This window comes from Chiloscyllium plagiosum, unplaced genomic scaffold (assembly GCF_037043375.1).
Source record: "Chiloscyllium plagiosum isolate Xiang-an unplaced genomic scaffold, Cpla_swu_hap1 HiC_scaffold_6, whole genome shotgun sequence".
In the NCBI taxonomy this organism is placed as follows: Eukaryota; Metazoa; Chordata; class Chondrichthyes; order Orectolobiformes; family Hemiscylliidae; genus Chiloscyllium; species Chiloscyllium plagiosum.
Window position 1 is genome coordinate 116,600,005 of NW_028270144.1, and position 144,179 is coordinate 116,744,183.

Sequence of the window (144,179 nt, forward strand, 5' to 3'; positions counted from 1 at the left end):
TCATCTTGCATTTCTGTACCCTTATTTGAAGTGGTCAATTTAAATAATTCTCACAATGTTCTACTTGAATGTATGCTGTCTACCCCAGGTGCTAAGTAAATGTTCTTTGTGGTCTGAAGTGCTGAACTTGAGCACAATAGTAACTTGGTCAGTTCTTTAGTCAGAGAGCATTGAACGTTGTTCAGGTGTCATTCCAGGCAACTGAGTACAATATTTTATCTGATGAATCAGTGCACTACAGAGAAAGTACTGCATTATCAGAGTTACCATTGCTTGGATGATGCTATGTCTGGTCTGCCCCTGTTTGACGAAAAGTAGGGAAATTGATGAATGGCTTGACATCCTGGTGAATGTTTCTTCAACAGATCTGAAAACAATAGTCATCTGTTGTTTGTGGGAGCTTGCTTTGAGCAAATTGACTGCCATATGTTGCAAGAGTGTCTGCACTCCAAAAGTACTTTATTAGTGTATATAGTGGTTTGGAACATCCTGAGGTAATGAAATGGGCAAATTTTCCTTCACATAGTTCCTTGAAGGTGGAGTTGCTGTTGACAGGGTAGTGAAGAAGGCTTTAATATACTTACCTTTACTGGTCAGTGCATTGAGTATAGGAGTTAGGAGGTCATGTTGTGGCTCTACAGGAAATTTGTTAGGCCACTTTTGGAATACTGCGTTCAATTCTGGTTTCCCTGCTCAAGGATGGATGTTGCGAAACTTGAAAGGGCTCAGAAAAGATTTACAGGGATATTGATGGGGTTGGACGGTTCGAGCTATAGGGAGAGGCTGAATCGGCTGGGGCTGTTTTTCCTGGAGCATCGGAGGCTGAGGAGGTGACCTTATAGAGGTTTATAAAATCATGAGGCGCATGGATAGGGTGAATAGCCAAAGTAATTTTCCTGGGGTAGGTGAGTCCATAACTAGGGGGCATAGGTTTAGGATGAGAGGGACAAGATTTAAAATGGTCCTAAGGGGCAACTTTTTCACGCAGAGGGTGGTGCATGTATAGAATGAGCTGCCAGCTGAAGTAGAGGATGCTGGTACAATTATAACATTTAAAAGGTATCTGAATGGGTATATGAATAGGAAGGGCTTAGAGGGATATGGGCCAAATGCTGGCAAATGGGACTAGATTAGGTTGGGATATCTGGTCGGCATGGGCGAGTTGAACCGAAGGGTCTGTTTCTGTGCTGTACATCTTTATAACTCTATAACACAATAAAATGTTTTTGAATCCACAAGAAACTAGGTCCATGGCTCGATAACATACATTTCTCCTTTTCAGAAATGAGTGACTTTTCTATGCATAAACTACAACAGATTCTGTGGTGGGTGGATATAAATTCTATTTGTCAACATTCTAACCATGTTGGAACTAAACAAAAAGGATGTTATTGGTTTCATAATTTAGAACTGCTGAATTTGTCCTTCAAAACATTGTAATTTTAACTAAATTACGATGGAGTTAACAGAAATGGATTTAGAACAAATAAGCCAGCTGGTTTAATTTGCAAATATCCAAGGAAACTGACTGGCCATTTTTCAGTTCTCAATACCTTTTGGAAACTAAACCTTGTAATAAAGTAATGTTTCACTTGCCTTCCAAAGTTGTGAATGACATTAAAAAACATAAGTGTTCATTTTATAATATATATATATATATATTTTACAACGAATTGAAGTGTATCACTGAAAAGTTTTCAAACAAGCAAGCTGATTTGGTAGCTTGTTACCAGTTCCAAGTCACAGATTATAGAAGCCTCTTCATCATTGATATCCTGAACCTGGGCACCAGGCAGGCAAAGCAGCCTTTGGGGCTCTCAATCCTGGTCACAAAGAACAGTATCTATTTCCCTGACTATACTATCCATGATTACAGCTACATTTCTTTCCTCCACCCACTTGAATGGCTCCCTGTACTATGGTGCTTTGTCAATTTGCTTATTCTCCCTACAGCCTCTGCTCCCATCCACACAGGGCACAAGTATCTCAAACCTGTTAGACATGCTCAAGCGCGCCCTGTCTCACTCATAGTCATACCCTGACTGAATTTCAGGAAGTTAATCCAAGGGGTATTACTGCTTCCTGAAACACACTGTTTAGTTTACGCTTCCCTTCCATGATGCGTTGCAGTGTTCAAAGCTCAGACTCCAGCCCACCAACTCTGAGTTGAAATTCCTAAGGAACCAGCACTTGCTACACTGTGACCCACCAGTTCCCACATGATATAGATATAGAAAATCACCCTGCCCTGCATCTCCATTTTACTTGCTTCATTCTGAATTTGTTTTTTAAATATTTCCTACAGGTCTTCTAGATTGCTATCTGTAAATATTTTTCCTACTTCAATTCTATAATAGATAGTCAAATTAGCAACCATTACAAACCGGCAAGGTTATGGCTTTCCGGTGATGTCATTCTTTATTTTGTTCCAGGCCCTGATCCTGGCCTTCAGTTTATCCTGTTACAAAAAACTTTACAAACTACAAGCCAAAACAGCACCGAAAAGCACCAACTGCACCAAAATCCCACACAGCCTCCGGAGTCCCAGTCTGAATACTCACCCAGGCTCTGTTTTATTCCTGATGTGATTGCTCCTTCCGAACATGGGAAGCTTCCTGTTGCCTTTGAGAGTGTGGTGATGAGCTGCCTTCTGGAACCTTTGCAGTCCATTTGATGAAGTTAGATGTCATTGAGGACAGCGTTCCAGGATTTTAACCCCACACCCTGATTTAAATAGCCTTCCAACTGCAGCTGCTATATTCCTTACAAATCTCCCTCTTCCTGTTCGATTAAAGTGGAATTCATCCCTTCTCCACCCACCATGGACTTTCTCAGGATGTGCTCTTTATTCACAAAGGGAGAATTATTGTTTTGAAACCAGGTTTCCAATTTCCAACCATTTATTTACATAACCTAATGTCATTATTGAAATTTTACCCTTTTACAAACATTTACAAACTGAAGATAATAGTATATTATGTAAGGGCAATCTCTGGGTTCAGTCTCCAAATACAAGCCCATTTGTACTCCACACTGTTTTTTGGTGTTTTGTTAACTCTTAAGTAGGCTTTGTTTAAATTCATTCGTGGTATCTGAATTTCATTGACAAGTTTATTACCTCAAAAACTGAAAGAGCTGCGGAGGCTGTAAATCAGAAACCAAAGCAGAAAATGCTGGAAAAGCTCAGTGGGTCTGGTAGCATCTGTAGGACGAAATCAGATTAATGTTTCGGGTTGAGTGACCCTTCCTCAGAAGTTTATTTCTCATTTCTCATCTTCCTTGAGGACAGCAACAGCTTGTATCTATACAGCACCTTTAACATAACACTTCACGGGAGCATTCACGATGCACTTCACGGGAGCATTTTAAAACTGTTATGACTCTGAACAACATAAAGCAAAAATAGATCAGAAAAAAAGAAGCAAAATACTTTGTCAATGAGATAGGTTTTAAGAAGTGCTTTCAAGAAGGATAGAAAGTTGGAAAGAAAGAGACAGAGAGGTAAAGGCAACTGAAGCTACAGTTAATGACGTTGGGATGAATCAAAACTGGTAATGGCAGAGATCACAGAGTTAAGGTAGGATAAGGAAATTGATGGATTAGAAAACAAGGGTGAGGACTTTAAAAAACACAAGGCTTTTTAGGCAGGAGTCAATGTCAGTGAGTGAGCACAGGGCTAATATGAAATGGGACTAAGTGTGGGTTATGACATGGACAGCAGAGTACCGGAAGAGAGGCCTTTAGTGGCACAGTGGTAGCGTCCTGATCTCTGAATCAGGAGACATAAGTTCATGTTCCATCTGCTGCAAAAGTGTGGACAACATTTCTGATCTGATTGACTAGAAAATATTCAGATTGTGGATGACCTCAAGTTCACAAAGAGGATAGAATACTCTATTCCTGATGAAGGGCTTTTGCCCAAAACGTCGATTTTCCTGCTCCTCGGATGCTGCCTGACCTGTTGTGCTTTTCCAGCACCACTCTGATGTTATCTCTGGTTTCCAGCATCTGCAGTCCTCACTTTTGCCTAGTCTGTTGGAATAGTCAAGCATAGAACTAATGAAGCCATAGATAGTGTTTTCAATTATAGGTGAGTTGTCAGAGGGACAAATTCGGTGGGTGATGTTATATCGATGGAAAAAGTGGTTTAATTGATAGTATGAATACGTGCTCTGAAGCTCACCTTAGAGAATTTATGGGAGAGAGGGATCACACCCAGATTGTTGTTCACTACATCACCTAACTTGATGGCCAAAAGGAGTAACTGAGTAATCAGCAAATCAGTGGGATTAGGGTGAAGGAAACACGATGAGATGAGCTCAGTCAGGGCTTGTTAGGGAACGAGGAGAGAAATTAGACAGATGCAAGTTTAGGGCTAGGCAGGGACAAATCATGAAAAGAAATGGAATAATAGTGTTGTGGACAAAACCAAATCCCCTCCAAACATATCTAGGAGAGAGCCTAGAACTCAACTTTTATTTGTTTTAAAGGCAAAAGCCTTTTCTTATTTTAAAGACATTCCAGATGCAATTTGATTGGTCAAATTACTAGACTTGAAGCTAAACATTAAAATACAAACAAAAGAAAGAAGGATTGGAATAACTTAATTCCACTGGAAAACTTAACAGAATGACAGATTATTTAATTACTAAACAGTAACTGTTCCGTTCAGTGGGCAGCACGGTGGCACAGTGGTTAGCACTGCTGCCTCATAGCACCATAAACCCGGGTTCAATTCCCGCCTCAGGCAACTGTCTGCGTGGAGTTTGCACATTCTCCCCGTGTCTGTGTGGGTTTCCTCTGGGTGCTCCGGTTTCCTCCCACAGTCCAAAAATGTGCAGGTTAGGTGAATTGGCCATGCTAAATTGCCCATAGTGTTAGGTGAAGGGGTAAATGTAGGGGAATAGGTCCGGGTGGGTTTCTCTGCGGAGGGTCAGTGTGGACCTGTTGGGCCGAAGGGCCTGTTTCCACACTGTAAGTAATCTAATCTAGTAACATTCTATTAACACACCCTTGGCAAAGGCAACTTCAGTAAAATAGATTAGACTCCCTACAGTGCGGAAACAGGTCCTTCAGCCCAACAAGTCCACACCGACCCTCCGAAGAGAAACCCACCCAGACCTATTTCCCTCTGACTAAAGCATCTAACACTGTGGGCAATTTAGAGTGGCCAATTCACCTCTCCTGCACATCTTTAGACTGTGGGAGGAAACCGGAGCACCCAGAGGAAACCCACACTCGACAAGGCTGGAATCGAACCTGGGTCCCTGGTGCTGTGAGGCAGCAGTGCAAAACACTGAGCCACCGTGCCACCCCATAGAATGCCTCACATGCAATTCTTCAGTTTGAGAAAAAACAATAGCAACAGAAAAACTCAGAGAGAGAGAGAGAGAACTCAAGTATTCTGTTGGAGCAGGGAGAGATGTATTGTAGCCTCCAAACCCCAACAGCTACTGAAAGCTAAACTAAAATCCTGGTTCTGTTGGAGCTTGACCTCACCCATTCAGGCTGCTTCTATTGTTCCAACTGTAAAAAAAAAACAAGCCCCCACAAGCTGTTAACTTTATTGGCTTGAAGCAGACTGCTCGAGACCTCTGACTCAACGTCTCTTTATTTAAAAAAGGCCAAAATACATCTCTTAAAGCCATAGTATTGTCACAATACATACCGAATGTAGCAACCTTCAGTTGCTACATCAATGACCTTCCCCTCTCATAAGGTCAGAGGTGGGGATGTTTGCCGATGATTGCACAATGTTCAGTGCTATTCGCAATTCCTCAGACACTGAAGCAATCCATGTTCAAATGTAACAATTTTAAAGCATGAACACCACTCATCTCAATACCCCAAGTCTTACCACTCAGCACAGCCAACACATTTCAATGACTCATTGCTCCTATTATCACCTATCGAGCTTCTCTTTTCCCCTGGCTTATTATCAACAATCCCTTTGTCTGTTTACCTTTTATTTTTCTCTTTCTCTCTGGGCTCTTCCACCACATACACACTCACTTCTTCCCCCGAACATCATCAACATCAATGCCTCCCTTTCCAAGATATTATCAGTTCTAAAGAAAGTCCCTGGACTTGAAACGTTAACTCTTGTCTTTTTCTCAAAGATTGACACAAAAATTGGCTGGTTTGTTGACACTGAGGAGTAAGGTATTAGGTTATAGACGATGTTGTATAGTGGTAGTGTCCCTATCTTTGAATCAGAAGGTTTAAAGGTCAAGCCCCACCTGCTCCAGAAATATGTAATAACATCTCTGAACAGGTTAATTAAAAATACCTACAGGAGGATATCAATGGATTGGTCAATTGGGCAGATCAATGATAGATGGAATTCAAGCCTGATAAATGAGACGGGGTTCACTTTAGAAGAACTAACAAGACAAGGGAGTACGTAATGAATGGTAGGACTCTAGGAAGCACAGAGGAATCTTAGGGTCCTTGCCCACAGACCCCTGAAGGTGGCAGGAAAGATTCATAAGGTAGTTAAGAAGGCATGCTTGGCTATATCAGTCGTAGCACAGTTTATTAGAGCTGGGATGTCAACTTGGGAGCTGTGCAGAACTTTGTTTAAGCTACAGCTGGAATATTGCATGAATTCTAGTCACCACACTACAGGAAAGAAGGTGTGCAAAGGACATGCAGCCTAGAAAAGAGTATTTCAGTTCAGAAGAGAGGGTGGTTAAGCTCGTGTTGTTTACTTTACAGCTGAGAAGGCTGAGGTGGGGTTTGTAGAGCTGTATAAGGTTATGTGGGGCATAGACAGATGGATAGAAATCAAGGGTTCCTTTTAGATGAAGCCTCAGTAAGAAGTGGGCATAATTTTAAAGTGAAATGCAGAGTTTAGAGGGCATTTAAGGAAAATATTTTCACCCAGAGGATGGTGGGGTGTCTACAAAGCACTATCTGGGGGGGATAGGAGAAGCAGGAAACCTCACAATCTTTAAAAACTAACTGGATGAATGCCAGAAGTGTCGTAATGCTCAAAGCTATGGCCAAGTGCGGGAAAGTGGGACTAGTTTATGTAAGAGTATATTTTTGGAGGTATGGAGGTAGGAAATACACTGTAAGATTCTATGATTCTGTGAGTCTCCACAGACATTGTTAGACCTATTGAGTTTCTCCAGCAATTCCTGTTTTTGTTTAGACATCTGTGCGGCTTGCTAGCCATTTTAAGGGGCAGTTGCATCTGGAGTTATTTCTGGACTTGTCTGGAGACAACAGATTTCTCTCAAGGACACTGGTAATCCAGATAGATTTTTTGACCATTCAATAACTTTGCGCATTTTACTTAATTTTACTGAACTTAAATATTCCAGCTTTACTGTGAGGTATGAATTCAGGCCATTACTGGTTGGAGTCATACGTGGCAGATAGGGAGGTGGCCGTGGTTTGATTAGATTAGACTACTTACAGTGAGGAAACAGGCCCTTCGGCCCAATAAGTCCACACCGACCCGCCGAAGAGCAACCCACCCAAACCCAATCCCCTCCATTTACCCCTTCACCTAACACTACAGGCAATTTAGCATGGCCTATTCACCTAACCTGCACCTGGAGGAAACCTATGCAGACACGGGGAGAATGTGCAAACTCCACACAGACAGTTGCCTGAGGCAGGAATTGAACCCGGGTCTCTGGTGCTGTGAGGCAGCAGTGTTAACCACTGTGCCACCGTGCTGCCCAGGGTTGTTGGATGCCGGTCAGCTCAGCTCCAGGAAATCACTGCAGGAGTTCCTCAGGGTGGTGTCCTCGACCTAACCCTCTGTAACTACTTCATCAATGACCTTTCCTCCATCATAACGTCAGAACTATGGATGTTCACTGATGTTTGCATAATGTTCACCACCATTCGTAACTCCTCAAACACTGAAGCAGCCCAATGCTCAAATGCAACAAGATCTGGAAATGTCCAGACTTGTCCTGTCGAGTGGCAAGTAACATTCATGCCACATAACTGTCATGCAATTGCCCCTTTATAGTCAATGGTATTATCATCACTGAGCCCCACAATGTTAACATCCTCGGTTACCATTGGCCAGATACTCAACTGGACTTATCCCACAGCGGCTACAAGAGCAGTTCAGAGGCTCGGAAAACTGCAGCAAGTAATTTACCTTCTGAGTCCCCAAAACTTGTCAACCATCTACAAGGCACAAGCCAGGAGTGTGATGGAATGCTCTCCACTTGCCACCTGTTCAAGAAGCTCGACACCATCCAGGACAAGACAGCCCTCCTGATTGGGACGACATCCACAAGCATCCACTCGCTCCACCACCAATACTCAGCAGCAGCAGTGTGTACTAGCTACAAGATGTACAGCAGAACTTCACCAAAGAGCCTTAGACAGCACCTTCCAAACTCATGACTACTTCCATCTAAAAGGTCAAGGGCAGCAGATACATGGGAACACCATTACCTGCAAGTTCCCATCCAAGGCACTCACCATTCTGACTTGGAAATATATTGCTGTTCCTTCAATGTCCCTGTGTCAAAATCCTGGAATTCCTCCCCTAAGTGTATTGTGGATCTATCTAAAGGGCAAAGATTGTAGCAGTTCAAAAAGACAGCTCACCACCACCTTCTCAAGGGCAACTAGCAACAGGCAATAAATCCTGGCCAGGAAGTGACATGCAGGTCCCACGAGTGAAAGAGAAAACAAAAAAACTGCTGATGTTGATGATTTAGAACAAAAATAGAAATTACTCAAGAAACTCAGCAGGTCTTACAGCATCTATTCTATCCTAAATATATTAAAGCAGTCATCCCCTAAGGACAAGCCCTATACATACACAGGATCTGTTCAGATGAAAGGAACATGATGGACACTTAAAGGTGCTGAAGGATGCCCTCATAAGAACAGGATATGATGCCCAACTCATCGATCGCCAGTTCTGACATGCCACAGCGAGAAACCATTATGACCTCCTCAGGAGACAGACACAGGATATGACCGATAGGGTACCCTTCATTGTCCAATACTTCCCAGGAGCAGAGAAACTACGCCATGGTCTTCGCAGCCTGCAACACATTATCAATAAGGATAAGCCCTTGCCAGATCTTCCCTACGCCTCTACTTCTCGCTTTGTTCACAATCGTTCACAGCAAACTGCTCAGCCTTCAGGACAACATCGACCACAACACCATACAACCGTCATGGCAACCACTGCAAGATGTGTTAGTGTCGATATGGATACCACCATAACACATGGGACATCATGTACATCAGGTACTCCTGTGACTCGGCCAACATTGTCTATCTCATACACTGCAGGCAAGGATGTCCGTAGCAGGGTACATTGGTGCGACCAAGCAGATACTACGACAATGGATGAATGGACACCGCGCAACAATCGCCAGACAGGGATGCTCCCTCCCAGTCGGGGAACACTTTAACGATTAGGGACATTTGGCCTCGGATCTTTGGGTGACCATCCTCCAAGATGGACTTCAGGATATACAACAACACAGAGCAGCCAAGCAGAGGCTGATAATGAAGTTAAGTACTCGAGGGGATGGCCTCAACCAGGATCTCGGATTCATGTCACACTGCAGGTGACCCCAATACACTATATACTCTCTCACACACACACACTTACATATTCACATAGTCACACAGACCTTCTCTCATACACATGCTGTCTCTCAGATACACACACATACACCGTCTGAGAGGTGCACACATGCAAACACATACTCACTCTCTCTTTCTTTCTCTTTCTCCCCTTCACATACATAAACATACATATTAGTCTATGAAGTAAATTTGCATTTGCAGATACATTCCATTTTGTTCAAAAAACACACAATCTGTAGGCAGTCAATGCTGGCAGTCAGTCCATATAACATTTAATAAATTCTTACTTTGTAAATAGAACCAGTCTGACTCAAGATTGGGATACAGGCAGACTCTAACCTCATACCCTTAATACATTGTCTGAACTGAGATATCATCTCTTTTTATAAAACCTTACGTTATCTCGAGAATGTGATTTGAAAGAAGTTCTTGCATTACATATTAATGAATCAAAACCTGCAACCCATTCTAAAAGATGAAAGACTTAATAGCAACCTAGGCTTGTTCAATATATCATATCAGTTGTATGCATGACACTGTGATCTTTTTGCTATAAATTCTGTGTCTTATGATATTGCTCCTCAGCTACCTGTTGAAGGAGCAGCACTCCGAAAGCTAGTGCTTCCAACTAAACCTGTTGGACTATAACCTAGTTTTAAACAGCATCCATGGAGCGAGAAACAGAGTTAAAGTTTTGAGTTCAGTGACCCTTCAAGACCTGAACATTATCCAGGCTTGAGCTGACACGTGACAATTAACATTTGTCCACACAAGTGCCAGGACCTTCTCCAGTAAAAATGAAACTAACTCCCTCCCCTTGACATCCATGGACTTACCATCAAATAATCCCCCATTATCAATATCCTGGGGAATACCATTGATCAAAAACTCAACTGTATCAACCATATAATTCATTGGCTAGAAGTGCAGGTCAGAGGTAAGGAATCTTGCAGTGAGTAACTCAGCTCCTGACTCTCCAAATCCTGTCCACAATGCACAAGGTACAAGTTAAGAATATAATGGTTTGGAAAAGGTGGATGCTAGGAAATTGTTTCAGTTAAACGAGGAGACTAGGACCCGTGGACACAGCCTTAGAATTAGAGGGGGTCATTTCAGAACAGAAATGCGGAGACATTTCTTCAGCCAGAGAGTGGTGGGCCTGTGGAATTCATTGCCATGGAGTGCAGTGGAAGCCGGGACGCTAAATGTCTTCAAGGCCGAGATTGATAGATTCTTGTTGTCTCGAGGAATTAAGGGCTACGGGGAGAACGCTGGTAAGTGGAGCTGAAATGCGCATCAGCCATGATTGAATGGCGGAGTGGACTCGATGGGCCGAATGGCCTTACTTCCACTCCTATGTCTTATGGTCTTATGGTCTTATAATGGAATTCTCTCCACTTGCCTGGATAGGTGGAGGTCTAATAACACTCAAGAAACTTGACACTATATAGGAGAAAGTAGCCCATTTGATTGGCACCACATCCACAAGCATTACTCCCTCAATCAATGTCTCTCAGTAGTAGCAGTGTGCACTATCTACAAGACGCGCTGCAGAAAGTCACCAAAGATCCTTAGACAGCACCTTCTAAACTCCTGACCACTTCAATCTAAGGACAAAGGTAGCAGATACATGAGAACACTATCACCTGCAAGTTCCACTCGAAGCCACTCGCCATCCTGACTTGGGAATTATATTACTGTTCATTCACAGTTGCAGGGTTGAATTCATGAAATTCCCTTCCTTAGGGCACCTTGAGTCTACATACAGCACATGGACTGCAGCAGTTCAAGATGCTAGCTCACCACTAACTTCTCAAGGGCAGCCAGGAATGGACATAAGTGTTGGCCCAGACAGCAAAACTCATTTCCCATAAATGAACATTTAAAAAAATACATTGGGTTATTAATCCAGACCACTGGTGCATTATCTCCAATACCACAGCCACTGCCACAAGATACATCTTCCACAGAGTGTCAGCCCTGATTTTTCAGCATCACTTCTAACCTCTTCAAGAAAGGTATTGCTGTTGCTCCAGGATGACAGGTATAAGTCTAACCTTTCCAGCGCAACTGAATTTCTATGTTCTTGAGAGCAGGGTCCACATAAACCAATTTCTCTGATTCTAGCACTGAAACCTTGTGGAATCCAAACTGTCTAATTCAGCTGTCTTCTCTTTGAGCACTCTAGCGGGCAGAGTATAAAACTTCCAACTCTTTGGAATTGTTCCAGGTATCTCTGGGAATTAAAGGTCAATCCCCTGGACAATGCATTAGATACCGCAGCACATTCCAAAATTGACAGCAACAGTCAACAACCAGCTCCCATGTGAAGGCCCTATAAACAGGATAACCACAGTAAACAAAATGTCTTTAGACATAAATGTGTAAGAAGACTCAAACAGCCTGCTGATAATTGCAATTTTGAGTCTAATTTTAAGTCTATTCTACTGAAAAGTTTATGAAATTTATGTAGCTCACAAGTCATCCTCAGATTAAATCCATGGCATTTCCCATGGCTATCTCAATACCTAAGGGTCAATAACATGCAACACCCATTTGACTGTTCGGTTAGTTTAAGAATTAAAACCTGATGGAGGTTTTGCTCAAAAGATGTGGTTTGCAATGTGGTTTGCTGTCTCCCATCTGTTAACTGACCTTTCCATTATCCGTTGTTGTAAATGCGTTTGTGGTCATTTACCAAAATTTGCTGGACTCTGAGGTGGTTCCAGCAGCTTGGAAAACAGTCATTGTGATGCCACAGTTTAAAAAATGAGTTAGACAAAAGGCAGGTAACTATAGGCTTAACTTCTGTAGTAGGAAAAATGCTTGAACCTATCATTAAGGAAGAAATATTGAGACATCTGGATTGACACGGTTTGGGTTTATGAAAGACAGATCATGCTTAACTAATTTACTAGAATTCTTTGAGGACGTTACAAGTGCAATGGACAACGGGGAACTGGTAGATGAGGCATATCTGGATTTCCACAAGGTATTTGACATGGTGCCGCACAAATGGCTGCTGCATAAGATAAAGGTACACAGCATTATGGGTATTGCATTAGAACTGATAGAGGAATGTTAACTAACAGAAAGTAGTGTGGGGATAAATGGGTGCTTTTCTGCTTGGAGATCAGAGGCTAGTGGTGTGCCTTAGGGATCAGTTCTGGGACCACAATTGCTTAGAATTCATATGGATGATTTGGAGTTGGGGACCAAGTTTTCAAGATGACACTAAGATGACTGGTAGAGCAAAGTGTGCAGATGGCATTGAAAGTTTGCAGAGGGATATAAATAGGTTAAGTGAGTGGGTGAGGGTCTGGCAGATGGAGTACAATGTTGGTAAATGTGAGGTAATCTATTTTGGTAGGAATAACAGCAAACTGGACTATTATTTAAATGGAGAAAAACTGCAGCATGCTGCTGTGCAGGTGGACCTGGGTGTCCTTGTTCATGAATCACAAAAAGTGGATTTGCAAGTGTAGCAGGCAATTAAGAAGGCAAGTGGATTATTGTCCTTCATTGCTACAGGGATGGAGTTGAAAAACAGGAAGGTTAAGCTGAAACTGTACAGGGTGCTGGTGAGTCCACACTTGGAGTACTGTGTGCAGTATTGGTCTCCTTACTTGAGAAAGGGTGTACTGGGACTGGAAGGGGTGCAGAGGAGATTCACTCGGTTGATTCCAGAGTGGAGAAGTTTGGCTTATGAAGAAGGATTGAGTAGATTGGGACTATACTCATTGGAAGTTGGAAGAATGAGGGAGGGATCTAATAGAAACATATAAAATTATGAAGAGAACAGATAATATTGAAGCAGGGAAGTTGTTTCCATTGGGGGGTGAAACTAGAACTAGGGCAGAGCTTCAAAGTAAGGGAGAGCAGATTTAGGGCTGAGTTAAGGAGGAACATCTTCACCCAAAGTGTTGTGAATCTGTTGAATTCCATGCCCACTGAAGCAACTGAGGCTACCTTATTGAATGTTTTTAAGGCAAAATACATTTTTGAACAATAAAGGAATTAAGAGTTATGGTGAGAGGATGGGTAAGTGGAGCTGAGTCCACAAAAAGATCAGTCATGATCTTACTGAATGGTGGAGCAGGCTTGAGGGGCCAGATAGCCTACTTCTGCTCCTAATTCTTATGTTCGTATGTTCTTATGTAAATCAGTTAGCTGGTGATCTGAAGTAGTCATCCATTTCATGTTTGGTTTTAAGACTTCACGAAAGTGGTGGGGTGAAATGTCTAAACTAAAAGTTATCAACCATTTTATCAAAGACATTTAGGTGTGCTAATGATCTCATAGTATCGTCTTACACTTGCTTTCCATAATGCCTTTGAATTATTTTTGAATAAATTTATTACATTCCCACATTCTTTTTATTCCAATATTAATCTCTTTATTCACTCTTAGGGTTCTGGGTTTTCACTTCCAAACAGAAAATAAGATGGTAAGGGCAGCTTTCCCCTGATAGTTCCTTGTCACCTTGGCCCAGATTTTCTGATGGCCAGATATTTATTTCTGATGGAAGTCACACATTGGAACTGCAAGCGGGGATCAGAGCCGACCCGCATTTGCCACGGGACTATGCCTACATCGGTAAAACTATAGGAATTCATTTTGTGTTTTAAACGGCAGCCGCAGCTTAAACCCACAGAACTCAGCAGCTGCCGGTCCACCCACGTGACCGGGAGATGGGAGCCAGAGGACAGATCAAATCCACACTAGGCCAGACACTAACCATGACTCATAGACCGAAACTCCGGAGCTAATTAATATGGAAACCCATCTCCTAATCAAATCAAGAGACTGACTGAAACACACCCATATTTATCAAGACAGAACCATCCTGACACAAAGGACAGGCATCCACCAGACAGGAACGAACAGACTAATACATACCAGCACCCCAAGGGGACAAAGGGGGGGTGCTAGCCCCCAGCCCTCACAGAGAAAGACAAGCAGATAGTACCCGGACCCGTTTACATAATCCAATTAGCACCCTATTGTGTGTACACTGCAACTCTCCTGGGACGGCAGGAAACCCACCATTTGCACCTACTCCAGCGATGATGGGGAACTATCATCCCATTCATACTCAAAATCCTCACATCCTGACAAAGAAAGGTATATAATGTGTAGCAGCGTGCGGGAACAGCAGAACAGCCGATATTCGGACCTCGGTTGGTCTCCGCCGGTGTTACTGTATCAATAAACGTTACCGATTGTTGAACCGCACTCTGGGCTCGGACTGATATCATTTCATCCACGCTAACAGAACCCTGAGGATTCCCCATCATAACTGACTCCAAACAAATTGCCTGGAATATTGAAGATTCTGCTGGGAAACTCTGCTTAGACTTAGAATCCTCCAGAGGTCCTAAATCTGATATTTCAGAGGGTTCTTCAGAGGTTAAGTGAATAGTTAACCGGGAAACATTAGGTTATTCAATATCTCATCTAGCTTCTGAGTAATATTTATGTGACCCTCAACTTACCTCATGCACCCCCAATGACATCATCCCAAGACTCCTAGCAGCCCCTAGACCCTGAACTGACACCTCTCCTCCTCCTCTTCCTGAGACCATTCATACTTGACCCAATGCCATGTGTACCAATAGGTGTAATATACTCTCGCTTTGACCATGACACAACACCAACTCCTCTACCATTAGACTGACCCGCTCCAAACTGCCCCCCCCCATGTGGACCCAAACACTACTCTCTACCCAACAAACTCCATGCAACCCACCCAACTTGCACTTGATATCTCCCACACGCACCCACATACATTAAGCTGTCTATTACTCACCTGCGAATTCCCCCTTACTCTGGCATCCTCTACCAGCCTGGCACATTCCACACTTGGCACCTTACAGCCTGGCACCATACCTGCCCAGCACCATTGTCTCACTGTCACCTTATGCACGTACTGTTGGACTGCAGCTGTCAATGAGGCTGTATGTGATTTTGGGGTGTCTAAATTCCAGAATATACTAGCTGAATGCTGTGAAAAAGGAGACATGTGATTTGCCTTCCTCTGACACATTTACTCTACGACTGGAAGCACACCCCAGCATTTCTGAAGGATCCCTGACCAAGATCTCTGGTCAAAAATGCAGAGCTACACAGTTGCATAAAAAAGCAGTTGAGAGACAATTTGCCAGGCTTTTTATTTCCTGGTTTTAATGTGAGCCAGGTGTGAAGATAACCAGCAAAAATCAATTTTAACTCCAGAATTTAAAGCAACCTCGCAAATGCGAAATTTCATGGATTCTGGAGGATTTTTTTTTCAAATATTATAACGTACCCAGTTTTGTCTTTACAAAATGCAAATATTTTTTACTTCCTGTGGCAGAATATTCAAAACTCTAAAACTGCAAAAGAATTTTCCTTCAGTCATCCTGCTCACATTCTTCGTGACAGCTTTGAATGCAAAATTATCTCGGTACTGATTATTCCATTGGACAATATAGCAATCAGTTGCATTCAAATAGTGCTTTAAAGATTGTGAAACATCCCAAGGTACTTCAGAGGAGTATTATGAAGCAAATATTGGCACAGAGTTACAAAAAACTATTAAGACAAGTGATCAAAAGACAGTTCTAGGATGTCTAAATTGAGGAGAGGATTGTTTATTATCAATGACCTGGGGTTTATCATTGACCAGAAATGGAACTGGACCAGCCATATACATGCAACTAAATTTGTGACACACAAGTGCCAGGTAATGACCATCTCCAAGAAGATTGAAGCTAGCCATCACGGCTTGATATTTAAAGGTATTACTGTCACTGAATCCCCCACTATCAATATCCTGGGAGTTACCATTGACCAGAAACTGAACTGAACTGATCAAATAAGTACAGTGGCTACATGAACAAGTCAGAGGTTAGACATCCCTCCCCTCCTCACTCCCCAAAGCTTGTTCACCATCCAGAAGGTAGAACTAGCTTTAAATTGAGGGGCGATAAGTATAGAACAGACGTCAGAGGTAGTTTAATTACTCAGAGAGTAGTAGGGGCGTGGAACACCCTGCCTGCAACATTCGTAGACTCGCTAAATTTAAGGACATTTAAGTGGTCATTGGATAAATATATGGATGAAAATGGAATAGTCCAGGATAGATAGGCATCAGATTGGTTCCACAGGTTGGCACAACATCGAGGGACGAAGGGCCTGTACTGTGTTGCAATGTTCTATGTTCTAAGTCAGGAGTACGATGGAATACTCCATTGTTGGAGAATGGAATGGGTGCAAGTCTAACAATAGTTTAGAAGTTCGATACCAACCAAGACAAGTCAGCCTGTATGACTGACACCCTGCTCATAACATTAGACATCTATTCCCTCTACCTGCAGCACATAAAGGCGATACCATCTGCAAGGTACAATTCCTCAATATTCCTTCAACAGAACCTGCCAAACCTGTTTTTTCTACCATTTAGAAACACAAGGACAGCAGCTGTATGGGCACACTGCCAGATAAATGCTCTTCCTCAAACCACCCAGCATCCTCACATGGAACCACATCACTGTTCCTTCACTGCCATTGGGTCAACATTCATGAACTCTTTCTTTAACAGCTCTGTGGGTGTATGTGCACCACAAGGACTGCAGCAGTTCAAGAATATAGCTCACCATCAGCTTCTCAATTAGGGGTGGTGATAAATGCGGGCTCAGCCACTCATTCCATGAATGACCTAAAAAGTAAAAGAGAGAGGTTGAGAGGTTTTGTCCCGAGCTAAATGCTCTGAAAGTCTGGTTACCAATGATGGAGTGATAAAATGGGGCTGTTTGATTGATTCATAGATTCATCAGGATGCCCAGGTCAAACTGCTTAGTAACAATTAAACTAAGTTTACCATCAAAAGGTAAGGCTAAGCACCACAGAGAACGCTGGAGAAACTCAGCAGGTCTAGTAGCATCTCTGGAGATGGAAATAGAGTTAATGTTTTGAGTCTGACATGACTTTTCTTCAGAATTTCCTTTGCTAAACTTTCCCAGCGTTCTCTGTGTTTGTTTCCAATTTCCAACAGCTGCAGCGTTTTGCTTTTCCAAGGCTAATGATCAGCATGCTCCAACTGGTACAGTTTGTTCACAAGACACTAACTCATGATGACAGAGGGTCACAGTGATAACTCAGTTTACCTCTGATACACATCTCCAAATTCCTAAGCTCGCAGGCTGAGCTGAGGCTCCAGGTCTCTGGTCAGGCCCGAGCACCTGATTGAGTGGAATCATCGGCCAAAGGGACAACAGAGGACCCTGATGCCCAACGACCAGTGGTAGCATTGGATGGGCAACAGGGGCTATGGACCCACATGCCCCCGGCCCATGGCTCCACTGCAGACGTAGCAGCCGCAACTATGGATGCGGTGGAGGCCTGAGAGCCCAGAGACAGTCACAGAGAGCCCGGAGACAGTCACAGAGAGCCTGGAGACAGTCACAGAGAGCCCGGAGACAGTCACAGAGAGCCCGGAGACAGTCACAGAGAGCCCGGAGACAGTCACAGAGAGCCCGGAGACTGTCACAGAGAGCCCGGAGACTGTCACAGAGAGCCCGGAGACCGTTACAGAGAGCCCAGAGACTGTCACAGAGAGCCCGGAGACAGTCACAGAGAGCCCAGAGACCGTTACAGAGAGCCCAGAGACCGTTACAGAGAGCCCAGAGACAGTCACAGAGAGCCCGGAGACTGTCACAGAGAGCCCGGAGACTGTCACAAAGAGCCCGGAGACAGTCACAGAGAGCCCGGAGACAGTCACAGAGAGCCCGGAGACAGTCACAGAGAGCCCGGAGACTGTCACAGAGAGCCCGGAGACTGTCACAGAGAGCCCGGAGACTGTCACAGAGAGCCCGGAGACTGTCACAGAGAGCCCGGAGACCGTAACAGAGAGCCCGGAGACAGTCACAGAGAGCACGGAGACAGTCACAGAGAGCCCGGAGACTGTCACAGAGAGCCCGGAGACCGTTACAGAGAGCCCAGAGACAGTCACAGAGAGCCCAGAGACAGTCACAGAGAGCACAGAGACAGTCACAGAGAGCCCAGAGACAGTCACAGAGAGCCCAGAGACAGTCACAGAGAGCCCGGAGACAGTCACAGAGAGCCCAGAATGCAGAGTCACATTTGTTTTCCACATGACTGTTTGAAAATCCAGCTGTGTAATGGATAAAACAGAAAAAAAAATTACAAAAGAGATTGGTTTAGGAAATGGATTCTTTCCGTGGAACTGCCTGCAGGGAATGGACTGAAAAAGAAAAATAAAGAACACTTAAACCCCAACAACAGAATTCAGTGGAAAAAGATTTCCCCCATTTTGTTTGTCTATAGTGCGCAGACAATTTCTAGTTCTGATGACAGTTTAGACGCAGGTCATACTCAACTTCAAAGGGCAGACTTTGCAGAGGAGATTATCAGAGGCGAATGGTTGGAGAGAGCAAGATTCAAGCTAAGCTGCTCAAGAGTTGCATAACAGAATATTTGAGAGAATTAAAATAGAAATGAAAATGTCGGTGGATCTGAAGCAACACTAGCACTATAAGTCAAGGTTTTGAATACAAAAAAAATTCAGCAAAAATTCACTTTGATAACATCTGCCTTAGATTAGATTACTTACAGTGTGGAAACAGGCCCTTCGGCCCAACAAGTCCACACCGACCCTCTGAAGAGCAACCCACCCAGACTCATTCCACTACATTTACTTCTTCACCTAACACTATGGGGCAAATTAGCATGGCCAATTCACCTAGCCTGCACATCTTTGGATTGTGGGAGGAAACCGGAACACCCAGAGGAAACCCACGCGGACACGGGGAGAATGTGCAAACTCCACACAGACAGTTTCCCGAGCCGGGAACTGAAGCCGGGTCTCTGGCGCTGTGAGCAGCAGTGCTAACCATTGTGCCCTTAGTGTAACCTCGCAGGGTGAAGACATGGTGCCACAGTAGCATGGCTACTCCAAATATGCTGTCAATCCCATGACCTTGTTTTTGAAAAATGAGGAATGCTTAACAAATAGGTGGAGACTAGAGAAATAAAAACATGCCTTGCTGCATTTACAGCAGCATTTCTGTCAAGCCCTCACTGGATTCGGATTACCATCTTACCAGAAGGTTTCAGAAGCTTATCATCCCTCGGGAAGTAATTAAATTCCCACATTACATATCCATCACTTTCCCATACAAGAGCTTCTTTAGAAAGATGTTGACATGCTCGAAGCTCATGTTTCTTTTTGCAAAGTGCCAGTCATAAATGTTAAAAAAGAAACAGTTTGATTCCAGTAAGTATTCCACTCGAGGGTAGGTTGTTAAATAATGCATAATATATACGTGCCAAATGGTGCGCAGTTTGTACTTGTCACTCCACCAGCTCCCAACTACACTTTTTTTTGAATGTTATCATAACTCACTTTGCCAAGTGCTGACCTGATGCTGTACAACATATTTATAAACCAAGTTTCAAGAAAACCAAAAGGGGCCCATATGCAACTTATCTGACACCTTCACATTTTTCTCCACCTGAGACTTTGGCATGGTGTATCTTCGGAAGTTCATATTTTATACAGCACTCTATTTCCTCAACGCAAATTTGCTGTAATGTGATTGACGAATTGGGGACGGTATTGTAAAGTGCGAAATTTTAGAATATGTGTTGGCTGTGATGCGATTACAGCATCAACACCTAAAGACCGATTGTTCTGTAACACAGGGTTGCACGAGAACACAACCATCGCATTATAGAAGAACCGACTGCAAAAAAAGTGTTTAATCCATGATGGTATTGACTTTGTGACAGCAGTTGACCCTGTCGCTCTGAAGCCAAGTCAGCATGTTTGAGGACGGTCAATATTTGCTACCACTTCCTGTACTCTGATAAGTTTGGAAAGTACTTTTGTAAAGGATATTTCTTGGGAGGGATTCAATGTGTTGAGGGAAAGGAATTCATTTCTAGTCGACAACTGCCTGGGCCATTAAGGATGGGCAATAAGTGCCAATGGTGCTCACATCCCATGAATACATTGGAAAAGGCTTAACAGTGGGATATACCTGGCACAACGTAAATACCTGGATGTTGAAATATTAACTTTGGCATGGAGTGAAAGAATCACAGAATCCTTACAGTGTGGAAGCAGGCCATTCAGTCTTTCGGGTCCACACCAATCCTCTGAAGATCATCCCTGTGACCTTGCATTTCCCATGGCTAATCCACCTAGCCTGAACATCCCTGGACACTATGGATAACTTGGCATGATCCATTCCCCTAACCTGCACACCTTTGAACTGTGGAAAGAAACTGGAGCACCAGGAGGAAACCCACACAGACACGGGGAGAATGTGCAAACTCCACACAGACAGTCACTGGAGGGTGGAATCAAACCTGGGTCCCTGGTGCTGTGGGGCAGCAGTGCTAACCACTGAGCCACTGTGCTGCCCAAAGCTGAGGTGTTCCTGAACAGCAGGGAAGAAAAGTTGGTATGTGTCAAAGTACCAGATACTTTCTAGTTGTACTCTGGAATGAACTGTCTGACTGCTTCCTTTACAGTGAAACAGAAAATTCAGATGTAGGAATCACAAGTAACAGGTTAAATAAACAGCAGCAGGTACTGGTGTGGGTGATGGTTTCACTTTGTGAAAGAAACACAAGGGAATCCAGAGAGAAATGTGGAACATAGAACAGTACAGCACAAGAACGAGCCCTTCAGCCCATGATGTGGTGCAAAACATGACGCCAAATGAAACTAATCCCTTCCGCCTGCCCTTGGTCCATATCACTCCATTCCTTGCATTTTCATGTGTTTATCTAGAAGTCCTGTAAATGCCCCTATTGGATCTGCCTCCACTACCATCCCTGGCAGCATGTGCCACACTCCTATCACACAGTGTAAAAAAACTTGCCCCTCATGTCTCCTTTGAACTTTCTCCTCTCATCTTAAATACATACTCCTTAGTATTAGACATTTCAACTCTAGGAAAAAAAGATTCTGACTGTCAACCCTATCTATGTATCTCATAACTTTATAGATTTCAAACAAGCCTCCCCTCAGCTTCCGCCACTCCAGAGAAAACAACTGGAGGCAACGTCCTGATCAACCTCTTCTGCCCTCTCTCCAAAGCCTTTACATCCTTACTGTAATGTGGCGACCAGAATTGAACACAATACTCTAAGTGCGGCCTAATCAAAGTCTCAAAGCTGCAACATGACATCCTGACTCTTGTACTCAATTCCCTGACCAATCTTTACTACCTTCTCTACTACCCTATCTACTTGCTGGGCCACTTTCAGGTCGCTCCGAACTTGAACCCCAAGATCCCTCTGTACGTCAATGCTGTTCAGAGTCCTGCCATTAACTTCATATTTTTCCTTAATACTTTGATCTCCTGAAGTGCAGCACCTCACACTTACCCGGAGTAACTTCCATCTGCCAAGTACCATATTAATCTTTTTAAATGTTATTTTATCTTGCAATGTCAGCAGTATTGGCAACATTAGCATCTGTTGCTCACCCTGAAGTGTCCTTGAATTGACTCTTTCGCTCGGCCATTTCAGGAGACAGTTAATCATCAACGTTACAGCTGCTGATCTGGGACTCACACATCAACCCAGACAAAGTAAAAATTATGGATTTCCTGCACTAAAAGACTTGAAATCGCTGAAAGTCAGTCTGGAATCCACATTATAAAAGGGATGTGATTGCACTGGAGAGGGCGCAGAGGAGATTAACCAGGGTGCTGCCTAGCCTGGAGAATACCAGTCTTGAAGAAAGATTGGATAAACTGGGGTTGTCTTCCTTAGAGCAGAGGAGATTGAGAACGGACGTGATTGAGATGGATAAAATTATGAGGAGCAGAGAGAGAGTATATACGAAGAACTGTTCCCCTTTCAAAGAAGGATCAATGTCTGGGGCATAGATTTAAGGCAAGGGGCAGAAGATTTCGAGATTTAAACCCAGAGAGTGGTGAGGAACTGAAACTGACTGTGTGCAAGGGTGGTGGAGGCAGAAACCCTCACAATATTTAAGTAGTTAGATGTGCAATGGTGATGTCTAGGTGTACAAGCACACAGACCAAGTGTTGGAAAGTGAGAGTCGAAAAGTTAGGTGGATGTTCTTGAGACATGACAGATCAAAGGGCTGTGTTGTACACCTGAAAGACTTAGTCACCTGGGGGTTTTAAGAGGAATAGTTTGAAGAGTTTCTCCAAACTTCATCTCTCACCCACTACAGGGAAACCCACTGAAATTCATTCCCCTCCTCCCTCCCTATATTAGCTGAGCTGAAATTCCAACTTTTGTAAGTGCTGCATGGAGTCAATTAAAACTCATCAGCTTTACTCTTGCAAAATATTTCATCCAATATTCGATAGGAAAATGACACTGAATCGTTCATAATTGGTAGAACACAGAACAGTACAGTACAGGAACAGGTTCTTTGGCCCATCATGTCGGTGCTGATCATGATGCCGTTCAAATAAGGCTTTACAATATTAGTGAAAAGTAAGGATGACTTAGACTTATACATGTATTTATAAAGTGTCTTGCCAAATGACTCCCAAATGTTTTAAAACATGTTAAAGTGCAGTCACTGTTGTAATGTAGGAAACACAAATGCGCAGTTTGCCCACAACTAGCTCTCAAAATCTAAATTTTGAGATGTTGCTTGTGGCATAAATATTGGCATTTATTGTGGGATAGATGCTGAGGAACTCCGCTGCTCTCCTTGAAAGTCATACCTTGGGACTTTTACACACATTGATTCGACAGTGCCTCGGTACAATGGAGGATTTGAGTTATGAGGAGAGGCTGGATAGACTGGGTCATTTTTCACTGATGTATGGAAGGTTGAGAAGTGACCTTATAGAGATTTATAAAATCATGAGGGGCTTGAAAAGGTGAGTGTCAAGTGGTTTTTCCCGAGGGATTTCAAGACCAGGGAGCATATTTTTAAAGTAAGGGGAAATTTAAAACAGATTATTTTTTTTTTACACGGAGAGTGTTTCCTGTGTGGAATGAACTTCCAGAGGATGTGGTGAATGCGGGTACAGTTACAACATTTAAAAGACACTTAGATAAATACACGAAGAAGAAATGTTTGGAGGGATATGGACCAAGCGCAGGCAGGTGGTACTAGTTCAGTTTGGGATTATGGTCGGCGTGGACTGGTTGAGACAAAAGGGTCTGATTCTGTGCTGTTTGACTCCATGACATAGAGTGTTGTAATTGCTATCATGAAAGTGCTCTCCCACTATCACCTTAAGCCCATCTGGCTTCATTCCCAAGAATTCAGTGTAGAAATGCAGCGTCACATATTGGACTTTTTACATTCTGATATAAAAAGCACGCCTGAATACATTTCAAGAAATCTTCCTCCTCTAAACCCTTTAACACACTGACTATCGGAAATAATGTTGGACGAGGTGAAATCCCCTAATATTTTTATACACACTTCAGTGAATTGTCTACATCTCTGTTTCTCTATTGCTCGTGTTTGGGGTCTATACTATTCTCACAGCAGGGCGACTGCCCCCTGCTCCAAAGCTCTGTCCACAAAGTTTCACTTGAAAAACCTTCCAAGATATTGTCTCCCTTTACAGCAGTAAATTATTCCTTAATTAATAATTCAACACAATCACACATTTTACACGCTTTTCTGTCCAGCCTGAAGAGGCTATACTTGGGAATGTTCAGTTGCCAGTCAGTCCTGTCCCTCCTTTTCTCCAGTCCCAAGTGGGTCCTCTCCTAAACACCTGTCCTCAACGTCAATGATTGTGTCAGTGTTGCTTCCTACTTGCATTCCGAACTTCTAAAATTAGTCAACTGTACTTCCAATTTCCATCCTTCTCTCAACTTCACCTGATCCATTTCGGAGTCTTCCTTTCTTCAACTGCCATGCCTCAATTTCTAGGGAAACGGTCGACTAATATTCATCGCACGGTCACCGACTCTGTTACCTCGAATACACTTCCTCACAGAGCCAGCTTTTTGGAAGGATTCAACACCTCCATTCTATCCGCCATCATTATTCATACGATGCTACCTTCCACAATGGTGTTTCCAACATGCATTCATTCTTTTGTCTTCAACCAACAATTCTCAGGGGAAAAGAACAGGAAATGACATCACCGGAAATGATGTCACCGACCCAAGGAAACCCAAACACATAAATAAAAAGTGGGCCATACCACCAGTGCTTCATCTAGAGGCTCAATGATGATGTTACCTAATATGGTGACAAAACATTTGAAAATGAACCTTCTAGCTCAGTGAGTAAACGTATATCCAGCACCTCAACCTGAGCTACAAATCTGCTCAAAACTCGCTAACTATTCTTTGTGCTTCTTCACTACAACCATTACCACTCAGAAACAGACCCTTTGGTCCAAAACGTCCATGCTTAACAGACATCCCAATCAGACTGAGCTCCATTTGCCAGCATTTGGTCCATATCCCTCTAGACCCTTCCTAGATGCCTTTTAGATGTTATAATTCAACCCATCTCCTCTGGCAGCTTGTTCCATAACACATTGCCCTCAGCATGAAAAAGGTGCCCCTCAGGTGCTTTTAAAATCATGCTACTCTCACCTTAAACTGATGCCTTCTAGTTTTGGACTCCCCCATCCTACGAACAACACTTTGATTATTCACCCTATGTATGCCCCTCATCATTTTACAAACTTCTAGAAGGTCACCCCTCAGCCTCACTCTATAACTCAAACCCTCCAGTCCCATCAACATCCTTGTCAATCTTTTATGTTTAACAACATCCTTCCTATAGAAGGGTGAGAGACTTGTGCACAGTATTCGAAAGTGGCCTCACCAATGTACGCTATAGCGCAACAGGACATCCCAACTCGTAAGCCAATGCACTGACCAATAAAGGCAAGCATGCCAAACACCACCTTCACTATTCCTGCCTACCTGCAACACCACTTTCACAAAACTATACATCTGCACCCCTCGGTCTCCTTGTTTGGCAACACTCCCCAGGACTTTACCAAAACTGTATAGGTCCAGCCCTAGTTTGCCTTACCTAAATGCAACACCCCACATTTATCCCACTTTGCCTTTTGTTTCGTAACACATTTATGTCTAATATCCTTCTCCATGACCCCTTCGTATTTAATCACTCCCTCCTGCGAACCTCTCCATAAAGTTCCCTTTATAAATTAATTTATTCATGGGAGGGTTTTTACAACAATTGACTACGGTTTCATTGTCTTTTTAGGTTAGATTTTAACTCTAAACTTGAACCAAATAGTCTACTCATCTGCCAAGGTGGGATTCAAATCCGCATCAGTTTATTTTTATTTCATTTGTGGGACATGGTGTTACTGGCTGGCCAGCAGTTATTGCCTGTGCCTAGTTGCCCTTGAGGTGATGCTGGTGAACTGCCTTCTCGAATCACCGCAATGCACATACTGGAGGCTGACCCACAATTCCAGGATTTTGATTCCGTGACAGGGGAGGATTGCTAGACCAGTGATGCTAGCATTATGCCACCACCTTTTATTGCATTTGCCCAATCCTTTCACTAAACCATTAATACAATTACCACCTCTCTTCGTTCCCGAAGAAGTCGCATTGGACTTGAAACGTTAACACTATTGCTTTCTGCAAAAATGCTATTAAGGCTGCTGCTCTAGCACTTCCTGTTTTGATACCAACTCGACAAAACTGTCCACCTGTAACGATAGGGCTGGAGTTGCTGTCTAGCGCCACACCCAAAGGAAAGCATTTCCCATCAAGAAGCATTCCACCTTCGCAATCCCAACATCATTTACACTCTTCAAACACTTTCTGATGCAGAGGCAAGTGAGCAAACAAGGCAGTCAACTTAATGCTAAAATCACAAATGAAGAACTCCGTGCAACTCAAGGTGACAGTAATTATTTATACATATTAATACATAGTTTCCTCAGTTTTCATATAGCATTCAAATTGCATACAATTTAAAATCTATATTTATAAACATGAACCTATCATTTTAACATTAAAGTTCATTTACAGAAACTACAATGTTAATAACCAACATCACTGTCCATCTTCATTAGTGGAAATGCTCGTCTATATATGTATATCAACCAATTAATTTTGCCCCTCATTTGAAAAAGGATCAATGTCTATGGAAAATTGCAGGGAGAAAATTACTGCTTAATACACAAAATGGCATCCAGAAATGGTTCAGTGTGCTTCATTTGTATATTTATAAAGCCATGGTTATGCAGGAGCTTCCTGCACTGTGACTCACTCCTTTCTCTTCTGTTGCTCTGCACCAACGTGCTGAGGGCCTGCAGCACTGCTCTGCTGGACCTGGTCTTCTGGTCATACAGCACATGCTCAACCAGTAGAAGACCACATCCTAAAAAAAACCAGAACAACTTAACTCAACAGTTAAACTTACAGAACGATTTGATCAATCAGAAAACTTTCAGAACACTTCAACCAACAAAAACAAAATCACATTGCAACACGTGAAGAAAATAATTTCATAAGCAAAGATACTTTAAAATGTATGAGCGATAAACAGAATGAGAACAGAATAATGTAACGATTTTCCAATGAATGAGATGTATAGGAAAAAGACAAAATAATCAAAGTAGGTGAAAATGAAGAAGATGGCAGTACAGTGGCAGCTAGTAATCTAGATCAGTGTTTCTCAACCTTGCCGTATTCAACGCCCCCTTCTTATCCTTGAAATCATGCAACATCCTCAAATCACCAAAGTCTGTTCTTGCACATATAACTGCAATATACTGTAGTGCTGAAAACGGAAATATGTTTTATATACAACAAAAAATAAATGTTATCATTCGTGTTATGCAACTATCCATCTGCACACAACAATGTCCTTCAAGGTCACGGCAGTCTTCCAAGTGATTGGTAAGCTCTCTACAAAGTCGTTCAGTGCCCCCTTTGACTTCAACGCCCACTGAAGGAATGCAAACGCCCCTCAGGGGGCACTTCCACCCCCATTGAGAAACACTGATCTAGATAGTCAACCAAATGCTCTGGAGACATGGCTCCAAAATTTAACTAGACATTGAATTTAAATTCAGTTAATACAATCTGGAATTGAAAACTGGCGTCAGTAGTGGTAACCGTTTACTATTGTTACTTGCCCTTTACGGAAGGAAGTCTGCCATTTTTATCCAGGTTGTGCTAAAGACGATCCGCTGCAATGTGGGTAACTTGTAACTACCCTTTGAAATAGACTAGCAAGCCATTAATTCCAAGGGCAATTAGGGATGGGCAACAAATGCTGACAATGCCAGCAATGGCTATGTAACATCAGAGAATAAAGAATCAGGTTAAAAATGTGGCTGTTCGGTAAAGTCAGAGAGACAGAGATTAAGTAATGATTTAAGGAATATTCAGGGTATGAAATTACTAAGGGAAACAATTGAAATAGTAAGTATAAGTGGGGCGGCACGGTGGCTCAGTGGTTAGCACTGCTGCCTCACAGCACCCAGACTCCCAGGTTCAATTCCAGCCTCGGGTGACTGTCTGTGTGGACTGTGCACATTCTCCCCGTGTCTGCGTGGACTGTACACATTCTCCCCGTGTCTGCGTGGTGCTCTGGTTTCATCCCACAGTCCAAAGATGCGCAGGTCAGGTGAATTGGCCATGGTAAATTGCCCATAATGTTAGGTGCATTAGTCAGAGGAAAATGGTTCTGGGTTGGTTACTCTTTGGAGGGTCGGTGTGGACTGGTTGGGCCAAAGGACCTGTTTCACACTGTAGGGAATCTAATCTGTAATGCCAGAAGTGAGTCCATAAATGCTTTCCTAGAATCTCTACAGTGTAGAAATAGGCTATTCAGCCCAACCGACTCTCCAAAGAGCATTCCCTTCCCTACTCTATCCCTGTAACCTTGCATTGCCCATGGTTAATTTCCCACCTAACCTACACATCCCTGGACACTATGGGAAATTTAACATGGTCAATTTGCACTTCTTTGGACTGTGGGAGGAAGCCCGCACAGACATGGGGAGAACTTGCAAATTGCACACAGACTGAAGCTGGAATTGAATGCTATGAGGCAGCAGTGCTAACCATTAAGCCACCCTTGTAGGAGGTAGGAGCAGGTAGGCAGAACCCAGACAGTACGTACTTCAGAGGAGACTCAATGATCTGGTAAACCTTTCCATGCTGTGCAAAAGGATTGTACATAATGTCACTTTTAAAAAAAAGTTTCTATAATATACCACCATTTTGAACCAACTTTAAAATATAATTTTTGTCCTGGATTTGGAATGCAATGACTGAATCCATTACAAGAACATGTCAATGAATCATTTCATTGTTCAGAATTTGAGTATTGCTGAAATAAGACATGTCAAAATACTTCATCGTGTACTCATCAGAACATTTCAAAAAATACAAATTCAAGAGAAGAAAAAACAGAATTTACAATGAAAGGGAGGAAAATGATAATTGGCTGGCTCTGATTGGTTGAGGCATTTCCATGGTGAACGTACTCATTAATGCCGACTGACAGTTAACAGCCAGGTTTTGATTAAACTTTAAATCAAGTAGTTTGACTGTGACTAGGCAGAGCATTGCCCGATGAAATGAGACAGCGAATGTCTGACATCTATTCTGTGGAGCATAACTGTTGGTTTTCCACCTGAATTTGGATTATTGCAAAATGTCTTTTTGAGAATAAGGTGAAAAGGTTCAACAAAATGTGCTTATGTATAGAGTCTGCAATGACTCAAATCTCTGTCTTCAATAATTGAAAGTAAGTTCAATTTCCCGCAAAGCGGTAGATCTGTGAATGAACAGGGATGGAGGTAAGGTATGGTAGCATAGCAGTTAATTCATTAGACAATGAATCTTGTGCTTTGGGCTAATGATTTGGAGAAAGGTTCAAATCCAACCATGGTAGCTGAAGAATTTAAATTTGGTTAATAAAGCTGAAATTTAAAAAAACTCCCGTCCAAACTGTTGACACCAAAACTACATCTGTTTGACAAATGTTTGTCTGGCTTAGACATAACAGTCAACAATCTCTTTCTTTGCCGCAGAGACTATGAATAATTATAAACAAGCTGACCTTCACGAAAACAAAAGCAGGAGCTACTCGTTAAAAAAAAGTACATCATAAGCAGCGGGAATATTTGCAAAAACGAAGGACATTGGTTTATAAGAAAAACCAATTCGCTGAGTTCATTTTCTTTGGAACAGAGAAGAATGGGGCGGGGGGGGGGGTGGAAGGTTTAATAAGGGGTACTTACAATAAGGAGGGCCATTTACAGAGTAGAAAGGAAGAAGAGTTTCAATATCTAGGAACACAATTTTAAAGTGAATGGGAAAAAGATCTGATGGGAGCTTCAGAGAAAATACTTCCATTGTCTGGAAGCCAGGAATTCACTAGCTGAGTGAATAGCAGAGACAGAAAATCTAATTATATTTGATATTTTAAAAACAAACTTTGGACTTAGACTGCTGCAATTTACAGAGCTATGAATTAAGAATAGGGAAATGCTATTTGAGTGGACGGCACAAGCATGATGAATTGAATGGTCTCCCTTTTGTGCCAGATTTTATACATTTTATTTTTCAGTACTCTCAAAACAACATTCAATGGTCTTACTTTTTCCAAAATAAAACCTCCTTTTACTTTATGAAGCATGTACACACTTTGAGTTCCAACCTTGGTGCTGCAACAAGATACTTTGGACAGTATATTGTAAACTGAAACTTTCAGACTAACTTTTAATCAGGGAATGCAACTGTGTAGAAAAAAGGCCATTCAACCCATCATATTTATGTTGGCTGTTTCCGTGATGCAGATCAGATAGCTCTCCTCCTCCACTGTTTTCCCAGTTGTCCCTGAATACTTTTCGCTTCAAATATAGATCCACTTTTCTGTTGAAAACCACAAGTGACTCTGCGCTCACCAAGAGGTCAGGCAATACATTCCAGATCCGAATCATTTGTTAAGTCTTTCCTCATTTTCTTGCTGAATCTTAGCTGACTCATTTTAAATGAGTGTCCTCAGCAACAACAGTGAAGTACCTCCATGACAGGATGGTGCATGGTTCAGAAGAGAATGTGGGCCAGCGGTGTTCTCCCTGTGTCTGCAGCCTGTTGCTCTAGGTGGTAAAGATGGCATTGTCAAAGAACCCTTGGCAAGGGGTCGGTAAGAGACATTGAAGTATTCAATCAGCCATGAAGACAGGCTCAACAGGGTGAATGTCCTACTCCTGTTCGTCTGTTCTAAGTTGCGGCAATGCAGATGGCTTGCACTGCAGCCAGTGTGCCAGTGGTGCTGCGAATAAATAGGCTCTAATCAACTTCACTGACGGAAAAATAAAAGGATAACTGGGAAGGTGCAAGGGTCAGCTCACTCGATACCCTTACTGCCAACTGCTTTATAAAAGATTCAAATGTAGGCAGAGTATTTTCTCAAGAGGATGGAAGAATAAAAACAAAAAACTATGCTGTAGAGGATATACAGGTTTCTATTACCTGGCTTGCACTTCTCAGAGAGTTTTCTTAAGATGAGGTCAAATTCGTCTTCATTCCAGTAATGGAGAATATTTGAGAGAATGTAAAGATCTGCCTCTGGCAGATCATCTTTGAAGATGTCTCCTTTAAATAAACAGAACAAACTGGGTCAGCCAAAATGTTACTTGGCCTGCCCGGTATTTCCAGCAGCTGCTGTTGTTACTTCAGAATTCCAATGTTCACAGTATCTTGTTTTTGTTCTATATTGAAATAGAATTTTACTATGCAAACCTAGAACTCACCTGACCTAGGGGAAAAAAATCTAACAAATGACCGAGGACAGCTTCTGGTCTTTGCAAAACCACAGGTTTGGCAGCAGAGTTACTGTATATACTCAAGTAACAGTTGAATTTTTTCGACTACTTTTTAAGGTTAAATTCATGGGGTTGACTATTACATGGATACTACCTTTGAGGGGCTGAAATTCATGCCCATCAAAATTCACACCGTACCATTAGCAAAAGCCCAATTGATCTCTAAACAAAAAAAAGAAATAAAAATGACTTATGGTAATTCTGAAAACCCGGAGCAAAACACATCAGCGAATGGACTAGAAGATCGGGAGCGAGGTGGAACAACCTGAAAGCTGGAGTGGGACGTGACGGCCGGCACACTGACTCATAAACATTAACCTGTTATCTGTAAAGAACTAGAGGTGATTTTTTACATGAGATATATGGAAAATTCCAGGTTATTTGGCCAAAAATAAGGGATCGACATTTACATGAGAGCCACTATTATTTGAGGATATAATGTAATTTTTTAGATTAGATTACTTACAGTATGGAAACAGGCCCTTCGGCCCAACAAGTCCACACTGACCCTCCGAAGAACAACCCATTCCCTTACATTTACCCCTTCACCTAACACTACAGGCAATTTAGCATGGCTAATTCACCTAACCTACACATTTTTGGACTGTGGGAGGAAACCCAGCAGACATGGGGAGAATGTGCAAACTCCACACAGACAGTTGCCTGAGGCGGGAATTGAACCCGGGTCTCTGGTGTTGTGAAGCAGCAGTGCTAACCTCTGTGCCACCAATTATGATGATTCAATTCCAAAGAGTCTAATTAGACTTGAAATGCCAAGTCTGTTTCCACAGTTACTGAGTTTGTCCAACACAATGTTTTAATTTCACATTTCCAGTATCCATTGCATTTCCCCTTTTGCAGGCCAATTTAATGTCTTACTGGAACTTACAGCTGCAGATGATGTCAAATACTGCAATCTACTTTTTTAAGACCTGGCTTAGTACCCATGACTTGCTTTTACTACATGCTCTCAACAAATGTAAGGGCCCTCCCTCTTTTTGTTTAGCACGACTTCAGAAGCCCTGTTATTAAAGTGTTTTCTTTTTTCACCGGTGCCTGCAGCACAAGAAGCCTCTTGCTGCCTTCCCAAGATGAACAGATACCAGCATTTTCACTTAATGAACTTGGAGTGAGCCACCCGATTCTATGTTTACTTTCATGTTGATTATGAACTGTGACAATTTACACGTTGGCTTGGCCAGCCTTGATACACATGCTCGATAAATGGGTCCTCTGACAAATGAACTCTGTGGCTCAGCTGTAGTCTGCTGTTTCTAGATTTAATTCAAAACATAAGGTACAATTATCAACTCATTCCCAAAGTCTTCACTGAAGGAAGAAAATCAAAACTCCCAACACATTGCTGAAGGAATAAAATGAATATATATAAAGTGGATGGATAGGTTCAGACCTCACAGTACATTTGCTCAGTGTCTTGTACCTTTGGATCTTATATTGTCACTCAGGAATATCCTCTGGGTGCCAGATTTTAAGCAACATGTTTACATTAGATGGAAGTAGCATTGACCTTGGATTTGAATCATACACATTGACTTAATGGTTTTCCAACCCATGTGCCGAGCACACTTCAACACAGTGAGGTGCTGGACTCTGACCAGAATTAGTGGAATGGCACACCATAAAGTGAAAGCGGTGAGAGATCAGCCCAAAAAAACATAAAAGTTTTAAAACTTCATTATTTCTGGTGAGGGATTTGGCCCCTCTACTTTGAGCAGACAGGGTTGGTCAAATCTCTCACTATTCATGTTTATTTGAAAATCTTCTGGTCTCCTGTCAACACTTGTTCCTCAACCACTATTATCAAAAACAGTCAAATGGGTCAGACAGCCAATCAGTTTGCAAGAAAGGAATGTAGGGTTATAAAATTTGGGAGCAGGAATAGGCTATTTGGCCCTTCGAGTCTATTCTGTCACTCAATCAGATCATAGCTGCTCTAGTTATTGTCTCACCACCACTTTCACGTTTGCACCCATAACGCTAGACTCCCCTCCTATCAAATATTTACCTCAGACTTGAATAACTCAATGAGCCAAACTTTGGGGGAGGAATTCCATACTGAGCACACTCTGGAAAAAAATTTGTCTGCATCTGTTTTCAGAGGGAGAGCTCTGATTTTTGGGCTATGTCCTCTAGTACTAATGTCCCCATGACAGAAAACAGGGCAATGAGGCTTTCGGTTTCATGTTGCTACTGTGCAGTAGTGACACAAGTGGTATTCGCCATTCACAGCATGTTACTGTCATGCCAAAGAGACATCACACAAGTGAATGGTTTGGTTTGGTGAATTTGAAAACTGGTGTGATGCTGACACGTAGGCTGAACATCTCAGATACTGACAAGTCACATCAAACTGCATGCCCCTTTTGCTGTTTGCAACTGGCCATTGCCAAAACCTTATTCAATTGAACTGCAATCATCTTCAATTCAGATGGCTGAACTTCTATCAAGGTTTATTAATTTATTTCTAAGATGTAAGCTAAACATGAGAAAAAAGGTTAAAGGCTGACATTTGAACCAACAATAAAACAAATGTAAGTAGTGTTGTTAATAGTTACCTTCTCGGAAACTAATTTGACATAGATTCTGGCCTTGCGGCTGGAAGCGCTTAATCCTTTCTAACATTTGTGGCTGAGCAAACACTACAAATGTCATATCTTGATATGCATTTGCCATTTCATACGATAAAGCTCCAGTGCATCCTGCAAGAAAAAAAAAGTCATTTCAGTCATAGTTGCTGACAATGTGCTTAATATCAAAATGAGCAAAGAGAAATCAACTTGCTTAGGATCTGTGTTATTATACTTTGCACTGACTGAAGATGCATCTATCAACCATTTGAAAAGATGCACCAGACTGGCTAAACATTATGGATGCTCACTTGATAATAGCACACTGAGGGGTGACCTAATACAGGTTTTTAAGTTTGTAAATATTTTGATACAGTGGATGGAGAGAGAATATTTCTTCTTCTATGGAAGAACCTAAAAGTTTACCAATAGAAGATCATCAAAAAAGTGTCCAGAATTGACATCATTACTCTGGTGAAAATCCAAAACTCATGACCACAAGACATGGTTAAAGCAAACAGTATTAATGCATTCAAGGAAAAGTAAGCTAAGAATATAACGGAGAAGGCAAAAGTGGTTTAAGAAGGTGAACTTAGATGAAGAAAAATGGAAACAGTCTTGATCTGACCACTAACACTGGCATGGACTGGCTGGGCCAAAAGGACTTGTTTCTGTACCATGCATCAGGGGATGTAGAGTCAGTGTGGATAGAGCTGAGAAATACTAAGGGTAAAAAGACCCTCTTGGGAGTTATCTACAGGCCCCCAACCAGTAATCTGGATGTCGGACCTAAGTTAAATCAGGAGCTGAAATTGGCCTGTCACAAAGATATTACTATAGTGGTTATGGGGGATTTCAACATGCAGGTAGACTGGGAGAATCAGGATGGTATTGGTCCTCAAGAAAGAGACTTTGTGGAGTGTCTCAGAGATGGATTCTTAGAGCAGCTGGTGCTGGAGCCTACCAGGGAGAAGGCAATTCTGGATCTGGTATTGTGCAACGAACCAGAATTGGTCAGGGACCTCGAAGTGAAGGAGCCATTGGGAAGTAGTGACCATAATACAATAAACTTCAATCTACAATTTGAGAGGGAGAGGGTACAATCGGAAGTGACAATATTTCTATTGAATAAAGGGAACTATGGAGCTATGAGGGAGGAGTTGGCCAAAGTTCAATGGTGCAATACCTTAGCAGGGATGACAGTGGAGGAACAATAGCGGATATTTCTGTGTATAATGCAGAAGTTGCAGGGTCAGTTCATTCCAAAAAGGAAAAAAGATCCTAGGAGGAGGCATGGGTGGCCGTGGCTGATGAGGGAAGTTACGAAACATATAAAGTTAAAAGAGAAAAAGTATAACATAGCAAAGATAAGTGGGAAAACGGAGGACTGGGAAGCTTTTAAAGAATAGCAGAGGATTACTAAGAAGGAAATACGCAGAGAAAAAAATGAGGTACGAAGGTAAACTGGCCAATAATATAAAGGAGGATAGTAAAAATTTTTTAGGTATGTGAAAGGCAAAAAAATGGTTAAGACTAAATTGGGCCCTTGAAGACAGAAATAGGGGAATATATTACGGGGAACAAAGAAATGGCAGAAGAATTAAATTGGTACTTCAGATCTGTGTTCATTGGGGAAGACACAAGCAATCTCCCTGAGGTAACAGTGGCTGAAGGACCTGAACTTAAGGGAATTTATATTTGCCAGGAATTGGTGTTGGAGAGACTGTTAGGTCTGAAAGTTGATAAGTCCCCGGGGCCTGATGGTCTACATCCCAGGGTACTGAAGGAGGTGGCTCGAGAAATCGTGGATGCATTGGTGATTATTTTCCAGAGTTCGATAGATTCGGGATCAGTTCCTGCGGAATGGAGGGTGGCTAATGTTGTACCACTTTTTAAGAAAGAGAGAGAAAGCAGGAAATTATAGACCAGTTAGTCTGACCTCAGTGGTGGGAAAGATGCTGGAGTCTATTATAAAGGATGAAATTACGGCACATCTGGATAGTAGTAACGGGGTAGGACAGAGTCAGCATGGATTTATGAAGGGGAAATCATGCTTGATTAATCTTCTGGAATTTTTTGAGGATGTAACTCTGAAGATGGACAAGGGAGATCCAGTAGCTGTAGTGTACCTGGACTTTCAGAAAACTTTTGATAAATCCCACATAGGATGTTAGTGAGCAAAATTAGGGCGCATGGTATTGGGGGCAAAGTACTAACTTGGATTGAAAGTTGGTTGGTTGATAGGAAACAAAGAGTAGTGATATACGGCTCCATTTCGGAATGGCAGGCAGTGATCACAGGCAGGATACCGCAGGGATCAGTACTGGGACTGCAGCTTTTTACAATATATGTTAATGATATAGAAGATGGATTAGTAATAACATTAGCAAATTTGCTGATGATACTAAGCTGGGTGGTAGGGTGAAATGTGATGAGGATTTTAGGAGATTACAGGGTGACCTGAACAAGTTAGGTGAGTGGTCAGATGCATGGCAGATGCAGTTTAATGTGGATAAATGTATGATTATCCACTTTGGTGGCAAGAACAGGAAGGCAGATTACTACCTAAATGGAATCAATTCAGGTAAAGGGGCAGTTCAGAGAGATCTGGGTGTTCTTGTACACCAGTCAATGAAGGTAAGCATGCAGGTACAGCAGGTAGTGAAGAAGGCTACTAGCATGCTGGCCTTCATAACAAGAGGGATTGAGTATCGAAGCAAAGAGGTGCTTCCGCAGCTGTACAGGGCACTGGTGAGACCATACCTGGCGTACTGTGTGCAGTTCTGGTCTCCAAATTTGAGGAAAGACATTCTGGCTATTGAGGGAGTGCAGCGTAGGTTCACGAGGTCAATTCCTGGAATGGCAGGATTACCTTACACTGAAAGACTGGAGCAACTGGGCTTGTATACCCTTGAGTTTAGAAGACTGAGAGGGGATCTGATTGAGACATATAAGATTATTAAAGGATTGGACACTCTGGAGGCAGGAAACATGTTTCCGCTGATGGGTGAGTGCCGAACTACAGGACACAGCATAAAAATACGGGGTAAACCATTTAGGACAGAGATGAGGAGAAACTTCTTCACTCAGAGAGTGGAGGCTGTGTGGAATGCTCTACCCCAGAGGGCAGTGGAGGCCCAGTGTCTGGATTCATTTAAGAAAGAGTTGGATAGAGCTCTCAAGGATTGTGGAATCAAGGGTTATGGAGATAAGGCAGGAACAGGATACTGATTAAGGATGATCAGCCATGATCATATTGAATAGTGGTGCAGGCTCGAAAGGCAGAATGGCCTACTCCTGCACCTATTGTCTATTGCATCCAATGCTAACTTAGGAAGAGAAATAATAAAGCAAAATAAAGCATAAACTTTAGAATCCGAGCCTGAGACCCATTCATGTCTCCGAGCAAGCCAGCTGTAGCAAGAGTTCAAACTGAGGCCTTTAAATGTTTCTCTCTAAATTGCTATAATACCTTACCACTCACTTCAAAGTCACCCCCAAGTACTGTAGCTTCCATTCCAATACTATCCCTCTGGCCTTCAGATTAATTTCTTCAAACCTTTGCTTCTCTACTCAGATTCTACTTACTCAAATGCTCATTCCTGATTCTATGCTCACTTCTACTGCTTGGGCTCTGCCGCTCAGCTGGCAGTTTTGATTCTGCAAGTGAAAATGACCAAATGCAGCATTCCCTCAAAGCTGCACAGCTGCCTTGCTATGCACTCACTCTTCATTCCCAACAGATTAACGAGGTCAGATCCAGGTCTACCTTTTTATTTTCCCCTATAGGCACACCTGGTCTGATTGCACACCCCTTTTCAGTAAATAGTTACATAGAATCCATACAGATTTGGAAGCAGGCCATTTGAGCCATTAGGTCCACACCAACCCACTGAAGAACAATATTTTATGGCACTGCTGGTGCCACATACATCCCAAAAGCAACAAAATAAAACGAGACTGAAACTCTGGTGCCACATCTTATTTTTGTATTACAAATAAACTTCAGGAGTTCAAGGAGCCCAGTGGCCTACTCCTGTGCTTACCCCTTATGACGAACCCCCTTTAGAGACTGCTGTACAACAAATTACATCACTTGTAGGGAGGAAAAGAAAATGTTGCGTAATTACATTCTTAAAAATTCATACCTAAATCACAAGCTGTTTTAAATGATGAAAGATCAAACGCCAAGACAATGTTATTTCCTGTCACTTTGATAAGGCAGTTAACTGCAGATATAAAAGTTGGTGTTTGTTCAGAATTCTGTTGATAGAAAACCATGAGGTTAAGTAACACTTAAAAAATAGGTGACTTTGGAGATAATTTAGGCCAATTATGAAATGTCAGTACAAAGTGTATCAAAGCAACAAATATATTGACAGAGAGTCTAGCATTAGTGCAATCTCGAAGGGTAGAGTGATAATGGAAGAGAATGGTGATTGATTGATTTGATTTATTGTCACATATAACCAAATACAGTGAAAGACTTTAGATGTGGGTGTAATTCTCTCTCTACTCGGACTTCATGCATTCTTTTACACTTCAAACTAATTGCTTCTCTCTTCTTAATTGCTACCTGACTAGCGCTCTCCCAGGATTTTGTGTTTTTATTTCAGACTTTCAGAATCTGTGGCACTTAGACTCAAAGTCAGAATTATTTAGCACGGAAACAAGCCCTTTGATCCAACCAGTCAATGTCAAGCATAATCCCAAACAAAACTAGTCCCACCTGCCTGCTCCTGGCTCATATCCCTCCACACCTTTCCTACTCATGAGTTCATATTCTAAATGTATTTTAAATGTTGTAACTGTGCACAAATCCACCACTTCCTCAGGTGCTTTTGAATCTCTTTTCACTTGTTGAGGTATTAGCATTAGTCCAGATCTGTCACTGTTCTTCAAAATAGTGCTGTGATCTATTTTGTTTAGCAGGCCAGACACAGTCTCAGTAGAACACCTTACGGACTCTACTGCACCGCAGAGTCAACCAAAATCAAATAGGCTAGTCATGGCTCCTTTTTCAAAAGATCGACAAACACTGAACTCACAAAAAGTAGAATTTCTTATGAATTGAAACCTGGAAGAAGCTGGATTTGGTCACAATTGCAGTTGATGCCTTTTAATGCCATTAGACAGGCCATCTCAATGGTAAGGATCATCTCTTTCGGAGCGTTCTGGCATACATAGCAAACTTTTTCACTAAGCTCTAGTGAGCATAAATGAAGTTTGCTAGCTTTTTGCAAATTTGTTCTTGGAATGGGTGATTGACTGGAAAGGCCAGCATTTGTTTTTTATCCCTAACTCACTTTAGAAGATATTGCTGAGCTGCATTCTTCAATTGACAAAATACATGCGATGCACATACAATTAGTGTTGTTGGGATGAGAGTTCCAGGATTTCAACCACAAATTACATTCTGTAGTTAATATCTCTTGACATTTTACTATGTTAAAGATACTATACTAACAGAAGTCACTATTATATCACAATGATACTCCAAGACTAATACTAGAAAATGTTTGCTTGACTAGATCTGTAGCTTTAGTGACAAGGAAATCTAGACTTTTTTTACCTGAACTAAGTCATCAGCCTTTGTTCTGTGAGCACCTTCTTTAATAACTGAAGCAAGATGAGTGAAATATGGCCAAGTATGGTCATTAGCATAAACGATATAGTCATGTAGAGAGTTTTCACTGCTTGACACCAGATATGTGTTGGCTAGTTGTGTATTCTTGTACACTGCAAAAGTAAAATGAAAAGAAAAAAAACAATGAATGAGTTACTTGATCTTTTGTACAGTTTTGGCATAACAATATACTCAGTTATGTTTTTTCAGCTTCTTCATGACTATTGTTATATTGTAGCTGACTACAAGTTATTTCTTGCTGGTAAACATTCAAACCGCAATTCAACATTCTGTGCTGATTTGCAAACTATTCTAGAAAGGATATTTATTTTAGACATGTAAACATTCCAATACAGATTTGATACGACATTGCTAAACATTATGAGACAGGAGCAGAGAATACCAACATAATAAAGCAGGAAATTTGGTCTTTCAAGTCTGCTGCCCCAGTCTAAAGAAATATGGCTGATATACTACCCCAACTCCATATTCTTAGATTATCTCATTTCTCTTAATCCTCTTAAAATCTACAAAACTAATGATCTCAATCCTGAACATATTCAATGACTGAGCATCTACAACCCTCTGAAGTAATGAATTCCACAGGTTCACAACCCTTTGAGCGATAGCAAAGCAGATAACAAGGCAGACCAAATTCCTTCAATTTTTTTTTAAATTCATTCATGGGATGAGGGCCAGTATTTAATGCCCATCCCTAATTACCCAGAGGGCAGTTAAGAGTCAACCACATTGCTGTGGATCTGCCCAGACCAGGTAAGGATGGCAGTTTCATTCCCTAAAGGACATTAGCAAACCTGATGGGGTTTTTTCTGACAATCGGCAATGGATCATGGTCATCATTAGACTCCTATTTCTAAATATTTTACTGAATTACACCATCGGCCATGGCAAGATTTGAATCTGAGTCCACAGAACATTATTGGATCTATGGATTAACAGTCCAGCAATAATACCATTAAGCCATCACCTCCCTCTGCCAACTAATTCCTAGCTATTACACACAGTAAAGCACCTGAAAAAAGATTATGTCTTCAGCACACACTTGGTCAAAGCTGCATAGAAGGGCAGGAGAGTAACAAAGAGACCAGTAAGGATGATAATTACACTGACCTCCATTTGAACGAAGCACAGTTTTACTTCAAGAACAAGGTTTACTCACGCTGCGATGTGCCTGGGGCTTTTTCAAGCAAGTTAAGGGTAATACAGGCATCTAAGAGGCATTTGGTTCCATCCAATGTGGTCTCTAATCTCTGAGAAATTTCTGAGATTTCTAACCCATCCTGTGTACTCAATGCATCAAATATTTTGAGTTTTGAAGCTGTGAATAAGACCTGTAGAAAATTAGAAAATTACTCTTAGGTCTGAACAGAAAATAGAGCTGGAAAAAAAGTGAAGGAGACTGGTGAGGAACACCTCTTCTCCAGTAAGCAAGTATAACATGATAAATCTAAGTTCAGTTAAACCATCACATAGTCTAAATGATGAAATAAATGTTGGGTAAGGGGCAAATTCAAAACGAATATACAAAGCACTTTAATCTGGAATACTTCCAACTCACTTTTAAAATTTCAAAGTACATTTCAGCACCAGTAACAAAAAAAGTCATTGGCCCATGATCCACAGTATTTAACGTTGGGTCATAACAAAATGCTGTATTTTTCACTGTAATAGATGTTTTACATTGCTCTTTCTACCAAACTGTGATCCTTGCACAGCCCCAGAGATGCTGCCAGTGTCCCGAAAGCATGAAGAACTTACACAGCAGACTGTATGCTCTTGTGTGGGCTGGTGACCATCGGCAAGGTCAGTCCAGAGTTTACCTTGAGTGCACATACTCTCACTCTCAGCAGGAGCTTTTGGATTGCAATCAGAGAGAAATGTCAGCTGTTGTTCTGCCCTATCAAGGCCAGATGATCAAAGACCTATTAGAGCAGTCCATCTGCTGCCACAGCTCACTGACCGCAAAGCAAACTTAAAAACCTTTTAGTGTTGAATGTGTGGTGCTGGAAATGCACAGCAGGTCAGGCAGCATCTGAGGAACAGGAAAATCGACGTTTCGGGCAAAAGCCCTTCATCAGGAAGGCTTTTCCAGTGCCACACTCTCAACTCTAACCTCCAGCATCTGCAGTCCTCACTTTTGCCTAGTTGATGAAAAACCTTTTAGCCTACATATATGAACATTCCAACTGGGCAATCCTTTTACTTGAGACTACAATGAATGATAGGTTCCCAGAGAGTACAGAGGAACAAAGGGACCTCGGCATATAAGTCCACACATCCCTGAAGGTGTCAGCACAGGTTGACAGGGTGGTGAAGGCAACATATGGGATGCTTGCTTTTATTTGCTGGAGAGTAGAATATAGGAGCAAAGAAGTCAAACTTTATGACTGTATAAAACATTGGTTAGGCCACAGGTGGAATACTGCATGCAGCCCTGGTTGCCTCACTATCGGAAATACATGATTGCACTGGAGAGGGTGCAGAGAAAAATTGCCAGGATTGGTAAGTTTTTTTAAAATCTATATTCATTCACAGTCGTCACTAGCCAGGCTACCATTTATTGCCCATCCCTATTTGCCCAGAGGTCAGCTGAGAGTCAAACACTTTGCTGAGAGTCTGGAGTCACATATAGATAGACCAGGTAAGGATACTGGCTTCATCCCATAAAGGATATTAGTGAATCAGATAGGTTTTTCCAACAATTGGGCAAAAGTGTTATGGTCATCACTAGACTTTTAAAACCAGATTTTCTTTTTCTCTTTTATTGAATTCAAATTTCACCATTTTCCATGGCATGATTTGAACCTACGTCCCAGGACATTACCCACTAGACTCTGGATTAATACTCTAGTGATTAAACCACTAGGCCATCACCTCCCCACCACAGTTATGAGGAGAGACTGGATAGACTGGGTTTGTTTTACTTGAAGCAGAGGAAGCTGAGGGGGGATCTGATTCAGACAAAATTGTGAAAGGCATAGACACAGTAAATTGTGAGAATTTTCTCCCCACACCAAATGCATTTCAGACCAGAAGACACAAGTTTAAGGTGAGAACTTTAGAGGAAATCTGAGAAAAAGATTTTTCACTCTGAGGGTGGCAGAAATATGCAAGAGGCTGGTGGGGGAAGATACTCTCACAACATTTAAAAACATCTGGATGGGCACTTAAAACAACAGGGCACAGTAGCTTGTGGACCAAGTGCAAGTAAACGGGATTAGTGTAGTTTGGTGTTGGCTGGTTGGCATTGACATTGTGGGCCGAAGGGGCTGTTTCCTATGACTTTATGACCATAACTCAAATTCCTTTAATAACTTTGAAACAACTGTATTCTAATTTACTCCCTACATCCTTACCTTTGATGCTTTAAAACCATTCACTAGGTCTGCGATTTTACGAAGCCAGGCAACATTTGCCTCAGTCTCGGTAGATATATTCGTTACGTTGTGGTGAAGTACTGCTGGGCCTTTCACCTTGGGAATACCGTTCGGCTTCTCGGTGCTTGGGCTATTTGCCACTTTTTCTGACACTGCAGTTTGGTCAGAATTCGGTTTCTTTCCTGCTATTTCATTTCCCCTGTGGTTTGCAGAGTCCTGCTGAAGATCATGGGTGTCTTCCAAACTTGCAACAGCATGATCTGCAATGCAATAACTTACAGGCGGGCTGTAGATCTCACCCAGTGTTTTGCAGAAGTGATTCAAAGGGAATCCCACAACATTTAAAAAGTCCCCACAAACATACTCAACCAGCATTCCACCAAGCGCCTGAATTCCATATCCACCCGCCTTGTCCCTGGAAGCAAAGGAACAAACAATACATGAAGAAACGTATGTCCAATATATCGTACATAGTTATTCAGAAACATTGAAATACAAAGAAATAAGTTCTGAATATCAGAACAAAAATGACAATGGCTGAAATCACTATGACGTGAGGATCTAAAAGTCTGTTTGATGTGCTGTTAACCTATTAGCAGATGGGAATTCCCAGACATTATCAGCATTCTCACACAATATCTCCACCTGAATGTTAAGCACAGTAATGATTAATCCTTAGCCTGCAACTCTGCTCACAGAATCATTCCTTACAGACAATGTCCCAGACACCATATGTATGTCCTGTTCCACCTGTAGGACGGACCCATCAGAGATGGTGGCACAGTGGTATACAGTCAGGAGGGAGTTGACCTAGGAGTCCTCAACACTGACTCCAGATCCTATGAAGTCTCATGGCTTCAGGTTAAATATGGGCAAGGAAACTTCCTCCACGTACCATCCTCCCTTGGCTGATGAATCTGTACTCCTCCATGTTGAGCAACACTTAGAAGAAGCACTGAAGATGGTTAGGGCACAAAATGTACTCTAGGTGGAGGATTTCAATGCCCACTATCAAGAGTAGCTCAGCAGCAATACTACTGATCGAGCTGGCTCGGTCCTAAAGGACATAGTTGCCGACTGGGTTTTCAGCAGGTAGTGGGGAAACCAACAAGAGGGAAAAACATATTTAAGTCTCATCCAGATGCATCTGTCCATAACAATATCTGTAAGAGTGACCACCACACAGTCCTTGTGGAAGCGAAGTCCTGCCTTCACACTGAGAATAACTTCCATCGTGTTGTGTGGCACTATCACCATGCTAAATGGGACAGACTTTGAACAGACTTAGCAACTCAAGACTGGGCATTGTTGAGGCACTGTGGAGCATCAACAGCATCAGAATTGTACTCCAGCAGAACCTGTAGTTTATTGGCCCAGCATATCCCTCACTCAACCATTACCATCAAGCCATCGAACCAACCTTGGTTCAAGGGAGACTGTGAGAGAGCATACCAGGAGTAGCACGAGGCATACTGGAAGATGAGGTGTCAACTGGTGAAGCCACCAAACAGGACTACTTTCATGCCAGTTGTAGACAGAGCCAAGTGATCCCACAACCAATGGGCAGATCTAAGCACTGCAGTCCTGCTACATCCTATCGTGAATGGTGGTGGACAATTAAACAACTCACTGGAGGAGGAGGCCCCACAAATATCCCCATTTTCAATGCAAAAGAAAACTGAAGCCTTCACAGCAACCTTCAGCCAAAATTGTTGAGTAGATGATCCATGTTGGCGTCTTCCAGAGGTCCCTAGTATTACAGATACCAATCTTCAGCCTATTTGTTCACTCCACATGATATCAAGAAATAGCTGGAGGCACTGGATACTGCCAAGGCTACAGGCCCTGGCAACATTCCGGCGATAGTCCTGAAGACTTGTGCTCCAAAACCTGCTGCTCCCCGAGCCAAACTGTTTCAGTACAGTTACAACACTGGTATCTACCCGACAATGCAGAAAATTGCCCAGGTATGTTCTGTATACAAAAATAAAGGACAAATCCAACCCAGCCAATTATTGCCCCACCAGTCTACTGTCTATTATGAGTTAAGTGACAGGAGGAGTTATCACCATTGCTATCAAGCAGTGACGCCCAGTTTGGGTTCTGAGTGCCAGGGACACTCAGCTCCAGACCTCATTACAGCCTTGGTTCAAACATGGACACAACAGCTGAATTCCAGAGGTGAGGTAAGGGTGACAGCCCTTGACATCAAGGCTGCATTCGACCAACTGTGGCATCATGTAGCCCTAGAAAAACGGAAATCATTTGGTATGAGGAAGCAAACTCTCCAATGGTTAGAGCTATACCTGCCACACGGGAAGATGGTAGTGGTTTTTGGAGGTCAGTCATCTCAGCTCCAGGACATCTCTGCAGGAGTTCCTCAGGGTAGTGCCCCAACCATCTTCAGCTGCTTCTTCGATGGACCTCCTCTGCATCATAAGGGCCAAAGTGTCGATGTTCTCCATGATTTCACCATGTTCAGTACAATTTGCGACTCCTCAGACACTGAAGCAGTTCGTGTCCAAATGTAACAAGATCTGGACAACATCCAGGCTTGGGCTGACAAGTGGCAAGTAACATCTGCACCACACAAATGCCAGGCTATGACCATCACCAATGACAGACAATTCAACCGCCATCCCTTAATATTCAACGGTGTTACCATTACTGAATCTTCCATTATCAACATCCTAGGAGTTATCATTGATATGAAACTCAACTGAACTATAGCAGTAGCTATAAGAACAGGTCAGCGGCTTGAAATACTGCAGCAAGTAACTCATGTCCTGACTCACGACAACACAAGAAGCTTGACACGATCCAGGACAAAACAGTTTGATTGGCATTGCACCCAAAGCATCCACTCCCTCCACGTCTAATGCTCAGGGTGTACTCTCTAAAATATGCACTGCAGAAATTCACCAAAGATCCTTGGGCAGCACCTTCCAAACCCAAGACCACTTCCATTTAGAGGGACAAGGGCAGCAGATATAGAGAACACCACAATCTTCATGTTGCCCTCCAAACCACTCACCATCCTGACCTGAAAATATAATTGGCATTCCTTCACTGTCGCTGGGTCCAAATCTTGTAATTCCTTCCCTAATGGTAATGTAGGTCAACCCACAGCAGGTGGACTGCAGTGGTTCAAGAAGGCAGGTCACCCCCACCTCCTCAAGGGCAGCTAGGGATGGGGCAATAAATGCCAGCCAGAGACACCCACATCCCACAAAAATGAATAAATTTTAAAAAAAACTCTAATTCTTCAGCTGACACAGAACTACAGGATTTGCATCCACATCTATAATTATCCATGGAGACCTATTCCATTTGTACTAATAGAGGTGTATAATGTGCAATCAAATCTTGATTAGGAGTGGATATTTGAAAATCTCAACATAAAAAGAGAAAGAAAAGTAGAAATGTTTTAGGAGGACATTCTAGAGCAAAGAAGCAGATGGTGATGACCTGGGAGTCAACCCGCCCCACCCAACACCAATAAAACTTTCTTTTCAGATGATTCATAAAACAAATCCTCTCTAATTTCAACAAAGCCAGGATAAAACTTACTGAAGGTCCAAGAAACCAAGCATGTCCTCGAGTAGAAAGGCTTAAGTTTTACAAAATTAATTTGGCAACATACATTAATATTTATAAAGTTTGTGGTTTGCATGTTCCCAGAAAGCATCCCAAATATAAATTTCTGCACAAACTCAAATATTACTAAAACATAACACAACACTATAATAAAACAAATGATGGTGAACAAGAGGAGAGATAAAGCAGAAACTTAGTCAGAATAAAGACAGGAGCATAACTTCTTCAAGGTAGACATACCTAGAAGTGGCAGTGAGTGAAACACTAAAATAAAGAAACATGGATGCTAGAAATCTGAAGGAAACCAGAAATTGCTTGAGAAACTCAGCAGGCCTACTAGCATCTGTGAAGAGAAAACAGAGTAACACTTCCATTCCAATGACCCTTCTTCAGAACTGATAGCAAGTGCAAAAAAGTGGTCTTTATCGTGATGAGAAAAGGTGGGGGATAAAAGGAGTGAGCTGACTGGGGGAAACAGAGTCCAGGGAAAGGAACACTGTTGATAATAAGCCAGGGAATAAGAAAAGGAGTTTTGAAAGGTACTGAACTTGAAACATTAATTCTGCTTTCTCTTCACAGATGCTGCCAGACATGAGTTTCTCCTACAATTTATGTTTTTGCTGAAGAAAAGCGAGATAGGTGCGAACGGGGCCTATGATTGGTTAAAAATGGATGGACTGTACTAAAACAACTCATGTCATGACAGGATTTGGGGTGAGGGGGTGGGTAAAGGACATGGAATATAGTGCTAGGGTTTTAAAACGATTGATTTCTACATTGAGCCCTGAGGGCTGCAAGATCTCCAAGCAGAAAATGAGATGCTGTTCCTCCAGCTTGAAGCAACATTGGCCATTTAAGAATAATGTTTAGAATAAAATTTTAATGAGATACTAGCTATCACTCAGTGGGTAGCATCCCTGCCCCAAATCAAAGTAATGTGAGTTCAACTTCCAATCCAGATACTCGAGCACAAGATCCACTCTGACATGCCGGGGAAGTTTTAAAGATGGTGCTGCACAGTTGGAAGCACTGCCTTTTGTTTGACATCTTGAACTAAAGTTCCATTTCTCTCTTGGGTGAATAGAAACATTCTTATCTCACTATTTGAAAGAAGATCACAGGGATCCACCCAGTGACCTGTCAATATATATCCTACAACCAACAATGTTCAAACTGATTATCACATTGATGATTGTAGAACTTGAAAACTGCTTGCTACCGTTTTCCTGTATTATAGCAATGGTGACAGACTTCAAAAGCACATTATTAGTTGTAAAGCACTTTGTGACACCCTGGTGTGATGAAATGTTTTGTTCATTGTTCTGTACGTCATAATCTGATCACTTGCTACTGCAGAGTTTGACTATTGCTGAATAAAAGCAAAGACATGCTGTCAAAGCTCTTTATTTCGTACTCATCAAGACAGACACAAGAATACACAATTTTAAGCAGAATAACAATTTATGCTGAATTTGAAAAAGAGTGCTGACTGATTGGCAAGTAAAATCATAAGATCATAAGATATCACAGCAGAAGGTTATTCAGCCCATCGAGTTGCTCTGCCACTCAATGAGATCACGGCTGATCTGATAATCTCCAACTCCACTTTCCTCATAACACTTGATTCTCTTACTAAGAATCTGTCTATTTCTGGCTTGATTACGTTTAATCTTCAACGGTCATCTGCAGTAAAGAATTCCCTAGATTCACCACCCTTTAAGAGAAGATATTCCTTCTCAGCTCTGTCCTAAAAGTGCAATCGTTTGTTCTGAGATTTTGCCCTCTAGCTCTAGACTCTCCTACCACCTTTCTGCATCTGTCCTTTTATGCTTCAATAACATTGCCTCTCCTTCTTTTATATTTCAACGAGTGTATGTCTAATCTAAGAAACCTCTCCTCATGAGGGAGCCCTCCATACATGGTATCAGCCCGGTGAACTAACTCCAATACTTGTGTCCAATATGTATCCAATGCACGTATGTCTTTCCTTAGATAAAGGCCATAAACTGGTCATTGTATTCTAGCATGGTCTGATTAGTACCTCGTATAGTTTTATCAAAATTTCCTTACTTTTATACTCCATTCTCTTTGAAATAAAGACCAACATTCTATCTGCCTTCCCTATTATCTGCCGAATTTAAATATTTTTTAAAAATTCATTCAGAGTACATAGTCTTCATTGGCTGGACTAGCATTTATTGCCTATCCCTAGTTGACTTGAGAAGATAGTGGTAAGCTGCCTGATTGAACCACTGCGATCTACCTGGAGAAGGTATACTCACAGAAGTAGCAGGGAGGGAATTCATGCAAAACGAAGGAATGGCAAGACTATACAACTTGGATCTAATTTGTTGGTTGTAGAATTACTTAGTTCTGCCCATCATTTTTTGCTGTCTGGCATGCAAGTACTCCTGTGTTTTGAACTTCACCAGGTTGATACCTCACTTTTAGGAAGGCCTGGTACTACTTGTGGCAGTCTTTATTGATTTGTTGAGACACTGCCATTCAGAATTAACCGGGGAACAGTCCATTACCCATCACAATGCCTCAACTAGTTGACTTATTTAAAATTTAAATGGAAACTTGAGGTTAACTGCTACATAGGGCATTTTCCATAACAATTCCTTGACCAACCAAAAATCAACATGCCAAACAATCAGCAATCTTATTCTAATGCAGTATAAATTGCTGTGCACTCTGAAATTTACTCTTCATGTACCTGTCCTAATGATCACATATGAAAAGCTCAACAGCAGGTCTCTTTTCCTCTCAACAATCTGTGATAATATCTCCTAGAATTTTACTGGGCCTACCTGAGGAACTGGTGAAAACTAAGCATTCTCTTTTACAGGGAATTATATCTATGGCTGTTCATGTCTTAGAAACAGCAGCCAGGATAAATCCCGCAACATTTTAATAAGGCTATCAGTGGGGCATAAAGGTTTTGTTTTATGAAATACACTATGTTCTAAGATGGAGAACGCTTTACAATATTGTGCACCTTTAGTGTGTTTCATGTGTGAATTAGTAAAGCATCTGCACATACATTGGCTCACCACTGTGTATGTACTCCCAGAGAAGTTCCTCAGATAGATCTGAAAATTTTACTTTTGTTTCTTCGTGAAAAACAGTAATTTTGGTCTCCAGTTGGTTATCTGGAACAATAATGTTGGTTGACATTACCATTTTCAATTTCTCTACTTCTTGCACATGGGATTAAGTATTATGTTAATACCCTGCATAGTAGTAGCATACCGATTGATAGCAAAACATGTAGATTTGAGTTTAGTTAAAAATTAGGCCCATTCTCTCAAAATAAGCACTGAAGATATTCAAATCACACATAATTTTTGCTCTACAAACTTCCTCTGAGCACAATGGATGCAGTTTGAAATAGGGCTCTGTGTGGACAGTGAGATAAAACCTTTGCAAGAGTGACTGACTGTGCATAAGGGAACCGCTCAGCTTGGTTCCATCAATTGTAATCTCAGGACATCTAAAGTTTCAATCATGACATTGAACCCGCAAATGTGAGGTTGGAGCTGCTGTCATATAGCAGGCGGCTTTGGACTAGAATTCTTTTGCAGGTTGAGCTCGGAGTGTTCTGGAGCAGAAGTAACAGCAGGATTTCAAGAATGGGCAAATTTTGGTGATGGACTGTATCTACCTAGAATCAAAGAACTCCCAAAAATGCAATATTTTGCCTGATTTCTATCTTCTTCAATACTGGAGAATATTTGGAGGGCATAACCACACGTAGTGTCACTGGCAGCACCTGTGCTGGAGAAGGACCATAAAGATTTTCAGAAAATATGTCAGGGCTGAATTATGATCATGTAAAGTTTAAACAATTTGCATTTCCTTGAGTTTAAAAAGTCGAGGTGTGATCTAATCAAGAAACCAAAACAAGTTGCAGAAAAATAAATATGTGTACTGGTTGATTGTAGGCATTTAAAAAAAGGAGACAGGCCTGACATTCCTGATGAAGGGCTCCGGCCCAAAACTTCAATTTTCCTGCTCCTCGGATGCTCCTTAACCTCCTGTGCTTTTCCAGAACACACACTCAACATTAAAACAAAAGGGCTCATACTCAAAGTTAGAGTGAGGCTATTTTTACTTTTCCAAAAGCCATGAATATGGCATCAATTGAGATCTGTAAAGCTTGGCCAGGCTTGATTCTGTTGTGTTTGGAAAAGGAAGAGGTGACTTTAATGAAACATAAAAGAGCGAGAAGGGTCTTGATAGGATTCATTTGGAAAAGTCACTTACTTATGAAAAAATATAAAATTAGGGTCACTATTTCAAAAGAAGAGAATGTCCATTTGAAACAGATACGGAGAGGCTTTTTTTTCTCACAGACAGCTATCTTTGAAACTCTCAGATCATAAGACATAGAGGTAGGCCACTCTGTCCATCAAGACTGTTCCACCATTCAATGAGATCGTGGCTGAATTGTTAATCCTCTCCACTTTCCTATCTTTTCCTCATAACCTTTGATTCCCTTACTGATTCAGACTCTATCCCAGCTTTGAATGTACTTAACAACCCAACCTCAATCCTCTGTAGTGAAGCATTGCACAGATTCACCACCCTCAGCAGAAATTCCTCCTCATGATCTTAAACAAATGACCTCTTATTCTAAGGTTTTACTCTCTGGTCCTACACTTACCCACAAGGGGAAACAATCTCTTTGCATCTATCCTGCCACATCCCCAGAGAATCTTATATGCTTCAATAAGATCATCTCTCATTCTTCTTCATTCTAATAAGCACATGCCCAGTCTTCTCATAAAATAGCCCCTCTCTATCTGGTATCAGCCTAGTGAATCTTTTCTGGACTGCCCCCAATGCCAGTGTATCTTTCCTCAGATAACGGCTAAGATTTGGCAAAACCTCCTCACTTCAATACACCATTCCCTTTGAAATAAAGACCAATAGTAATTTTGCCTTTTCAAAGACCTGCTAAATTTGGATGCTAGCCTTTTGTGATTCAAGGATGAGGACTTCAAAACCCCTCTGTTGTGTAGCTTTCTGCAGTCATTCTCCATTTAAACAAAATGCAGCTCCTTGATTTTTCCTGCCAAAGTACCATTACCTCACATTTTCCCACATCATATCCCATCTACCAAGCTTTTGCTCACTCAATTAATCGGTCTATATCCCTATCTATAAGACAATGGATGCAGAATTCTTGAATACTTTGAAGACAAGATAGATAGATTCTTGATAAACGAGGAGGTAAAAGATTATCCAAGGTAGGTAGACATGCAAGCAATCAGAACAGCCACAATCTTACAGAATGGCAGAGCAGGGTCAAGGGAAATGTTACTGCTGCTCCTAATTCACATGTCCATATGTACTAAAAGATTATTGGAAACATGCATCTCTGTTGTGGAACAAAGAGAAGTGAATGGAAGTGACCTATAGATCAACCGTCATCTAATTACATTGCAGGACAAGTTCAAGGGCTTAAACTAAATTTCATGTTATTCAAGTGTATGGTAATTTCTTTGCTTTGAATTTTGTTAAAGTCAGTTATTTAAATAAATGGTAATTAAAGACATAAATCAAAATTCAATTTACAGGTTTTTTTGGAAAATGCATGTCAGTTTAAAATAATCAAATAGGGAACAAGTAAACATTCAAATACATTACCAATTTTGCAGCTGCAAAGGACAACAGCAACCCCAGTGAAGACACTATGCTCTTTATTACTCAGTCTAAACAATAGCAAAGGGAAAAACACAAATTTACCATAAATGGCAACAGCTTGCAAATTAAAGAAATTTAAAAAATGCTTACAAGTTATTACAAAAGCAAAATACTGCAGATGCTGAATATCCAAAATTAGAGCAGAAAATGCTGTAATGCTTAGCAGTTGAGAACATCTGTAGGGAGAGAAACAAAATCAACATTTCAAGTCACTGATGTCTTCACTGTTGATGAAAGGTGACAAGAGTCAATAAGTTAACTTTATTTCCCTCATCACGGATTCTGCCAGAATTGCTAAATATTTCCTAAATGTTATCCTGCGTTGTTCTCTCTCCTCAACTCCTCTGCAGTCTTCGACAGTCAATGATGCCATCATCCTCCAATGCTTCTTATCTATTATTCAGCTCATTAGGGTTACCCTTGCTTGGCTCCCCGTGCCATTCTCACTTGCAGCCACATACAGTGAGCACCGCCTTTCCTTACCACTGTGGCATCATGGTTGCCAGAGTCTCTCACAGTCCTATTATTTGGTCCCCTCTTATTCTTCACCTGGATGCTGAGGTCAGTCTACCAAGACAAGGCAAAGGACTGGCACTAGGTGACTCGCTCTTTCACAGGGTGGCACAGATACAGCAGCCTGAATGGTTATGGCACAGAAGGAAGCCAAGCCATCATTCCACAATTAAGCAGAGCAACACGGATTCATGAATTAGAAGTAGCTTTTCACAAATCTGTTATTGTTCTTTTGAGGGTTAATTGTTATAATGTAAAAAGCAAAACCAGTGTTAGTAGTTTATTTGGATTTGCAAAACATGTTTGATAATGTGCCACACAAGAGGTTAGTACACAACATATGAGCATGGTTTTGGGGTAATATAGTAGCAAGGATGAGGCATTGCACACAAAACAGAGCAGAAATAAATTTTAAGGTTGGTAGGTTACAACTGCAAGTGTCATTACTTAAGTCTCAGATACTTATAATCAATATTAATGCCTTAACAGAAAAACATAAGAACTAGGAAGAGTCGGAGTAAGCAATTGAGTTTGATCTGCCATTTAATACAACCACAACTGATTCTGTCTCAGTCTCAAATCCAATTTCTTACTTGATCCGCTTTAAACCATTACAAATTCAAATCTGTATATCTCCTCCTGGCATTCATTGAGTGTCCCCATACACTCTGGATTAGTGAATTCCAGATACACAACCCTTTGAGAGAAGTCATTCCTCCTCAACTATTTGAAATCTGCCACCCTTTCAGCCTAAAACTACGACCTCTTATTCAAGATCACCCCTCAAGAAGAAGCATTTGCCTTGTATCTACTTTGTCAATCCCCTTCAGCATCCTTTCCACATCAATTAGATCTCCCCTAATTCTCCATAATTAACAAGTATAGACCTTAACTGCTCAATCTTTCTTCATAAGACAAATCTTTTACCTCTGGAATTAATCTAGTGAACTTTCTCTTATCTGTCTTCAATGCAGTTGAGGGGTCTGAGCGTAACATATCAAAGTTTGATGATGATACACTGTTGGAAGAGTAAGTGGTAGAGTGGATGCAAAGAGGTGTTAACACAAGTTGGGAAAATAGACAAGAACATGGCAAATGGAATACAATGTTCTAAGTATAAAACTATCTGCCCTGGTAGAAAAATTAAAAAAAAGACACTAGGGAAAAAAATTAAATTCAGAAGGACTTGCTAACCTGGTACATAGAAAGTAATGAGGCAATAATGAGGACTGTAAATGCTGCAGAGTTAGAGTAGATAGACTGTGGCCTGGGAAAAGACACAGCAGGTCAGGCAGCATCTGAGGAGCAGGAGAATTGACGTTTTGGGCAGGAGTCTTCTCCCTGCCCAAAATGTTGACTCTCCTGCTCCTCAGATGCTGCCTGACCTGCTGTGCTTTTTCCCATGCCACACTTTATCTGCTTAGAAATTAGAAAATTAAATGATTTTCTTTATTCGAAATGGATTGAGTACAAGAGGAATGAAATCTTATGACAATTAAAAAGACCCCTATGAGGCCGTACCTGGCCTACTATCTATAATATTGGTCTCCGTAGCTCAGGAAAACCATGCTTATCCTCAAGTGGTTGCAACAAAGGTTCACTAGATTGTTTCTTGGAATGAAGATATTGTATAATGAGAAGAGATTGAGTAGACTTACCCTACATTCTCTGCAGTTTAAACAAATGAGTTGTTATCGAAATGAAACATAAAATTCTTTAGGTGTGCGACAGAGTAGAGAAAGCTGAGAGAATATTTGCCTGATTGGGGAGTGAGGAACATGTGATCAAAGATATAGTGGCGGCTGAAGGGTGATCTCATCGAAATATATAAAATTACGAGACGTGTGGATACGGGTGAATAGTTGGCATCTCTTTCCTATGGTGCAAATATCAATTCCTAGGGAGCACAGGTTTCAAATGAGAGCAGGAAAAGTGTACTGTGCTGTACTGTTCTATGTTCTAAAGCCATTCGGGCTCCAGTGAGGAGAAATCACTTCACCCGAAGAATTGTGAATCTTCAGCCTTGAGTTGCTGAGTATATTCGAGGCAAAAATTGATAGATTTCTGGGTGCCAAGGGATGTGAAGATACTGGAGGAGGAGTATTTCAGACAGGAGATCTGACATCTTGTTCAGTGGTGAAGCAGGTTAAAAAAAAGCACTTATTTCTCACGTTCAATTTGAATCTGACCTTGAATCACATATCCCCCAAGCCTAATTAATGTCCCAGGCAAATTAACATACCCCATTCAAATTCAGTTCACCTTCTTCTGAAAATTTCATTCAGATTTTATTTTGTCAACATCTTACACAATTTTTCCAAATGTTCTGTGCTGCAAACTCAATTGGGGACAGCTTATCCATAACTATCTGGATCCTAGACAGCATTAAGTTCCTATCGTAGTTGTTGATCTATTTTGGTTCCCACTTCCTATTTTAGAATACTCATCCTTTAAATTCATTCACCGACTTGCTCCTTCCTACCTCCCCTGTAACTCTGACCTTTTCAGTATCTAGCCTTAAGCCTGGTATTCCCTGCCCAACACCCTGCACCTCGCCTCCACCCTTACTACTATGTCTTTCAGCAAACCCTTCCCCAATTTTCACCCAAATGAAGTTTAGATCAATTCCTATCAAAGGATCTGTGAAGCACCTTAGAAAGTTTCTTCCAAGTGTTACATAAATGGGCTAATCAGTCAGATATGGGTGAAGAGAAATAACAAACCTTGATAGCATTGCGTGTGCATGTTGTTTATCTACAGGCTTCTCGAGAATGTCACCGTCAATGGACTGAAAAGTGGAAAATAATTATAAGACATCTGATAAAGTAATCTCTATATTATTCAATGTTTCACAGCTTCAAGAGAACTGTTTATACCATAACTATGTGCTTGAAAACCTTAGTTTGTACTGTGGCTTGTGAGGCGAGGTCAATGTGGTAAGGAGGGGAACCAGCTGTTTGTTGGGTAAGGATACATGAGGTCTCGTGAAGTTCCTCCTCGTGCAATTGAGCAGCTTGCTGATACTCAAAAGAACTGCCATTAGGCATGTTATCACATCTAAACTTTAAGCACAATGAAAGAAGAGAAGGTTGTTCAATCATCTTAAGCCTGAACCACTATGCCATTAGATGACGGTTGATCCAGAAGTTAACTTTCTCTTCACCTTGGTCTCAATGGTCTTAAAACACTCGACTAACAAAAACATACAATCTCAGTTTTCAAATATTCCATTGACCTAGCATCAACAGGTTTTCTTGGGGAGGGCTTTGAGGGTGTGATGCAGGAAGAGGCAAGGTATAATGTGCAAGAAACAATGCCAGATTGTCATTAACTTTTATACAAACAGTTAGGTCTTTGAATAGTCTAGCTACTGAGGTAACGTTCCCCTTGTTCTGGACATTCCCCCAAGAAGAAACTGTTTCTCTCCAACATACCTAACAACTCCCTTGATCGTCCTAGAACATCTCAATGAGACAGTTCTACGGCCCAGAAATCCCAAGCCCACACTGTATGACTTGTGTTTATAATTCAGCTTGCTCTTGGAAGGGGCAAAATTAAAATAGGGAAATATCACAATTGGATCCAGCCCCTTTCATGCCAAAGTTACCTGATTATTTTGCCATTTCAGGGTAGGAACATTAAAGCATTCACATTCTGAACAATTAAGCTCCTAGTTTCTAAATGACGACTCAGAAGCAAAAATCATGATTTAGAAACTTACTGGGAACAATTTTTCAGGATAGAAAATAAGGATTTCAATGATGCTTATATCATTAAAAAGCTTGAATAATTCAAAAACAAAAACTACGCGTATAATTGTGTGAAAACCTTAATTCAAAAATTATAATTATTCCCTAAGCAAAGGCATACAAGCTAAGAAATACATCTACCACCAACGAAAATACACAGGGATACACAGGGCAAAGGAGATTTATAATATAGGAGGGTAATCCAAAATTAGTAGCTCTGGCCTACCCTCTACAGATAATCTCACATTTGCCTCTTTTTCAATATTTGTCCTCTATTTCCTGAAAATAACAACAAGTAAGTTATCTTAAAGAGCAGTTTGCTTGTCATTTATTTAAATTTAAAAATTAGCACAAAAGTAGGTCCCTTACAATCAGAAATAAGTTACATTACAATGGGCAGCAAAGAGAAGGCAGATCAAATAAACACATATTTTGGTTCTACTTTCATAAAGAAAGACAAACAACATTCCAAAAATGTTGGGCAAGGAAGGGTCTAGTGAGAGGGTGGAACAGAGATAAATTAATAATAGTCAAGAAATGGTTTTGGGGATATTGATGGGATTAAAGGCCCATAAATTCTCAGAGCCTGACAATCTACATCTCAAATGACTAAAGGAAGTGGCCTTAGAAATAGTGTAGGCATTGGTGATCATTCTTCTGGGTTCTGTAAAGTCTGGAACAGCTCCTATGCATTGCAGGATAGCTAATGTAATCCCACTATTTGAAGACGTAGAATGAAAACAGAATTATAAATGAGTTAGCCTGATGTTGATACTGGAGAAAATGTTAAGAGTTCATTTTAAAGATTTAATAGCAGAGCACTTCAAAAGGTGACAGGGTCAGAGTAAAGCAGCGTCCGAGGACCAGCAAAATCGATGTTTCAGGCATAAGCCCTTCATCAGAAAGGGCTGATGATGGGCTTATAACTGAAACATCAATTCTCCAGCACCATACTCTTGATCCTGATCTCCAGCATCTGCAGTCCTCACTTCTTCCAGGGTCAGAGTAAGCATGGATTTAAGAAATAGAAATCATGTTTAACAAATCTACTGGAATTTTGAGGATGTAACATGTAAAGTTGATAAGGGGGGAGTCAATGGATGCAGTTTAACATGGACTTTCAGATATTTGGGACCTTATCAAACACTGAGACTGGCATGTAAAATTAAAGCACATGGTAATAAGGCTAGTTGCACTGAGATGGCAAGAGAACTGGTTGGTGGACAGGAAAGACAAGGAATAAACGAGTCACTTTCCAACAGGCAATTTCTAGTGGGGTACTGCAGGGTCCAGTGCTTGAACCCAAGATATTCACACTATACATTAACGATTTAGATAAAGAAACTAAATGTGCAGGTGACACAAAGTTGGGTGGGATGGTGAACTATGCTTCAGTGCAATTTGGACAAGTTGAGTGAGTGGGCAGATGAAGTGTAATGTGAGGTTATGCACTTTGATAGCAAAAACAGGAAGGCAGATTATTATCTGAACCAAGAAGGTCTGGGGTTATGCAACAGCTGGGTGTCCTCATGCACCAGAAAACAAGCATTCAGGTGCAACAAGTGGTGAAGAAAGCAAACAGTGTGTCAGCCTTCATAGTGAGAAGCTTTGAGTACAGGAGCAAAGGTGTCTTCCTGCAATTGTACAGTGCTTTGGAAAACCACTCCAGGAGTTGTGTGTGCAATGTTGGTCTTTTTATCTGAGGTGATGTTCTGATTATGGAACAAGTGTAACAAAGGTAGATCAAACTGATTTCAAGGTTGGTAGAATAGACACGTAAAGAGAAAGGATCAGTGAGAATTACAATCACTTAGTATTGAAGAATGAGGGGAAATCACATAGAAACCTATAACATTTTAAAAGAACTAGACAGGGGAAATAAAGAAAGGGTATTCCTGGTGAACACGGAATCTATAACCCAAGGCCACAGTTTAAGGATATAGGACAGGTGCAGTGGTTAGCACTGCTGCCTCACAGGGCCAGGGACTGAGTTCAATTCCAAGCTCATATGACTGCCTGTGTGGAGTTTGCACATTCTCTCCACATCTGCATGGTTTCCTCTGGGTGTTCCTGTTTCCTCCCACAATCCAAAGATGTGCAGGTTAGGTGAATTAGCCATGCTAAATTGCCCATAGTGTTCAGGGATGTGTAGGTTATGTGCATTCGTCAGGGGTAAATATAGGTAAATAGTTTAGGGGAATGGATCTGAGTGTGTTGCTCTTCGGAGAGTTGGTGTAGACTTGTGTGGCCTGTTTCCACACTGTAGGTATTCTAAGTTCTAAGTATTCTAAGGACAGGCCACTTAAAACAGAGGTAAGGAGAAATTCGTTCACCAGAGTATGCTGAGCCTGTACAATTCTCTTCCACAGAAAGCATTTGTAGACAAAACATTGAATGCTTTCACTAAAATCTGAAGGTATGTGGACAAAGTGGTAATGTGACACTGAGTTGGATGATTAGCTAGGATCACATTCAAGGACAGAGCAGGCTCGAATGGCCAAATGGTCAATCCTGCTCCTATCTTCTTTGTTTCAATATTTGTAAAAGGTCGAAGCAGGAAATATTTCTCTTTACAAATGTAGGCCATACTGCTGTATATTTTCAGCAATATTACTTTTTATGTCCAATTTCCAACTTTTGAGAATTTTTGGCTAATTTTATACAGTACTTTGCTTGATTTACATTCTGCCAAAGTTATTAACCTGAACAATAACCAATCTGACATAATTTGCTGTGCTTGCTGATACTCATTTGAAAATATTAAACTTTCACTGTGATGACAGATGGCTGTCACATTTGTACTTTGCCCCTGAACTAGTTAATTTTCATTTAAACTGTCACATTTTTAAACATACTTCTGAAAGGTGAATAGTTTGCACTTTTAAGAGTTGTTTGGTAATACAGAATTTCTGGAAAAAAGACACTTTCTTCAAGCTTTTCATCTTACACTGATCAGGACATTCTCAAGAACACCACTGCAAGGGGGAGCAACATTTTTGACTGTATGAATGCTCTCTTTGTACGAACATACGAATCAGAAAAAAATCTGAAATCTTGCATCTTCTAGGAATAGCTTACTGCTGCATTTGGAGCAATCAGTTTTAACTGCTCCCCTGACAGAGTAGCTGGTCAAGTTCTATTTTCCTTTGCTCTTTCATGGGATGTGGACATAGCTGACAGGGCCAGAAGTTGAAGCTCATCCCAAACTGCCCTTGAACTGCTTGTTTGGGGATATTTCAGGGGGCAGTTAAGAATCAATCACACTGCTGTGAAACTGGAGGCCTAGATAGTGCAGACTAGATAAAAGCAATCGATTTCCTTCTCTAATGGACATCAGCAACACAAAAGGAATATGATGAATCTTGTGAGTTCTTACATCATTATACTTAACTTTAATTTTCTGCAGTGTTTCACATTTAGGTAACAATTCCTTGAAACCAATAAGGAGAATAGTGATTTTTTTTTATACACAATTTCTTGGCATACGTATTAACTTTAAAATTCAAAATAAGAATTCAAATGGAAAAATCAAGAGTTCATCTTCAAATTCTACACTCTACTTTTGCTTACCACAATAGTGTCTGCTCCAATGACGATATCTGGAGTCCTGAAGTGTTTCTGTTAGAGAAGAAAAATTCAAATTCTCTTAGTGCCATTTTTCTGATCAGGTGATTCAAACTGTACTTTCAGCAGTTTGTAGGTACAGAAAACTTTTTATTTACTGATACCTAAGGGACAAGCTGTGTGTCTGTTGATCAAATATTCTGGATAATCAACAGACCCACATAAAAATACAGATTAAGTAACAGAGATATAATGCAAAGTGTATACATATCATTGTTATACTTAATTTACAGCTTAAATCACTGAAACAATAATGAAATTTTGCCTTAAATAAAACTTTGCAGCAGAGAGCCTGCTCACTCGCTTCCTGAACTAACTTTCTGGACATTGCAGGAAATTAGAGTATTTGACGAGAAATTGAATCAACTGTTGATATTTCACGTGTCCGTTTCATTGAACAAGTATATTTACATTGAGGCAAATAAATGTTAAAAACTCTAACAATAACTGGACAGAATAATACAGTAAATTACAGGTATTTGAAGTATGTGATTAGATTAGATTAGATTAGATTAATTACAGTGTGGAAACAGGCCCTTCGGCCCAACAAGTCCACACCGACCCGCCGAAGCGTAACCCACCCAGACCCATTTGCCTACATTTACTCCTTCACCTGACACTACAGGCAATTTAGCATGGCCAATTCACCTGACCTGCACATTTTTGGATTGTGGGAGGAAACCGGAGCACCCGGAGGTAATCCACGCAGACACGGGGAGAATGTGCAAACTCCAAACAGACAGTTGCCTGAGGCGGGAATTGAACCCGGGTCTCAGGCTCTGTGAAGCAGCAGTGCTAACCACTGTGCCGCCCAGCACGTAATCTTTGCTGATTTATCAAGAGTGCCAATTCATTGTGTGCACTTTAAAACAAAGTTTACTGCATGTATGTTTTAATAAAAAATAATAACAGAAGACATTTTAATTGCTTTTTTTTTTAAACTGAATGGTAACAAAGGGTTGAATAAAACTAAAAAATTATTGACTTCCTAGTCAGAAAGTCATTACGGTTGGTAGTAATGAGCTCTCTTTAGAGAACTCAAAGGTTGAGACTGAAACCAGTGTTTTATGAATGTTCACCATAACATCTTAGCTTTAAATTTATCCCTCTACCTACTTAGAAGATGTAGGTAAACAATCTGTTTTAAAGTACTCAAAACCTAATTTCCTAGAGGAAAAATATCACAGCCGCATTGTAAACTAAAACAATTGCATTAGCATCACAATGCAGTAGAAACGGGCAACTGCAGATCTTTTGGTTCATAATTTTATCAAGTTTTATTGCATACCAAGTGCATCCTCTTTGCCACCTCCAAGGCTTTTTCCTTTGCAGTCTCTATTGCGTAATTGTATGGCATTTCAAAAGAAGATTTGTCAAGTGTCTCATTAAACCAGGAAGGCACCACTTCAAACCTAAGACCCTGCAGTGTGAAGAAGAATAAATGAGAAAACTCTGGTGGAAACCATATTAAAACAAAACTAGTCAAACAGGTTAAATTACAAATTAAATTACAAAGACCTGTTACAAAGAATAGACTAACATTCCCTCTAACAGAATATTAATGAGTCATCTAATTGAGATGTTTAGAGCGATTACAAGGAACTGATCAAATAAATAATAAAGATTAGATTAGATTAGATTAGATTACATTACAGTGTGGAAACAGGCCCTTCGGCCCAACAAGTCCACACCGACCCGCCGAAGCGAAACCCACCCGATCAAGTTGCTCGGACCATAACCTTAAAATAAGATCTAAGTCATTCAGGGGTGACTTTTTTTTAAAACAGCTGGTACAGATCTGGAACTCTGATCCCAAAAAGCTGTTGAGTTTAATCTAAATTTTAATTTTAAAGAATTAGAGGGAGATTATAAAACACACACAAAATAAGTGGTGAACTATTCTTGCAGTTAGACGAAAATAACTGTATCTGAATGAGGCAGATTTCTTTTCAGGTGCTAACTGAAAATATGCTGGAATAGAGAACCATATTGGCCTGTTTAAAGGTTAACACTACTGCCTCACAGCACCAGGGACCCGGGCTTGATTCCACCCTCGGGCAATTGTCTGTGTGGAGTTTGCACATTCTCCCTGTGCCTGTGTGGGTCTCCTCCAGGTGCTCCGGTTTCCTCCCACAGTTCAAAGATGTGCATGCTGGGTGGGTTAGCTATGGGAAATGTGGGGTTACAGGGAGAGGGTAGGGCATAGGGTCTGGGTGGGATACTCTTTGGAGGTGGGTGTGGACTCAATGGGCCGAATGGCCTGCTTTCACACAGCAGAGTTTTTGTAAAAAAAACCTGAATAACATTTTGTTAGGCAAGAATATTAATGATTACAGAGCTAGGATAGGACAGAGAAGTTACGATATGGATAGGCAATTTTTCCAACTGAATAGCAGAACAGGCTTAACTGGCCAGGCTGGGTTACTGTGCTGCTAATTGTAACTAACCCTTTAAATACCATGAACAAATTACTGCAGACATTCTTTTGAAGGCTATTTGATTTTAACGCTAAAGCTAACTAAAAATCGGCATTGCGCCTAAGAAATAACCTGGTCAATGTGCAGGCTGTGGCCATTTGATAGACTATGGAAATGTGTTGCTGGAAAAGCGCAGCAGGTCAGGCAGCATCTAGGGAACAGGAGAATCGACGTTTCGGGCATTAGCCCTTCTTCAGGAATACTGGCACACTACTATTACTCCTGAAGAAGGGCTAATGCCCGAAACGTCGATTCTCCTGTTCCCTAGATGCTGCCTGACCTGCTGCGCTTTTCCAGCAACACATTTCCATCTCTGATCTCCAGCATCTGCAGACCTCACTTTCTCCCCATTTGATAGACTGAAGAGCTATTCTTTGAAGCCACTGCAAGTAAGGTTGTTCCCATTTCTAAAGCAGGGGTGAGGGAGAGGGAGATTTGAATTCAAAAATTTCGAGAATTAAGTTGGATCAAGTGGAACAGACTACATTAGAAAAGAGATAAATTGAAGTTAAAGTATTAAAACAGGATAGGGAAGTGGAAAAAATTCCTCGATAAAATCTATTTTATTTTGATGCTAAATTTAAGTTTAATAGTGCAATTCCATTAAAGTTTTAACATATTGCATCTATTTCCTGGTAGTTCTGGTATAATGCACGTCTCGTCAATGTGAATTGGCTATAACGCGGTTAACAAATCGTGGACGCTGTCTGGACAATGTGAACTCTCTACTGAACGAATATAGCAATCTTCTACAGTGGCTTTCCATAGCACAATTTTCTCTCGTGAGAGATTGCTGAGGAACTGCAACTGTTATACCAGAACACATAGTACCTTTAAATTTTACCTGAAAAAAACAAGCTTTTGTCTTGCACACATCAAGACAAACACAAGAATAGCAAATTTCATTATAGCAGAAAAAGGATGCTGATTTGTTTGCAACCCACTCTGATTGGCCAAGGCATTGCCACAAAGCAAGCAATGGAAACCAATGACTCCCCAAGCCTAAACAGCACAAGACTTGAATGCATTTCAGGAGAAGAAAACTAAAAAGCTTCAACAAATGTCTCACAGTACAGCAATATTCATGTCTGCAAGTGTCTTTGTTCACTGAGTATGGCAGATCCTGGCAGGACCACCTCCAGGGGCCCCGAAGGTAAATTTCTACAAACTTATTCTTAGAATGAGAGGATGTTGACAAGGTCAGCATTTACTGACTATCCCTAAATATACTCAGAATGAAATGCTTTCTAAAACACTTAAAGAAGCAGTTAGAATCACATGTAGGTCAGATGGGTAATGACAGCAGCATTTGTTCTCTAAATTACATTGTTGAACTATATTTTGTTTTTATTCACTTGTGTATGTGGGCATCGCTGGCTGGTCAGCATTCTTTTGCCCATCACGAGTTGCTTGAGAAGATGCTGGTGAGCTGTCTTCTTGAAACATGCAGTTCATGTGTTGTAGGTTGTCACATGTCCTTAGGGAGGGACTTCCAGAACTTTCACCCAGATGGATTTTTACAATAATCAGGTAATTTCATCTTCATTATTAATGAGGTGAGCATTTCATTTCAATTATTAATGAATTTAATCTCCCTCAGCTGTCATGGTTGAGTTTGAACTCATGTCTCTGGAGCATTAACCTTGAGATACAGAATACTGGCACACTACTATTACTCCAAAGCTACCCCATTCCCCTTACATACATACATATAAACATATGGATTAGAAGTAGACCATTCAGCCTGTCAAGCTTCCTTATCATAAATAGGATCTGTTTGTATGCTGTTTCCATATTCCTTAATGTCATTAGTCTCAAGAAACCTATCAATTTCTATCTTGATCCTATTAAATGATTTATCTTCCACAGCCCCGGGCAAGAGAATTCCAAAGATTCATCACAATGTGTGAAGAAATCCCTCATCTCAGTCTTAAGTGGTTTTGTGCTGAGATCATGTTCTTCAGTCACCAGCCATAACCACCAAGTCATCACTGGTAGGCCAGCATTTATTGCTATCCCTAATTGCCCAGAGGGCTGCTGAGAGTCAACCATACTTCTGTGGGTATGGAGTCACATGCAGGCCAGACCAGGCAAGGATTGCAGTTGTGTTCCCTAAAGGACATTTGTGACAATCAACAATGATTTTTATAAATTTTAATTCCAGACTATTTTTAAAAACTGAATTCAAATTGAACCATTTGCCATAGTGAGTGCCCAGGAAATTACCTGTTTAACGATAATACCACTGAAATATTACAATTGGTCCCCACCTCTAAATCATTTATATACAGACCATGACAGTTGTGGACCAAAGACTAATCATCTATTTAGGACGACCACTTTGTTTTCTGTGTGTTAACCAATTCACAATCCATATTAGTATATTCCAATCCCACGTATTCCCATTTTACTAACTAGCCTTACGTGTGCAACTTTATCAAAAACCTTCTACAAATCCAAACATACCACATCTACTGGTTCTCTTTTGTCTCTACTACTAGCAACATCCTCAAAAAGCAGCAGGATGTCTATAAACCAATGAAGGACAAGAAAATTGAAAAAAGACCATGAGAAAACTTAGCTTTTCCCACACAGCAGGTTCTGTGCACTTCCTGAAAAGATCAAGAAACCAGGCTTAAAAATAATTTTCAAAAGCAAAGACTTAGGAGTATTAAGCATGAAAGGAGCTGGTTCAGTCCTTCATTTCTGTGTTAATCACAGGGGAATCATGAGGGGGTAAATTTACAGGGTTATGAAGCAAGGATGGGGAAATTAGATGAAGTGGATTGCTCATGCAAAGAGACAACAAATGCATAATGGCTTCCTTTGTTGCTGTACAATTCTAAGTGCGATTTTGATTGTAACCTGGGGTGGCACGGTGGCTCAGTGGTTAGCACTACTGCCTCACAGCACCAGGATCCCAGGTTGGATTCCAACCCCGGGTGACTGTTTGTGTGGAGTTTGCACATTCTTCCTGCGTCTGCATGGGTTTCCTCCAGGTGCTCCGGTTTCCTCCCACAGTCCAAAGATGTGCAGGTCAGGTGAATTAGCCATGCTAAATTGTCCATAGTATTAGGTGCATTAGTCAGAGGGAAATGGGTCCGGGTGGGTTACACTTCGGAGGGTCGGTGTGGACTGGTTCGGCCGAAGGGCCTGTTTCCACACTCTTAAGGAATCTAATAAATAAAATTTAACAATCAAAGAAACACACAACTAACTTGAGCACTGTGAGATCCAAAAAAGAGAAATCAAACAAACAACAAGATTGCCTGTTGAAGATTCAGAGTTGCTGAATACCAGGGAAGCACTTGCTCTCCTTTGAACAGTGTCACGGACCTTTTATAGTCTCAGAGGAGGAAGAGAGTTTAACATCTCATTCCAAAGTAGACACGTTGAATAAATTCCCAGAGGACAGTATTATATCTGAGACCAAGTATCCCACCAAAGCTAAAGGACAAGATTAATAAATTAAGAACTAGTTGGAAAGATCACAGGAAGAGCAGTATGCATGGCATGACACCTTAGCAAGAGGTCAAAATCTGGAATTCCTTTTATTGTACTGCATTAATTGAGGTGATATTCCGCTGATGTTAAAAGGATTGTGACTGGTCTAAAAATAATCAGAAAATCCAGGGCACATTTTGAAGGAGGATAGAATACGAGTAACAAAGTTTGCAAAACGTCCATAAAAAGACAGACATGCACTCATTTGAAAATCAATTCACTAAATACAAGTTTCACTAATTGATATGTAACTTAGCAAGAACCGTTAAAAAGCCATCATGCATCCAGTTATTGCATCATTTGTTAAAACTACTCAGAGAATGTAGCAAAATGTATTAGATTTTATAACTTTTCCACGTGGAGTCTAAATAAATCATGTCATGTGTGCTGTGCCCTGAACTGTTTTGTGGCATCTTTTATCAGAGTGATTTGGCATTACCTTCCACTGTCAGGGTAAGAGGCAGTTGAAACTGTCCCTCAGTTGGAACAGGAATTGAACCTGGTTGATGAAATTATTCTGCTCGTCACCTAACCAACAATGCACAGAGGTTCAGTGGTTAGCACTGCTGCCTCACAATGTCAGGGACCCGGATTTGATTCCACCTTCTGGAAACTGTCTGTGTGGGAGTTTGTATGTTCTCCCTGTGTTTGCATGGGTTTCCTCCTTGCAGTCTAGCTTTGTCCCACTGCCCAAAGATATGCAGGCCAGAGAGATAACCATGTTAAATTGCCCACTGTGCCCATGCATGTGTAGTCGGGGTGGATTAGCCATGAGAAATGCAGGGATTGGATAGTGGGTCTGGATGAGATGCCTTTTGGAGAGTCAGTGTGGACTTGATGGGCTGAATGGCCTGCTTCCACACTGTAGGGATTTCTATGAATCAGTACTCTTTCAAAGGATGCAATACACAATGCTTCTAATTGTTCCTAATGATGTTTGAGTTAAATGAGGCGACAAACAAGGTCATGGCATTCAATAAATCTGAACTCAAACCTGAAACAGAAATTGCTGGAGAAGCTCTGGAGGTCTGGCAGCACCTATTGAGAGAAAGCAGAGTCAGTGCTTCAGGTGCACTGACTCCCCATTCAAACAAGTAGCCAGGAGAAGGTGGTGTAGGGGATAATGGGAGGATAGGTGAGGTGGGGACAGAGCCTAGATGGACAGAAAGAAAGATACCCAAGCAAAAGGATAGATAATGGCATGAAATAGTGAAAAAGGGTTGGCAGTGCTGAAAGCAGCCCATGTGATGACAAGGGCCTGTGCTGTGGCTAAAAGACACGAGGATGGTATGCAGGCCCTAAAATTATCGAACTCAATACTGAGTCCTGAAAGCTGTAGACTCCCCCGGCAGGAAACGAGATGTTGTTCTTCCAAACTTGTGCTGAACCTCACTGGAGCAAGGCAGTAGGCCGAGACAGAAATGTTGGCCAGAGAATAGGGCAGTATCTGGAAGTGGCAGGCAACTGGAAGCTTGGGGTCATTTTTTGTGGACAGAATGTAGGTCCTCCATAAAGAAGTCAGTGTTTCTTCTCCTCAGTGTAGAAGAGACCACATAGTTAGCAGCAAACACAGCAGACTAATTTGAACGAAGTGCAGGTAAATCACTGCTTCACCTGGAAAGTGTGACTAGAACCTTGCATAGTGAGGAGGGAGGAAGTAAATGGTTAGGTATTATACCTGTGATTGTATGGGAAGATGCCATGGGAGTGCGGGAAGATGTTGGAGTTGTGGAGTGGTGGACCTGAGTGTCTGGGAAGGAATGGTCTTTGCAATATTGATAAGAGAAGGGAAGTGAATGTGTGTCTGATGGCAGAATCCCACTGGAGGCGGAAACGGTGGTTTACAGTCTTTTGCATTTGAATACTAGTGAGGACCAGGGACAGACTATCAGTGTTGTAGAAGGAAATAAAAGGGGCGAGCACAGAAGTGCAGGAGACGGGTCAGATTTGGCTGAAACTGGAAGAATGGAATGGAGACTTTATAGGAAGAATGGTGAGAGTATGTATAGTCCAGTTAAATGTAAGAGTGTATGGGTTCATAGTGGACATCAGTGGCCAGCCTATCTCCAGAAATGGAAGTAGAGATGTCAAGGAAGGGAAGGTTGGAGTCAGAGATAGACCAGGTGAAGGTGAAAGCAGGGTGGAAATTGGAAGCGAAATTAATGAATTTTTCCAATTCTGGATGAGAGGGGAAAGCAGCACTGATGACTGTCATCAATATATCGGAGTAAATATTATGGGAATGGACCTGAATAGGGTTGGAACAAGGGATATTCCATGTTGTCCAGAAAGAGACAGGCACACCGGGGCCCATGTGGGTACCCATACATGAGAAGTCATTGGTGAACAGGATCAAGGAAAATCCTAAGGCTTTCTACAGCTATATCAGGAATAAAAGAATGACTAAAGTAAGATAAGGGCCAATAAAGGATAGTAGTAGGAAGTTGTGCGTGGAGTCAGAGGAGATAGGGGAAGCATTGAATGAATGCTTTTCATCAGTATGCACACTAGAAAATGTGGTCGAGGAGAATACGAAATACAGGCTACTAGACTAGATAGGATTAAGGTTCACAAGGAGGTGGTGTTAGCAATTCTAGAAAGTGCAAAATTAGATAAGTCTTCTGGGACAGATGGGATTTGCCCTAGGATTCTCAGTGAGGAGAATGCCGAGACTTTGGCTTTGATCTTTATGTTGCCATTGTCCACAGGAATAGTGCCAGAAGACTGGAGGATAGCAAATGTTGTCCCCCCCTTGTTCCAAAAGAGGAGCAGAGACAACCTGGAAATTATAGACCAGTGAGCCTTACTATGGTTGTGGTAAAAGTGTGGAAAGGATTATTAGAGATAAGATTTATAATCATTTAGAAAGGAATAAGTTGGTTAGGGATAGTCAACACAGTTTTATGAAGGGTAAGTTATGCCTCACAAACCTTATTGAGTCTTTTGAAAAGGTGACGAAATAGGTGATTTCAGTAAGACATTCGATAAGGCCCCCCACAATAGGTTAATGCGCAAAATACGGAGGCTTGGGATTGAGGGAGATTTAGCAGTTTGGATCAGAAATTGGCTAGCTGAAAGAAGACAAGAAGGTGGTGGTTGATGGGAAATATCCATCCTGGAGTTCAGTTACTAGTGATGTACCGCAATGGTCTGTTTTGGGTCCACTGTTATTTGTCATTTTTATAAATGACTTGGAATGAGGGCATCAAAGGATGGGTTAGTAAATTTGCGGATGGCACTAAGGTCCGTAGAGTTGTGGATAGTGTCAAAGGATGTTGTAGGTTACAGAGGGACATAGATAAGCTGCACTGAGAAGTGGCAAATGGAGTTTAATGCAGAACAGTGTGAGGTGATTCACTTTGGAAGGAGCATCAGGAATACAAAATACTGGGCTAATGGCAAGATTTTTGGTAGTGTAGATGAGCAGAGAGATCTCGGTGTCCAGGTACATAGATCCCTGAAAGTTGCCACCCAGGTTGATAGGGTTGTTAAGAAGGCATATGGTGTCTTAACCTTTATTAGATAGGTTGGACAGTGACACCCTCCTTCCTCGGATGGTGATGGCTGGCATGAGGGGACAGACTAAAATTGTGAGGAGATAGATATAGGACAGATGTCAGAGATAGCTTTTTTACTCAGTAGTAGGGGCGTGGAACACATTGCTGCAACAGTAGTAGACTCGCCAATGTTAAGGGCATTTAAATGGTCATTGGATAGGCATATGGATGAGAATGGAATAGTGAAGGTTAGATGGGTTTCAGATTAACTTCACAGGTCGGCCTAACATCGAAGGCCTGTACTGCACTGTAATATTCTATGTTCTGTGTTCATAGCCACAACTTTGATCTGAGAAAAGTGAGATGAGTTAAAGGAGAAGTTGTTCAAAGTGAGGACAAACTTGGCCAAGACGAAGAGGGTGATGGTGGATGGAGATGGTTCAAGCCATTTTTTTCCATGAAGTAGTGGAGAGCCCCCAAGATCATTCTGACAGGAAATGGATGTGTAAAGGGATTACATTTCCATGGTGAAGAGAAGGTAGCTGGTGCTTGTGATCTGGGAATTCTGAAACTCACATAAAGCATCAGAGGAATTGCAGTTGTAAGTGGGAAGAGACTGGACAAGGAGGGGAAAAAAATCAAGTCAAGATCGGAAAAAAATAAGTTATGTGGGGCAGGAACAGCTGGAAATAATGAGTCTGCCTGGGCAACCTGGACTGCCAGAGTTTTCAGGGATTTGTATCCTACTTCAGTCTCTCATGCAGGCTTTTAAAAACTCTCCATGTAATAGAAGTAGTCCATTCAATCCTTTGAACCTGTTCAACTACTCATTGAGATCATGGCTGATCTGTTGCCTAACTACATATACTTGTCTTTAGCCCACATCCTTTAATACCTTTCCTTTAAAAAATGTTATCTATTTCTGACTTTAAATAAACTGATCCAGCACCCACTTCCATTTATGGAAGAGAATTCCAAACATCCACCCTTTGTGTGAAGAAACACTTCCTAACATCTCTCCTGAATGGTCTGAACTAATTCTTAGACTATCAGCAACCGAGTTCTAGAATCCCCAACCAGTCGAAATAGTTTATCCACTCTGCTTTATTCTGTTAATATCTTGAAGACTTCGATCAGACCACCAACGAACCTTCGAAAGTTTAGGGAAAAGAGGCCAAATATGCATAGTCTTTCCTCATAACTTTATCCCTGAAGTCCAAATGTCATTCGTGTAAATCTACATTGTACTCCCTTAAAGGCCAATATACCCTTCCTAAAGTGTGGTGTAAAAATGATAATTTAAATGATAATAAAAATGATAATGTTCCTTATTGCATTTAATTGTACATTTGGATAAGTGTCTTTTATAAACCAGAAGCTAAATGGTTTCAAAGAAAAAAATAAAGTCATTTCATTAAAATATACACAGGCTGTTTCATCACAATTAAAAGTAGCTGTACAAAAAATGGACAAACAAGCAAATCAATGATGCAGACGATCAACAACTTGGATTTATAGAGTGCTTGTAACCTAATGAAATTTTCCATAGCTCCTCACAGAAGCATTGTAATGTAAAATATCACACCCAGCCACATGTCCGGACTGGCAACCGCACACTTGATCAAAGGGCTAAATTTTAAGGAGTTTCTTAAAAGGAAGAAAGAGAGGCAGAGGTGTACACCGAGGGAATTCTGGAGCTTAGGACAGAGGTGGGGAACCTTTTCATGTTGGAAGGCCGCATTATGTTAGTTGTAATCTAATAAGGCCACATCCAAGAAACTTCAATTATATAGTCTTCAAAATTCACATTATTTTGTAAAAATCTAACTAAAATGTACTAACTAACTAAAAAAAATGAAAAAAATGTTAATTCTAAAGTTAACTAACCTTTTAATGACTTTGTTGTGACTGCTTTTTGCAGGAAAGCATTTGAATATTTGGTTGCAGCATGGAGGTCTGCAGTTTTAGCTGATCCTCTGGATGGGTGTCCGTCATTCGTCACCTTAAGGGCATCTTGATTTTGGTTAAGTAGGAGAATGTAGATTCGCGGCAATAAGTGGGGATTATTTCGTTGAATTTTCTTTTACTCTCTGGTATTTTAAATACATTCATTTTAAGATTAAAACAAAAATAATAAAGGACGAAAAAAACATATTAATAAAAAATAAAAGATTTGTTCTGCAAAATTTGGATTCATTCAAAAGGCCATACACAATGTTCTAAAAGGCCGCATGCAGCCTTAAAGCCGCAGGTTCCCCAAAACTGGCTTAGGACCTTTGATGATGAACATATAAATGTACATATAAGTAGGAACTGGGAACAGCACAGCAGTTGAGTGTGAGTTGCTGGAAAAGCACAGCAGGTCAAGCAGCATCCGAGGAGCAGGAAAATTGGTGTTTCTTGCCGGAGCCCTTCATCAGGAATCAGCACAGCACTCAGTCCCACTAACCTGTCTTACCATTCAATGGCATCATGGCTGATCTGATTGCGGCCTCAACTTCACATTCCTGACTACTGTCAACCCCCAATATCCATATTCTTGTCTAAGGAGGGATTCAATCTACTCCTGCCTTAAATATATACAATGAACCTGCTTACACCACTCTCTGGGGAAGAGAGTTCCAAACACTCGAATCCTGAGAGAAAAAGAAACTTCCCATTTGAAAACAAGCATATTTAATGTCTGACCAACAAAGCAATCTAGCAAAAGAATCATCTAACAAATTGGAAAAGCAATGCCAAATTAATGTATCTGCAAATAAACTACGGTGCTACTGCACGGTGAAAGTCTTCTAATTTCTCTCAGCAATATTGTATTATAAGGCCTTTAAATTTCATTTATTTGCCCATAAAGCGCAGTCACAAGTGACTTGTTGTATAATTTAAGCCAGTACTTACAACGTTGTTCAGAATTTCCCTCCTGCGTGGAGAAGCACTAGCTAGGACCACACATTTTCCATTAAGTTTGGAAATAACTGGATTCAGCACCATGGTGATTGTTAGGTAATTTTACTTTACAATTTGCTCACTTTCACCTACGAGAAATTAAAAGAGAACATTAGAAATGTGGGACTTAGGAGCAAGGCAATGTCATTTGATCTAAGAAACCTGCTCTGTTACTGAATAAAATCATGACTGATCTAGTTGCTGTCTCATCTCCACTTTCCAGTTTGCCACCTGACCTCCAGCTAACTCTTGCCTCCCTTATAAAGCAAAAATATAACTCAGCCTTGAATAAATTCATCCTCCTGTGCAATTTCCAAACTAATGATCCTTCAAGATAAAAACACTCTCATTTCTGTCTTAAAAGAGAAGCACATTATGCTTCAAGTATGCCCCTTAGTTTTAGTTTGTTCCACAAGGTTCTGTCTTCACAAAGGAGGAACAAATCACATACCAGAAATGTTGGAGAATGCAAGATTTAGTGAGAGGGAAGAACTGAGGGAGATCAATATTAGTAGAGAAATGGTGCTGGAAAAATTAATGGGGTCGAAGGCAGATAAAACCCTAATACCTGATAATCAACATCCCGGAGTACTTAAGGAAGTGGCTCCAGAAATAGTGGATATATTAGTGTTCATCTTCCAGGATTCTAGAGACTCTGGAACAGTCCCTGCAGATTGGAGGGTAGCTAATCTCACTCCAATATTCAAAAAGGGAGGTAGGGAGAAAACAGGGAATTATAGAATAGTAAGCCTAACATCGGTAGGGGGAAAATTCTTGAATCCATTATCAAGGACTTCATAGTGGAGCATTTAAAAAGCAGTAGCAGAATCTGATAGAGTCAGAATGGATTTATGAAGAGGAAATCATGCTTGACAAATATGTTGGAATTCTATGAAGATGTAATTGGTAGAGTTGACAAGGAGGAGCCAGTCAATGTGATATATTTGGACTTTCAGAAAGTGTTTGACAAAGTCCCGCATAACAGATTATTGTGCAAGATTAAAGCACATGGGACTGGAGAAGTGCATTGAAAACTGGTTGGCAGAAAGGAAACAAAGAGTAGGAATGAACGGACCCTTTTCAAATTGGCAGTAAGTAACTAGTGGGGTGCCATGTGGATCAGTACTGAGACCTCAGCTTTTCACAATACATATTAATGATATAGATGAGAGAACAAAATGTAACATCTCAAAGTTTGCAATGATACCAAGTGAACTGTGTTGAGGATGCAGAGATCCTTCAGCGTGATCTGGACAGGTTGGGTGAGTGGGCAAATCAATGGCAGACGCAGTATAATATGGACAAATGTGAGGTTATTCAGTTTTGAAGCAAACACAAGGTGGCAGATTACTACCTGAATGGTTGTAAATTGGGAGAGGGGAGTGTGTAGCAGGACCTGGGTATCCTTGTGTACCAGTTGCTAGAGGTAAGCTATGGTAAAGAAGACAAATGGTATGTTGGCCTTCACTGTGAGAGGTGTTGAGTACAGGAGCAGGGATGTGTTGTTGCAGTTCTACAGGGCCATGGTGAGGCCACACCTAGAATACTGTGTGCAGGTTTGGTCTCCTTTTCTGAGGAAGGATGCTTTTGCTCTCGTGGGAATATAACAAAGGTTTACCAGGTTGGTTCCAGGGATGGTGGGACTGACCTATAAGGAGAGATTGATTAGGTTAGGATTGTTTTCACTGGCATTCAGACATATGACGGGGGAGTCTCAGAGATTTATAAAATTCTAACAGGACTTTACACCTATAAACACTGACCGAGCCAATAATACCATTGCCACATTATTGGGCAATGAAGTAGATATTTGGACACCAGATGACACCAGCAGCATCAACAAGAACAGCATGTTAAAATTACAGGAACTGTGTCTCACAACTCACTTTACATTTAACGGACAAATATACAGACAAATCAATGGTACAGCAATGGAGTCCCCGACATCAAGACTGATAGCAGAATCAGTAATGCAACATTCGGAACGGACAGCCATCCCTACCATCCAACCGAAACTCGGTAACTGGTACGCAGATGATATCTTTACCGTTATTAAACGTACACAACTGGAAGAAGCTCATTACCACATCAATAACATCCTCACCAAATAAAGTTCACTAATTAGGAGAACAGCAGACTCCCCTGCCTGGTTAAAACGGGGTAAAAACCCACCTGGTTGTATAAGTGTAATGCACACCTACTGGTGAACTCCAGACCAGTGTGTATAGGATGAACCTATCTGCAGACCAGCTACTGAACTATAATAGCAATCACTCCAATACTCACAAACAAAGCTGCATTAGGATACTATATAAATAGGCAAACCAGAACTCCAAAGAGTAGAACAGGACCACCTATTCAAGAGATTTAAACGGAATGGGTACCCCAGGAGCACCATCTTCTGGTACTCATGCAACAAACCTAAAGAAGAGAACACTACATGACCAGACATGATAGCGACCATACTGTATGTCAACAACATATCAGAAATGACTACCCAACTACTCAGACCCCTAGGAATCGTAGCAGCCCACAAACCAGTAAACAACTTTCATCAGGTCCTCACAAAAGTTAAAGATCTGACACCCACAGCCAACAGGACGAATGTAACCTACCAGATGAGAGTATGGTGCTGGAAAAGCACAGCAGGTCAGACAGTATTCGAGAATTATGCGAATCTACGGTTCGGGCATAAGCCCTTCATCAGGCTTATGCTTGAAACATCAATTCTCCTGCTCCTCGGATGCTGCCTGACCTGCTGTTCTTTTCCAACACCACACTCTTGACTCTGATCTCCAGCATCTGCAGTCCCTTCTTTCTCCTAGTAATCCACAAGCTACCCTGCAAGGACTGTGAAAAATGTTAAACAGGAAACAGGAAGAAAACTGACCATACGAGTGCATGAACAGCATCTCGCCACTGCCAGACACGACCAGGACACTCTCATTTCCACCCACACTGACAATGAAGGATGCAAATTCAACTGGCACAATGTAACCATCTTAGCACAGGCAAAACAGAGGCATGCGAGAGAATTCCTTGAAACCTGGCACTCTATCCACTACTCAATAAATAAACACTTTGAAATAGATCCCATATAGAAATCACGCAGATACAGAACTAAAAAAGAGACACGTAAATAGCAGGTGGGACAGACCACCAACGCTTCACTGGAGACATACTGATGATGTCATCTAGCAAGGTGATGAAATGTCTGCAGAAAAACTCATCAGCTTGGCGAACAAATCTATCACCCCACCCACAAGCCGAGCTACAAATCTTTTCAAAACCTCTAATCTATTAGGACTAGATAGTGTAGATGCAAGGAGGACGTACCCGATGGTGAGTATGTCCAGAACCAGCGGGACATGACCTGAGGATTCAGGGTAGACTATGGGGGATGAAGAAGAGTCATTTTTTTCACCCAGACTGGTGAGCCTGTGGAATTCATTACCACAGGAAGTAGTTGAGACCAAGACATTGAATCAATGTATTCAAGAGGCGGCGAGATCTAGCACTTAAGGCAAATGGGATTAAAGGTTATGGGGAGAAAGCAGGATTAGGTTATTGAGCTGGATGATCAGCTAGAATCATGATAAATGGCGGAGCAGGCTCGAAGGGATGAATGACCTCCTCCTGCAAATAATCAAAGGGCGCTTTGTTTATGTTGGCTGCTTTCCCAAGGCAGTGACTCAGAGCGGAGCGATTCAGAGAGCACCTCTGGGCCACCCCGGACGAACCAACCCAATCACCCTGTAGCACAGCATTTCAACTCCCCCTCCCACTCCACCGAGGATATGCAGGTCATTGGACTCATCCACCGCCAAACCACAACAACGCGACGGTCGGAGGAGGAGCGTCTTATCTTCCGACTGGGAACCCTCCAACCACAGGGGATGAACTTGGACTTCACCAGTTTCTTCATCCCCCCTCCCCCCACCTTGTCTCAGCCGAATCCCTCCAGCCCGGCACCGCCTTCCTGACTTGCAGTCTTCTTCTTGACCTCTCCGCCTCCACCCTACTCCGACCTATCACCCTCACCTTGACCTCTTTCCACCTATCACATTTCCAACGCCCCTCCTCCAAGTCCCTCCTCCCTACCTTTTATCTTCTCCTGCTGAACACTCTCTGCTCATTCCTGAAGAAGGGCATGTGCCCGAAACGTCGAATCTTCTGTTCCCTAGATGCTGCCTGACCTGCTGTGCTGTTCCAGCAATAAAGTTTCAGCTTTCCCAAGGCAGTGGGAAATGTAGTCAGAGTCAATGGAAGAATGGCTGGCTTTCGTGATGGACTGGGCTGCGTTCACAACTCTGTAATTTCTTGTGGTCTTGGTAAAGCAGATGTCATTTCAAGCTAATTGCATCCAGATAGGATGCTTTCCACAGTGCAGCTATAAAATTTTGTAAGAGTCATTATGGAAATTTTCTTAGCCTTCTGAAGAAGCAGAGGCATTGGTAGCTTTCTTGACTGCAACATCGACGTGGATGGACCAGGAGAGATTGTTGATGATATTTACCCCAAGGAACTTGAAGCTCTCGGAAAGTCCTGGGGAGTGTTGCTGAATAAAGAGACCTTGACGTGCAGATTCATAACTAATTTAAAATAGAGTCACAACTAGATTGGAAAGTGAAGATGATGTTTAGTATGCTTTCCTTCATTGGTCAAACCATTGAGTAGAGGAGTTTGGAGGTCATGTTGCAACTGTACAGGACATTGGTTCAGCCACTTTTGGAATACTGTGTGCAATTCTGGTCTCTCTCCTATTGTGAGGATGTTGTGAAACTTGAAAGAGTTCAGAAAAGATTTACAAGGATGTTACCAGAGTTGAAAGATTTGAACTATAAGGAGAGGATGAATAGGCTAGCGGCTGTTTTCCCTGGAGCATCAGAGGTTGAGGGATGACCTTATAGAAGTTTATAAAATCATGAGGGGCATAGATAGGGTAAATAGACATGGTCTTTTCCCTGGGGTGGGAGAATCCAGAACAGAAGGACATAGATTTAGGGTGAGAGGTTAAAAATTTAAAAGGGACCTAAGGGGCAACTGTTTCATACAGAGGGTGGTGCATGTAGAGAATGAGCTGCCAGAGGAAGTGGCAGAGGCTAGTATAATTACAACATTTAAAACACATCTGGATGGATATATGAATAGGAAAGGTTTAGAGGGATATGGGCCAAGTACTGACAAATGGGACTAGATTACATTAGGATTTCTGGTCAGCATGGGCGAATGGGGCTGAAGAGTCTGTTTCTGTGCTGGACATCTCTATGACCACTTCCACTGATACAAACAGGGGTGTGTCCTCCACACTGCTCTCTGATGTCAATGATCAGCTCCATCATTTTGCTGACACTGAGGAAGAAATTGTTGTCTTTACACCACACCACTAAGCTGTCTATCTCTTTCCTCTATTCCACGTTATCAGTTTGACATCAAATCCACAATGCTGGTGTCATCAGCAAATTTGTAAAGGGAGTTAGCGCTGAATTCGGCTGCACTGTCTCAGTGTATACAGAGTATAGTAAGTGGCTGAGCAACCTTGCGGACCACTGGTGTGGAGGAGGTGTTGTCACCTCCTCCAGTTGCAAAGTGAGGAGCAGAGTCCTAGGTCTCTGGGTTTGGAGATGAGATCTTACATGCTTCAATAAGATCACCTAAAACATTTAACCTTTATTAATCTCAGGAATGAGTCAAGTGAATCTTTGCTGAACTGCTTCTAAAGCAATTATCTGATTTTCAAATAATGACCTATGTTTTTAAAAAAATTTCAATGGGTACCACTGGCTAAGCCAGCACTTATTGTCAATTACCAATCTTAAGTGAACACCGAGAAGGTAATGGTGAGCTATCTTCTTGACTCACTGCAGTCTGTTTGTGGTTGGTATAACCACAATGCTGTTAGGATGTTTCAGAATTTGACCCAGCAATAATGAAGAAACAGTGACATATTTTTAAGTCAGGATGATGAGTGACTTTCAAGTTCTCTGCACTGCTGCCCAAGGTAGTAGTGGTCATGGGTTTAGAAGGAGATTTCTAAGGAACTTGGTGAATTTCAGCATTGCATTTTGTAGCTACTGGACTATCGCAGTGATGGGGATGAATGTTTGTAGGCAAGCATCATTCTGCAGAGACAGACAGACACAACTGTCCCACATGATCACCCAGACACACTGTCTCTCTCACACACACAGTCCACTGACACTCACTCTCTTGGGTAAAAACAATGATTGCAGATGCTGGAAACCAGATTCTGGATTAGTGGTGCTGGAAAAGCACAGCAGTTCAGGCAGCATCCGAGGAGCAGGAAAATCGACGTTTCGGGCAAAAGCTATTCCTGATGAAGGGCAATCCAGAATCGCATTCTCTTGCACACAGTTAGTCCCCAATGACTCTCTCTCTCACAGTCACACAATTACGTGCAGCCCCCTCCCCATCACAAGTCTCTCTCTCTCTTTCTCTCACATGCACCAATCCACACAGATGGACCCCATTTTCATCTTTTCCAGCTCTCCCTCTCTCCCACACTTCCAATCTCACCCTCAGCCCCTCGTACCTCAGTGTCCTCCCAATATCACCATCCTACTCACTATCCCTTCCTCTCTGACCCCAACTCACCTTCTCCATCTCTCATTTTCTCCCCTACCCCCTCACTTTCCCCCCCAACCCACTCTCACCTCCCACAACCCCCTTCCATTACTCACTTTTCCTTCTCTATCTATCTATATCTGTATCTGTATCTGTATCGGTATCTATCCCTATCCACTGTCCTTTCCCTTTTCTCCCCCTTCTCCCTTACCTGTTACAACGGGAAGTGAACCGAATCAACTAAGAACACGTGACGCATGCGCAACATCGAAACCACACTGCGCATGCGTGTTCCGCCACGGCACCACAAGGGCGCCTGCGCGGTTTGTGTCGACACTACGTTGGCGCCTGGGGAAAGAAATGGGTCTGGGAGGGGTCCTGTTTGGAGCAATGGGGAATGACGAGGGTCTGGGACGGGGTCCTGTTTGGAGCAATGGGGAATGACGAGGGTCTGGGAGGGGGTCCTGTTTGGAGCAATGGGGAATGACGAGGGTCTGGGAGGGGGTCCTGTTTGGAGCAATGGGGAATGACGAGGGTCTGGGAGGGGGTCCTGTTTGGAGCAATGGGGAATGACGAGGGTCTGGGAGGGGGTCCTGTTTGGAGCAATGGGAAAAGATGAGGGTCTGGGAGGGGGTCCTGTTTGGAGCAATGGGCAAAGACATGGGTCTGGGAGGGGTCCTGTTTGGAGCAATGGGGAATGACGAGGGTCTGGGAGGGGGTCCTGTTTGGAGCAATGGGGAAAGACGAGGGTCTGGGAGGGGGTCCTGTTTGGAGCAATGGGAAAAGACGAGGGTCTGGGAGGGGGTCCTGTTTGGAGCAATGGGGAATGACGAGGGTCTGGGAGGGGGTCCTGTTTGGAGCAATGGGGAATGACGAGGGTCTGGGAGGGGGTCCTGTTTGGAGCAATGGGAAAAGATGAGGGTCTGGGAGGGGGTCCTGTTTGGAGCAATGGGCAAAGACATGGGTCTGGGAGGGGTCCTGTTTGGAGCAATGGGGAATGACGAGGGTCTGGGAGGGGGTCCTGTTTGGAGCAATGGGGAAAGACGAGGGTCTGGGAGGGGGTCCTGTTTGGAGCAATGGGAAAAGATGAGGGTCTGGGAGGGGGTCCTGTTTGGAGCAATGGGCAAAGACATGGGTCTGGGAGGGGTCCTGTTTGGAGCAATGGGGAATGACGAGGGTCTGGGAGGGGGTCCTGTTTGGAGCAATGGGGAAAGACGAGGGTCTGGGACGGGGTCCTGTTTGGAGCAATGGGGAAAGATGAGAGGCTGGGAGGGGGTCCTGTTTGGAGCAATGGGCAAAGACATGGGGCTGGGATGGATCAATGGGGAAAGACATGGGCCTGGGAGGGGGTCCTGTTTGGAGCAATGGGGAAAGACGAGGGTCTGGGAGGGGGTCCTGTTTGGAGCAATGGGGAATGACAAGAGTCTGGGACGGGGTCCTGTTTGGAGCAATGGGGAATGACGAGGGTCTGGGACGGGGTCCTGTTTGGAGCAATGGGGAATGACGAGGGTCTGGGACGGGGCCCTGTTTGGAGCAATGGGGAATGACGAGGGTCTGGGACGGGGTCCTGTTTGGAGCAATGGGGAAAGACGAGGGTCTGGGACGGGGTCCTGTTTGGAGCAATGGGGAATGACGAGGGTCTGGGACGGGGTCCTGTTTGGAGCAATGGGGAATGACGAGGGTCTGGGACGGGGTCCTGTTTGGAGCAATGGGGAATGACAAGAGTCTGGGATGGGGTCCTGTTTGGAGCAATGGGGAATGACGAGGGTCTGGGACGGGGTCCTGTTTGGAGCAATGGGGAATGACGAGGGTCTGGGACGGGGTCCTGTTTGGAGCAATGGGGAATGACGAGGGTCTGGGACGGGGTCCTGTTTGGAGCAATGGGGAATGACGAGGGTCTGGGTCTGGGACGGGGTCCTGTTTGGAGCAATGGGGAATGACGAGGGTCTGGGACGGGGTCCTGTTTGGAGGAATGGGGAATGACGAGGGTCTGGGACGGGGTCCTGTTTGGAGCAATGGGGAATGACGAGGGTCTGGGACGGGGTCCTGTTTGGAGCAATGGGGAATGACGAGGGTCTGGGACGGGGTCCTGTTTGGAGCAATGGGGAATGACGAGGGTCTGGGACGGGGTCCTGTTTGGAGCAATGGGGAATGACGAGGGACTGGGACGGGGTCCTGTTTGGAGCAATGGGGAATGACGAGGGTCTGGGACGGGGTCCTGTTTGGAGGAATGGGGAATGACGAGGGTCTGGGACTGGGTCCTGTTTGGAGCAATGGGGAATGACGAGGGTCTGGGACGGGGTCTTGTTTGGAGCAATGGGGAATGACGAGGGTCTGGGACGGGGTCCTGTTTGGAGCAATGTGGAATGACGAGGGTCTGGGACGGGGTCCTGTTTGGAGCAATGGGGAATGACGAGGGTCTGGGACGGGGTCCTGTTTGGAGCAATGGGGAATGACGAGGGTCTGGGACGGGGTCCTGTTTGGAGGAATGGGGAATGACGAGGGTCTGGGACGGGGTCCTGTTTGGAGGAATGGGGAATGACGAGGGTCTGGGACGGGGTCCTGTTTGGAGCAATGGGGAATGACGAGGGTCTGGGACGGGGTCCTGTTTGGAGCAATGGGGAATGACGAGGGTCTGGGACGGGGTCCTGTTTGGAGCAATGGGGAATGACGAGGGTCTGGGACGGGGTCCTGTTTGGAGCAATGGGGAATGACGAGGGTCTGGGACGGGGTCCTGTTTGGAGCAATGGGGAATGACGAGGGTCTGGGACGGGGTCCTGTTTGGAGCAATGGGGAATGACGAGGGTCTGGGACGGGGTCCTGTTTGGAGCAATGGGGAATGACGAGGGTCTGGGACGGGGTCCTGTTTGGAGCAATGGGGAATGACGAGGGTCTGGGACGGGGTCCTGTTTGGAGCAATGGGGAATGACGAGGGTCTGGGACGGGGTCCTGTTTGGAGCAATGGGGAAAGACGAGGGTCTGGGACGGGGTCCTGTTTGGAGCAATGGGGAATGACGAGGGTCTGGGACGGGGTCCTGTTTGGAGGAATGGGGAATGACGAGGGTCTGGGACGGGGTCCTGTTTGGAGCAATGGGGAATGACGAGGGTCTGGGACGGGGTCCTGTTTGGAGCAATGGGGAATGACGAGGGTCTGGGACGGGGTCCTGTTTGGAGGAATGGGGAATGACGAGGGTCTGGGACGGGGTCCTGTTTGGAGCAATGGGGAATGACGAGGGTCTGGGACGGGGTCCTGTTTGGAGCAATGGGGAATGATGAGGGTCTGGGACGGGGTCCTGTTTGGAGCAATGGGGAATGACGAGGGTCTGGGACGGGGTCCTGTTTGGAGGAATGGGGAATGACGAGGGTCTGGGACTGGGTCCTGTTTGGAGCAATGGGGAATGACGAGGGTCTGGGACGGGGTCTTGTTTGGAGCAATGGGGAATGACGAGGGTCTGGGACGGGGTCCTGTTTGGAGCAATGGGGAATGACGAGGGTCTGGGACGGGGTCCTGTTTGGAGCAATGGGGAATGACGAGGGTCTGGGACGGGGTCCTGTTTGGAGGAATGGGGAATGACGAGGGTCTGGGACGGGGTCCTGTTTGGAGGAATGGGGAATGACAAGAGTCTGGGATGGGGTCCTGTTTGGAGCAATGGGGAATGACGAGGGTCTGGGACGGGGTCCTGTTTGGAGCAATGGGGAATGACGAGGGTCTGGGACGGGGTCCTGTTTGGAGCAATGGGGAATGACGAGGGTCTGGGACGGGGTCCTGTTTGGAGCAATGGGGAATGACGAGGGTCTGGGTCTGGGACGGGGTCCTGTTTGGAGCAATGGGGAATGACGAGGGTCTGGGACGGGGTCCTGTTTGGAGGAATGGGGAATGACGAGGGTCTGGGACGGGGTCCTGTTTGGAGCAATGGGGAATGACGAGGGTCTGGGACGGGGTCCTGTTTGGAGCAATGGGGAATGACGAGGGTCTGGGACGGGGTCCTGTTTGGAGCAATGGGGAATGACGAGGGTCTGGGACGGGGTCCTGTTTGGAGCAATGGGGAATGACGAGGGTCTGGGACGGGGTCCTGTTTGGAGGAATGGGGAATGACGAGGGTCTGGGACTGGGTCCTGTTTGGAGCAATGGGGAATGACGAGGGTCTGGGACGGGGTCTTGTTTGGAGCAATGGGGAATGACGAGGGTCTGGGACGGGGTCCTGTTTGGAGCAATGGGGAATGACGAGGGTCTGGGACGGGGTCCTGTTTGGAGCAATGGGGAATGACGAGGGTCTGGGACGGGGTCCTGTTTGGAGCAATGGGGAATGACGAGGGTCTGGGACGGGGTCCTGTTTGGAGGAATGGGGAATGACGAGGGTCTGGGACGGGGTCCTGTTTGGAGGAATGGGGAATGACGAGGGTCTGGGACGGGGTCCTGTTTGGAGCAATGGGGAATGACGAGGGTCTGGGACGGGGTCCTGTTTGGAGCAATGGGGAATGACGAGGGTCTGGGACGGGGTCCTGTTTGGAGCAATGGGGAATGACGAGGGTCTGGGACGGGGTCCTGTTTGGAGCAATGGGGAATGACGAGGGTCTGGGACGGGGTCCTGTTTGGAGCAATGGGGAATGACGAGGGTCTGGGACGGGGTCCTGTTTGGAGCAATGGGGAATGACGAGGGTCTGGGACGGGGTCCTGTTTGGAGCAATGGGGAATGACGAGGGTCTGGGACGGGGTCCTGTTTGGAGCAATGGGGAATGACGAGGGTCTGGGACGGGGTCCTGTTTGGAGCAATGGGGAATGACGAGGGTCTGGGACGGGGTCCTGTTTGGAGCAATGGGGAAAGACGAGGGTCTGGGACGGGGTCCTGTTTGGAGCAATGGGGAATGACGAGGGTCTGGGACGGGGTCCTGTTTGGAGCAATGGGGAATGACGAGGGACTGGGACGGGGTGCTGTTTGGAGCAATGGGGAATGACGAGGGTCTGGGACGGGGTCCTGTTTGGAGCAATGGGGAATGACGAGGGTCTGGGACGGGGTCCTGTTTGGAGCAATGGGGAATGACGAGGGTCTGGGACGGGGTCCTGTTTGGAGGAATGGGGAATGACGAGGGTCTGGGACTGGGTCCTGTTTGGAGCAATGGGGAATGACGAGGGTCTGGGACGGGGTCTTGTTTGGAGCAATGGGGAATGACGAGGGTCTGGGACGGGGTCCTGTTTGGAGCAATGGGGAATGACGAGGGTCTGGGACGGGGTCCTGTTTGGAGCAATGGGGAATGACGAGGGTCTGGGACGGGGTCCTGTTTGGAGGAATGGGGAATGACGAGGGTCTGGGACGGGGTCCTGTTTGGAGGAATGGGGAATGACGAGGGTCTGGGACGGGGTCCTGTTTGGAGGAATGGGGAATGACGAGGGTCTGGGACGGGGTCCTGTTTGGAGCAATGGGGAATGACGAGGGTCTGGGACGGGGTCCTGTTTGGAACAATGGGGAATGACGAGGGTCTGGGACGGGGTCCTGTTTGGAGCAATGGGGAATGACGAGGGTCTGGGACGGGGTCCTGTTTGGAGCAATGGGGAATGACGAGGGTCTGGGACGGGGTCCTGTTTGGAGCAATGGGGAATGACGAGGGTCTGGGACGGGGTCCTGTTTGGAGTAATGGGGAATGACGAGGGTCTGGGACTGGGTCCTATTTGGAGCAGTGGGGAATGACGAGGGTCTGGGACGGGGTCCTGTTTGGAGCAATGGGGAATGACGAGGGTCTGGGACGGGGTCCTGTTTGGAGCAATGGGGAATGACGAGGGTCTGGGACGGGGTCCTGTTTGGAGCAATGGGGAATGACGAGGGTCTGGGACGGGGTCCTGTTTGGAGCAATGGGGAAATATGAGGGTCTGGGAGGGCGTCCTGTTTGGAGCAATGGGGAAAGATGAGGGTCTGGGAGGGGGTCCTGTTTGGAGCAATGGGGAAATATGAGGGTCTGGGAGGGGATCCTGTTTGGAGCAATGAAGAAAGACGAGGGTCTGGGAGGGGGTCCTGTTTGGAGCAATGGGGAATGACGAGGGTCTGGGACGGGGTCCTGTTTGGAGCAATGGGGAATGACGAGGGTCTGGGACGGGGTCCTGTTTGGAGGAATGGGGAATGACGAGGGTCTGGGACGGGGTCCTGTTTGGAGCAATGGGGAATGACGAGGGTCTGGGACGGGGTCCTGTTTGGAGCAATGGGGAATGACGAGGGTCTGGGACGGGGTCCTGTTTGGAGCAATGGGGAATGACGAGGGTCTGGGACGGGGTCCTGTTTGGAGGAATGGGGAATGACGAGGGTCTGGGACTGGGTCCTGTTTGGAGCAATGGGGAATGACGAGGGTCTGGGACGGGGTCTTGTTTGGAGCAATGGGGAATGACGAGGGTCTGGGACGGGGTCCTGTTTGGAGCAATGGGGAATGACGAGGGTCTGGGACGGGGTCCTGTTTGGAGCAATGGGGAATGACGAGGGTCTGGGACGGGGTCCTGTTTGGAGCAATGGGGAATGACGAGGGTCTGGGACGGGGTCCTGTTTGGAGGAATGGGGAATGACGAGGGTCTGGGACGGGGTCCTGTTTGGAGGAATGGGGAATGACGAGGGTCTGGGACGGGGTCCTGTTTGGAGCAATGGGGAATGACGAGGGTCTGGGACGGGGTCCTGTTTGGAGCAATGGGGAATGACGAGGGTCTGGGACGGGGTCCTGTTTGGAGCAATGGGGAATGACGAGGGTCTGGGACGGGGTCCTGTTTGGAGCAATGGGGAATGACGAGGGTCTGGGACGGGGTTCTGTTTGGAGCAATGGGGAATGACGAGGGTCTGGGACGGGGCCTGTTTGGAGCAATGGGGAATGACGAGGGTCTGGGACGGGGTCCTGTTTGGAGCAATGGGGAATGACGAGGGTCTGGGACGGGGTCCTGTTTGGAGCAATGGGGAATGACGAGGGTCTGGGACGGGGTCCTGTTTGGAGCAATGGGGAATGACGAGGGTCTGGGACGGGGTCCTGTTTGGAGCAATGGGGAATGACGAGGGTCTGGGACGGGGTCCTGTTTGGAGCAATGGGGAAAGACGAGGGTCTGGGACGGGGTCCTGTTTGGAGCAATGGGGAATGACGAGGGTCTGGGACGGGGTCCTGTTTGGAGCAATGGGGAATGACGAGGGTCTGGGACGGGGTCCTGTTTGGAGGAATGGGGAATGACGAGGGTCTGGGACGGGGTCCTGTTTGGAGGAATGGGGAATGACGAGGGTCTGGGACGGGGTCCTGTTTGGAGCAATGGGGAATGACGAGGGTCTGGGACGGGGTCCTGTTTGGAGCAATGGGGAATGACGAGGGTCTGGGACGGGGTCCTGTTTGGAGCAATGAAGAAAGACGAGGGTCTGGGAGGGGGTCCTGTTTGGAGCAATGGGGAAGGACATGGGGCTTGAAGGGAGTCCAGTTTCGATGGGCTTCAGAATGTTTGCTCTGAATTCAGAATTGATTGGATTTGAACCTGAATATGTAATTCAAAATAATCCCGCCCCCCAAAATAAAATTAACAAATGCATGCTGGAATTCAGAAACAAAAATCACAGCATCTGTGAAGGGAAAGCAGAGTTAATGTTTTGGGTCCAGTGATCCTTTTGGAATATTGTGTGCAATTCTGGTCCCCTTCCTATCAGGAAGATGTTGTGAAATGTGAAAGGGTTCAGAAAAGATTTATAATAACGTTGCCAGGTTGCAGGATTTGAGCTATAGGGAGAGGTTGAATAGGCTGGGGTTGTTTTTCCTGGAGTGTCGATGGCTGACCTTAGAGAGGTTTTTAAAGTCATGAGGGGCATGGATAGGATAAATAGATCCCTGGGGTACAGGAGTTCAGAACTGTAGGGCATAGGTTTAGCATGAGAGGGGAAACAATTGTTTTCACGCAGAGGCACTTTTAAAAAAAAGAGAAAGACAAAGAGCACATAGGAAGTGATTCAAATGGGGAAAGAACCCTGCACTGCTGTTTGAACCAACAGTAACTTGCACAGATGCTGCCTTTGCTGTTTGGTTTCAGATATAAGTAGTGGAGGCTGAACTGTGGGACAGTAGCATTAGGCCGAACTAACTCAGTCAGTTAATTCTAAAAGCATCTGAATAGGAAGGACAGAGAGGGATATGGGACAAATGCTGACAAATGGGACTAGATTTATTAGGTTATCTGGTTGGCATTGACGAATTCGACAGAAGGGTCTGTTTAGGTAAAAAAAATGACTGCAGATGCTGGAAACCAGATTCTGGATTAGTGGTGCTGGAAGAGCACAGCAGTTCAGGCAGCATCCAAGGAGCTTTGAAATCGACGTTTCGGGTAAAAGCCCTTCATCAGGAATAAAGGCAGAGAGCCTGAAGCGTGAAGAGATAAGCGAGGGGAGGGTGGGGGTGGGGTTGGGGAGAGAGTAGCATAGAGTACAATGGGTGAGTGGGTGAGGAGATGAAGGTGATAGGTCAGGGAGGAGAGGGTGGAGTGGAAAGGTGGAAAAGGAGCTAGGCAGGTCGGAGAAGTCCGGATAAGTCATGGGGACAGTGCTGAGCTGGAAGTTTTAAACTAGGATGAGGTGGGGGAAGGGGAAATGAGGAAGCTGTTGAAGTCCACATTGATGCCCTGGAGTTGAAGTGTTCCAAGGCAGAAGATGAGGCGTTCTTCCTCCAGGCGTCTGGTGGTGAGGGAGCGGCAGTGAAGGAGGCCCAGGACCTCCATGTCCTCGGCAGAGTGGGAGGGGGAGTTGAAATGTTGGGCCACGGGGCGGTGTGGTTGATTGGTGTGGGTGTCCCAGAGATGTTCCCTAAAGCGCTCTGCTAGGAGGCGCCCAGTCTCCCCAATGTAGAGGAGACCGCATCGGGAACAACGTATACAATAAGTGATATTAGTGGATGTGCAAGTAAAATTTTGATGGATGTGGAAGGCTCCTTTAGGGCCTTGGATAGAGGTGAGGGAGGAGGTGTGGGCGCAGGGGAAAGTGCCAGGATGGGAGGTGGGTTGTAGGGGGGGCGTGGACCTGACCAGGTAGTCACGGAGGGAACGGTCTTTGCGGAAGGCGGAAAGGGGTGGGGAGGGAAATATATCCCTGGTGGTGGGGTCTGTTTGGAGGTGGCGGAAATGTCGGTGGATGATTTGGTTTATGCGAAGGTTGGTAGGGTGGAAGGTGAGCACCGGGGCGTTCTGTCCTTGTTACGGTTGGAGGGGTGGGGTCTGAGGGCGGAGGTGCGGGATGTAGACAAGATGCGTTGGAGGGCATCTTTAACCACATGGGAATGGAAATTATGGTCTCTAAAGAAGGAGGCCATCTGGTGTGTTCTGTGGTGGAACTGGTCCTCCTGGGAGCAGATCCGGCGGAGGCAGAGGAATTGGGAATACGGGATGGCATTTTTGCAAGAGGTAGGGTGGGAAGAGGTGTAATCCAGGTAGCTGTGGGAGTCAGTGGGTTTGTAAAAAATGTCAGTGTCAAGTCGGTCGTCATTAATGGAGATGGAGAGGTCCAGGAAGGGGAGGGAGGTGTCAGAGATGGTCCAGGTAAATTTAAGGTCAGGGTGGAATGTGTTGGTGAAGTTGATGAATTGCTCAACCTCCTCGCGGGAGCACGAGGTGGCGCCAATGCAGTCATCAATGTAGCGGAGGAAGAGATGGGGAGTGGTGCCGGTGTAATTACGGAAGATCAACTGCTCTATGTAGCCAACAAAGAGACAGGCATAGCTGGGGCCCATACATGTGCCCATGGCTACCCCTTTGGTCTGGAGGAAGTGGGAGGATTCAAAGGAGAAATTGTTCAGGGTGAGGACCAGTTCGGCCAAACGAATGAGAGTGTCGGTGGAAGGGTACTGTTGGGGATGTCTGGAGAGGAAAAAACAGAGGGCTTGGTGTCCCTGGTCATGGCGGATGGAGGTTTAGAGGGATTGGATATCCATGGTGAAGATGAGGCGTTGGGGGCCGGGGAAACGGAAGTCTTGGAGGAGGTGGAGGACATGGGTGCTGTCACGAACGTATGTGGGGAGTTCCTGGACTAAGGGGGATAGGACAGTGTCGAGATAGGTAGAGATGAGTTCAGTAGGGCAGGAGCATGCTGAAACAATGGGTCGGCCAGGGTGGTCAGGCTTGTGGATCTTTGGAAGGAGGTAGAACCGGGCAGTGCGGGGTTCCTGGACTATGAGGTTGGAAGCTGTGGGTGGGAGATCTCCTGAGGTGATGAGGTTCCGTATCATCTGGGAGATGATGGTTTGGTGATGGGGGGTGGGGTCATGGTCGAGGGGGCAGTAGGAAGAGGTGTCCTCAAGTTGACGTTTGGCTTCAGCGGTGTAGAGGTCAGTGCGCCAGACTACCATTGCGCCCCCTTTAACCGCTGGCTTGATGGTGAGGTTGGGATTGGAGCAGAGGGATTGGAGGGCTGCGCGTTGTGAGGGTGAGAGGTTGGAGTGGGGGAGGGAAGTAGACAGGTTGAGGCGGTTAATGTCCCGGCGGCAGTTGGAAATGAAGAGGTCGAGGGCAGATAATAGGCCAGCGCGGGGTGTCCAGGTGGATGCAGTGTGTTGGAGGTGGGCGAAGGGGTCCTCGGAAGGTGGGCGGGTGTCCTGATTGTGAAAGTAAGCTCCGAGGCGGAGGCGACGGAAGAATTGTTCGACGTCACGGCGTGTATTAAATTCACTGATGCGTGGACGGTCCATTAATGACGACCGACTTGACACTGACATTTTTAACAAGCCCACCAACTCCCACACCTATCTGGATTACACCTCTTCCCACCCTGCCTCTTGCAAAAATGCCATCCCGTATTCCCAATTCCTCCGTCTCCGCCGGATCTGCTCCCAGGAGGACCAGTTCCACCACAGATCACACCAGATGGCCTCCTTCTTTAGAGACCATAATTTCCCTTCCCACGTGGTTAAAGATGCCCTCCAACGCATCTTTAACCACGTGGGAAGGGAAATTATGGTCTCTAAAGAAGAAGGCCATCTGGTGTGATCTGTCTACATCCCGCACCTCCGCCCTCAGACCCCACCCCTCCAACCGTAACAAGGACAGAACGCCCCTGGTGTTCACCTTCCACCCTACCAACCTTCGCATAAACCAAAACATCCACCGACATTTCCACCACGTCCAAACAGACCGCACCACGAGGAATATATTTCCCTCCCCACCCCTTTCCGCCTTCCGCAAAGACCGTTCCCTCCGTGACTACCTGGTCAGGTCCACGCCCCCCTACAACCCACCCTCCCATCCTGGCACTTTCCCCTGCCACCGCAGGAACTGTAAAACCTGCGCCCACACCTCCTCCCTCACCTCTATCCAAGGCCCTAAAGGAGCCTTCCACATTCATCAAAGTTTTACTTGCACATTCACTAATATCATTTATTGTATCCGTTGCTCCCGATGTGGTCTCCTCTACATTGGGGAAACTGGGCGCCTCCTAGCAGAGCGCTTTAGGGAACATCTCCGAGACACCCGCACCAATCAACCAAACCGCCCCGTGGCCCAACATTTCAACTCCCCCTCCCACTCTGCCGAGGACATGGAGGTCCTGGGCCTCCTTCACCGCCGCTCCCTCACCACCAGACGCCTGGAGGAAGAACGCCTCATCTTCTGCCTTGAAACACTTCAACCCCAGGGCATCAATGTGGACTTCAACAGCTTCCTCATTTCCCCTTCCCCCACCTCATCCTAGTTTAAAACTTCTAGCTCCGCACTGTCCCCATGACTTATCCGGACTTCTCCGACCTGCCTAGCTCCTTTTCCACTATCCACTCCACCCTCTCCTCCCTGACCTATCACCTTCATCTCCTCACCCACTCACCCATTGTACTCTATGCTGCTCTCTCCCCACCCCCACCCTCCCCTAGCTTATCTCTTCACGCTTCAGGCTCACTGCCTTTATTCCTGATGAAGGGCTTTTGCCCGAAACGTCGATTTCAAAGCTCCTTGGATGCTGCCTGAACTGCTGTGCTCTTCCAGCACCATTAATCCAGAAAGGTCTGTTTCCATGCTGTACATCTTTATGATTCTAAGTGTTAATGTTAAACTGAGATTGTGTAGTGAGATTTTTATCAATCAAACTTTTTTGTAATAAATGAATGAAGGTGGCTAAGTGGAGAAAGTTCACAGATCAACTGTGATCACATTAAAAGGTGGAACAGGCTTGGGGACTCAAGGACAGTTAGAATGGTGGGCGGCATGGTGGCACAGTGGTTAGCACTGCTGCCTCACAGCGCCAGAGACCCGGGTTCAATTCCCGACTCAGGCGACTGACTGTGTGGAGTTTGCACATTCTCCCCGTGTCGCGTGGGTTTCCTCCGGGTGCTCCGGTTTCCTCCCACAGACCAAAGATGTGCAGTTCAGGTGAATTGGCCATACTAAATTGCCTGCAGTGTTAGGTAAAGGGGTAAATGTACGGGAATGGGTGGGTTACGCTTCGGCGGGTCGGTGTGGACTTGTTGGGCCGAAGGGCCTGTTTCCACACTGTAAGTAATCTAATCTAATCTAAAAAAGGACAGTTAGAATGGTATGTTAGAAATGTTGGATATGGAAGACTGGCTAATCTTCTCTCCCATAATTACTGGAAATAAATGGTGCCTCAACAAATAACCCATCACATCCAATGAATGAATAAATAAAATATTCACACATCTGCAATTATATGTCAGAAGCAAATAAGGAATAATGTTGGTCAAGTATAGGTTATGTCATTCAGGTGCCATCTTGAGTTTACAGAAAAAATATAGGAACTTACTTCTGCAAATGAGGATTGGTGCTAAATCAAAAGGATTCTGCCTAATACCTCAGAAATCCCACATTGATCTCCACGGAAAATGTCTCTGATCAGAGGACAGCTGGGATACAAGATCAGGTGGGGTTTATTGGCAATCACAAATAGGCTTACACATTAGCCACCACTTTTGTGAATTATCTAAGAAATCCTAGTACCTGTGAAACTGACATGAGGAAATCAGTACCTTTAGAAGAGGAGGAAGGCTTTGACATATCACCATCTTTCTCCCTTTACGATGATACTTCTACCCTGCCTTAATGACCAAGCGTTTGCTCTTACACTTGCTTATGCCAATTTTTGTCTGATAATATTTCTTTGAATTGCAAACAATATGCAAGTAATGTTGGGAATAGTCAGGAGGAAAATTTGCTGCACTGTTTCAGCAGCAGATAGCTGAGATTATTGTGATTAAACCTTCCCTGCAGTTCTGGGGATTTGTCCGACATTTTGTGCAAAGACAGTTACTGGATTCTTACAGTGTCATGTACTTTGCACTATCATATATTGACAAGGAGCAAACAGAAGTTAGAATTAACTGACTGAGTTAGTTCGGCCTAATGCTACGTCCTAGAGTTCAATGATTTGATGATTGTGTTTTAGCAACTCCATAGTGTTAGGAAATCCAAACTTAGATCTTGTTTGTCTTTATCAAAACTTAAAGACACCAACATGAAAAATGCAGGATTGTGCAGTCAATTTGTGCATTGACCACTTCTGAGCCATGTTGTCATCGTGATATTGATTAGCAAATTGGCAGAATCATTTCAATGTTCTTTCATGCAGGTTTAGGAGTTTACTGAAGGATGTCACAGCAAACTTTGTGTGCCACAGATGTTCTAGTCTCGATGCCAAACTTTCAAAACAAATATTGATGAAATGTGAAAGCTAAATTGGTGTACTGCTTTGCAGGAATTTTTCAATTCTAATTATAATTTTAATTCAATTCGAATTGTAGTAGCTTCTGCTAAAATTCTTATTTTGTAACTTATGCATGCAGTTCTCTTCTGTCAGGAGACAATAATGTCAAAGTTGAGTACCCTACAATCTATAGAGTTGACAGTGACTGTGTTATCAGCAAGTGCGTGTAGAACATAGGAGTTAGGAGTGGGAGTAGGCAATTCAGCCCTTTGAGCCCATTTAACATAATCATGGCTGGTCTGAACCACCTGATGAAGGAGCAACGCTCCGAAAGGCTCGTGCTTCCAAATAAACCTGTTGGACTATAACCTGGTGTTGTGCGATTTTTAACTTTGTACACCACAGACCACCACTGGCATCTCCAAATCGATCTTTGGTTCTCAACTCCACTTTCTAGCCTGCTCCCCATAACTCTTTATCCCACTTTTCGTCAGAAACATAACTATTTTTTTCTGAACATGTTGATTAATTCTGCCTCTACTGCGCTCTGGGGCAGTGAGTTCCACAGATTCACATCCCTCTGAGAGAAGTAGTTTCTCCTCATCTCAATTTTGAACTTCCCTTCCCTCTAAATCGCTGACCTTTTGTTCGAGACTATTCCACAAGGGGGAGCATCTGTGCAACATCCAGTTTACTAAAGATCCCCTTTAGTATTTTACAGAGGAGCCTCGATTATCTGAAGGACGCAGGCAGTATTTCGTTCGGTTAATCAAATTCTAGTTAATTGAATGCCGGATAACATGGTTTAGCTGAGCATCGGTACCTTGTGATCTTACCTTATATAATGATCACAAAATTTCTTTTATAATCCGTCCTTTTACAATAAATGCTGAAAATGTGTTGCTGGAAAAGCGCAGCAGGTCAGGCAGCATCCAAGGAGCAGGAGAATCGACGTTTCAGGCATGAGCCCTTCTTCAGGAAAGCTGAAGAAGGGCTCATGCCCGAAATGTCGATTCTCCTGCTCCTTGGATGCTGCCTGACCTGCTGCGCTTTTCCAGCAACACATTTTCAGCTCTGATCTCCAGCATCTGCAGTCCTCACTTTCTCCTCCTTTTACAATAAATGCCAGGATTTCATTTGCCTTCTTGTTATTTGCTCACCTGTACACCCACTTTTTGCAATTCACACACAAAGGCACCCAGATCCCTCTGTACCAATGCTCTTTGAATTTGCTTCCCATTGAGATAATAACTTGCCTTTTTATTTTTGTAGTCAAAATAGATAACCCTGCTCTTATCTATATTAAACACCATCTGCTAGATCCTGCCCCATTCTCCTGACCTTAAAATATCCACTGTAAACGCTTCATCATAGAATCCCTTCAGTGCAGAAGCAGGCCATTCAACCCATCGAGTCCACACTGAGCCTCTGAAGAGCATCCTGCCCAGCTTCACACCACGCATCACAGCCTGTTTTCCCATCTATTTCTACATCATGTGTGAACAGTCTTTGTTTGCAGATCATTTATATAGGTTGTAAATGGTTGAGCCGAGACTGAAACCTGCAGCAACCCACTTTTTACGGTTCACCGTCCAGAGAAGGATACCCTTACCTTGACCCACTGTTTTCTGTCATTCAGCTAATCCTCTATCCAAGACAGTACTCTACCCCTAACCCCCAGCATTTAACCTTCTGGATCCATTTTTTATGCAACACCTTGTCAATGCCTTCTGGAAGTCAAGATATACAACATCCACTAGATCCTCATTATCCACCATGCTGGTTACATCCTCAAAGAACCCCAGGAAGCTTGACAAGCATGACTTGCCCTTCATGAAACTGTGCTGACACTGCTGAGTTGAGCTTTGTTTTTCTAAGTGTTCAGTTATCTCCTCATTTAATTTTGACTCCAGCAACTTCCCACTACAGAGATCAAACTAGCTGGTCTATAATTCCTTGTTTTTAGCCTAACTCCATTTTGATTTAGGATTTAGCCCATTTCCAATCCACTGGAACCTTTCTAGAATCCAGGGAATTTTGAAATATATGATTTAATTTAATTTGAGTTGATTTATCATCATCATCTGTACCTAGGTACAGTGACAAGTTTTGTTTTGCATGTAGTACAGGCAGATCATACCATACAAAGTGCATAAGGACAATAGATCACTGCAAAGAATACAATATTACGGCTGCAGAGAAGGTTCGAAAAGACCGAGATCAACATTAAATTTGAAATTTGAGAACGTGCATTCAGAAGTCCAATAATAGCAGGGAAGAAGCCATTCTTGAATCTGTTCATGTGTGTATACAAACTTCAATATCTTCTGTCTGACAGAAGAGGATGGAAAAGAGTATAACTGGGGGAGGAGGGGGTCTTTGATTATGTTGGTTGCTTTGTCGAAGCAGCAGGAAGTATAGATGATGTCAATGAAGCTTGGTTTTTGTAATGGACTGGGCTGTGTACGCAACTTTTTGTAGTTTCTTGTGGCATAGCAGTTACCATACCACACTGTGATGCATCCAGATAGAATGCTTTCTGTGGTACATCTATAAAAATTGGTAAGAGTCCTTGCAGACATGCCAAAATTCATTAGCCTCCTGAGGAAGTAGAGACCTAGTTGTGTTTTCTTGACTAATGTATCCACTATTTCTGCTGCCTCCTCTTCATCTGCAAGCCATCAGGCACTGGGGACTTATCTGTCTTATGATTCACACTACTTGTATGAACTTTTGATCTCTCTGCTATAAATTCTGCGTAGATTTGCCTCCCTGCACTTCACCTGACCAAGGGGCAGTGCTCCAAAAGTTTATAATTTCAAATAAAACTAGTCTATAATCTAGTGTTGTCTAATTTTTTATTTTGTCCACCCCTGTCCAACACTAACAGCTCCACATCATGTCTTTAATCTCATCAGTTTACTTAATGCCTTCTCCCCAGACATAGTAATTTCACCAAGTTCCTCTGTAGCAACTGCAATTTTTTTGAGAAAAATAAATCATCTTCCAATGTAAAACAAAGACAAAGACAAACTATTGTTTTAGTGCCTCTGCCATTTGAGTTTCCCACTATTATCTCGCTGCTTTTGTCATCTAAAGGGCTGACATTTACTTTCACCATTCTCAACTTTTTTAATATACTTATAGAAGCTTTTGGTATCTGTGCTTATGTTTGCTGATAGTTTCTTTCCATAGTTCATCTTAGCTCTTTTGATTATATTTCTCGCAATGTTTTGTTGATGTTTAAAGTTCTCACAGTGCTCCAGAGTGTCACTAACCTTTGCAGTATGATATGCCCTAGTTTTTGCCTTTATGTGTATGTTTCAGTGACTGGGTCAACGTGTGTGTGTGTGTGTGTGTGTGTGTGTGTGTGTGTGCTAGTGTCTGTTTCATTTTCTATGTGTGCGCATTAGTGTCAATGCCAGCATCAGTGATAATGTCATGAAATATGTTAAACACCATGTTACCACAAAATGTCCAGTCATCCTGGGAATGATGCTGCACCCAGCATACAGAGCTAAGGTTTCAAACTTTGCCGATCTCACACTCTGGCTGACTTATCCTTAAACCTCTCTGCCTCTTTTCCCTCCATTTAGATGCTCTATGAAACAAATCTGTTTGACAAGCTTTGGGTCACTTAGCAATAATATGCCCTTATGTGACTCAGTGTCAAATGCTGCTTGATAATTCCTGCATGAACTGTACTACCTGAAATACCAATTAATATTGTTGAAGGAGAAGGCAGAGGGAAGTGAAGAATACCACAGAATGAATATAATAAAAGCATTGAATCCAATGAAGTTGTAGGAGGGAGGAGGACTATGATGAAAGTGCACTAACTGAGCTGCAATGACTAGCATACATGTTACTGACAGGATGTCAGACATACAGCAAGCTGGGCAGTAGGTCCTGCATGGGCTGCAACACCAGAAGGAAGAGGCAAACCTTGTCATAGCAACATCCTGCTGCATTTGTATGGAGCCAAAAGAGGAGCTTTTTTGCTACTTCTGGTTCTACATAAATGAAATGCAATAAATATTTTCCTAGTTTGTTGTGGACACCCACTTGTAATACCTTTAACAACTGTGGACTAAGCAATTAAAATTCCAGAACAATTGGGCAATTGTTTGTGTGTATGTGTGTGTGTGTGGTAGCTGCCAGATTAACATGAAATGTCAGGCACTGTGTCCTCAAATTTATCCTTCCATTGACCATTCATCCATGAGAAAGATGCAAGAATGTAGAATTTCTCTGTCTTTGACACCAGTTGATTGACTGTCATGTTGGATCAAATAATGTTATGATCGTTGGGTATGAAGTTAGTGGAATATAACAAATGACACTCCATTAGCAAGACATTGTACCTCTGTTGTGATTGGAATGAATTTGGCCAGCTGGATCCATTGAATATGAGGTCCTTGATTGGGCTGCAAAACTGGGCTAAGCATGGAATCCTGGCTGACAGATATAAACAGGAGTCTCAGAGAGTCTCCTCACTCTGAGGACTGGATCTCAAGCTAGGTGGTCAGAGTCCACGCACTGTCTCGTGTAAATAAAAGGTGACTTAGTGACGGAATACCAGGCACTGTGAAGTTATTTCAACTTCACACTCAAAAGTCAAGGCTTTTGTAGAAATCAATTAGGATGCCATTCACATAAATTAGGATGAAGGTAAATTATTTGGGGAAAAAGAGAAAGAACTCTATTGAGCTCTAACTGTGATTGTTGTGGCAAATTCTGATAGTCTGATTTTCTGATAGTTATATTGGAAATGCAAAATGGAAAGGTTTTCCACACCCTAACTTTCTCGACAGGAGAAAACAGTTTGTTCAAAGAATAAATTACTCTCCTTATGGTTCAACACATTTCTCCACAGAATAGTTGAGCATTACAAATAGATATTATCATGTCAAGATTAGAGTGGTGCTGGAAAAGCACAGCAGGTCAGGCAGTATCTGAGGAGCAGGAAAGTCGATATTTCGGGCAAAAGCCCTTCGTCAGGAATTGCCCGAAACATTGATTCTCCTGCTCCTCGGATGCTGCCTGACCTGCTGTGCTTTTCCAGCACCACTCTAATCTTGACTCTAATCTCCAGCATCTGCAATACCCACTTCCGCCTAGTAGATATTATCATGACCAGATCATGGGTAATGTTCTTTAATTTGTTGTGGTTCCAGGCATGATACATTGGAACAGAAGCAGACCATTCAGCCCCTCAAACTTGTTCCTCCAGTCAATGAGCTCATGGTTGATCTATGACCTAATTTAAATACTTGTGAGTTTTGACAAGATTTGGAGTTCAGGTTGAGGTTCTGGATGTAGGTTTGCTCGCTGAGCTGGAAGGTTCATTTCTATTAAATACATTTAGTACTTCCATTAAGTAGCCTATATCATTTAACATCTTCACTTAAAGAAAATCGCTCAGATTTAAAATTAACAATTGATCCCGCATCTGTTATCATTTTGTGGAAGCTGAATCCAAGTCTCTACCACCCTCTATGTGTAGAGGTGCATCCAATCAACTTTCTTGAATAGGTTGGCCCTAATTCTCAGACTATGCCCCCTGGTTCTAGAATGCCTAACTAGTGGAAACTGATTATCTTTGTCTACCCTGTATTTTTATGTTCATATCTTGAAGACATTGATCAGATCATTCCTTAATCTTCTAAACCTAGAGAAAAAAGGCCTAATTTGTATAATCTCTCCTCATAACCCCTGAAGTCCAATATAATTGTTGTAATGATTTGGAGTTGCCGATGTTGGACTGGGGTGTACAAAGTTAAAAATCACACAACACCAGGTTATAGTCCAAACAGGTTTAATTGGAAGCATACTAGCTTTCAGAGCACCGCTCCTTCATCAGGTAGTTGTACTCCCTCTAAGGCCAATGTATCCTTCTTAGGTTGTTGTGCCCAGATCTGCTCACAGTACTCCAAGTGTGATCTAACCAGGGTTTTATACAACTGCAACATAACTGCTGCATCCTTGAACTCCAGTCCCCTAGATATAAGATACCTCACACTGTAAAGCTGCTGAGGGCTGAACTGGCTCCTCTTGCTTATTCATCCACCCACTGAGTTGTTTGTAATATTTTTAATTTGAAAAGGATCCCTTTCTCCCAAATCCAAATGGACTTGCGTTTCAAAAGGGCGGTACAGTGGCACAGTGGTTAGCACTGCTGCCTCACAGCGCCAGAGACCGGGGTTCAATTCCCGCCTCAGACGACTGACTGTGTGGAGTTTGCACATTCTCCCCGTGTCTGCGTGGGTTTCCTCCAGGTGCTCTGGTTTCCTCCTATAGTCCAAAAAAAAATGTGCAGCTTAGGTGAATTGGCCATGCTAAATTGTCCGTGGTGTTAGGCAAAGAGGTAAATGTAGGGGAATGGGTCTTGGGTGGGTCGTGCTTTGGCGGGTCGGTGTGGACTTGTTGGGCCGAAGGGCCTGTTTCCACACTGTAAGTAATCTAATCTAAAAGGAGGCAATTTTACCAGGCTCGCTTGAATTAACAAAAAGGGTGAGTTTAATAGTTAAGTAAACACATGAAGGAATAGTAACAAAACACCTGTAATCATATGAGATGTACAAGGTATTTCCAAAAATATTAAAGGTAACAAAGATGTACTTAGTATGAAATGTTTACAAAGAGCTGATATTTGAAAACTGCGGCTGTTGTAATGCAGGTTATCATTGGTTGACATCGGTTGAGCAGTTGTTTCTTGAGATGCTTGATTTTGAAAGATTTTGTCTTTACCTGCAACACAAGGGTAACTAGGTTATGGTTCTTCAACAACCTTCACAATGACGTTAACCCACGATGGGATGCATAAAAGTGTTTGGTCCCACTAGTGCACTCCAGTAGATTGAAATTAGCTTTGATTCCCTGTCCACGTGTTTTCATGGAGGTTGAAAGACACATGTCTGCAAGAGGTGGCTTTTTGCTGAGTGGCAAAGGATAGTCAGTTCTCCTGTTGTCATTTTTTTTGTTCAATGTCTGTCTGTTTGAAATTTCCCTGGCACTTTACACCAGTGTTATTCCATTGGTTTCGAGCAAGCAGACAGGACTTTGCCAGACAGTTGCTGAATTTTCTGCAACAGTCATCCTTTGGAAAACAACGTGTTTAAAGCACAGAAAGTAACATTATCTATGAAAAATTTTGGATTATCCATCATCATTACAGCTAACTCCCTTATTTTACTCTTTTTAGTTAATTTTGTTAACTTTGGCAATAGAATGTTACTTATTGCATGGAGTGACTGTGTTAAGCACATATAAATCAACAATGGTTCTCATCTTTCAGTACTTCATTATCCTTGCAAAATAAATACATGTTCTATGAACTGTGGAACATTTGATAGCCAGCTGGTGAAGAAAGACAGGAGATTTATTCACAGATAACGGGTATATATCTTCTACCTGGGTTGGTGTTTCTTTAAAGTAAGCCAAATTAAACTTTGTGAAGCTAAATTTAAAAATACCATCCTCTTCATGGGCACTGTAACAAAATTCAATTGTTCAAAGGAAATATAATATTAGTGTCTCTTAACTTGTGCTTAAGTAACCACCCATTCAACGCCATGTCCTTAACCTGAATTAACTTGACAATCAGGCACTTTGTCCTTTGTAATCATTAAAAACACAGAAAAAGAGAACACACACCAGATCATCAACGCCACATTCACAGGAATCCGATTCACCAGAGAGGAAGAAAAGGACAACCAACTCCCATTCCTAGACGTGATGGTACAGAGAACACCTAATGGAGAATTCACCACAAAGGTATACAGGAAAGCCACACACACAGACCAAGTCCTGAACTACGAAAGCAACCACACCAATACACACAAAAGAAGTTGCACCAAGACACTGTTCAAAAGGGCCACAACACACTGCAGTACACCAGAACTGCAAAAAGAGGAAGAAGAACACCTATACAGTGTATCCCCAAAAACGGATACCCCCGCAATTTCATCAACAGATGCCTAAGGGAAAGACAACGGAATGAGGACATGCTGCAACCCAAAGGACTAGCCACACTACCATACATCAAGAGCATTTCCGAACTGACAGCCAGACTACTGCGACCACTAGGACTCATAACAGCACACAAACCAACAGCCACTTTCAGACAACAACTCACCAGGACGAAGGACCCGATACCCAGCATGAGCAAAACCAATGTAGTGTACAAAGTCCCATGCAAGGACTGCACAAAACACTACATAGGACAAACAGGAAGACAGCTATCGATCCACATCCATGAACACCAACTAGCCACGAAACGACACGACCAACTCTCCTTTGTGGCCACACACGCAGATGACAAGCAACATGAGTTCGACTGGGACAACACTACTATTATAGGACAAGCCAAACAGAGAACAGCCAGGGAATTCCTAGAGGCATGGCACTCATCCACAGATTCAATCAATAAGCACATCGACCTGGACCCGATATACCGACCACTGCAACGGACAGCTGGAACTGACAACTGGAAGCGGCAGAGACAAACCACTCCTAATGCCGGAGGAGACATCACAGAAGCGCTTCACAGGAGGCTCCCAAGCACTGAGGATGTCACCTAGACAGGGGACGAAACGTCTGCATCACAAATTCCCAGCTCGGTGAACAGAACCACAACAACGAGCACCCGAGCTACAAATCTTCTCACAAACTTTGAACACCTATGGGCGAGAGATGCTAAGACAAGCCAGGAAATGGGAATCCTGTGCCAACCGCTTAAGCGCCACATACGAACAATTCCGGTTCCTGCACGAATGCCGAAAGAATCGAATCTTTCCACCATGTGTCAGATACAGACCACCAGTCAACAACCCACAAGCCAGGGACACAGCCAGACAGAATGGATTCAGGATGATCCAGGTAATGATTACAGACACTCACAACAGAGTCCACAAATACAGACAAGAAATTGTGCGCCAAAAATCGTTAAATTCGAAAACCACCAATCAGGAATGGACCCGGACCATAGAACAGGCCGTCACCATTGTACAGAACAGGACCACACACCGCAAAAAACAGCACTAAAAGAAAAAATGGCCAAACTAACACACAACAGAGAGGACATCACAACATACACCTGGGTTAGAAACCTCTCCCACAGACAGCTCACAGACACGGAAAGAACAATACTGGCCAAGGGACTCAACTACAACCACAGGGACGCAAAGACAGCAGACTTCCTAGCAGCACTAGAATGCACACTCAGGAACAATGGACTGACAGAAGAGACACAACAAACAGTGAGACAAAGTATCGTACATCTGATAACAAGGAAAAGACAAACACATTAACCTCAACACCAAGGAGAGCGAAGCACTAAAAGCACTAAGAAACGATAAGAACATAATCATACTACCAGCAGACAAAGGCAGAATGACGGTCACCCGAGACAAAGCAGAGTACATCCAGAAAGTGCAACAACTACTTGCAGATACCAACACCTACCAAAAGAGGGAGTTTGACCCCACCCCACAGCTCACCAATAGGATAAACAACACACTGAGGAACCTACAAAAAAACGGACAGATAACCAGGTCTGACCTACAGTGAATGAAACCTGAAAGCAACAACACCCCCAGATTCTATGGACTACCTAAAGTGCACAAACCAGACATCCCACTCAGACCTATAGTATCACTACCAGGGACATCATCACACAAACTGGCTAAAGAACTACAGCAGAAACTGAAACACCTGATCAGCGGATCCAGACACTCTATACAGTCCACACAGGAATTCTTGGACATCATCAGAAATATACACATAGACAAGGAAGAAACTATGGTCTCATTCGATGTAACGGCACTGTTCACCTCTATCGACAAAACCCTAGCCAGAGAAACCATAGCCAACCTGCTGGACATACAGAACAGACAACAGGAAGGTGAACCTATGAACAAAGACGGCATAAAATCAAACTACTGGACCTGTGCCTCACAACACACTTCACATTTAACAACCAAATATATGAACAAATCAATGGCACACCCATGGGCTCACCCATCTCTGGACTCATAGCAGAAGCGGTAATACAAAGATTAGAACAAACAGTCTTACCGCAAATTCAACCCCAAACTCTGGGTCAGATATGTGGATGACACCTTTGTAATCATTAAAAACACAGAAATAGAGAACACACACCGGATCATCAATGCCACACTCACAGGTATCCGATTCACCAGAGAGGAAGAAAAGGACAACCAACTCCCATTCCTAGACGTGATGGTACAGAGAACACCTAATGGAGAATTCACCACAAAGGTATACAGGAAAGCCACACACACAGACCAAGTCCTGAACTACGAAAGCAACCACTCCAATACACATAAAAGAAGTTGCACCAAGACACTGTTCAAAAGGGCCACAACACACTGCAGTACACCAGAACTGCAAAAAGAGGAAGAAGAACACCTATACAATGTATCCCCAAAAACGGATACCCCGCAATTTCATCAACAGATGCCTAAGAGAAAGACAACGGAATGAGGACATGCTGCAACCCAAAGGACTAGCCACACTACCATACATCAAGAGCATTTCCGAACTGACAGCCAGACTACTGCGACCACTAGGACTCATAACAGCACACAAACCAACAGCCACTTTCAGACAACAACTCACCAGGACGAAGGACCCGATACCCAGCATGAGCAAAACCAATGTAGTGTACAAAATCCCATGCAAGGACTGCACAAAACACTACATAGGACAAGCAGGAAGACAGCTATCGATCCATATCCATGAACACCAACTAGCCACGAAACAACACGACCAACTCTCCTTTGTAGCCACACACGCAGATGACAAGCAACATGGGTTCGACTGGGACAACACTACTATTATAGGACAAGCCAAACAGAGAACAGCCAGGGAATTCCTAGAGGCATGGCACTCATCCACAGATTCAATCAATAAGCACATCGACCTGGACCCAATATACTGACCACTGCAACGGACTGCTGGAATTGACAACCGGAAGCGGCAGAGACAAATCACTCCTAATGCCGGAGGAGACCTCACAGAAGTGCTTCACAGGAGGCTCCCAAGCACTGAGGATGTCACCTAGACAGGGGACGAAACGTCTGCATCACAAATTCCCAGCTCGGTGAACAGAACCACAACAACGAGCACTGGAGCTACAAATCTTCTCACAAACTTTGAACACCTACGGGCGAGAGATGCTAAGACAAGCCAGGAAATGGGAATCCTGTGCCAACCGCCTAAGCGCCACATACGAACAACTCCAGTTCCTGCACGAATGCCGAAAGAATCGAATCCTTCCACCATGTGTCAGATACAGACTACCAGTCAACAACCCACAAGCCAGGGACACAGCCAGACAGAATGGATTCAGGATGATCCAGGTAATGATTACAGACACTCACAACAGAGTCCATAAATACAGACAAGAAATTGCGCGCCAAAAATCGTTAAATTCAAAAACCACCAATCAGGAATGGACCCGGACCATAGAACAGGCCGTCACCATTGTACAGAACAGGACCACACACCGCAAAAAACAGCACTAAAAGAAAAAATGGCCAAACTAACACACAACAGAGAGGACATCACAACACACACCTGGGTTAGAAACCTCTCCCACATACAGCTCACAGACACGGAAAGAACAATACTGGCCAAGGGACTCAACTACAACCACAGGGACGCCAAGACAGCAGACTTCCTAGCAGCACTAGAATGCACACTCAGGAACAATGGACTGACAGAAGAGACACAACAAACAGTGAGACAAAGTATTGTACCTCTGATAACAAGGAAAAGACAAACACATTAACCTCAACACCAAGGAGAGGGAAGCACTAAAAGCACTAAGAAACGATAAGAACATAATCATACTACCAGCAGACAAAGGCAGAATGACGGTCACCTGAGACAAAGCAGAGTACATCCAAAAAGTGCAACAACTACTTGCAGATACCAACACCTACCAAAAGAGGGAGTTTGACCCCACCCCACAGCTCACCAATAGGATAAACAACACACTGAGGAACCTACAAAAAAACGGACAGATAACCAGGTCTGACCTATAGAGAATGAAACCTGAAAGCAACAACACCCCCAGATTCTATGGACTACCTAAAGTGCACAAACCAGACATCCCACTCAGACCCATAGTATCACTACCAGGGACATCATCACACAAACTGGCGAAAGAACTACAGCAGAAACTGAAACACCTGATCAGCGGATCCAGACACTCTATACAGTCCACACAGGAATTCTTGGCCATCATCAGAAATATACACATAGACAAGGAAGAAACTATGGTCTCATTCGACGTGACGGCACTGTTCACCTCTATCGACAAAACCCTAGCCAGAGAAACCATAGCCAACCTGCTGGACATACAGAACAGACAACAGGAAGGTGAACCTATGAACAAAGATGGCATACTCAAACTACTGGACCTGTGCCTCACAACACACTTCACATTTAACAACCAAATATATGAACAAATCAATGGCACACCCATGGGCTCACCCATCTCTGGACTCATAGCAGAAGCGGTAATACAAAGATTAGAACAAACAGTCTTACCGCAAATTCAACCCCAAACTCTGGGTCAGATATGTGGATGACACCTTTGTAATCATTAAAAACACAGAAATAGAGAACACACACCGGATCATCAATGCCACACTCACAGGTATCCGATTCACTAGAGAGAAAGAAAAGGACAATCAACTCCCATTCCTAGACGTGATGGTACAGAGAACACCGAATAGAGAATTCACCACAAAGGTATACAGGAAAGCCACACACACAGACCAAGTCCTGAACTACGAAAGCAACCACCCCAATACACACAAAAGATGTTGCACCAAGACACTGTTCAAAAGGGCCACAACACACTGCAGTACACCAGAACTGCAAAAAGAGGAAGAAGAACACCTATACAATGTATACCCAAAAACTGGATACCCCGCAATTTCATCAACAGATGCCTAAGAGAAAGACAACGGAACAAGGACATGCCACAACCCAAAGGACTAGCCACACTACCATACATCAAGAGCATTTCCGAACTGACAGCCAGACTACTGCGACCCCTAGGACTCATAACAGCACACAAACCAAGAGCCACTTTCAGACAACAACTCACCAGAACGAAGGACTCGATACCCAGCAAAACCAATGTAGTGTACAAAGTCCCATGCAAGGACTGCACAAATCACTACATAGGACAAACAGGAAGACAGCTATCGATCCACATCCATGAACACCAACTCGCCACGAAACGACACGACCAGCTATCCTTAGTAGCCACACATGCAGATGACAAGCAACATGAGTTCGACTGGGACAACACTAGATTTGCAAGATGATTAGGGGGTTAGATAGGGTTGACAGTGTGAACCTTTTCCCGCGTATGGAGTCGGGTATTACAAGGGGGCATAGCTTTAAATTAAGGGGGGGTAGATATAGGACTGAAGTTAGGGGTAGGTTCTTCACTCAGCGAGTCATAAGTTCATGGAATGCCCTGCCAGTAGCAGTGGTGGACTCTCCCTCTTTATGGGCATTTAAGCGGGCATTGGATAGGTATATGGAGGATAGTGGGTTAGTATAGGTTAGGTGGGCTTGGATCGGCGCAACTTCGAGGGCCAAAGGGCCTGTACTGCGCTGTATTCTTCTATGTTATCTATGTCTATGTTACTATTATAGGACAAGCCAAACAGAGAACAGCCAGGGAATTCCTAGAGGCATGGCACTCATCCACAGATTCAATCAATAAGCACATCGACCTGGACCCAATATACCGACCACTGCAACGGACTGCTGGAACTGACAACTGGAAGTGGCAGAGACAAACCACTATAAATGCTGGAGGAAACATCACAGAAGCGCTACACAGGAGGCTCCCAAGTACTGAGGATGTCACCTCAACAGGGGACGAAACGTCTGCATCACAAATTCCCAGCTCGGCGAACAGAACCACAACAACGAGCACCCGAGCTACAAATTTTCTCACAAACTTTGAACCTGGTTTGGTGTTGCTAATTGGCCAGATCACAAGGGATAACTGTCCTACCTTTCTTCAGAGCGGTGCCAGTCAACCTTTTAGATCACCTGAGCAAGGCAGAATGGATTTAATATTTCATAAGTCAAAAAGGTCAGCACCTCGAACCATGCAGCACTCCCTCAACGCTGCATTGAACCTTTGTGCTCATTTGCTGAGTTGGAACATGATTGCAGAACTTTGTGATTCAGATGTGAAGGAGGTGCCACTGCAGTTTGCAATGGATAAGATCAAGCTCGGTTTTGAATCTCCTGTGATTTGCTAACCTGTAACAGCCTCCGTCAAAGGTAATACCTGGGTTGAGAAATTCTTCCCAGGTGGCAAAACCAAACAGATATTTACAGATTTGCAGTTCATCTGCCTTCTTTTCCTGGTTAACTTTTACCTCAAGAAAGACTGTCACTTGGGCAAGATCCTGGATAGTGTGATAGTTGGAACTGACCTCCAATATATTGCAGAGCATCATGAAGGGAGAGAAGCTGAAGAACAAACATTTATACTCCAAAAGAAGTGTCTTTAACATCTGAATAAAGTGTTTTCAAAGAACGTGATAGGTAGTAACTATGCAATTTTTTTTATTGTTTTTTTCATTGATGAATTTAACATTCATACTGTCCCTAATCCTGTGATTCAGCAGAAATGCACATTTCAATCCCAATGTGTTAGTTTTTATGTTTCCCCTTTGCTAATGATTGATTAGCTGGTTACTGTGGCTAGATAATGCTTTATCAACAGGATACGCTACAACAACTTATCAGGGTTATTTTGACAGGGCTCTGGTCCCCACAATGGCTTCTGCAAAGATAAGAGCTGCAGTGTCATGGGCTCAACATCAGTATCAAGTTCTCGTCCAAATTGCGATCCATCCTGTTGTAGATATATTGCCACTGCCTTAAAATTGTGGTGACTCTGCTCAACGCCATCATGGGAGCTCAACAACCAAAAGCTTGTTGAAGAATTAAAACATAGAAAATAGGAGCAGGAGTAAGCCATTCGGCCTTTCCACTCACTCCACCATTCATGATCATCGTTGGTGGAAATGTGTTGCTGGAAAAGCGCAGCAGGTCAGGCAGCATCTAGGGAACAGGAGAATCGACGTTTCGGGCATTAGCCCTTCTTCCTGAAGAAGGGCTAATGCCCGAAACTTCGATTCTCCTGTTCCCTAGATGCTGCCTGACCTGCTGCGCTTTTCCAGCAACACATTTCCATCTCTGATCTCCAGCATCTGCAGACCTCACTTTCTCCTCATGATCATCGTTGGCTCAGGCTGAGAACCACAATGGCTCAGTGGTTAGCACTGCTACCTCACAGCACTTGGGATCAAGGTTCAATTCCAGCCTTGTGTGACAGTCTGTGTGGGTTTCCGCAGGGTGCTCTGGTTTCCTCCCACAGTCCAACAACATGCTCGTCAGGTGAATTGGCCATGTTAAATTACCCATAATGTTAGGTGCATTAGTTAGAGGGAAATGGGTCTCTTCGGAGGATTGATGTGGACTTGTTGGGCCGAAGGGTCTGTTCCCAAATGGTAGGGAATCTAATCTAATCTACCATATGGGTGATATATCTACATTAAGAAACACAACACGCTGAGCAGTGGTGATTTGTCTTAAAAAATGGTAATGAGGCAAATTTGAAAGCCATTTTAAAAAAAATGTGTCAGATAAGATTTGAGGCAGTGCAGAAAAGGATCCTTCTAAAGAAATTCACCATACCAATGCTGGTTAAAAAATGAGTACTAGATTCCGGAGCTGAGCAGATCAGTGACCTGGGAGAGGTGTGCATGAGTCATTTCTGAATCAGGCAGCTGAAGCTGCAGGACAACTAAAACATCCTTAGGTGTATTTTCTCTTAAGAAAAAAACCGTGAAAGAAATACAGCAGGGCTAATAAAAAATGTCAAAAGGAAAAGAAGCGAAGCACCCGCTTTGCTGAATCTCCGTCTGGCCTACTGTTTTGTTCTTGCTACACATCCCCCACACATTTGCACAAGATTAGCATCAGCAGCAGGATGACCATCATATTTCAAATCATGTTTTGCATTATTGAAAACACATACAAATATACAAATAAAGAGCATGAGAAGGCCATTCAACCCCTTTAGCCTGCTCTATCATTCAATAAGATCATGACTGAGCTTACTGCCTGTCAGTGTGGTAGAGGCAGAAATCCTGATAACAATTAACAAGGTGTACATTTGCGATGCCAAGGCATACAAGGCTGTGGGCTAAGTTTTGGAAAGGGCATTGGAATATTATCAGGTGGTTGTTTTTGACTGGCACAGACTTGGAAGGCCGAAGGACATTTTTCTGTGCTGTAAATCTCAATGGTCCTATGTTTTGATTGTAATCATGTCTAATTCCTAGGTAACCACACAACTAACCCTCCTGGCACCTGTCCTGATACCCCCACCTGACTGTCCCCATGCCCCTGTACTCAGCTTGACATTCCCCTGATTCAACCTGAGTGGCTTCCACCACTAGACTCCTCCCTGATTTCCTGATTAGCCCTCTCCACTTGACCCAATCTGCCTAGCTCCCATAACCTAAAATCAATCCCTGAGACAGTTCCCAGTCCCCCTGAATACTTAACTCCTTCCTAACCTTACCTGACTAGACCCTACCACCTGATTCCACCTCCCTTCTGACATCGCTCCACCCCTCCACAAAGTCGGCTTACCACACAATGTGACTGCCCACCTCAAAAACTGCCACCCTACCCATTTCCCACCCTATTCACTGCCACCCCACCCTCTTTCCTATTTGCCTTACCCACCCCACCTCCTTACCTGTTTATGTTACCCACACTAACCAATTTGCTAATTACCTCACCAACCCAACCCCGTTTGCTAATTATCTCACTCACTCTACCCCTTTACCTATTTAACTCACCCACCATATTTTCTACACCTTAGGAGTAAATATCACCAACCATTTATCCTCGTCCATCCACATTGACAGTGAAAACACACCAACTCTTCTATTTCCTCAGAAGGCTAAGGAAATTCAACATGTCCACAAGGACCCTTACCTATTTTCATAGATGCACCACAGATGCATCTATCCGGATGCATCACAACGTGATATGGCAGCTGCTCTGCTGAAGACCACAAGAAACTAGAGGGTTATGAACACAGCCCAGTCCATCACAAAAACCAGCCTTCCTTCCATTGACTCCATCTATGTTTCCCACTGCCTCAGGAAAGCAGTCAACATAATCAAAGACCCTTCCTACCCTAGTTATATTCTCTTCTATCCTCCTCCATTGGCCAGAAGATACAAAATTTTGAAAACTCGTACCAACTGATTCAATAACAGCTTCTTCCATGCTGTTATCAGACTTTTGAATGGACTTATCATGTATTAGAGTTGATCTTTTTCTGCACCTTCTCTACAGCTGTAACACTATATTCTGCATTCTGTTCTTGATTCCTGATGAAGGGTTTATGCCCAAAACGTTGACTGTCCTGCTCCTTGGATGCTGCCTGACCTGCTGAGCTTTTCCACCCTTTACGCACCTCCCCCTTCTCCCCACCCCCACCCCCCCTTCATTCTGTTCCATTATCCTGATGTACTTATATTGTAAGGTATGATTTGTCTGGATAGCACTGGAAAGTTGTGTAAAATGCCCAAAAGCTTCCTGGTGGTAGTGAGTAATCAGTTATTGGAATAAAAAAAGGGGAGTGGTTTGGCTTCTCAATGATGGTCCAATGCTATGAGGAAGGATTTTGATTGAAGTTACACTGCATTTCTGAAGTGGCTATAATCAGCAGTCTCATCTTGAAATGTGGACCTTAATAGTAGAGTGACAATTTGATAGTGATTGTAATTCCTTGAAGATTTCAGCCAGCGGTTTATCTGTTCTACTAATTCCCCACCATTTTATGTGAGACCTTTGCCTCTTTATAGTGATGATTTCCTAAGCACATATTCATGCAGCTTAATTCAAGGTCATGAAATGTTTATGTGAATCTAGAACCAATTCTAATTTGTGATCAATTAATAAATAAAAACTTATTTTCTGCATTGGTGCTTAATTGGGTATGATACACAAATAGGGACTGACTGAATTACTCTCTAAAAGTCACCATAAACATGAAGTACTGAATGACCGCCTCTGGTCTTAGTACTTAGAATCCAGATCAAACTAATGAACTGAGTTAGTTTTATTGTCATATGCACTGAAATGAAAGTTTACAAGTCGCCACTGACAGTGCTATTTTAGATACAAGGTATCTCGGAACAGATTCTTCAGTACTAGCTCTGTGGGGAAAAAATATAGAAAAATAAATAAATAAAAAGTCCAGCATTACACATGGTAGGCATAAATTAGAAAATAGAGAATTAAAAAGTACAGAACATCAGTCCTTCCAACTGAAACCTAACCTCCAGTCAGCACTGGACCTTGACTCCAGACAGTAATGTGGGAGCAAGCACTGAGAAATCAGTGATGGAAATGTGTTGCTGGAAAAGCGCAGCAGGTCAGGCAGCATCTAGGGAACAGGAGAATCGACGTTTCGGGCATTAGCCCTTCTTCAGGAATACCTTGACACCGTCCTGTCCCCCTTAGTCCAAGAACTCCCCACAAAAAAATAAAAAAGGTCATCTCCTGAGAAATCAGTGACCTTGGTTATTTGACAGCTGGTCAAATTGATACGAGGAGTCAGGAATCAGTTGTATGATCATTTATTTCATATCATAGTGAGGTATAAAACTAACTCTGGTGTGTGACAATCCAGGAAAAAAGTGAGAACTGCAGATACTGGAAAGTCAGAGTTGAAAAAGCGTGGAGCTGGAAACACACAGCAAGTCAGGAAGCATCAGAGGAGCAAGACAGTCAACATTTCGGGTGTGAGATCTTCATCAGGACTCAGTCCTGAAGAAGGGCTTATGTCCGAACCGTCGATTCTCCTGTTCCCTGGATGCTGCCTGACCTGCTGCGCTTTTCCAGCAACACATTTTCAGCTCTGATCTCCAGCATCTGCAGACCTCACTTTCTCCTGCTGTGCTTTTTCCAGTGCCATGTTTAATTAACTCATGTGGCAAACAGCTCCAAGCTTTATATAAAATAAACATGATGACATACATTTTATATTATCTCCTGTTTTCCCACATTTTTCACAGGCATTGTCATGGTTTCACACAAGGCCAGTTCAATCTGGCTCTTGAGCAGCTCCTGAACTCTGAGCCTGCCATTTGCTTTTGCAATATGATCGAAAATGTAACTCCTAACCAAGTGAAACTGGTTTAGCTCCTTCACCAAGAAAGCTGCTGCCTTTTCTAGAGTAAGGACTTGGGCAGCAGGGAATTGGAAGCTTGCTGAGATGAGCCTTCCTGCTGGGAAAAAAGACATTGAAATTGAGCATCTGGGATCTCAGGATGGCAGCACTAGTAGATGTTTTAGTAATTTCAGGTGCTGAGCCACACTTACAGACATTTCCAGAATTATCCCACAAAGTACTGGTCCAAACAAAACACCATGGTGCTCTGTCCATTTCTCTCACTTGAGGTACTTCACATTCCCTATATTGCTGGTCTAAACTAACACTTGCCTACCCTCAGCTGAGTTCGCTCTTACACTCATATCTCCCTGTCATGTTCCATAAAAGCTGTTTTCCCCGTTACTCAAGTTCTACAGAGCACAGGACATGGGAGTCACTGCTGTGAAAAGCAGAATCCTTATAACACAACATAATGATATATTAGAACACAACATAATATAGATTTGAACGCTCTGCCTGACAAGTCCAGGAGGTTTCCTGCTTGTCCTCAAAACTGTCTGGATGAACCCAGAAAAGGACAGGGTGATGTTACACCCCTGAACCAACACCGAGTTTAATGGATTGAACTCCTCACCATTATAAAATCATGAAGGGAATGGATAAGGTGAATAGCCAAGGTCTTTCTCCCAGGTTGGGGGAGTCTAAAACTGGAGGATATTTGTTAAGGTGAGAGCAGCAAGACTTCAAAGGGACATAAACAGCAACTTTTTACATGCAGAGGGGGATGCATGTATGGAATGAGCTGCCAGATGAAGTGGTGGAGGCTGGTACAATTACAGCACTCAAAAGGCATCTGGATGGGTATATGAATAGGAAGTGTTTAGAGGGATAAGGGCTAAATGCTGGCAAATGAGACTAGATTTATCACAGATATCTGGTAGGCATGAACAAGTTGGACCGAAAGGTACATCTCTATAACTCTATGCTGTAACTTATTTATAGCCACCAAATTGTTATTTTCAGGAAGCATTAATCTATGATGTTAATACACTACAAATCAGGATAGCATGTTCCAGTTCATGTGTAATTCCTGATCCTGAATATTGAACGACTGTCATTAAACTGCTGCAGGACATTTAAGCTGTACAGACATCTGTTAGGAGGAGCCAGTTTAATTGCTGCCTTGATCCTGTGGTCACACGCAAATCATTTATGGGGTTCAGAACTGAAGCACATCTGCAATGTACTGCCTGAAAGGATGGTGGAAGCAGATTCGATGGCAGTTTACAACAGGGAGTTGGATAAATACTTGAAGGGAAAAGATCACAGAGCAATGTAAGAAGACCAGGAAAGTTGGACTAACTGGACAGCTCTATCAACGTGCTGGCACAGTCATGATGGACTGAATGACCTCTGCACTTTGTCATTCTATGAAATCTAAAAAGTAATTTCTCATTCTAATCTCACTGATTAGTTTATTGCAAGAGATATTTATCAGCTGACAGCTAGAGGGCACTCAAGCCTTTTATTGTTGCTGGGCAGATTCCCCTACAGTGTGAAAACATGCCCTTTGGCAACAAGTCCACACTGACCCTACATTTACCCCTGACTAACGCACCTAACACTATGGGCAATTTAGAATGGCGAATTCACTTAACCTGCACATCTTTAGACTGTAGGAGGAAACTGGAGCACCTAGAGGAAACTCACGCAGACACGGGGAGAATGTGCAAACTTCACACAGACAGTTGCCCGAGGTGGGAATTGAACCTGTGTCCCTGGTGCTGTGAGGCAGCAGTGTTAACTACTGAGTCACTGTGCCACCCCATGTCTTTGTAAGTTTTACTTTCTGTAAAGAACATTCAATTATCAACATTATTATCAATCTTGCCAGCAAGGGAAGGTGAAGGCCCAGTGGTGTTATAACTAAGAGGCTAAAGATCCTGGGGACCTGGGTTCAAATCCCTTCATGGCCCATGGGAACTAAGCATCTAATGATAACCATATTACTGATTGTCAGGGGGCACACTCATTTGGGTCAGTGTTGTCCTTTAGCTCTACATGTGACTCCAGACCCATAGCAATGTTGTTTACTCTTAACTGCCCTCCCGGAAAATTAGGGGCAGGCATTAAATGTTGGCCTTGCCAATGCAACCATGTCCCATGTTTTTTAAGTGAGCTGAAAAAAAGCTATGCTCAGGTTATAAAGAGATTTATTAGTAAATAAAATGACATACTAAATGCTCAAAAGGATTGGTTAATAGAACTTCAGAAACAATGATGAGAAAAGTGAAACGAAAGGTACAACCGGATTTTTTGGAGGTTCTCTCAGAATCTGCTTGCTGGGCATTTTTAGACCATAGAACTATCCAGCACAGGAATAGGCCCTTCGGCCCACCATGCCTGTTCTGACCATGATGCCATTCTAAACTAATCCCATCTGCCTGCACATGATTCATATCACAGTATTCGCTGCCTGTTCATGTGTCTTTCTAAATGTCTCTTAAACTTTGCTAATGTATTTGCTTCAACCAGCTCCCCTGCCAGCGTGTTCCAGGCACCTATAACCCTTTGTGTAAAAAACTTTCCTCGCACATCTCCTTGAAACTATCCTCCTTTTACCTTAAACCTTTGCCTCCTAGTCTTTGACATTTCCACCCTGGGAGCATAATAGACATGTCTACTTGATTTACAGAGGCCATTCGTTTACATAATTTCACAGCTAAAAGGATTGTCGTAGAGTTACTCAAATTTTTTTACTAGATATGGATCAAACATCAAATTTTACATCAAAGTTATTCAAGAATGTTATGGGTAGTTTAGGAATAGAACAATTCAAATCCACTACTTACAATCTAGAATCACAGGGAGCATTAGAATGATGGCATTGAACTTTAAAGACCATGATGAGGCTTACAGTCAAGACTATCCAGAGGATTGTGATAAAGGAATTCCATTTGTAATCTTTATGGATGCACCTAGTGAATCAACTAAATTCATTTCATTTGAATTCGTCGTTGGGCATGAGGTGAGAGGACCACTGAAATTAATTGAGGAGAAATTGGTGAGTGAGATTTCAGAGACCATATATTTGGACTACGTGTCAAATTTTAGGGGAAGCTTAAGTCGAGCAGGAGAGTTGGCTAGACAGCATTTGAAAGTTGTACAGCATGTGGGCCTTATCAAATCGAAAGGAAATTGAGCGAGATGAAATATTTAATAAGAATGCCAGATCAAGGAAAATCTCACATTGAGTGTCATTTGAATACACTCAAAAGTTTGATGGGGAAGGAAAGCAAAAGGCGAATGTGTCACTGGTGACAACAGAGGGTGAAGAATCGAGTTCAGATGATTCTGAATTGGATATTCCTCAAATTAAATTGGACAATGAGAAGTTCTCAAAAATTGGGATAAATTATTGAGTTACCTTCCAAAGGAAAATCAAACTGATCTGAAAATGTGATGACAACCACATGGGGAAATATGTGGGAATAAGTTGTGAAGTGCTAATCTAATTGTGCATGATGGCAATATAGGAAATGCCATTCCAATTAAGTAACATCCTTACAGATGTAACCCTCTAAAGTCGATACATGTTCAAAAAGAGATTGAACACAGGCTCAAAGACAATATAATCTCAAGTGAGTTGCTGTGAATGAAGCTCACCCAACTTGAAAGGGTACAGAAAAGATTCCCAAGGATGTTGCTGGATTTGGAGGGTTTGCGTTACAAGGAGAGGCTGAATAGGCTGGGACTATTAAAATAAAAGCAAATTACTGCGGATGCTGGAATCTGAAACCAAAAGAGAAAATGCTGGAAAATCCCAGCAGGTCTGGCAGCATCTGTAAGGAGAGAAAAAAGCTGACGTTTCGAGTCTGACTGACCCTTTGTCAGCCTTGACAAAGGGTCAGTTAGACTCGAAACGTCAGCTCTTTTCTCTCCTTACAGATGCTGCCAGGCTGGGACTATTTCCCTGGTGCACCAGAGGCTGAGGGGTGACCTTAGAGAGTTTTATAAAATCACAAGGTGCATGATAGCTTGAATAACCATGGTCTGTTTCCTGGGGTAGGGGAGTTCAAAACTAAAGGGAATAGGATTAAGCTGAGAGGCAAAAGATATAAAAGGGACCCAAGGAACAACCTTTTCAAGCAGAAGGTGGTGCATGTATGGAATGAGCTGCCAGAGGACATAGTGGAGGCTGGTACACCTACAACAATTGAATGGGTACATGAATAGGAAGGGTTTAGGGGGATATGGGCCAAATGCTGGCAAATGGGACTAGACAGGTGGGATTTGAGGATGGTGTGTTGCCTTCCTGGTGCCAGGATTAAGGACATCGCAGACAGAGTGCAGGAAATCCTCAAGGGCGAAGGTGAAGAGCCAGACGTGGTGGTGCATGTCGGCACAAATGACGTCGGGAAGAAGAGGAGGGACATTCTACAGCGGGACTTCGGAGAACTCAGAAGAAGGCTGAAAAGCAGGACATCCAGGGTGGTTATCTCCAGTTTGTTTCCAGTTCCTCGGGCTGGAGAGGCCAGGAACAGGGAGATAATGGACTGGAATATGTGGCTGGGGAACTGGTGCAGGAAGCAAGGATTTAAATTCTTGGATCACTGGGATATGTTTAGTGTTAAGGATAAATTATACAAGAGGGATGGGTTGCACCTTAGTAGGTGGGGGACCAGCATTCTGGCAGGTAAGTTTGCCACTGCAGCACAGCTGCATTTAAACTAAATAGCTGGGGGGAGGGGACAAACTGGAAGTTTAAGAAGGAAGTTAAAGGGAAAGTTAGAACAAGAGAAGTCAAGAAAGACAACGGAATCAATGGAGCAGAAAACTCAAAAAAGGATCATGTCGTAAGGTCAAATGAAGTAGGGATTGATAGGAAGGGTGAGGGGAGTAACAAATTAAAAGTATTATATATGAATGCACAAAGCTTGAGGCTCATTTGGAAATTGGCAGTTACGATGTTGTGGGGATAACTGAGGCGTGGCTTCAAGTGGACAGAGCCTGGGAAATGAATATTCAGGGCTATACATGCTATCGTAAGGACATACTGACTGGCAGAGGGGGTGAGGTGGCCCTGTTGGTAAGGAATGATATTCAGTCCCTTGCGCGGGGGAACCTAGAATCAGGAGATGTAGAGTCAGTATGGATAGAGCTGAGAAATTCTAAGGGTAGAAAGACCCTAATGGGAGTTATCTACAGGCCCCCAAACAGTAGCCTGGATGTAGTGTGTAAGTTGAATAAGGAGCTGAAATTGGCCTGTTGCAAAGATATTACTACAGTTGTTACGGGGGATTTCAACATGCAGGTAGACTGGGAGAATCAGGATGGTACTGGATACCAAGAAAGGGAGTTTGTGGAGTGCCTCCAAGATGGATTCTTAGAACAGCTTGTTCTGGAACCTACCAGGGAGAAAGCAAGTCTGGATCTGGTGTTGTGCAACGAACCGGATTTGATCCGGGACCTCGAAGTAAAGGAGCCATTAGGAGGTCATGACCACAATACAATAAGCTTTAATCTGCAGTTTGAAAGGGAGAGGGTAGAATCAGAAGTGACAATATTTCAGTTGAATAAGGGGAACTATGGAGCTATGAGGAAGGAACTGGCCAAAGTTCAATGGTGCAATACCCTAGCAGGGATGGCAGTGGAACAACAATGGCAGGTATTTCTGGGTATAATTCAGAAGATGCAGGATCAGTTCATTCAAAAAAGGAAGAAATATCCTAAGGGGAGGCAGAGGTGGCTGTGGCTGACGAGGGAAGTTAAGGACCATATAAAGACAAAAGGGAAAAAGTATAGCATAGCAAAGATGAGTGGGAAATCGGAGGAATGGGAAGCTTTTAACGAACAACAGAGGATAACTAAAAAGGAAATATGCAAAGAAAAAATAAGGTACGAAGGTAAACTGGCCAAAAATATAAAGGAGGATAGTAAAGGCTTTTTTCGGTATGTGAAAAGAAAAAAAAGGTTAAGACTAAAATTGGGCCCTTGAAGATATAAACGGGTGAATTTATTACGGGGAACAAAGAAATGGCAGAAGAGTTGAATTGGTACTTTAGATCTGTCTTCATTGGGGAAGACACAAGCAATCTCCCAGATGTAATAGTGGCTGAAGGACCTGAACTGAAGGGAATTTATATTAGGCAAAAAATGGTGTTGGAGAGACTGTTAGGTCTGAAGGTTGATAAGTCCCCGGGGCCTGATGGTCTGCATCCCAGGGTACTGAAGGAGGTGGCTCGAGAAATCGTGGATGCGTTGGTGATCATTTTCCAATGTTCTATAGATTCAGGATCAGTTCCTGCGGATTGGAGGGTGGCTAATGTTGTCCCACTTTTTAAGAAAGGAGGGAGAGAGTAAACAGAGAATTATAGACCAATTAGTCTGACCTCAGTGGTGGGAAAAATGCTGGAGTCAATAATAAAGGACGAAATTACGACACATCTGGATAGCAGTAACAGGGTAGGTCAGAGTCAGCATGGATTTATGAAGGGGAAATCATGCTTGACTAATCTTCTGGAATTTTTTGAGGATGTAACTCTGAAGATGGACAAGGAAGATCCAGTGGATGTAGTATACCTGGAATTTCAGAAAACCTTTGATAAAGTCCCACATAGGAGGTTAGTGAGCAAAATTAGGGCACATGGTATTAGGGGCAAAATACTGACATGGATTGAAAATTGGTTGGCTGACAGGAAACAAAACGTAGTGATAAACGGTTCCCTTTCGGAATGGCAGGCGGTGACCAGTGGTGTGCTGCAGGAATCAGTGCCGGGACTGCAACTTTTTACAGTGTACATTAATGATATAGATGAAGATATTAAAAGTAATATTAGCAAATTTGCTGACGACACAAAGCTGGGTGGCAGGGTGAAATGTGAGGAGGATGTTAGGAGAATATAGGGTGACCTGGACAGGCTAGGTGAGTGGGCAGATGCATGGCAGATGCAGTTTAATGTGGATAAATGTGTGGTTATCCACTTTGATGGCAAGAACAGGAAGGCAGATTACTACCTAAATGGAGTCAAGTTAGGTAAAGGGGCAGTACAACGAGATCTAGATGTTCTTGTACATCAGTCAATGAAAGCAAGCATACAGGTACAGCAGGCAGTGAAGAAAGCTAATAGATGCTGGCCTTCATAACAAGAGGGATTGAGTATAGAAGCAAAGAGGTTCTTCTGCAGCTGTACAGGGCACTGGTGAGACCACACCTGGAGTACTGTGTGCAGTTCTGGTCTCCAAATTTGAGGAAAGACATTCTGGCTATTGAGGGAGTGCAGCGTAGGTTCATGAGTTCAATTCCCAGAATGGCGGGACTATCTTACGCTGAAAGACTGGAGTGACTGAGCTTGTACACGCTTGAGCTTAGAAGGCTGAGAGGGGATCTGATTGAGACGTATAAGATTATTAAAGGATTGGACACTCTGGAGGCAGGAAGCAGGTTTCCGCTGATGGGTGAGTGCCAAACCAGAGGACACAGTTTAAAAATAAGGGGTAGGCCACTTAGTACAGAGTTGAGGAGAAACTTCTTCACCCAGAGAGTGGTGGGTGTATGGAATGCTCTGCCCCAGAAGGCTGTGGAGGCCAAGTCTCTGGATACTTTCAAGAAAGAGTTGGATAGAGCTCTTAAGGATAGTGGAATCAAGGGTTATGGAGATAAGGCAGGAACAGGATACTGATTGAGAATGATCAGCCATGATCATAATGAATGGTGGTGCTGGCTCAAAGGGCAGAATGGCCTACTCCTGCACCTATTGCCTATTGTCTATTAATTTAGGACATCAAGTAAACCCTCTTAGCTTTGTAATTTCCTTTCTATAACTGGGCCACCAGAACTGGACACAGTAGTATGTAAAAAATCCCACAGCAAACTTCAAAAAATTATGTATCTGAACCCCTAGGTGTCTCTGTTCTACAACACTATCCAATGCCCTACTGTTTAAATCCTATCCTTGTTTGTTGTACCAAAATGCAGTACCTCACATTTATCAAGATTGAACTGCGTCTGCCATTTTTCAGCCCATTGCCACATTAATCAAGATCCCTTTCTATTCTTCTCCAAAGTTGTGCTGTGGGAATTTTTATATTCATCCATGTAGGATGTGACCTTGTTTTTACATCTCATCTTAAAGAGTAGCACCTCCGGCAATGTAGCGTTCCTACGGTATTGCACTGAAGTGTCAGTCTTAATTCCTACACTCGTGCCCTGGAATAGGATTAAACCAGATAAGGTTGGCAGATATTCCTTCTCTAACAAAGCATGAGCCAGACCTGTTGGGTTTTCTTTTAATACCACAATCAACATGGTGACAATTTGGTTGCCAATAGTTAAGTTTAGTTCCAATTTTCAAAATATTAAACCCAAAGTGCAGCATCTGCTGTGGTGGACTGCAAACTCATTGTTCCCAGAACATGGGCTGGGGAAACCTGGATTACTAGTCCAGTCACATTACCATGGAACCACCACAACTTGGCAAATGCTGCCAAGATTTTACAACTCCCTTTCCCACAAAGTAGCAATGCTGAACAATGTCATGGCTAACGAGGGATAGTACAAGTAGTTAGAGGTTTAGTAAAGAATAGAGAATTTGATTACAGACAGCAGCATGCACAGTCGCATAGTGTTAAAGCAAGCATGAGCTCAACACTTAGGAGGTTATGTGATGAGTTGAGTCTGGTTGACACTTCAACTTTTTCCACTAGAGGATAGAGAATAATATATAGCATATTGCATGTATAATGTACACTATATGTTACCATAAACAATTAATAAAATTTATTCCATTGGTATAAATATCCATTGGAAAGGTTTGGAGGGATATGGGCCAATTCGGGGGGGTGGGGAGGGGGAGAAGGGGTGGAGGGTGGAGCTAGTTTAGTTTGGGATTATAGTTGGCATGGACTTTTTGGACCGAAGGACCTGATTCTGTGCAGTCTGACTCTATGACTCTAAAACAACTCTCCCTCAGTTTCATTGTGTTAGAGCAATGTCAAAATAGATTATGCAGCCAATCCAATTTCAGAGAAGAGACGAAGATCAGGCTGTTAACAGCTCAGCAAAACTCATGCAATGTTATGCAGATACTAATACAAACTTGAGCATTTTTTTTTCATTTACATTTTGGGAATAATTTAAGCTTAAAAAAAACACAGTGCTACAATTAATTTACTTTTCAAAAAATATTTTATTTGTGCATTTTAAACAGAAATTGCAAAATATTTTCTTTGTTTAAGTTTGTGGATTTATTGCATATTTGCATATGATTAGTAGATTTGTTCATGCAAACTTATTTTCTATTGGCATTACTTCTAATTATCAAAAGAAAATAGAAATGGTAGTAAACTTAAATTTATTTTGAACGAATTATGTTTGATATATGGACTTTGTAATAAATCTTGAGACTTTGAGGAATTTAGATTTCAATTGAATGATTTAAATTGCAGCATTTACAGCATAGGAAATCCATAAATTGCTTTTCAACACATTATCACCAGCAGTGGAACTTCACCTCTACAATGACATATAACTTGTGGGAAATGTCTGTCATTGAGTAAGTGCCAAAAACACATACAATAGTAAATTATAATTAAGTATACAATATCAAAATCATACTCAGAAATACAAATTCAAAACGATAAAGGGAAGAATTGAAAACAATAACTGTGCAATTGTGTAAACACAATACCAAAATGAGATGTACAATGTAACAATCTTGAAACATGCATTGCAACAATATAAAAATAAAAATGGAGAAAGATAACAACCGCAACATACAATGTTATAGACATAGCAACCCAAATGTTGTAATTAAAAACAAAAACAATTATCCAACAGAAGGTTGAGTGCAGTTACTAATGTGTACAGTATCCAAGCTTTTATTAATTCTAGCATCAGAGGTTATGCTGAATGCATTTAGGATACCAGTAAGACCTCACCTGGAGTATTGTACAAGGTTTTGGGTTCCACACTTCAGGAAGCCTGTGAGGTTGGAAAGACTGCAGAAGATATCTACAAGAATGGTTCCAAGGATGAGAAACTTCAAATAAGACCATAGATTGGAGAGGAGAGACCAAAGTAGAGATTTGACTAAAGTTTTCTAAATCTTGAGAGGTTAGGAGTAGACAGGGAGAAACTGTTCCCGTGTGTAAATGGTTCAAGACCAAAAGTGTTCAGATTTCAAGTGATTTTCAAAAGAAGTAAATTGGCTGCATGAAAATATTTTTTCATGCAGCAAGTCATTATAGTGTGGAATACACTATGTCAAGGTGTGTGGGGGCAGTTTCAATGGAGGCATTCAAAATGACTTTGCATAATTATTTAAATAGACCCAATACGTGGGATTATGGGGAAAGAGTGGGCGTATGACATTAAGTCACAAAGACCATTCTGAGAACCAATGTTGACATCCTGAGCCAAATGGCCAATTACTGAACCATAATAATTTTGTGATTCTGTGAATTAGACACATGGAAATAAAATGTGCATAACAAAAATATACATATTCAGAAACATGAATTGTGGGTTATAACAGGCATTCAGCAGCACAAATTGAACTGCTTAAAGTACTCAATCAAGATAATACATTGTACATTTAAGAACACATTCAAATGAATAGGTTATGCAATATTGGGCTAACCATAATTAAAAATCATAATCTTTTGTCACTATTTGCACACTGCACTGCACAGCATAAAAATCTCATAAAGGAACAGGAATTGCACATTGTGAAATATATGTTTTGAAACAGGAAATATGCAAGTTATCCATTTTCAAAAATATTAACCATGAACCATATAGTATTAAAAAGACAGATCATTTGCACAATACAAAAATATACAAATGCAAAATGATAAATCATGAACGTATGAAAAATAGCAACACGATTGGACAACATAATGTCTGCACAGACATGTATACTATATTCTAATCGTATGCACAGTCAGTGAACAGGATAATAAATTTAAATTTATTAGAATTATAAATTATGAGTATCAAATTAAAGTGTGTGATATATTTGGAAAATGATAACAGTGCAATCATACATATTGTACAAGTTGGATTTTGGTTCAATTTATAAGGTATGATGGTACATTTACCACACAAATTCAACAGCACAAATTAGTCTGTACAAAGTGCTTTAGAAAATAAATTTACAGGATAAATGTTTTTTTAGGATTTTATGGCCTAAAAATTGAACTTTATTTATTTCTAACTGTCTGCTTTCAGGCAAATAAAGTCATAGAGTACAGCGGCCAACCCATCCATACTGACTAGATATCCTAAATTAATCTAGTCCCATTTGCCAACATTTGGCCCATATCCCTCTAAACCCTTCCTATTCATGTACCCATCCTGATGTCTTTTAAATTTTGTAATTGTACCAGCCTCCATCACTTCCTCTGACAGCTTATTTTGTACACGCACCACTATCTGCTTGAAAACATTGCTATTTAGGTCTCTTTTAAAGCTTTCCCCTCTCACCTTAAACCTGTACCCCCTAGTTTTGTACACCCCTACCCAGGGAAAAAAGACCTTGACTATTCACCCTATCCATCCCCCTCATGATTTTATAAACCTTCATGAGTTCACCTCTCAGCTTCCGACTCTCCAGGGAAAATAGCCCCAGCCTATTTAGCCTCTCTCTGTCGGACAAACCCCGAACGTCCTTGTAAATATTTTCTGCACACTTCCAAGTTTAACAACATCTTTCCTACAGGCCAGAACTGAACGCAATATTCAAAGAATGGCCTCACCAATGCCCTGTACAGTTGCAACATGACGTTCCAACTTCCACATTCAATGCACTGACCAATAAAAGCAAGTGTACTAAGCACCTTCTTCACTACCCTGTCTACCTGCAGCTCCACTTTCAAGCAATGATGAACCTGCACCAAAGGTCTTCTGGTTCAGCAACAGTCCCCAGGACCTTCCCATTAAGTGTATAAATCCTGCCCTGTTTTCTCTTAGCAAAATTCAGCACCTCACATTTATCTTAATTAAACTCCATCTGCCACTCCTCAGCCCATCGGCCCATCTGATCAAGGTCCCATTGTAATCTGAGAAACCTTTCTTCACTGGGAAAAAGTGAGGACTGCAGATTAGAATCGTGAGTGTGGTGCTAGCAAAGCACAGCAGGTCAGGCAGCATCCAAGGAGCAGGAGAATTGATGTTTTGGGCAAAAGTCCTTCATCAGGAATGAGCTTGTGAGCCAAGGGGGTGAAGAGATAAATGGAAGGGGTTGGGGTTGGGGGTGAGGTAGCTGAGGGTGCGATAGGTGGATGGAGGTGGGGTTGATGGTAATCGGTCAGAGAGGAGGGTGGAGCAGATAGATGGGAAGGAAGATGGACAGGTAGGACAGGGCATGAGGGCAGAGCCAAGTTGGAAGGTTGGATCTGGGATAAGGTGGGGGGAGGGGAAATGAGGAAACTAGTGAAATCCACATTGATGCTGTGTGGTTGGAGGGTCCATTACACCACCAATTGATGTATCATCTTCAAACTTACTAATTATTCCTCATATACTCTCATCCAAATCACTTATGGAAATGACAAAAAGCAGTAGACGCAGCGCAAATCTTTGTGGGACACCACTGGTCATAGGCTACCAGTCCAAAAAGTAACCCTCCACTATCACCCTCTGTCTCCTATCTTCAAGCCAATTTTGTATCCAATGGCTAGTTCTCCTTGGATTCCATGTGGTCTAACCTTGCTAACCAGTCTTCCATGAGGAACCTTGTTGAATGCCTTCTTGGAGTTCCTTTAGACAATGTTCTGCCTTCATCAAACTTCTTAGTCACTTGTTCAAAAAACTCAACCACGTTAGTGAGACAGGATGTCCCACACATAAAGCCATGATGACTAGCCCTAATCAGTCCTTACCTTTCCAAATACATGTAAATCCTGTCCCTCAGAATCCCCTCCAATAATTTACCCACCACTGACATCAGGCTCATCGGTCTATAGTTTCTTGGCTTTTCCTTACGACCTTTCTGAAATAATGGCACTACATTAGCCAATCTCCTGTCTTCCTCACCTCACCCATGGCTATCGATATTACAAATATCTCAACAAAGGGCCCAACAATCACTTCTCTAGCATTCCACAAAGTTCTAGTATACACCTAACTAGTTTCCAATGATTTATCCACCTTTATGCATTTTAAGATGTTCAGCATCACCTCCTCTGCAAAATGGACAAACTTCCAGTTATCATTGTTTAATTCTCTAAGTTCTCTAGCTTCCATATCCTTCTTCACAGTAAAGCTGATGTGAAATACTCATTTAGCATCTCACCCATTGCCTACGGTTCCACATATAGGCGGCCTCATTGATCTTTAAGGGACACTATTCTCTCCCCAGTTACACTTTGGCCCTTAATGTGCATTTGTGGAATCTCTTTGGATTCTCCTTAACCCTATTTGCCAAAGCTATTTCATGCCTCCTTTTTGCCTTCTTGAGAATACGTCTAGTGCCTTTATACTCCTTGAGGGACACATTTGATCCCAGCTGTCTATACATGCTATGTGCTTCTTTCTTTTTCTTCAATTTTTCTAGTCATCCAGCATTCCCTGCACCAACCAGCCTTTCCCTTCACAGTAATTGGAACATACTGCCTCTGGATTCTCACTATCTCATCTTTGAAGGCCTCCCACTTTCCAAAAACCCCTTTACTTGTGAATAGTTTCTCCCAATCAACTTTGGAAAGCTCTTGCTCAGTACTGTCAAAATTTATCTTACAACAATTTAGAGTTTTAACATTTAGATTAGGTCTATCCTTTTCTATAGCTATTTTAAAACATAATTATGATCACTGCCCATAAAGTGCACCCCCACGGACACCTCAGTCACTTGCCCTGCCTTATTTCCCAAGAGAAAGTCACATTTTTCTCCTTTACTCATAGGGTACCTCCACAGACTGAGTAAGAATAGTTGCCTGTCCTAACAAATTATTGCATGGCTTCACAGGAACTAAAGAACCCATTGTGTGTTTCTATAGGAATAAAAGAGATTAGCAGATGCAGAATTACCTTGATTATCCAAGCGAGATGGGCGGGGAGTATTTTGTTCGGATAACTGATTCTTCGGTAACTGATCGTAACCAAGCCGTAATTTCTGAGTGCCGGTTATCTGAACATGCCTCGGTTATCCAGAAGTGCACACCATAATGCCGTTTAACTGATAACCGAATGCTGAGTTACATAATGCCATTTTTATGGGACCTTGAGATCCTGTTTGGATAATCCAAAATTTGGATAATTGATGTTCAGATAATTGGGGTTGTACTGTATTACTGTTGATCATTTTTTAAAAACGACTGAGATATGAGACACACCACAACAGCACATTGTGCTTCTTAGACTGTGTACATTAGTCAGGATTGTATATAATTCTGATATGAAAACTCAATGATGTCTGTGGTGAATTAAAACCTATTACAAATTTCAACAAGGCATAACCTACATTGTTTTTCCATGCTGATATTTTCAACAGTCAAAGAGAAGTTTGATAAGTAATTGATGAGAGCTCTTTAAGGTGATGAATGACATTGGTGTGAAGACATTTTTCCACTGTTAGGGTAGACATTCAATAATGCATTCAATGTAGAATTCAAGAAAACTTTCTTTACCCAGATACTGGTTAGAATGTGGATCTCGCTACCATGTGAAATGAAGTAATGAGTATACATATATTGAAAGAGAAGGTAGGTTAACAAGGCAAAGTCAGGGAGGAAGGATTTGCTGATGGGAAAAAGAAATTAAATTAATCTAATGGGTGAGGAAGTCCATTTTTCTGTTGTTAATTCAATGTAATTAAAGACATGTGTGTGACACAGATTTGCATGTAAATGTTTTCCACAGCTGAACTAAACTACATCTGTCATCATAAACTGCCATGTGTATGATTTGAACGGAGGGACATGCTCACTCAGATTTTTTTGACGGAAGACTTTTGCGGCTATTTCTTTTCAACTTTCTTGCCTTTTACTTTTTGATTTTTAAAATCCTGGTCTCCCGTTAGTCACTACATTAACTGCTGCTTCATAACAGGAATCAACATGCTAAAATTTACTTGTTGTTCCTCCTCGCTTCGCTTTTGTTTAGTCTGATAGAAGCTTCAGTTTCTTGCTCTGATAAAAAGCTTATTCCTATCTACTCTGTCCAGCACTCTCATGATTTTAAAGACTTTGATCAAATCTCCTCTTTGCATTTTCTCTCCAAGGACAGCAACTCAACTTCTTCAATCTATATTTGTAACTGAAATTTCTCATTCCCTGGGACTATTCTTGTAAGTGGCTTCTATACTCTATTTCTTCCATGGTTTGCAGTTCTGTGTCCCTTGCCAGCAGTCTGTCTAATTCTCACAAGTTTCCCTTTACCCTTTGTGCCTTCTCTTTTTCAGAAACATAACAGAACTTGAACAGCAACCAATACAACGTCATGAATGCAGACATTATACATAAATGACAAATTCAGAAAGAAAGCAGTTAAATGTTGAGCTGGCAAAATGCTACGTTTACCTATGAATCATTTACACAATCTCAATAGTCAATCTGAAATGTTTGGAGGACACAGGATCTTACAGGAGAACAATGCTCACAAGGAGCTTTACAGAGAGCGGCAGCATGTTGGCTCAGTGGTTAGCAGTGCTGCCTCATAGTGCCAGGGACCTGGGTTCATTTCCACCCTCAGGCGACTGCCTGTGTGGAGTTTGCATGTTCTCTCTGTGTCTGCATGGGTTTCCTCTCACAGTCCAAAGTTGTGCAAGTTAGGTGGATTGGCCCTGTTGAATTACCCTGTAGTGTTTAGAGAAGTATGGGTTAAGTGTGTTGGCCATGTGAAATGCAAGGTTACAGGGATAGGGTAGGGGGATGAGCCTGGATCAGACGCCCTTCAGAGACTCGGTGTGGACTTGTTGGGTCATTTGGCCTGTCTCCACACAGTAGGGAGTCTATTGTATTCTCAGAACCAAAGAAAACCTTCAAGATAATTTTTTCTTTATTTATTCACAGGATGTGGGTGTCACTGGCTAGACCAGCATTTATTGCCCATCCCTAATTGCCCAGAGGGCAGTTAAGAGTCAACCACATTGCTGTGGGTCTGGAGTCACATGTTGGCCAGACCAAGTAAGGATAGTAAAGTTTCCTTCCTGAAAGGACATTAGTAAGCAGATGGGCTTTTCCAAAAATCGATTCATGGAAGTTAGGAGACTCTTAATTTCCAGAATGTTTTAATTGAATTCAAATTCTGCTGGAGCTGGATTCGAATCTGAGTCCCCCAGAGCATTATCTGGGTTTCTAGATTAACAGTAAACAATAATGCCACTAGGCATTTGCCTCCCCATAAAGTAACAGATAAGAACATAGGAAATAGGAGAAGTAGTAGTCTGTTCAGCTCATCGAGCCTGCTCCACCATTCAACTAGAAGATGACTGTTCTCTTACCTCAACATCATTTTCCTGCATAATCCTTTGATGTCTTTAATTTGTAGAAATCTATCAATATTTACCATGGACAAACTCAATGATGGAGTTTCCACAAACCTCTGGGATAGAGAGTTCCAAAGATTCACCACTCTCCAAATAAAGAAATTCCTCCTCAAATCAATCCTAAATGACCCATCCCTGAATTTTTTACCACGACAATTGTTTCTGGACGTGCCAGCCAGGGAAAATATCCTTTTTGCACATTCCCTCTCGAATCCCATATGAGTTTTGTAAACTTCACTGAGGTCACCTCTCATTCTTCTAAACTCTAGAGAATTCAGATGTTGGATCAAACTAAGAGGAGCTGAATCCTATGACCAAAGGGAAGAGAAGCATCTTTATTTTAAACTCGTTTAGAAATGATTCCTGGACTGACTCTTTGATAAGTCTGCCAAGTTCTAGCCCCTCACCATTTAGTTTAAAACTAAAATTCCCAAATATTTATGGCATGGCAAAACAAGGGTAGATGAGGTGATGATATTTTTAATAACTTGTGTGAATCTAACTGATACGTAATGATAAAAATAGTTGAAAAAAACAACTAACCAGTCTACAACTCTGTGGGATTTAAAATGACTACTGATGGTCATACCAAACCTGAAAATGCCAACTGTAGACAACATGTAGGCTGCAAAAGCACAAAGCAGATTTTTTTAAATCTGAAGGTAAAATGAAACCATTTCTTGTAAGAACCAACAGCGTGCAGAGTAAGGACTGTCGCTTGTATGGATTTGTATTTCCTTACTCTCAATCATTGCTGATATGTTTAGAAATTTTACATTTGAACTAAAACGTGATTATTAAAAAAAGTTCAGTATGAATCAATCCTTGAACATATATTTTACTTGTCTTAAATCTTGAACTTGCCATGCAAAAACTTGCTTTCAGTTTAAACCCATTTATTTTATATTCTATCCTTAGAAATAGCTTTTTGGTTTTTAATTTTGCACCACAGTCCTACCTTGATAAGGTTCCTTCAATTCTTGCGGTTTATCTGAACCTTTAACTGATTTTCTACAGACCCACAAATGTTCCACAATCACGAAAACAAAATCCCCTTTCAATGAAAAGTAACACTCGGCTTTACAACTAGTTGAACACATTAAAATGCTGAGGTCCAGCGATGCATCCGTGCCAAATTGGCATCTTTTGTTTTAAATCCCTCTGATTATAAAAGCAAAAGGACTGTGTGTAATATTAGATCCAGCTGCCAGGCCAGCTGAATGTGATACTTTTAACTGGTCAGTGCTTTACCAAAATATATGCTGTTAACTGACTCATTGCAAAATGGTGCACAGAAATTTGTAATACTCTCGACATAGTAAGCTGCCAAAACACCAACCTTTTCTACTTTCCCCTTGCTCATGTTTCTTTGACACTGAAATCAATGCTCGTTGCTCTGTCTTCTACTTCTGTTGAAATGCCCTGGATTTCAAAACTAGCAACCTTCCCTTATCTAGTCCTCCAATCTATCACTTACTTTGTTATTTTGTTTACACTCTCACCAACTTCACACTTTGGATAGTATCATAGATGATGGGCATTTTCACCTATGTGTTTTAAAAACAAACACAGGACACATAAACAATATTCAGACAACCGCAGACAATATGACAATCTATCAGTCGCATGAATATCACAGATAATATTTAGTGCAATTAATATTATGCATATTTCTAATAAATGTAAAATTTTAAATTGCAGAATGGAGCACAATCGAAGATTATTTGGCTTGAAAATGCTATCAATTTATTTCTACTCTCCAACTAGTTTCTTATAGTTGGGCAATATTTTCCTTTTGAAGTATGTAACCATCTCTTGGTTGAAAATTGCCACCAAATCTGCTTCCACATCTTTAAGGCAATACATTTCAGATGCTTAAAATAAATTGCTGCTTAAGATATCAATTTTTCTCATTCCCCTTATCTTGAAATTATCTGAAAGCTGCGTACTATGATGACAGTCCCTCTTGAGACCCTATTGACCTCCTTTATTAAGAGTAATTTTAATACTTTTTTCGGTGCGTGATAGATTGGAGGAAATTACTCCCTCCAACTGCCTTTCTGCACAGAGGACATAGATTAAGGCTTAGTGGTTTACTACCAAGTCTGTCAGGTGAATTAGCTTACAGGTTCCAACCACGCAGTCCTTTCCTTCTTGTTCCTGTGCTGCATAAAAAAAAGGCGCTGACCTTATAGGACTTTAAGCATGGTGCCCACAAGTATCACTTTGTTCTCCAGGGACTTATGGATGATGCCAAGCCATGGCATTTGGCTTATGATGTGCAGACAGTACTCCAATAAAGTCTTGCAGTCCTTGGGTCCCTGCGATACAAGTACCCATGTGGTGAGATAGCAGTAATCAGTCATCCCATTTCTCACCTTCTGTCTGTGGTTGAGCAAGACTTTACATTCAGAAACAAGCATTGCATGATTTCAACATTTGGTCATACAATGCCTCTTTTGTTACAATTCTTGGATATCTGGAAGAGGAAATGCATGGATAGGGTTGTGGTGATGAGAAGGCAGATGCAAGGGAATGAAGGGAGAGCTTGAGGCCACATTTGGTCAAGTGTGGCATCTGGGGAATCTTGGAAAAACTCAAGTAAATGGGAATCGGGGAAAACTCTCAACTGATTGGAATCATACTTATCACCAAGAAAAGCTGTTGTGGTTGTTGGAGGCCAATAATCCCAGCTCCAGGGCATCTCTGCAGGAGATCCTCAGGGTAGTGTCCGAGACTCAAACACCTTCAGCTGCTTCATGAGTGATGACCCTGCCATTATGAAGTAAGAAGTGAGGATGTTTGTTGATGATTACACAATGTTCAGCACAATTTGTGATTCTTCAGATGCAGAAACAGTCCATCTTCAAATGTAGTAAAACTTGTACAATATCCAGACTTGAGCTGACAAGTAGTAAGTTATACACATCGGGTTCACTATTTGTCCTGCAGTGTTACAGCTTAAATCTGAAGATATATACAGAGGTATAGGAACATAGTAACAGAAGTAGGCCATTCAGACCCTTGAACATGTTCTTTAATTCAATAGGATCTGTGGATTAACTCCATATACTGCCTTTGGCCCATATCCCTTAATACCTTTGCTTCATAGCATTCACACCACATAATTACCTAGCAATTACCTTTTCCGACAAGAGACAACCGAATAATCACCATGTGATGTTCAGGGGCATTATCATCTCAGAATCCCCAACTATCAACATCTGGAGTTTGCTGCTGACCAGAACCTGAATTTGGGTCAGCCATATAAATATAGTGGCTAGAGCATCAGGTCAGAGGCTAGGAATGTTGCGGTAAATGACTCCTCCTCACTCGCCAAAACCTGCCCATCATCTGTAAGGTACATGGCAGGAATGTGTAGGAATACTCTTCACATGCCTTGATGAGTGCAACACTCAAGAAATCTGAGATCATCCAAAAAGCAGCCTGCATGATTGTCACCACATCCACAAGCACCCAATCCCTCCATCACTGATGCTCATGTATCATGTGGAAACTCATAGAATACATACCATGCAGGAAGATGTCCTTTGGTCTGACAAGTTTGCACTAACCCTCCAAAGAACATCCCACCCAGAACTACCCTTTCTCAGGAACCCTGCATTTACCATGGCTAATCTACACATCTCTGGACACTACAGTGTAATTTAACATGGCTAATCCACCTAACCTGCACATCTTTGGACTATGGGAGGGAAGTGGAGCACCGGGAGGAAATCCATGCAGACACGGGGAGGAAGGGCAAACTCCACACAGTCACCCAAGACTGGAATTGAACCCAGTTCTCTAGTGCTATGAGGCAGCAGTGCTAACCACTGAGCCAGCATGTCACCAAGGCTCCTTAAACAGTACTTTCCAAGCCCATGACCACTACCATTTAGAAGGACCAGGGCTGCAGGTACATGAGAACATCACCACCTGTAAGTTTTCCTCTGAACTACTCACCACCCTGATTTGGAAATATATCACCATTACTTATTTGCCACTGGGTCAAAATCCTGAAATTGCTGCCCTAATGGCATTCTGGATCTCCCCAAAACACATGGACTGCAGTGGTTCATGAAGGAAGCTCACTACCACCTTCTCAAGGACAGCTAGGGACAAGTAATAAATGCTGGACCAGCCAGTGATATCCAGGTTCCATGATTGGATAAAAAAAAGAAGCTTGACCATCTACAGTTTATGTGTCAGAAGAGATGGGGGGACGAGCAGGAGGGAAAGTGGGATTTGGGTTTCAACTCCACCAGGGTCATGATCTCGCTCTGGCTGCTTCAATGCTGGGGAATCCAGTCTCTCCCACTGAGTGGAGAGAGTATGCAGTCTAGATTGTTACTCCCAGTTAGGTGTTGTTGGCTATGGGTGTGGCCCATCTTTTCCCATGAGAGACAGTGACACGCATTATTGAATATTGTGCTATCTGTTCAGGTGGTGTGCTCTTGTGATTGTGTGCAAACTGTAAGGTGTGAATTGAGGCCAGCAGTTGTGCTCAGTAGTTGAGGTGAGCTAAACATCATGAATATTCAATATTGAGGTTACTTTGGGGAGAGTATATTAACAAGCTGTATCACACTTCGAGCAGTGTGTGATGCCAAGGTCTGTAAGGTTATGACACTTAAATATGCATTCACCTCAACTATTTCTCCTCCTGAAAGATTTTTGCTGCATTTCATCCATTGTTTGATTGCAATGCATATTGCTCCCAGTGCTTTAGCTCTGTTGAACAGGACAGGGGTCTGTTAAACCCACTGAAGAAGGCGATTGTTGAGTTCTCTCTTATGTCTGCCTCATCCTGAAAGGTAGACAGAGGGAACATTAGTACACACTCTATGTGACCAGCTCTAAGATCTGCTCCAGCAAAATAAAAACGTCCCCTTTATAATTTACAGTAACTCACTTTAAGAGGTGTTGGATTCACAAACATGGGCCCCTGTTGAGGAGTGTAGCCTATTCCATCATAGAATTCACATCGACAGGCAGCAAGTGAATTTCACCACCCCCAGCTATTTTTGGATCATGTCCAGTTTTTCAGACTGCTTGGCCTCTGGTGTGGGAGAGGTTGGTTTGAGGACTTTTCTTTGGGGTTTTCACAGCAAACGTCACCTTATTTCACAGTTCCCAGATACAAAGCAATCATCAGGAAAGCAGTGTTCAATTGCTACAAACACATCTCACAGAATTCAAATGATACAACAGAAGAGTTCAGAAAACATCAAAAGTACTAGCGTCAGAACTGATCAAGCAGAGATACATGTCTGATAAGTCATCACGGATGATGAGTAAAGTTAGGTGTCTGATCTTGCTTAAACTCAAGTATATCTGATCTTGCTTAAACTCAAGTATATTTGACAGGGGGTGAAATAATGACTCTTTCTGGCCTCCAATCTATCAGATTATCTAGAAATACCAATAACTGGGTCATCAGATACAAACCCACATCACGTAAAGTAAAAGGCCCATTCATTTTACAGTTGGCAACGTCAAGCATTTTCCACTGGTCTGTGTTGGGTTGCTTGTTCAAGGTATTTAATTTATTGAGCAAGTAAATTCATTTACATTTTGAGATGTCCCCCACAGAAAGTAAAATACATCATCCGGTTCAGCCAAGTAACCAGATCAATATTTGAACCATCCAACTTTGCTTTGCAAACCACAAACAGTCCTATTTTTAATAAGTTTTTTTCTTCTTGACTGCATTGATTTACCTGTTGAGAGTGTGGTGCTGGAAAAGCACAGAAGGTCAGGCAGCAGGCGAATCGATGTTTTGGGCAAAAGCCCTTCATCAGGGTTGATTTATCAAGTTATTACAAGTATGCAAAACTAACAGAATGGCAGGAGCTTATGAACTTTTACTGTCTTCTTTCAGTTTCAATTACCTTTAAGTATTTCAAAGTTCAATGTTTCTTTTCATCATGAACATCAACTGAGTTTCCATTTCTGTTGACATATATCATGTAATTATTTAATCCATTGTATGCTTGTATTGGTCTGACTAGCTCAGAGTAACCACAGAACCTTGAAGCATGAAGGGGGCTAATAATTGATTCTGTGACGGGCTTATTGAGATTGCAGTTACACATTGTCCCACATCCCTCTCCAGAACTCTGTAGATTATAACTTTCAAATACCTATCTAACTTCCTTTTAAAATGTTCCATGGAAACATCTTTGTTTAAATAGACTGTCCCATAGCCCATAAGAACATAACTTGATGGAGTTTTTTGAAGACATAATGAAGAAGATTGATGAGGACAGAGTGGTGGATGGGATCTATATGGATTCCAGCAAGGCATTTGACAAGGTTTCTCATGGTAGATTGGTTAGCAATGTTAGATCATATGGAATACAGGGAGAGCTAGCCATTTGGATACAGAACTGGCTCAAAGGTAGATGATGGAGGTTGGTGGTGGAGGGTTGTCTTTCAGACTGGAGACCTGTGACCAGTGGAGTGCCACAAGAATCAGTGCTGGGTCCACTGCTTTTCATCACTTATATAAACAATAAGGATGTGAATATAGTTAGTTAGTTGCAGATAACACCAAAGTTGAAGGTGTAATGGACAGCGACGAAGGTTACCTCACAGTACAATGAGTTCTTGATCAGATGGGCCAATGTGCTGAGAAGTGGCAGATGCAGTTTAATTTAGATAAATGTGAGGTGCTGCATTTTGGAAAGCAAATCAGAGCAGAACTTATACACTTAATGGTAAAGTTGTGGAGTGTTGCTGAAAAAAGAGACCTTGGAATGCAGGTTCATTGTTCCTTTCAGGTGAAGTTGCAGTTGCATAGAATAGTGAAGAAAGCATTTGGTATGTTTTCCTATATTGGTCACAACATTGAGTACAGGAGTTGGAAGGTCATGTTGCAGCTGTATAAGACATTAGTTAGGCCACTTTTGGATATTGTATGCAACTCTAATCTCCCTCCTATCAGAAGGATGTTGTGAAATTGGAAAGTGTTCAGAAAAGATTTACAAGTGTGTTGCCAGGGTTGGAGGATTTGAGCTATAGGGAGAGGCTGAATAGACTAGGGCTGTTTTCCCTGGAGTGTCAGAGGCAGAGGGGTGACTTTATAGAGGTTTCTAAAATCATGAGGGCCATGGATACAGTAAATAGATTAAGTCTATACCCTGGGGTGGGGTATACGGAACTAGACAGCATAGATTTAAAGTGAAAAGGGAAAAATTTAAAAGGGACCTAAGGGCAAATTTTTCATGCAGAGGGCAGTGTGTGTATGGAATCTCTATGACTCTATAATTGGGATCCCCGAATTCCAGTCCCTCCTACAATAAGAAACATCCTTTCGGCACCAACCCTGCCAAACTCTGTTCAGAAGTTTACGTGATATCCAAAAATATCACCTCTTCCAACTCATAAATGTATTTTGCTCAATCTTTCTTCTTAAGATACCCTTCACATCAGGAACCTATTGAGTCTTGGCTGCTTCTAATTGGAAGTGATATTGAACGTTCCTGCAAAACTGTGCACCCTGAGAGATTCTGCACAGATCAATGTGCATGTTGATATATTAGTTTCCACTTCTGAAAGGACCTTTGTTACAACAAAGGCTAAACACCGCTCAATTTAATAGGGACCACTAAACCTAGCTTTGAAGAGATCTCAAATCACTGGTAACAGTACTAACATATCATCCCCTCGGGAAAATGTCTAAGTCTCAGAGTTTTTATCTACCACCTGCCTCATAAGGCCTTCCTGTACATGGATGATGTCGCCGTTTTCTGCTCGGATCCACTGTCCATGCGCAGACTCATGTGCATATGTGACCAGTTCGAACGGGCCTCGGGGGCCAAGGTAAACCGAGGCAAGAGCAAGGCCATGCTCTTCGGGAACTGGGCCGACCAATCCTCGATCCCCTTCACCGTCAGGACCGACCACCTGAAGGTGCTGGGTATTTGATTCGGGGGGGCTGGGGCATGCGCCAAGTCTTGGGAGGAGCGTATCAGCAAAGTGAGGCAGAAACTGGGCAGATGGAAGCTACGGTCGCTCTCCATCGCGGGAAAAAACCTGGTCATCAGGTGTGAGGCACTGTCATTGCTATTATACATGGCACAAGTCTGGCCTATTCCCAGAACCTGTGCCGCTGCAGTCACCCGGGCCATCTTCCAGTTTATATGGAGGTCAAAGATGGACCGGGTCCGAAGGGACTCGCTGTACAAAGATCAGAGCAACGGGGGAAAAAATACACCCAATGCCACCCTCACCCTGATGGCCACCTTTGTGTGTGGCTGCATCAAGCTGTGCGTGGATCCCTGGTACGCAAACACCAAGTGTCACTACGTACTGAGGCTCTACCTGTCCCCGGTGTTGCGAAGGATGGGCCTGGCCTCGCTGCCGCGGAATGCTCCGAGTAGTTGGACCGTTCCGTATCACCTGTCCTTCGTGGAGAAGTTTATGAAGAAAAACACCTTTGACCACAAGTCCATCAGGAAGTGGTCAGAACGTAGTGTCCTTGAGACCCTTCGGGAAAAGGAGAGGGCGGATCCTATTGAGCAGTTCTCTGAGCAGACTGTCAAAGCCATTTGGCAGAATGCCTCATCGCCAGAACTTTCCAACAAGCTCCAAGACATGGCTTGGCTGGTGGTGAGAAGGGCTCTGCCTGTGACATCCTTTATGCACGCCCGGACTCTCAGCCGCACCGCACGCTGCCCTTGAAGCGGCTGTTGGGGGGAACAAGACTGTCACACACCTCCTTCTGGAATGTGCCCACGCAGAAGAAGTCTGGACAGGAATGCAGTGGTGTTTGTCGAGGTTCATCCCGAGCAGCGCCGTGACGCGGGACTCCGTGCTCTACGGCCTGTTCCCTGGGATGCACACCGAGACGAACATCAACTGTGCCTGGAGAATCATCAACTCGGTGAAGGGCCCTCTCTGGGTAGTCTGAAACCTGTTGATCTTCCAGCTGAAGGAGTTGACCCCGACTGAGTGTTGCAGACTGGCACATTCCAAGGTCCAGGACTATGTGTTGAGGGACGCACTGAAGCTTGGGGCAGCTGCCGCCAAAGCACGGTGGGGAAAGACCACCGTGTAACATCTGCCTGCCTAAAGAAGAACAGAGGGCCCGCGCAGTCATTTGGGCTCTGCTGACGCCTCAGCTAAAAATGTAATCGCACAGACCTGTAAATAGGAATGATTACTCTGTTTCGGTATGCAAACAAATGGAATGTTTACATATGTATGGCATGTCCAACTGTACAGACCATTTAAGTATTTTATGAATAAAGTATATTTTTGAAATAAAAAAAAAATCTGCCTCATTATATACTGTACCCTCTTTAGGTGCTGTTTAGCTAACTCACCTACTCAATTTAATCTCTCCCTCACCTCCAATACATAATCTAAGTGTGAGATCTCTGATTTTGGTCCTGTCAACTTTTATTTAATTAATTTCAAAGGGCCTCTCACTTTATATCCAAGTATTAACTCGAAGGAAGTGAACTGAGTAGATTCCTTTGGGGCATCTCTAATGGCAAACAATACAAATGGGATACCTTTATCTCAATCATTCAGGTAATCCTGACAGTATGCTCTCAACGTGGTCTTCAGGGTCTGATGCCACCTTTCTAAAGCTCCCTGGGATGTAGAATGATAAGCACTGGATTTAAAGTGCTGTATACCTAAGCTATCCATAACCTCCTCAAACAGTCTAGCAGTAAAATTTGACTCTTGGTCTGACTAAATCTCTCTGGATAGCCCATACCATGTAAAGAAAGTTATTAAGTCCTCAACCACCTTTTTTGCCTTGACACTCCGTAATGGAATTGTCTCCAATAATCGGGCAGACTCATCCATTATGGTCAACAAGTATTGGTTCCCACCTTTAGTTCTCGGTAGGGGACCTACACAATCAGTTATAACCCACATAAAAGGTTCTTCAAATGAGAGAATTGGCAACAAATGTCCTGGTTTTATTACTGCCTGTGGCTTACCTATTTGGCATGAATGACATGTATAGAAAAAGTTAGCCATATCCTTGTGCATTCCAGGCCAATAAAAATGTTTTTGTTCCTTAGCTTGAGTCTTTCATATCCTTAGGTGGCCTCCTACGGATAGTTCATGTGCTACCCATAACACTTCCTATCTGTATGCTACTGGCAACACAACCTGGTGCACTTCAGTCCATTTCTCCTCTGCACTAACCTTCTGTGGTCTCCAGTTCTATCTTAGGATTCTATCTTTCAAATAACAACCCTCAGGAATATTTTCTGTTTCCTTCTCGGAGTACGCATCCACATATATATCTTTTATTGTCTTGTCATGCCATTGCAAGTCTCTTAGCCTTTCAGGACTAAGCACTTCTGTCTGACCTTGTGCCTGTTCAGGTTTTCCTGCACCATTATGTCAAACAGGGCGTCCGCTAACTGAACTTCAACTCCTTCATCTCTTTCTTTAGTTTTTGCTTCATGCTGTAACTTAGGATATTGGGATCTGGTTGCCACACAGTCTGGGAAAATACCAGGATATTTCCGTTTTAACTCCCAGTTTCATGGTCTTCCTTGGGCTTCTCCACAACAAGCGGTGTCACTCCCACCTTGGATCCTGCCAAATCATTCCCAAGAACAAACTGAATTCCTGGAACTGACACTCTGTCAATTACTCCCACTGTTACTTCCCCAGTCTTGAGTTGGCACTCCAACCTGATCTTACATAGGGGAACTCTAAATTTCTGTCCATCTAGTCCACAAATTACCACACTCTCGGGTAATAGATCAGAAAGAGTGCAGATTCACTCATCTCTTAATATCAGTGACTGGTTAAATCCTGTATATCTCAAAATCATAACTTCTTGTCCTTCTCCCCCTGTTCTTTCTGAGTAAACTTTACCCACAGACACATTTTCTTTGTAGAGATAAGGTAAGAACTCCATACCCCACTCCTGTCTATGCTGTGCACTGTCCTGCAGCTCCTCAGCTCTTCTTGTGGTCTCCTTTACTACCTTGACTAATGCCATTGGCTTAGTTTCTTTTACCACATCTTTTCCCACAGCACCTTTCTTTAACGACCAGCACTGTGACTTTACTTGTCCTACTTTACCACAGTGGAAATGCCTGAGGCCTTTCACCTCCTTTCCACCCTCTTGGGCTTCCTTTTTAACCTGTGGTAAATTCTTACCAGTGCTTTCTACTCTTTCTTTCGTAGTGAAGGATCTCTCCTTCACCCAACTTCTGTCCCTCACTGGATGAAATTCTGGCTGGAAGCTTGTCTCATGCACCCACATGTATTAATCTGCTAATTCTGCTGCCCTTCTCACTTCCTGAACTTTCTGTTCCTCTACATGAATTCTTATCATCTCTGGAAGTGAGTTTTTAAATTCCTCCAGCAGAATAATCTCTCTTTGAGCCTCAAAGGTCCTATCTATTTTTAAAGCACACATCCATTTATCAAAATGACTATGTTTAATTCTTTCAAACTCAACGTAAGTCTGACCTGTTTCCTTCTTTGTGTTTCTGAACCACTGTCTATATGCTTCAGGTGCCAACTTATAAACACTTAAAAATAGCCTGTTTAACCTCGTCATAATCTCTTGATCCCTTATCTGACAGTGCGGCAAATACCTCACTAGCTCTGCCTACCAGTTTAGTCTGAACTAGCATTCCCATAAATCCTCGGACCACTCCATCTACCTAGCCAATTTTTCAAATGAAATAAAGAAGGCTTCAACAGCTTTCTCATCAAAATGTGGCAGAGTTTTGACATACTTGTATATATCACTGCCTTCTCTTTTAATCTCCATCCTGTTCACTTGATTTTGCTGACTAAGTCGCAACTTCTCAAGTTCAAATTCTCTCTCTCTTTGTCTCTCCCTTTCTTTTCTTTGCTCAGCTAAGAACCTTCTCTCTCTCTTTTCTTCTCTCTCTCTTTGTTTATCTTCTAACTCCATTTTCCTCAATTATAAGTTATGTTTTTCTACCTCTACTGCACTTTCTGTTTCTCTGACACACGTAAGTGTTTGAGTAATTCCCTGACAATTTCAGCTTTACTTTTATCCTTGGTTAAATCCAAATCTAACTTCTTTGTTAATTCTAAAAGTATGGCCTTTTTCTTTCTTTCTAAACTTTCTTGGCAAATTTGACAATCAACTTCAAAACCCCGAACCAGTTTAGCAATTGTAAGAGCCATTTCTCTCACTTTTAATTTAATCAAGCACAAATCACTGAAATTAAACAAATTGCCTCACCTACATTAATTATTTATTAAAATATCTAGGACACTAACCTACAAGTGTTTAGATCTACTGGGCTTTTTCATGCCCCAAATCTATTCAAATCTGTCTAAAACTGTTCAAATCTCAGACAAAAGCCCCCAGACTGTTACGACACGGAGTAAACCTCCCCTGCTAAGTTAAACCAGCTACACAGAAAAGATTCACCCCGTGCTGTAATCTGTGAAAATTCGAGAGTCACTATTTAAAGTAAAAATTAACAACTTTATTTTTTAAAGTCTAACAGAGAATAATTAACTAACAACTAGTTACAACTACTTTCTCTAACCTACTTTTTAGTTTCCCTTCTACAATACAGGTCTGAAAAAGATCCCAATTACAAATAACCAAACAAAAACACATTTCAAAACCAGTCAGCTTGCTGAGTGTCCTCTGCATTTTCCTCTGTCTTCTACTCATCATCTTAGGGATTCTGTTTCACCAGATATTGATAGATAAAGGTACCTTAAAGAGACCATATTACCATTGGTGATTGTTGTAAAAACCTATGTGGCTCACTAATGTCCTTTATGGAAGGAAATAGAATATAGAACATAGAAAAGTACAGCACAGAACAGGCCCTTTGACCCATGATGTTGAGCCGAGATTTACTACTAATGTAAAATATAGTAACTTAACCTAAGCACCCCTCAACTCCTTGCTATCCATGTGTATGTCCAGCAGTTGCTTAAATGTCCCCAATGACTCTGCTTCCACCATCACAGCTGGCAACGCATTCAATGCAATCACAACTCTCTGCGTAAAGAACCTACCTCTGACATCTCCTTTATACCTTCCTCCTAATATCTTCAAACTATGACTCCTCGTACCAGTCAATCCTGCCCTGGTGAAAAGTCTCTGGCTAAAATCAGCCCTCTTAAGCTGGCCTGCCGACATTTGACTCCAAAATAAACAGGCAGGAGGCTCTAACTATGTTTGACTCCAGCAATGTGATTGATTCTTAATTGCCCCCTGGACAATTAAGGTTGGGCAATAAACGCTGGTCAAATCAGAGATACCCACAACTAGTGAACACATTTTAAAAATTCTTTCTTATATGAGGAGAGCAAAATTAAAAGCAACAAATGCAAAATGGTCCTAGTTCCTTGCTGTGAAATATTTTTACCCTGGTCCATTACTGGGCTCATGCCCCTCATAACATTGGGTAAAGAAATGATAAATCTCCTGATTTCTGCCAACTTTATTCTCATCCTTGTGGGTGAAACCAAAATCAAGAACAACGATGCTGCATATAGATAAATCTCTGATCCAAAGTACAAAATATACTGATAAAAGAAAATTTGCTTCACCATGTAGTCAGGCAGGCTGCCTAATATTATTAATCATTACTAATCAATCATTACTCATATTACTCTCATTTATGCTCAAACCAGATCAAAAAACAAACTGAGAATTATTAAAGGACTGTGGTTTTTTTAAAGTGAGAAGTTTAGGTGAAGTTTGAATGTTGTTCAAGAAAATGGCCAGGAGAACTTCAGCACTTGCTCAATTGTCAGGAGATATTTGCCCCAGATATGGTAGCTAAGGGGAAAATTGTGTCCTGCTTTACTGACTGGGACCTTGGTGAATGAGGCAGTGCAGAGAAAGACCATCGTTATACTCCAGGACTGGCAAAGGGGACCACAGCATCAAGATCCTGCTATTCTAATCAGACCCTGCTACCATCGCAGTCCATGGCAATCTTAACCATCCAGTGAAATACACAGCAATCCCGTAAGAAGGCTACTGCCACCAGGGTGAATGGCCACCATTTTCTCCCTGCTACCTCTAACTCAAGCTGTTTCTGCTACCATACCAACCTTTCACCATGGACCAATCTCGCTGTCTCAGGCAACATCTGCCCCTGATTGAGCCTCACCCCCCCCCCAGTCGCCACACAATACTGACCCACAATACAGCCTCTGTGTCTCCCCCTCTCTCAGTTGGGATAATTCACTGCCTCTCCTGAACGTGCGCCAGCTCTAGCAATTCCCCAGTCTCCTTTGTTTCATTCAGTCCCTGCCTTTGTCTCGTTCCAAAGAAAACTGGTCCATTATACGGTAGAGGGAGCCAAAACGAGTGGGTGGGGTGCCTGACATTCACCTCCTCAGCCTTTACAAGGAGAGAATCCTAACCACGTTGCCAACCAACTGCGGTCAAGCCCCTGGACTGGTATCGGAAAATGTCCTTGACTGACTATTTGGGAACTCCTGACTGACAGCAGTCTCCCTGCACCTGACTGAGGGCTAGTCCTCTTTGACTTTCAGACATGGCCATTTGGGGGGTGCACACTCAGTGCATTTGTCACAAAGACTGCTGCTGCATGCCATTGTTCGGGACAGCAAGGGTGTTAGCACTGCTGCCTCACGGTGCCAGGGATCCAGGTTTGATTCCCACCTTGGGTGACTGACTGTGTGGAGTTTGCACATTCTTCCTGTGTCTGCATGGGTCTTCCACTGAGTGCTGCGGATTCCTCCCACAGTCTGAAGATGTGCAGGTTAGATGGATTGGCCATACTAAAATGTGTGTAGCATCTAGGGATCCTCAGAGGGTCAGCGTGAGCTCAATGGGCCGAATAGCCTTTTTCTGCAGTGTAGGGCAGTGAAGTGCAGCAAGTTATCAACTCGCTTGTCAGCTGACAGCCATGACAAGCTGTCTGGCCGTCTGTCTGCACTGAACGGGAAGTTATGATAGAACGACTATGAGTCTTTAAATTCTGGTTGAGAGGGCAAAGTACTAAAATGTAAGACAAGACAGAAAGGCTGTGAGTATCCAGGTAGATGAGTGAGCACTAAGAAAGCCAGCGAGTGGCCCTGAGATTTTCTCTGGTCCAGTCTGACAGCAGGCTGCCTGACCCAGGATACAGAGTGCCCTTGCAGCCACATCACAGTGCAAGGTGCTGGTTCACTCCAAAGTGCAGCATGAACATGGAGGAGCATACTGTAAGTGGTTCAGAGTTGTGCCATGATGATGCAGTGATGTTGGTACATGATGAATGCTGACATCTGTGGACATAGGCTGAATGAAGCCACTGACATGAAGTGTGTCCTGAGTTGCTGGTTACTGGTGTCCAAATAGAAGATTCAGAGGAGAGTTGGAGTCATCAGGTATCTGCTCTACCTTTCACACAGGGACATGTTGAAATGTAGTGGATGTGGGAATGGGAGATAGTATATTAAAGTGGGGAGATGAGGTAGCTGTAAGGTGATAATGAGCTATAATCCCTGTTAGGAGGCTTCTTGCAAGTTACTGGTTGAGAATTCCATTTCAACAGCTGGAATTGGTGAAAATCTGACTTTTTTGTCTTGATATCAAGAAGGGTCTCACTTGACATTCC

At 42.9% G+C, this 144,179-nt stretch overlaps 1 protein-coding gene across 2 annotated transcripts; it reads right to left on the reverse strand.

Moving 5' to 3' along the window:
• Positions 1 to 26,447: 26,447 nt before the first annotated feature.
• asmtl (acetylserotonin O-methyltransferase like) lies at positions 26,448 to 79,502 on the reverse strand. 2 transcript variants are annotated; one of them, XM_087988387.1, is made up of 14 exons: positions 79,431 to 79,502; positions 72,587 to 72,723; positions 61,499 to 61,630; positions 60,157 to 60,204; positions 55,561 to 55,625; positions 52,268 to 52,332; positions 49,659 to 49,767; positions 42,995 to 43,430; positions 40,798 to 40,969; positions 39,564 to 39,730; positions 38,140 to 38,254; positions 33,980 to 34,123; positions 31,051 to 31,173; positions 26,448 to 26,935 (listed from the first exon to the last, which is right to left on the reverse strand). In XM_087988387.1, exons 2-14 carry the CDS (start codon positions 72,677 to 72,679, stop codon positions 26,721 to 26,723), a joined length of 1,884 nt encoding a protein of 627 aa, XP_087844513.1. In that variant the 5' UTR covers positions 72,680 to 72,723; positions 79,431 to 79,502; the 3' UTR covers positions 26,448 to 26,720. The 2 variants fall into 2 exon arrangements, with proteins under 2 accessions (XP_087844513.1, XP_087844514.1); XM_087988388.1 differs by lacking the exon at positions 79,431 to 79,502 and adding an exon at positions 71,576 to 71,778 and having other exon boundaries at positions 72,587 to 72,724.
• Positions 79,503 to 144,179: the final 64,677 nt, after the last annotated feature.

Coding starts and splice junctions, on each gene's coding strand:
- asmtl (XM_087988387.1), bottom strand. CDS start 72,679: ATGGTGCTGAATCCAGTTATTTCCAAACTTAATGGAAAATGTGTGGTC. Junction 52,333..55,560: donor GCACACGCAATGCTATCAAG/GTTTGTTATTTC, acceptor GCTATTGTTTAG/ACTGAGTAATAAAGAGCATA. Junction 34,124..38,139: donor TAAAACAGCTTGTGATTTAG/GTATGAATTTTT, acceptor TTTTTCTTGCAG/GATGCACTGGAGCTTTATCG.